A 144179-nucleotide genomic window follows, 5' to 3' on the forward strand; every position below is an offset into this window, starting at 1 on the left:
ATCGATACGCTTGCTTAGAAGGGGAAGAAAGAAAAAAGAAAAAGAAAATGACGCAAGATATATTCGAACGGATAACATCGCCCTTAACAATTCTTGAATAAAGATATCGTTTTGACGAGTCAATTTGTTTTTGAAAAATCAAAATTGATTCGTACAGTGGGCGCGTGCAAGTGATTCAGTTGCGCGCGGATTTCGCGCACAACGTAATTACTTGCGCAGGGAGGGGTCGCGCAACTCAGTGAGTTGCGCGCGCCTCTTGCTCGTATGATTTTTTTTAATTCAAGCGCTTTTTTTTGTTTTCCCCTTTTTTTTGCATCGTTCTTTTTTTATGTTACCCTTCGAATATGACTCTAAATCACGAAGAGAGACTTCGTAATTGGGAACCTAGACCGAACTAAAAAAAAAAAAAAAAAAAAGATTATCCTAACATGTTGCATATAGTCACATAATTACATAAGCATGCTGGAGGGAATAGTTTCAAGCCTTAAAAATCCCACTAGCTTGAACCCCACAATGATCATACACTAAAGTAAGGTGGCGTCCAAAAGGGAAGAAGATAGAGCAAAAGAGTCGCCAACAAGTTTTTAAGGAACTTGTAAACCGTTCATAGGATGAAGGTTACACCCCTTAACGATCTAAGAGATCGTCAACTCCATAAGGTCATGAACCAAAATAGGGTTCGGGGATGATGGTACAAATCCAACCTAAAAGAGATTGGACCTGCCCTAATAATAGGCCTCTACTTTATTCTGCTCGTATTCATGTGCGCTTTCTGATTAACATACAATCAATAGGATTAGCCCTAAACCTGTTTAATCTATGTTGGTTGAATTTAATGCACAAATAAACTATTATTGGCGATCACTTGAATTTATAATCATATTAACCTAACAAGATTAATAATTAACTTATTAAGCGTGGTTGCAAATACCAATTCCCTTTAACCTGCAATAAAAGGTGATCAAGCAATAACAATATAAAATATATATGCATATCAAGCAACATAATAAATAATCATAATTAATCATAATCATAAATATTAAATATTAGGAAGAACATAGGAAGCATCGTACTTTTAAGCATACTTAATATTAAAGATACCCTAGACATGATACTAGGAATCATCAAAATAACAATCTAAGCATGATTTCTACATCATGAAATCAATTAAACCATTAAAGTACTTACTTGGATGCCTCGTACCTCTTTCTAATTACAAAATACACACGTTAGTAACTTCAAGGAAAATAATAAATCAAAGCAATTAAATTAAATAATTGAAAAGAGATTTGGGACCAACCCTCAGAAATTAAAACTTTTCACGTCTAGGGCGAAGGCAACTTCGAATATGGCTAGGTTTTTCTAGATCTTGTGAATGCGGAATTTTGTATGAAAAAGTAAAGTTTAGAAAAGAATGCTAAAAGATTAACGTTATTGAAAATTGATAAATGAATGATGAAGATGAATGAAGAGAGTTGAAGAACGATTTATTAATAAAAAGAAATGATTAATGGTCAATGAATATTGATCTTGGGTAATTGAAAAAAGTGATTGTTGATGATGAAACCGGAGTTTTAAATACGATATTTATAGAGAAAAATATCCAAAAAAGATAATTTATCAAAACAGAGTCTGAAGATCAAAAAACTAACTTGGCGCCAGCCCTCACTCATTGGCGCCAGGACCAGTGGCTAGCGCCAGGCGCCAATGGCTGGTGTCTGGCGCCAATCCTGATTCCAGGCGCCAAAGCTTGGGGTTGGACCAAAACTCTAAAGAATCCTAATTGAATTAAGAATGATAAGACCTTCTAGAATGTTCTAGAAGACCAAAACCATTCCTAATTACATTAGGAATGATAAATCATATTAGGCCCTCCCCTAGATCATTGGGCCGTACTTAAAACTCAAACCGGGCCCAGTTTAGTAAATTGGCCATAAATTCGTTGGAAAGGTCTTTGCAAACCCCATCCAACTACACCACTATCGGACCCATATCATGGACCAACCAAACTGGATTGGTTGTTTTCTTTAAAATAAAGTTTTCAAAAACAGAGAGAAGAGAAAAGAAATAAAACTTTCCGCAACACTAGACCTTTCCACACTTTCGTTTCATTCGATTATGATTCAACGTGAAAGGTACTCATCACCGGGTTTAGTTTTGGGGAGACACAAATGGGTGTCTATAGAAGCCCCCACTTTGACTGAGTTTGGAGAAACGCAAGTTTCGAAAACGAAAGTCAAAGTAGCGATAGGGACGGAGAATGATTCAGAACGTTCTGCGATCCTAAATCAATCTTATAACGCCGATACCTGCAAAACTAGCATTAGTTAAACAGATAAAAGAGTTAAGAAACGCGTATCTAGCACCGTCAGCACACGTCTCTGAAAGTAACCGATTTGCTATTGTACTGTTGTTTTGATGACCTCTTGCAAGCTAGAGAATGTCATCCCGCTTGAAAACCGCTACGCCTTGTAACTGCTTCCAAATTAGAAGATTGCTTCGCCTGAAACTACCTTCTCCGCTGTGATAATATTCCACGTCCAAGGGAATATCATCGAAAATTATTTCTCTTTAAATAATTCTCATCCGCATTATGATCATCTTCCATGCCTCAGGAACTATGATCGAAGACAATATCGCCCGAAAATACCTTTAGTTGTTTGTGACAACTTTCCGCAAGCTAGGGAATGATGTCGAAGACATCTTCTCTGGAAGTCATCCTCATTTGATGCGATAATCTCCCAAAGGAAAATACCGAAGATCCACGCCTGTCGATCTTTAAAAGTTCGCCTGAACTTTGCTCCCGCTATGCCTGTACATCGGCGCTCTTTGCTCTTGAACCTGTATGTCGGTGCTTTTTGCTAATGAACTTGTATGTCGGTGCTTTTCGCTAATGAGCCAATGCTTAGGCGCTTTAAGCTTAGTGAGATGATCTTTTCATCAGGTCGATCACTTTATGTAACCAAGTTGATTACCTAATCATGTCAAATTGCTTAGAGGGGCTAACTGGCGTACCAAGGAACCCAAAATATATCGCAGAAGGCTAGCTCAACCCCAATAGGTGACTGGCTGCTTTGGTGTCGCTGAAAATCAATCAGCGCCAGACTTATCGCATTAGCACCATGCGCTGAAATTGGCGTCTGGCGCCAAGCACAGAATGTGACTCCAATGCCTAGGGACTGGCGCCAGCACGGGAATCACTTTAAATTCTCGTTTTCAGTTCATTTCGTGCTCTAGTTTGTTGCGAACGCTGCTCGAAAGAAGTCGAAACTTCAATTGATCGTTGCTCATTCGTTTTTCAACCGAATTCACTCAAATTTGTTGCAAATCAAAGCTCTTCTCATCCATATTCTCGATCTATGTAAGTTTTCCTCCAACTCACACCGGTTTTTATGAATTCTTGGCATGTTCATTCACGAATTTCATGAAAATTCGAAACTTATGATGCTCAATTTTCTTTGTTTATCAAGTTTTATGCCATGAAATTTCTTGTTTATGTTTGTATATTGCCTTGGGAGTAATTTGAGACTTGTTCGACTCAATTTAGTGAAGAAATGAGCAATCCGCCATTGTTGGACCTCCTAAGGTCGTGAAGAACAATGTGACCTGTTCTTGATGTTTTTTGCTAGCAATTCTTGTTCAATTTGTCACAATAATCACTATAGTGTTGCAAGAAATTGTTTGATTGCTTGAAAAAATGTTGTCATGCTCAATTTGAACTTGTGCTCCGTTTTAGTACTACGTACTCTGTTTTTGCGAACATAGTATCATGCGGCTAGGTAAACCTTTAGATACTATAGAACCTTAATTTATGATGATTTTGCACAATGTATCATGGCTAGACAACGAGGCTCAGGTTTACGGTCCTGACACACTAGATGGGAGCATGAGCCCGTGGAAGACGACACCACACCGTCCACTTCGCTTGGTCAGTTCCCAGAGTGGGATGAGCAGACCTTGTTCTTTGCCCCTGTCCACCACATTTCTGAGAGGGTGAGACGGGGAACCAAGCCTGGGAGGACACGGCATCACGGCTCTGGCTGTGATGGTCTAGGCGATTTGTATAGGATGCATATCGCCAGAGATCGAGAGACGAGACTCCTATGGGAGTCGTGCGGACTGGTTGCCCAGTTTGAGACTTCCGAGGCTATGGTCGCCTCCAGCGGGGTTCACCACGTAGTACGCGCTCTGGTGGATTTCTTTTGGGACACCACCAACACCTTTCATTTTCCATGGGGTGAGATGATGGTCACTCCTACAGACTTCAGTCTCATCACAGGACTGGAGTTCTCTTCTGTGTCGCTGCCATTTGACGGCGGTATCGACGTCTTTTCTCCAGAGGTCGAGGAACTGTTGGGGCCGATTGCTGTTCGGGCCCGAGCTGAGGTCAGGACGACTTAGTTCAGTGCTAGAGGGATTCGCCGCTCGACGCTGGCAGCGGCTCTTGATGACGATGCAACCACCCGAGAGCAGCGGGTGCGCATCTTTGTGCTTATGTTGTTGTCAGGGACATTCTCCCCTGACTGGGGTAGTAGGGCGTTGCTTTACTACGTCCCTGCTGTTCGCGATCTCCGGCGGATCGGGACTTATGACTGGGCCAGCTTGGCCTACACGGACTTCGTTCGCACACTGAGGGACTCGTGTCGCCATCGTTCCTTTAGGACGAACGTTGCTTTGTCTGCTTTCTGGAAAGTCGTAGAGTTAGGTAAACATTATTCCCTATAAAGTTTAGCCCTGTATGTTAGGCAGCATTTACTCATGCTTTAGCTTTTTTGTAGATCTGGTTCTATGAGTACTTTCCTTCCATTGCGCCGACGAGACCATCGCCGAGGGGGTATCCGGTGAGCGCCTCTTGGGGCGGCCACCATGTGGTCTTGTCTACTGCACGTGTCCGGAGTCGGATCATCTCGGTACGAATTTTGGTGCTTATCTTGCTCTTCTGCGTGTTTTAGACATGTTCTTACCTGAATGGTATGTTTATAGGGACATGAGGTAGTATACCGACCTACGGAGCGGTTGTGTACTTAGAGAGAGAGTCGCCAGACAGAACTCTTTCGATGCTTTTTTCGTTCTTGCTCCTCCACCATGCCACATGTTCGACGAGAGAGAGTTGTCGAGCATGGCTGAGGAGCCTGGTTCTCTTTGGCGGTCCCATGTTATCCTTGGGCGGAGTTATGCTGAGGAGCTACTTCCTTTGTTGGCTCCAGCCCCCGTGCCGGCCGAGGATATGAGGGTAAGATTCTTAACTTTTTGTTTTTCGCTGAGTAGCCCCCAAGTAATACCTTACTAATTTCTTTTTGTTTCATCAGGATGGTCCCACTGAGTTTGTGCCACCCTGTATGTCCATCCACTACCAGGGGATGTACGGGCCGATCGAGGAGATGATTTCTCCGGCTCCTGAGGGCGAGCGCTTCGTGCAGCGGTCGATTCCTCGTCACCAGACTAGGGTAAGTCTAGTTCTAATTCAGAATCTTGTATTCAGTTATCATGCATTTTTACTAACTTAACTTTCCTTGACAGTTCTCACGCGAAGTGGTTTCGGCTATGGCACGATGCATAGATGCCTTCCGGAGCCAACTCGTCCGGACGAGGAACGCGGCTACCTGCCGTCGAGACGACGCAGTCCGAGAGGTAACTTTTCCTTACTTATTATTTCTGCACTATGCTTCAGTTTTCACCTTGTTTCAGATTTAATTCTTTTTGCAGGGTCAGCCGATTGCTTCTCACACCCGTACGAGGCCTGAGGGGCAGAGAGAGCCGGCGAGGTCTAGCTCAAGACGTCGTCGCACTTCGTCAGGAGGTAGAGGTAGCCGTTTCGAGGCTGCTCAAGCCGGCGTTGCTGAGGGCTCAGGGTCTTCTTCTGAGGGTGCTCCTGCTGCACCGTTAGGAGAGGCTACCTCGGCTTTCAGAGGTGGTGGGAAATACGAGGTTGGCTCGTCATCGCAGCAGCCTTCGCGGTCTCAGCCTCAGGTTGACCTTGGCTGGAGCGGTCCTGTTTTGAGTTTCCCTCCTCCTATGGAGACTGGAGTTGGTGCTGAGGCCGGAGCTGGTGGAGAGGTGACTCCTCGGACGGCGCAGTTTTATGGCATGATGGGTCTACGTCCTCCGGCGCCGTAGTTCATTTATGTATATGTATTTTATTTTGACTTTTTATAGAACTTTGCCTTTGACTTGTTACTTAGACACTTTGTACTGTGAATCTATTATTATCTATTATTATGTTAGTGTATATTAGTGTGTGCAGATGTGATAAAAATTTTGCGCAAAAATTCCGTCATTTTCATTATTGATGGAGGGTATTATCCGACTCTCTCCCCAAAAAAGAAAAAATAAAAAAGAAAAATAAAACGGAGAGAAAGGCTGATTTTTGAATTTTAATATAAAATCAAAAAAAAGAAATAAAAATTAACTAAAAATATTTGCTATATTTAATTAATTAAGAAAAGGATAGAAAGATATTTTAAAGAAATTAAAACGGGGCCATAAAGTCATTAACCGACTCCAATTTAAAATCAAAACGCAAACTGAGCACGCGCGGTTGTCCTGTTGACTTGGCGCCAGCTGGCGCCAGCCTGTGGCGCGTGGCGCCAGGCGCTATTGCTAGCGTGTGGCGCCAAAAGCTGATGGGTGACGCCAATATCGGGGTTTTGACGCCAATCGACGCTGACTCCGTATTTTATCCAGATTGAAAGTCCTCGTAATTTGTGCATAAATAGCCCCCCGCTCAACCGATTCTTCACATAATTCCAGCGAAAAAATTTTCTTCTCTTTAGAAAAAATAATAATCATGTCTTTAGCCACTAAAACCTTCACCCAATATTCTCATGAATGGTGTCGATCTCTCAATGCTAGAGAAAGAAAAGAATTGGATTTATTTCACTTGGGGGGAATATATGGCATTAAAGGGGTAGATCTAGACATAGACTTCATACATACCGCTTTAGAATATTGGAACATTGATACACATTGTTTTAGAATAGGGTATGATGAAATTAGCCCTTTGCCAGAAGAATTTGGTGCTATTTTAGGCTTCCCTGCAATAGAACTGGTAGTAATCCCTAGAGTAGATGCATATTACTATAAGGATTTTGAGCGCTTTTTAACTTGAAGGAAAGGGATTTATCAAAAATAGTAGATGGCAATGTGGTGAATTTAAAAGAATTCGCACGCTATTATTTTGATAAACCGCTTTCTGAATCTTTTCACATATATAGAAGAAGGGCGTTCTTATTCTGCATGCTTAATCAATATTGTCTTAGTAGTGGTAAAATTAACGAGGGTCAATCAATTATAACCACTGTGCTAGAACAAATAGAATCAGGGAGAAATCCAATGCCATTGATAGTTGGAGAGACTATGATTAGTCTAGATGAGTTGAAAAGGGACCCAAAAGCACCTCTTCGCGGTTCTCCAATTTTATTACAGGTAGAAAAATAATATTTTTAATTACAGAAATCAAAAAATATATTTTTGTATTGTAATATTAATTTATTTGCGTTGGAATTATTTTTTCAGATGTGGCTAATGGAAAGGCTAGGATTAATTAGCCCTCCGGACGACATCGAAAATTATACGCCCACTTGCTTTGTGAGAAAAGAGAAGCGCATCCCTAAAATTGGGCGCCATAGGTGGAAGAAAGTCTTTGAATCACGTCATCCCATGGTGAAAAATAAAAAGGATGGTTGGTGTTAACAAGCAACCTTTCTGTCGTCTTCCAAGCTTGTCTCGCATGACATATTATTACCCCTGCAGAGTAAAGAGACAGTATGGCTAGCTTCAAAATATTCCTTCCGGGGATCTTCGTCCTCCCTATGAGTATCCCATATCTCAAGAAGTAGATAAATTTGACACTTACTGGAGCGCTAGACCTTTATGGGAAGTGATTACCCAAAAGGTTCCCCCTTCTTTACCTAATGATGTAAAGAAGTGGTTGTTGAAGAAGTCTTCAATTGATCAGGGTAGAACCGATGTGAAGAATCGTCTAGGTGACAGGGTGACACCGGCCAAGGAACGCTTAGGTGCAAGAATTGAGTTCAAGACACCTATAATGCCTAAGAAGAAGAATACTACTAAAGACAAGGGGAAAAGGAAAGCTATAGACAAGAAGGCATGGGTGGAAAAGAAGCATGGAGTGCTAGCTGAAGGAGAAACAATCTATTCTAAGATTGAATGTAGGTCCTCTAAAGGATGCCTACTAGAAAACCCATAAAAAATATAGAGAGATAATAAACATGCATTAAACACATAGTGAATTAGTACTAAGATTAGGTTTCTTTTATAAACATTTTTAAAAAAATTAGAGAAAAGTAAGGAAACACATGTCATTTGTGGTTTGTTTTATAATATACTAAGTATAGATATAGATATAGATATAGATATAGATATAGATATGTTAATATAAAAAAAAAAAAAAAATTGGAAAGAAAAAAGTATGAAGTATAAATAGTTCTTGTTTCACCACTTCAAAGTCTCACTACACCCAAAATTCTTAATTTATTCAAGTATTCATTTTTTATTAGTCATGAGCCAAATCTAACTATTTGCTTTACTTTTTTTAATTCACTTTTGATCAACCAAAATTTATATTTTTTATACTTATTTTTTAAGTGTTATAATTTGGTCGACATATTAATTGAAGTGAATTAATTGATGTTAGTATAAAAAGATTTAAGCAGGGTAGTTGATTTATTAAAATATTATAATAATAGTTAGCGCTTGTTCTAATTTACTTAACTGAACTGAATTGAAATGAATAGAGCTAAACTGAACTGAACTGAACTGAAAATAAGCTGAAAAGAACAGGTCCTGGTGTCGCTAATATTTTATTGAAAGAAGATAAGGTATGAGAGTATAAAAATAAATAATAAAAAAGTAGTCGTCGATTGATAGTCGAGTTGGGACCATGAAATGAAAAAGATACATTATTAAAATGGAGTATTTTGCCGAAAATAAAGTGTAAAGTTGATAAACGGGTCTGGGCCACACCCGTCACAACTGTCCACTTTATACGACCAAGGAGGTTCCACCTCAAAACCATATGGGAATGTGGGGAGTAACCACTTAGCCTTATAAAGTGGACACAACTTTCTTATTTCTTCAATGTGGGATACACTTCCCAACAATTTCTACTCTCTTTAATGTGGGACAACACGCCACACACATGTTAGTTTTCTCATGGGTTCAACAAAAATCCTGTTCAGTTCACCTTAAAAAATGATATTCAATAAATTAATTTTAGTTCAATAACTCTAAAGAAAAAATATAATAGAAAACAGGTAAAAATAATTTAAGTTTAGCAAAAATAATTTCAGTTTAGTAAAATTAATTTTAGTTCATCAAAAATTAGGTGAAATGAACAGTGCCAACACTTAAAATAAATGGCCGCATTTAATAAGCATTTCCTCTGTTCTATAAATATTGCAACAATGGACTTTTTGCATTATTCATCACTCTTGTTTGACCACATAATATGATTTATACGTTAAGCAAAATATAGTCATGTGAGATCTTGTTGGATTCGTCTCATAAAATACTTTCACAATATCAACTTTTTATAATTTTTACTCTTACATAATTATAGATATTTAGCATATAAAATGTGCTTTAATTTGAGATACGTAATTTCATCCTTGTTGCAATATTAATAGAACGAAGAAAGTATAACACTTCCAAAAAAAGGAGAGGGGGAGGGGGAAATCTTTGCTAAATCATACTTTAGATATGGAAAATTTGGTAATTACCACCAAGTGTAGTGGTCAAAATTGATATTACCACCTCAAGTTTTTTTTATTTTTTTTTTTATTTTTTTTTTAAATTACCACCTAGTTTTTTTCCAAAATTTTTAAAACTCCCACCACTTTTACAAATGATGCCATCATGGGTCCCACTTTTGCGTTTTCCCTCTCTTTCCCTTTCTCTTCCCTCAATTTCCCTTGTTCTGCTATCCCCTTCTTTTTGTCTCATCTCTCTCCTCTTCAATACCCATTATTGTATTCTCACCCACCCAAATTTATTGTTAAACCCTAACATTCAACAGATCTGATATTAAAAAAGTCAACTTGAGCGTTGACTTGCGTTGACTTTCTCTCTTCTCTCTCTTCTCCATGGTTCTTCATCTTTGATTGCTTTCTTCATCAATTTTGGATTTCAATGGCTAAGAAGAACAAGCAGACTACTTCTACACCTCAAGTAGCGCAACAGAAGAATGCTCAGGAAGCTTTTGACTCGATTTTGCATAATTTGAGAAATTCAGGTACATCGTTTGTTCCTAGTCCGATTCAAGAGGTGGATGAATTGGTTACTCCAGTGCCAGCGTTAGTGCACCCAGCATGTGGAGCTATTCCCAGAAGCGATGCTGAGACCATTGCTCTGTTTGCGGAAGCTACTGCTAGGCCAGATTCGAGACATTCCAATGGAACAGTACCTAGGGTTTCTGGGTTTACTGTTCCATTGGTTGCTGGAGGATCTGAGCAACGATCTGATCCCATAATTCCTCCTCGTCATCCTTCACCTTCTCTGGAGCAGAACACACACAAGCACACTGAGGATCGAGCTGCTCCTTTCACTGGAAATTTGGCTGCCAAAGGAGCTTCTTTGTCTTTTGTTGCTCCGAAAGTCCAGGAAGGGAAGCAAATTGCTGAACTACAGGAATCCGAGCTTGAAGCAGGTAATCAAAAATGGTCTAATGCTTTAGTGTTCTATGTGGTTGGCTTTTACCCTACTATTGCTACTGTTCATCGATTTTTTGCTCAACAATGGAGTGAAATGTAAAAACCAGATGTTTATTGGCATGATGATGGGTACTTTACCATTAATCTATGTTCTAGTGATGATAAAGATACTATACTATGTTCTGGTCCTCATATGTTCCTTGAGAAACCGGCAATAGTGAAGCCTTAGTGTCCTAAATTTGACTTTAATGCTGAAATTCTTAGAACTTTTCCTCTCTGGGTTAAGTTTCCTAATCTCCCACTTAATTGTTGGGGATCTGACACTCTTAGCCGCATTGGTAGTTTTCTTGGAGTGCCAATTTGTGCTGATGAGTGTACTACTAGACAACTTAGAGTGTCTTTTGCTAGGGTCCTAATTGAAATTGATGTTACAAAGCCTATGCCTAACTCTGTCTTGGTTGAGAGTCCTTCAAAGGAACTATTGGAGCTCAAGGTAGTGTATGAATGGGCTCCACCTTTTTGTTCTAAGTGCAACAAGGTTGGTCATGATTGCTCTATTAAACCTGCTATTGCTAAACCTAAGCAGGTTCTTAAGCAGCCAGCTCCTGTTGCTTCTAAGCAAAAGCAGGCCTGCTGGGTTCCTAAGCCTAGCCAAGCTCCTGCTCCTATTGTTGATGTTGGTGCTTCTATTAATGGACAATCTGTCATTACTCCACAGGTTCATACTTCTCAAAATTCAGATGAGGGGTGGAGAATAGTTGGAGGGAAGACAAAAAGCCAACAAACTAGAGTTCATCAGCCTGCCTCTACCTCTAATGCTTTTGTTGCTTTATTTGCAAATGAAATGGATGGTGCATGTGGTTTCACTATAAATCCAAGCGGGGGTGAGGTTAATCCCCCTTTGGTGTCATGATTTACTCTATTTGGAATGTCAGGGGCCTGAATGACCCTGGAAAAGTTGCCTCTGTAAAGAGGTTGCTTCATACCCATTCAGTTGATGTTGTTGGTCTTCTTGAAAAAAAAATCAAATTGAAAAATGTTCTCACGTATCAGAGGAAGTTTGGCTCTTCTTGGCTTTGGATTTGCAATTATGATCATTCTCCCAAAGGGAGGATCTGGCTTGGTTGGAATGCAGATAGAGTAACTGTAAATATCTTGAAGGTTCATGAACAGTTCATTCATTGTGATGTCTCTTCTAAGGACCTCTCTACTCAAATTCATCACATTGTTGTCTATGGGCTTCACTCCATTCATGATAGGCTTCCTTTGTGGGAAGGAATTAGAAGCATCTCTATTCGGCATTCTCCTTGGCTTTGTGCTGGTGACAATAACTCTGTTCTTCATACTTCAGATAGGCTTCATGGTAATGATGTTACTGATTATGAGACTAGAGATTTCCAGAGTTTGGTTGATTATTTGGACCTCACTGAGGTCAAGAGCAAAGGAGACTTCTACTCTTGGTCAAATAAGGCTCACACTAGTCCTAGAACTCTCTTTAGGATTGATAGAGTCTTTGGTAACCAAGCTTGGCTGGCCTCTCATGGGCATGTTGAGACTGTCTATCTCCCCCCCCCCCCCCCTCTTTATCAGATCATAGTCCAGTTCTGTTGGATGTATGTTTTGCCCCTACTGGGAAAGGTAGACCTTTCAGGTTTCTAAACTGTATTGCTGATCACCCTGATTTCCTTAATACTGTTTCTCAAGCTTGGGGTTCTAGTAGTTCTGTTTGGCAGAAACTTAATTCTGCGAAGTCTAGTATCAAGTCTCTAAATAGCAAGCAGTTTGGCAACATTGAGGAAAAGATTGATCAAGCTAATGTTGAGCTTTCTGGAATTCAGAACTTAATGGCTCAGAATCCTGATGATTTGGATTTATATGCTAAAGAATCCGATGCTATTAAGGTTGTCAAACACTGGAATGATATTCAAGAAAGCATCTTCAAACAAAAATCTAGGATCAATTGGATTAAGCTTGGAGATGGCAATAATTCTCATTATTTCTTCTCTGTGATGAAGAATAGACAAGCAAGGAATAGAATTAACTCCATCTTTGATTCTAACCAGGTGTTGCTCAAGGATCCGGATGCTATTTCTCATGAAATTATCTCATTCTATAAATCTCTTTTAGTGACTCGGGCTCCTTGGCTCCCTGCGGTTGACCTTGTCACTATGAGGAAAGGTAAGCAACTTAGCTCTGCTGCTCAGAGCTATCTCATTAGGCCTATTTCTCATGCTGAAATTGATGATGCCCTTAAGGGAATTGATAACACTAAAGCTCCCGGTATTGATGGATTTAACTCCTTTTTCTTTAAGAGAGCTTGGCATATTGTGAAAGATGATATTTATGCTAGTGTTATTGATTTCTTCACTAAAAGGACCTTGCCTAAGCAATGGAATTGCACAACTATCACTCTTGTTCCTAAAATCCCCAATGCTTCTCATGTTAAGGATTTTAGACCTATAGCATGTTGCACTGTGGTTTATAAGCTCATTTCTAAGGTCATAACTGCTAGACTTGCTGCTATCATTGGTGAGGTGATTGATGATGCTCAAGCAGGGTTCATTCCACGCAAGCACATTGGTGACAATATCCTTCTTGCAACTGAATTGATCAAAGGCTATGGTCACAAATTTATCTCTCCTAGATGCATGGTTAAGGTGGATTTGAAGAAAGCCTATGATTCAGTTGAGTGGGGATTCTTGATCACTGTTATGTAGGAGCTTGGTTTCCCTTAGAGATTTGTTAGCTGGATCTGGACTTGTCTTACTTTTGTCTCTTATTCTATTCTTATAAATGGTTTTCCTACCCCTCCCTTTGAAGCTAAGAAAGGTTTAAGACAAGGTGACGCTATGTCTCCCTTACTTTTTGCTATTGGTATGGAATACCTCTCCAGATGCCTTGATGAGCTTAGGTTAACTCATGATTTTAACTTCCATCCTAGATGTGAATAGTTAAAACTAACTCACATGATGTTTGCTGATGATGTATTGATGTTTTCAAGAGCTGATAGTGTTTCTGTTAAGCTCCTCTTCCAAGCCTTTTTGAAATTCTCGGGTGCCTCTGGGCTTTCTGCTAAACTTGATAAAAGTGAAGTCTATTTTGGAGGAGTTTCTGTTGATGTTCAGACAAAACTGAGGGAGCTTCTTGGTGTTTCTCAAGGTACTGTCCCTTTTAGGTATCTTAGGGTTCCTCTCTCTTCCAAGAAGCTTACTATTGCTCAATGTAGGCCTTTGGTGGAGAAGGTGACTGCTATAATCCAAGGGTGGATGGCTAAACACTTGTCTTATGCTGGGAGGCTTCAATTGGTGAAGAGTGTGCTGTTTGGTATTCAGACATATTGGGCTCAAATTTTCATCTTGCCAAAGAAAATTTTGAAAGAGGTTGAGGCTAGTTTCAGGTGCTTTCTTTTGACTGGTTCCTCTGCCCCTGCTAAAAAATCTTTGGTTGCTTGGAATAATGTCTGTCTCCCTAAAGTTTGTGGTGGCTGGAACTTGCTTTCTCTTCCTGAATGGAATAAAGCAGCTGAATGCTTGAAGTTACTTTGGGATATTGCTCACAAGGCTGATAATCTTTGGGTTAAGTGGGTCCATATCTATTACTTCAAGCATAAATATTGTTGGACCACCCCTACCCTTGCTAAATGCTCTTGGTTTTTGAAGAAGATTATGAGTTGTAGAGATGTTGTGAATGATCAAGGGGGATGGGATGGTTTCATACAGGGCAACAAAGTGAAAATCAAGAAGCTTTATGCTGCTATTAGACCTCGAGTCCCTAAGGTTCCTTGGAAGAGAGTCATTTTTCATAACTTAGCAACTCCTAAAAGTGTTTTTATCTTGTGGCTAGCTTTGTGGAATAGGCTTGTCATTAAGGATAGGTTGCTCTAATGGAACATTTCTTGTGATCCAAGGTGTTTCTTGTGTTTGAATATCAATGAAAGTGTTCAACATTTATTCTTTGATTGTGAATACTTTAGACAGGTTTGGAACAAGGTGTTGGGTATCTTACATGTTTCCAAGCCTGTTCAGCAGTTTAGTGATGAGATTGATTGGCTGAAGAAAATCTGCAGAAGTTCCAGATTGAAAAACAAAGTGATCCATGTAGCCTTCACTGAAACAGTTTATGGTAGTTGGATTCAGAGGAACGTAGTCTTGTTTACTGGTTGTTGTAAATCTATTGATGCTCTAGTTAGGGATATTGTCTTTCATTCAGTATGTAGAATCCCAGCGGGAAGCAAATATTTGATTGTTTAGGATCTGCTTCTGCTTCTCTGGTTTTCTGATGTTATTGCTGGTTCTTGCTGATTTCTGATTCCTAACTTCTGAGTGCTGGTTTCTGGTTTTGGGATTTGTTGTTGCTGATTTTGCTTTTGTTGCTCTTCTAGGCTTATTGGGTGCTGTGTTGCTGATGCTGGTTGTTCTCTGCTGCTGGCTGCTACTGCTTCTGCCCTGCTGCTTTGCTGCTACTGCTGCCCTGCTACTCTGCTGCTGTTGCTGCTGCCCTGTTGTGCTGCTACTGCTCAGCTGATGTTGTTGTTGGTGATTGCTTTACCCTGCTGTCTATTATGCTGTTGTGCTGATCAACAGCTGGTTTGCTGAGGTGATGTACTCTGTTGCTGGTTGTTCTGTTGTTGTTCTGACAGCAGATGTTGCTGCTGTTGCTGGAGATGTTGCACTGTGTTGTAGCTGTTTGTGCTGCTACAATGTGTTGTCTGTGTTGCTGCTCTATACTGCTGCTGTCTGTGTTGCTGTTGCTGGTTTTATTTTTACTGTTCTTGCTGATTTTTTTTGCTATTGCTGGTTGCAATTATTGCAAATCAGTGTTGTTATTGTTGATTTCTGGTGTTTTGTTTTGTTGTTGTCCCTGGAGTGATGTTGTACCCTCTTTTGTCTAGTCCTATTGCTTTTGCAACTAAGTCTAGAAGGAGGTTTGCTTTTTACAGTTTGCATGGGTGGTGTTTATTGTTGTTGCTATGTGCTTGTCTTTGTGTTCTTGAGCCTTGTTTCCAGAACCCTTCCTAGAAGGTGGCTGGAAGCTTGTGCTCAGGGTTTTCTTGTCTCTTTCTCCTGTACCCTTCCTAGAAGGTGGCAGGAGATTGAGCTTGAACTATTTGGTGATTGGTTGGCATGTTTGTTTGGTCTTGTGGGGTTTGGTGTTTGTTATAACTTAGCTTTTGTAAGTTGTAACTTTTCCTTTTGGTAATAAAATTACTCTTATTTCCAAAAAAAAAAATCTCTCTCCTTTTCTTTCTAAAAGAAGCCTTAGTGCGGTACTTTCTCTGAGCAAAAGAGCAGTGGGGGGACCAATTGACAAGCCAAATTAAGTGCATTGTAGAGGGTGGGGGGCTTGGAATTTAATGTTGTGGTGGTGTATTTTTTTTAAAAAAAAAAATTTCATATGAAAATGTTCATCTATATGAGTGATGTGTCCATTTTATATAGTATTTTACCCCCGGCCCTTGGTCGTTATTAGTAGTGTTTTTGGCTCCTTCGGGCCACTATTATTACTAATTTGTGTGTTCTAGTGTTTTCGTAGTTTTAGTTGTATTTTACAGGAAATTGCACTCTTGGAGCATTTTCCCGGGCTTTATTGGATCGACTACGGAAGCTAGAAGGACACGACCACTTTTGGATCCCAAGATCGGTGAGAGCCGGTGATTAAGGGCTCGGTAAATGGGATCACGAGGCATTTGGACCATGTATTTGAGACCCGAGAGGAAATATAGATTGGGCCGATAAATCTAGCCCAATCGAAGTCCAAGCCTCGAAGAAGAAGACCGGGCCCGATCGGGTGAGCGTAGGCTCGATCGGGCGCGGCACATTAGTATAGGCGTTGTGAAAAAGGCGGGCCCGATCGGGCGGCCCTTCGCCCGATCGGGCGCGTGTTTTCTTAGTAGATGATTAACATAGTTTTAATTTGTTTTAGCGTAGGATTTTTGTACGAAATATAAATACTCCTCCGTAATACATTTTTTATCATCTCTCTTCTTCCCTTATCTCCTCTCTCTTAGACTTTCTCTCTCTACTTAGTTCTCTCTCTCTTAAACTCTCTCTAAACCTTTGTTCTTAATTCTTTCTTTTAATTCCAGATTTATTTTGGTAACGATTTCTCTTCCCTTAATCTTAGTTATTTATTTTATTCCTTTGATCATGAGTTATTTTATTATTTTGATTAGTTTAGTTTTTAATATGTGTGAGTAGTTTAATTTCTAGGGTTTATGGGGATCTAATAAATAATATGAAGGGGTAAATTATTGATGTTGATTATCAATGCTAGATTAATTTTCTATTGATTGATTTAATGCTCTGTGACTAGATTAGGCCGATCTTTTATGCATGAGTTTGACAATATTGATTCAAGAATCGAGAGATGAGGATTAATGTTTAGGTCTAGTTTCAATAGGCAAGTTAATTTATAAATGGTTAAGTCAAGATTCGAGAGATGAGATTTAATACCGATAAATTAATTGTGTGATTGTAATAAGTAGCGAGAGCCCTTTACAATCTGGTTAATTGATGCATTGATGATTGACTGTTATTGATTATTGGTATTGCATGATAATTTCTTATTGGATTGTTTTAATGTTTTACAATTGCGGCTTGTAAAAATATAGCAATATTAAATTGATGAATCGAGCAGATGTTAATTTGATATTAAAGGCTATTTTCAATGAGGACTTAGATCTAGTAAATTGCGAGAGCCTGTTAGATCTATGTTGATTAATAAATTGCGAGAGCCTATTAATCATGTTATTTATGCAATGTCAATGATTGATTACTATATTTTACCCTGGAGTATTATTTATTGGTGAACCTATACCCTAGATCCCTTTATATATTGTTTTCTCCCTACTCTTATTCTTTGTAGTTTAGTCTCATACTTAATTATAAATATTGGTTACTTAAATAATTTAAATTATAATAATTAATTGGAAGTAAAAAGACTTGTTTCCCTGTGGAGATCGACCCTACTTCCCTATCTACCTTAGTTAGTGATTTAGGTATTTATTTTTGATTAGGGGATACGACTTTACCCTGTCAATGAGTAATCACCACTACAATGTTAGTGTTTTCTCCCCAATTGCATGATTTAATTTTGTTTTCGTCCCAATTACTTGTTTAATTGTCTAGCTATACGTTCAATTTACATTTCATAAACCCTAATTTTTTGAATTTAGCAAAACCCCCAAATTGATTACCCAAACCCTAATTAGTTACACTAATCAATTCAATTCTTTGAAGGTTAGATTGTAGAATTTATACCTAATTTGCGAAATTTGTGTAATTGAAATCAAATTTGAGAGTTGACATAGAAAGAAGGGAGTAGCAGAACAGGGGGAAATCGAGGGAAGAGAGAGGGAGAACGCAAAAATAGGACCCATGACGATGTCATTTGTAAAAGTGGTGGAGTTTTAAAAGTTTTGGAAAAAACTACTCCCTCCGTCTCCTTTTGATAGTCCCTAATGGGAATTTTTAACGGGAATTAATAAACACAAAAAAAAAAAGAATAGTTAAAGTACATTGAAAAGGTATGACATTGGTTATGCAAAAAACTAGAGAGATAAAGTAATTAAAGTACATAGAAAATTTAAATTTGCACAAATATTATTGCAAATTGGAGAGAATTTTGGTAAAAAAAAATTAATACCACGTATTAATAGTTGTTGGAAAAAACAAATGGGATGAATATTTTGGGATTAAAATTTGTCCATATGGGACTATCAAAAGGGGACGGAGGGAGTAGGTGGTAAGATTTAAAAAAATATAAAAAATTGAGGTGGTAATGTCAATTTTGACTACTATACGGGGTAGTAATTACCAAATTTTCCTTATATATAGAGGTTTTCAGATCAATTCAAATTACCCGCAAAAGCAGCATCAACATGTAGCCAAGCACCAAAGTCTCTAGCAATCTTGCCAAGGCCATCTAAAGGGTCAACAGAACCTGATGCTGTCGTCCCAATAGTAGCACAAACATACAATGGTACCAAACGTTGTGGATGAAGTTGGAAGTACTCGAAAATTTTGAGGGGGGATCCCTACGAGTTTAGCAGCTTTCTGGAAAGTAAAATGAGTCTGATCTGATGCATACACCACTAGTTTCGTTATCTTCTCTTCGCCGTGAACTTCCAAGGCCCAATCCCTTGCTACTGCTAGAGTACACACTACTGCTTCACATGTACTACCTGTAAAAATGAGTAAAACATTTGCGTCAATTGGTAAATATCTAAGGTATTATTGAGCATTATTGCAATTATTTTCATTACAATTATTGTATTAGCCTCTGCATGAATAGTTGGGGTAACATAATGTAATGCATTAAATGTACGTTAATTATACCAGATGACTCAATCCATGATATGTAAGGCTTGAAATTAACGACAAAGAGTCAAAGGTCTTTGCCTACAAGGAAACCCAAACCATTTAAATTGTAAGACTAGCTAATATTTAAGAGATTTAGAAATGCCTCAACTACAAATCGCTGTTCAAGTAAGTCTATGCCAATAATTACTATTGTCATTGATAGGTCCATTTTATATAGTATTTTACCCCCGTCCCTTGGTCATAATTAGTAGTGTTTTTGGCTCTTTAGAGATAATTTTATTACTAATTGGTGTATTCTAGTGTGTTCGTAGATTTGGTTGACTTTTGTAGAGATTTGCACTTTTGGAGAATTTTCCCGAGATATTATGGAGTATCTACGAGCATTGTAGATACACGACCAGTTTTTATAACCCAGGGCCAGTTGGAGCCATCGAACCGGTGATTAAGGGCTTGGTATATGTGATACCGGGACATTTAGACCAAGTATTGGAGCCCAATCGAAGTCCAAGGAGTAGCACAAGAGTGCCGCCTGGCCATTAGAGCCCCCGCCCGAAGGCGCGCCCGGTCGGGCGGGGAAGAGTAGCTGACGCCCAAACTCGCGCCCGGCCGGGCGCAAGAAACATTCACTTGAAGAAATAGGCGCGCTCGATCGGGCGTTGCCTCGCCCGATTGGGCACGTGTCAGCATTAGGAGATGATTATCGTCGTTTAAATTTGTTTTAGTTTATGATTCTTGCTTAATATAAATACTTTTGCGTTAAGCAAGTTTAGTATCTTTCTTTTTACTCTTTCTTACCTCTTCTCTTAGGCTCTCTCTCTCTCTACTTAGCTTTCAGATTAGTTTCTCTCTCTTAATACTTTGTTCTTAACTCAACTCCTTAATTCAGATTATTTTGGTAACGATTTCTTCTACTTTAATCTCAGTTATTTACTTTAATTCTTCCATCATGTTTTATTTTATTGCTTTGATTAGTTTAGATTTAATTATCCGTGAGTTGTTTTCTTTCTAGGGTTTGTGGGGATCCCTAAATAGTATGATGGGGGAATTTATTGTTGTTGATTATCAATGCTAGATTAATTTCCTATTGATTGATTTAATGCTCTGTGACTAGATTATGCCTTATCTTTTATGCATGAGTTTGACAATATTGATTCGAGATTCGAGAGATGAGAATTGATGTTTAGGTCTAGTTTCAATAGGCAGGTTAATTTATTAATGGTTAAGTCGAGATTCGAGAGATGAGATTTAATACCGGTAGATTAGTTTTGTGATTGTAATACGTAGCGAAAGCCCTTTATGATCTGATTAGTTGATGCATTGATGTTTGATTATTATGTTTTACCCTGGAACATTATTTGTTGGTGAACCTATGCCCTAGGTCTTTTATTCATTGATTTTCTCTATTCTTGTTTTTCTCTACTTTTATCTCCGTAGTTTAGTTCCCCTTTTATAATAACAATTTGGTTACTTGATAATTTAGATTGCTTTTAATTAGTTAGAAATAAATTGACTTGTTTCCCTATGGTTCGACCCTTCTTCCCTATCTACATAGTTAGTGGATTTAGGTATTATTTTTTATTGGGTGATACAACCTTAGCCTGTCAAATTTTGGCGTCGTTGCCGGGGAAACGATTTTATTTTTATTTCTGATTGTTTTCTGTAGTCTAGGTTATTTCTTCTTGTCTCAGAGAACGTTAGTTCTTTGAGGCAAGTCTCATATTTGCTTTTAGTTCTTTGTTTATGCCAGGTGTTCCATATTAGGTTATATCCCATTCGATCTTGAGATCGAACGATCCTTCCATAGACAAAAGAATTTTTACAGGCAAATCCTGGCAGGTTCTGGTGAAAATAATAATCCCCGAGACCCTCCAACTGATTCTAGCGATTCAGAGATACTTTCATATCTAGAATCAGAGATGGCGGTATCTAAGAAGCTCAGTGATTATTCACAGCCAAAGCTTACAGATTTTCCATACCTTACTCCCACTCCGGCTCTTGATGGGGTACAATTTGAGATTAAACCCCAATTTATCACGATGATAGAAAGAAATCAATTCAGTGGAGCTAAGGGTGAAGACCCAATTCTTCATATTGCAGACTACTGTCAGTACTGTAATACCATCAGGCAAGCTGGGTTCACACAAGACCAAATCAGGGAGATTCTCTTCCCTTTCTCTTTATGTGGAAAAGCCAAATTATGGTTTAATGGATTAAATAGAACTGCACTTGGTATAACTGACTGGGAGACTCTTGTTTTAAATTTTTATAATAAATATTATCCTGCAGAGAGAACAGTTGTACTACGGAGTGCTATCCAGAACTTTGCCTAAGAGGCCGATGAAACTCTATATGAGGCCTGGGAGAGGTTCAAGGACCTACAGAGAGAATGTCCCCACCATAATCTGGCACAATGGCAGTTGATCCAAGCCTTTTACAATGGGATTGGAAATTCATCTAGAATAATATTGGATTCTGCAGCTAATGGGAGGTTTATGAACCTTAATGTTGATGATGTAGGTCAAGTTGTTGAAGATATGGCAATACATAATTCCCAATATGGGAATCCCAGAGGCTTTGCTAATAAAGGGAAATATAGTGTCGACTCTGTATCCTTTTTACAAGCTCAATTAACTTCTATTTTCCAGAAACTAGATAATCTTAGTACTGCAAATGTAGATAATTTTTCTGCAATTAATAATAACGCTAATGAGGCTTTCTGTGAAAATTGTGGAATTTTAGGTCATTGAGAGAAAGATTGCAGGAGTTCCTTGGAGCAAGTCAATGCCTTTCAAGATTATAGGCAGAATGACCCATACTCCAACACCTAAAATCCTAGGTACCGGAATCATCCGTATCTTTCCTACCGGAGCACCAATGTTCAAAATCCTCCACCTCCACAAGAATCATAGGCGCCACAACAAACTTAGCAGAAATATTACCACCCCAATGATGGCCAGAAGAACCAACCACAACAAACCTCCTCATCTTCCGACCCTGATTTGGTAGAAATTAGAGCAATGGTGGGTAGTATGCAGAAGCACATGGAGAATGTAGATGCCCAAATTGATTCTATCATAGCACATAATAAAATTGTAGATAATCAAATTGCGTAGATTTCTGCTACTCTACAAGCCAGTCAACAGGGAGCCCTGCCAGCATAGCCAACCAGGCCTACGAATCAAGCTTATGTAATTACTCTAAGGAGTGGTTCACACTATGAAGGGCCCCCTATGCCCAGAGATGATGAACCTATTTTAATAAATAATGCTAATGTTGATTCCATTAAACCTGACAATGTAGCTAATAGCCCTGCAGGGCTAAAGAGTAGTACTAATATTTCTGATTAAACATTGTAGGGTACAACTCTAGGGAAGGTAGCAGCTCCAGATAAGAGCAGTAATGCTCCTAAGCCAATTATCAAACTTCAATTCCCCAATCGTCACTTGAAAACAAATTTGGATAAGCAGTTTGGTAAGTTTCTAGAGATGGTTAAAGATTTGCAGGTAACAGTTCCCTTCACTGAATTAATTACACAAATTCCTGCATATGCAAAATTCATGAAGGAAATATTGACAAGAAAAAGGTCTATTAGTGAGATAGATACAGTAGCTTTCACTGCAGAATGTAGGGTCGTACTTCAAAATAAATCTCCACCTAAACTGAAAGTTTCGGGTAGTTTTTCTATCCCTTGTCATATTGGCAATCTAATGATTGATAATGCATTATGTGATTTGGGTGCTAACGTTAGTGTTATGCCATTGTCTGTGTGTTTCAAGCTAAATATGGGTAAATTAAAAGCTACTAGTATTACTCTACAAATAGCCGACCGTTCTTTTAAATACCCCTTAGGTGTTTTAGAAGATGTTCCTGTTAGAGTAGGTAAATTTTAAATACTTGTTGATTTTGTTGTTCTTGATATGGCTGAGGATATGCAAACCCCAATTATTTTGGGTAGACCATTCCTTATCACTGCAGGAGCAATTATAGATGTGAGATGTGGCAAATTGACACTATCAGTAGGGGACGATAAAATCACTTTTAATTTGAATAATAACCCTAAAAGCCCCATGATAGAGTAGAAGTGTTTTAGTGTTAATCTGGTTCACAATTATTCTAACAAGCCTCAAGCTCTTGTAAAAGATCCCTTGGAGGCGGTATCTTGTGTTGCATCTTCTACAGATGAGATAGAAAAATGGAAAAAGGAAGTTGATGCAATAGAAAGAGCCTTCTACAGTGTCGGTCTTGGCTTTGAAGATGATAAGGTGGAATTAAACAAGCAAGTTGTGGAAATTGAGCTTACAGTACGTGTTCCGCCAGATCGAGTTGCGAGTGCTAAACCAAGTGACAATCTAAAGCAACCATCGATAGAAGAGGGGTCTCTAGTGTGTAGTATTAAAGAACCCCCAGTCTAAGTCAAGGAGGATCCACCAGATAAGGTAAATTGACGTCCCATAGGGTATGTCAGGAAGCCGTGTCGTTAGCCTAAACACCGCTCGACCAGGTGAGAAACCATCCGACCAAGCGTTAGGCCAAGGGTCCTAGTTATTAAACTTGGTAAGAAGGTCGTGCGGGACCTAGATAAACCAGCGCTTTGCGGGAGGCAACCCGTATTTTCTTACTTTTTAGGCTAATTTTTCTTTCTTTTTCTTATGAGAGGAGAGAGGAGGGGAATTTAATGAATTTATTGAGTTGTACAGGTTTGGAAAGAGATAGGGACTGTTCTCTTATGTTGAAATTCAGTTCAGTTCAGTTCAGCTCAGTTCAGTTCAGTTCAATTCAATTCAGTTCAGTTCAGTTCAGTTTAGTTCAGTTCAGTTCAGTTCAGCTCAGTTTAGTTCATCTTAGTTCAACTCAGTTCAGTTTAGGTCAACCCAATTCAGTTCAGTTCAGTTCAGTTCAGCTCCTAATTTCCTTTTCTCATAAAATATTCATTTCATTTCAGTTCAATTCTGTTCATTTCAGCTCAGTTCAGTTCAGCTCCATTCATTTCAGTTCAGTTCAGTTCAGTTCAGCTGAGTTCTGTCAATGAGAACAGGCCCTTAGTCAAATTTGGAGAAAAGAAAAAAAATTCAAGTGTCAAAAGTTGCCTCAGGCCCGACCGGGAGAAGCTCGCCCGATTAGGCGCTAGAGTAAGGTTAGAAAAATCGCCAATTTTCGCCCGATTGGGCAAATGGCGCCTGGTTGGGCGCGAGATTTGACGTATACGGTGATTTAGATCGCCCGACCGGGCGCGAGGGTAGAAGACAATCTGGGCAACAAATCGCCCGATCGGGCGAAGCTCTCCCAACCGAGCACGAGAGTAAGAAAAAAATAAAGAAGCAGATCGCCCGACCGGGTGCGACACCAGCCCCGCCTAGTTTCTTCTTCTTCCTTCTTTCTTTTCTCATTTATCCCTCCTTCCTCCATAACTTTCTCTCTCTAAAACCTTAAAAGAACGGCTAGAACACCTCGTCGGGCGTGAGGTAATTCCTTCACGGTGGTTACACCGCTCTACCCTTGAATCTTATGGTTTTTATGATTTTGTTAAACGTTTTTTGAACGATATAGGAATGAGAAAATTTGTTGACTTGCATTATCCTACATATCGTGAATTAACGTGCGAATTTTTGTCCACTTTGAAAGTTGTAAATAGTAGAAATGGACCGAACTTATATTATAGGTTGAACAATAGGAATATTAGTTTGACTTATGTTGAATTTTGTCAATTATTTGAATTGAATTCTGAATTACCTCATCAATGGCATGCTGATTATAAAATGGGTGATATTTATCATGCATTAACTGGTTTACCGATCCCTCAACATGCTAATACGAAACCTATCCATCACCCCATCCCAAAAATCTGGCAAAGATTTGCAGGATTGTGTTTTCTTGTTAGGTACGAGCCTCATAACGCCCAAACCAACGAATTAGCTGTTATTGGACACTATGCATATGGGTTTGGTAAACTGAACATAGGTAGATACATCATCCACCATTTGAGTAGAAATGCCACGGGTAGTACCCAGTCTAGTACCCCTATTCGCATAGGAGGCATGATCACTAGGATAGCAATTAAAAGGTCGGTTTTGTTGAGAGTAGACCCCACCAGATGACCAACTGTGGACCGGATACCTATATGACTGCTAGGTACTTTGAGGAGTTGGGTTGGGTACGATTGGATAGTGAGCAAAACCCCCATTGGTGTATTAGGACTGGGACGAGCAGTCATTTCCTATCTTTCCTTTACCTAGTCCTAACTTGACCGCTTTTCCCCCCAGGCAAGCGTCCTACATGTACGACCTATTAGTTGGCCATGCTAGGGGGCAAGCACCACCAGTGCCACCAATAGTTCCACCACCCCAGCCTGAGCCCGAGGTAGTGCTTTCACCACCTCGCATGTCTCACTCTGTCCCCCATGCTGACTCTGACCCAGTTTGGGACCTCCAGAGTATAAGTCAGGCTTTAGGCCGTATTGAGCATTCCCATACTGACCTTAGGAGGATGGTAGGCTCCATTGACCATAGATTAGGGTACCTTGAGAGGAACCAGGGTAGAGCTCTCTACATATGTATGACGATTATGCTCGTCGAGGCAACATTCCCGACGATGCCATCTACCCTGACTGGTTTCAGCCTCCACCCCAGGGATACGATAGGGATCCCACTGCCCATGGTATTTATACTGACTATTATGCCTTCTATGGGTACGGCCAGGATATTCCTTTCGGGGGACCGCCGAGGGGGAGTTTTCACGCTGACTATTTTGATGGTAGCTCTTCTGGTGTAGGTGGTGCAGGTGGAACCGGAGGTGGAGGATTCGGCTCCATGGATGAGGATGATGAGGATTAGCCATGCGGGGCCAGTTCCCGAGCCAATGAGAACATTTTCTAGTTCTGGCTTGGGGGAGATTTCGGATTTGGTATCTTTCTTTTTCGCTTTTCTTTTGTTTTTGGTGTGTTTTCTTAGATTAGATTTATTGCTTTCTAGGTTAGTTTTATTGCTTTCTTCTATGAAAAATACAAAAAAAAATGAAAACTAAAAAAATCTAAAAATACGTTCCAATGAATTATAAATCATGCTTCCCTATGCCCCATACATGGAAAATATTGTTTTGATTCTTGGTATATGATGATAAGCATTGTGGATTTGTTGACCATGAATTAAAGTTTGATTACTTAGGTGTCCTAACATGCGTCAATTTTGTCCAACTGCTTGTGAATATAGTGCTTGACTAGTTGATTTGGTTAGGAATTGTGTGATAGTTCCTAGTATGTCAATGAATTTGAGTATTGATTTGCAACTATAAGTAATGTTTATATGACTCATTATTATGCACATTTTGGAGGATGAAGGCATTTGTTCTTTTAGGTAGCCTTCAGATGATTTTAGATACATTTGTTCCCTTCTTGCTACCCATGTTGTTGCCTTGACCTTTTTGTTGTTTATTAGCCACATTACAAGCCTATTTTTCCCCATTGGTTACTAGTCCCAAGCTTGGCTTGGAGGAGCTATCAGTGAGTGGCGCGAGGGAGTTCGTAGTGTGCTTATTATTTGCACAATTTGGCGAGTTTTGAGAAGTTATTTTGTTCTTGACATTGTTATTTTATATGAGCTTGAATGTTTAATTTTCTTGATAAAATAAAGTATGATGTTATGAAATAAAAAAAAATAAAAAAAAGAGAAGTTCAAGAAAAAAAAAATAAGTGAACTTCAAAAGAAGAAAAAGAGCAAAAGAAAAAAATTGTTTGATGTTCAAATGTTCTAGTTGGAGTTTAATCAAAAGAAAAAATCTTTGAGTTTTAATGAAATAAATCAAGAAAGAAGAATTAAAGTTTGTTATTCGCTCAAGTGTTACATTATTATTTCTTTATGAGTGAAATTTGTAAGTGTTGGGATTGTTTGATATGTTTGGAGTTGTATTTGGTGGATTTTTGTTGGAGTTGGTTATGTTGGAGATGTTGATCATTATTTATTTTGATCATGGGTTTTATTAGGACTGGCTCGCTTTAAGAATAGCTTTTATCTCACTTATTCCCAAATGTTTCCTGCTCTTTATCCTAGCCTTACATTACAAGCTTTAAAGACCTTCCGACCTTTGTGCATAGAGTTGTATGAATGTGAAAGTGTTGTTTATCAATGCAAGTTATGATTTGACATATTTTGAGTCGACTAGTAGGTTGAGTGTATATCCTTTTAAACACATGAGAGTGTGAGTTGGGAGGGCATTGTTCACATTAAAGGGATTGGTTGGAGAGCGATCGAGTACATCTTTCACTCGCTACATAAATGAGAGTTGAGTGTGTGAGCACTAGTCTTCAATTCTATATGATCTTGTGGTTTGCTCTATTTGAAAATTTTTAGGGAGGAAGAGTAATTGGATGGATGAGATTGGTTGATGTTGAAGCATGTTTATTAGATTTACCTTGAATTGTTTGTGCTTGATTTTTACTTTTTGGGGTGAAGCATATTTATTTATTCATTGATGAGATCTTTTCTTAGGGACAAGCAAAGGTTTGGCTTGGGGGAGTTTGATATGTCCATTTTATATAGTATTTTACCCCCGTCCCTTGGTCATAATTAGTAGTGTTTTTGGCTCTTTAGAGCCACTTTATTACTAATTGGTGTTTTCTAGTGTTTTCGTAGATTTGGTTGACTTTTGGAGGGATTTGCACTTTTGGAGCATTTTCCCGAGATATTATGGAGTATCTTCAAGCATTGGAGATGCACGACCGGTTTTTATAGCCCAGGGACGGTTGGAGCCATCGAACCGGTGATTAAGGGCTCGGTATATGTGATACCGGGGCATTTGGACCAAGTATTCAAGACCCGAAGAGGAAATCCGGATTGGCCCGAAGAATTGGAGTCCAATCAAAGTCCAAGGAGTAGCCCAAGAGTGTCGCCCGGCCATTAGAGCTCCCGCCCGAAGGCGCGCCCGGCCGGGTGGGGAAGAGTAGCTGACGCCCGAACTCGCGCCCGGCCGGGCGCGAGAAACATTCACTTGAAGATTTAGGCGCGCCCGATTGGGCGAGGCAGCATTAGGAGATGATTATCGTCGTTTAAGTTTGTTTTAGTTTAGGATTCTTGCTTAATAAAAATACTTTTCCGTTAAGCAAGTTTAGTATCTTTCTTTTTACTCTTTCTTATCTCTTCTCTTAGACTCTTTCTCTCTCTCTCTACTTAGCTTTTAGATTAGTTTCTCTCTCTTAATACTTTGTTCTTAACTCAACTCCTTAATTCAGATTATTTTGGTAACGATTTCTTCTACTTTAATCTCAGTTATTTACTTTAATTCTTCCATCATGTTTTATTTTATTTCTTTGATTAGTTTAGATTTAATTATGAGTGAGTAGTTTTCTTTCTAGGGTTTGTGGGGATCCATAAATAATATGAAGGGGTAATTTGTTGTTGTTAATTATCAATGCTACATTAATTTCCTATTGATTTATTTAATGCTCTGTGACTAGATTAGGCCTGATCTTTTATGCATGAGTTTGACAATATTAATTCGAGATTCGAGAGATAAGAATTGATGTTTAGGTCTAGTTTCAATAGGCAGGTTAATTTATAAATGGTTAAGTCGAGATTCGAGAGATGAGATTTAATACCGGTAGATTAATTCTGTGATTGTAATACGTAGCGAAAGCCCTTTATGATCTAATTAGTTGATGCATTGATGTTTGATTATTATGTTTTACCCTGGAATATTATTTGTTGGTGAACCTATACCCTAGGTCTTTTATTCATTGATTTTCTATATTCTTGTTCTTCTCTACTTTACTCTCCATAGTTTAGTTCCCCTTTTATAATAACAATTTGGTTACTTGATAATTTAGATTGCTTTTAATTAATTAGAAAAAATTGGCTTGTTTCCCTATGGTTCGACCCTTCTTCCCTATCTACATAGTTAGTGGATTTAGGTATTATTTTTGATTGGGTGATACGACCTTATCCTGTCAGTCATGAATGACAATAATAGGTATTTGTTGGTACATTTATACTTTATGTTGGCGTAGTAATTGTATTAACATAAAGTCTAAAAATACCAACAATCTTTTTGGTATAATTAGACCCCTCATCTTGGTATAGTAATTATACCAACATGTGATCTAAATATCAGGGAACCTTGTTATTGTCATTGCCTCATTGGGATGATAAAATTTGAAACATCAAACTCATTGGCCTATGGTCAAGATGATTTCTCTATCAATGAGTACCCACATGATTCTCATGGACAAAAATGTATCAATCCATTTCTTTTTCATTCTCTGATTTATTGTACTAGATCGAACACTAGGAGATTTATGTTCTATATGCCCCTTTGTTTAAATTTGTTTGTTCTTTATATTTTTTGGGGTCAAAATTTTGAAATTTTTAATATTATAATCCTCTCTAATATAAGTAATAATATAATCAACTAGATCTTGACCCATGTTTAGTAATTAGCTAAGTAACTAATTGATATAAATAGTTATATTAACTAGTTTGACTACATTGTAGTAACTAGTTTGACTAGTTGGTTTTATTTAACTAGTTTGTGTAAAAGTGTTTAGTAAATGCCTCAAAAAAAAAAGTGTGACTGAAAAGGTGGGACACCCCACTACCCAGGTATTCTGATTTTAACTACCAGATTTTGTGCTAATTGCACATTGCTTCTGTCCAGCTTTATGCATACTAGATAATCCCTTTTCGCTGCTTCAAACATGATGTCCTTGATTATGTGCTTGATGTCTTCTTCTGCAGTCTCTGGCCTTTGAAGTGCACTCACCACCTGCAACGAGTCTGATTTTATGATTACATTGGCAAAGAAAGTGGGCACTCTCTGGATAGCTTCAAGCACTGCCATTCCCTCAGCTTGGAGTGGAGTTGCTGCAAAGACACGAGTTGATCTCTTAAAGTGTTTGAATGGTTCTTCCTCTGCAATCCAAGCTATTGCTGCTCTCCATGTCTTTCCTTTATCTCCACGGCGGTCCGTCCAGGCTGCATCCACCACGATACTTACGCTTGGCCTTGGAGAGGCTCTTCCCATTTTCCAAACTATAGGGGGTTTTCTTTCCATCACACTCTGTAGCTTAGATTCCTGTTGTTGTTTCACTCTCGTTGTAATTCTTCCCCATCATTGAACGTGTAATTGTGCCACCTCAATGATTCTTGAGGGATTGACACTTACGTCTTTGAAAATGATCTCATTTCGATGCAACCATATTGCCCATAAAGTTTCCACAAAGTTAAGCAATGTTATAGCTAGGATTATCCTGCATAATATTCATACAATAGCTAATAAAGTTTGTTGCCCATTCCCTGCATGATAAATGGTTAGAAGAAGAGGAGTTGATTCCAAGAAGGGATGCTAGCCAAACTATTCTTGAAATCTTACAGTGCATGAATAGATGTTCCACACTCTCGGGCTCCTGTTTGCAAAAACCACAAAATCCTCTTGTATTCATCCCCCTTTTCTCGAGGTTTTCCCTTGTTGGGGGGATGTTTTGTGCCATTTTCCATAGGAACATCTTCACCTTGGGAGGTACTAAAGTCCAGTGGCGGAGCCACATTGTGTCCTGGTAGGGCACGTGCCCTACCAGGTTAAAATAAAAAAAATTAAAAAAAAATTGTTTAAATAGAATACAAAGTGCAATATTATGTTTGGGCTTACTGATAGCCTAGTGGTTAGAGCATTACCTTTTCAACCAAAGATCATGGGTTCTAACCTCTTGCCTAACATTCTTTATTTTTTTCCCTCTTTTTTTCTTTTCTTTTCTTTTCTCTTAATGTTCTATTCATCCAATTTCCCAAATAACACAAAAACTTACCAACATAATAGTTTGATCACATTGGGCAAGATTACTTTTCTACTTAAAATAAAGAAATTGATGATATAATGATATGCTTTCAAAACTTGAAAACTAGAAGTTTTATTTTAATATTAATTTTTACATGTATGAGTATACTTGAATTATTACTTATAAATCCTTATAATTAGTATTTTGGATCATCCTATTTGATACGAAAAATCTATCTAGTGATTCCAAACATATTATAACGATCTAAAAAATACGAGGTTATTGTTTAAAGTCTTGAATAGGGGTAACATTTGATGTATTTTTTGAATAATAAAAGTTTGACAAATACAATTGCTAAGTAATTTTGAATCTTGATATTATGAACATTCTTTCACAAATGTGTCTGGATTTTTTTTTTTGTTTTTTTTTTTTGATAAAATGGTTTTAGATAGTACAGTGCCCTACCATCGGAAAAATCCTGGCTCCGCCACTGCTGAAGTCTTCCACCATTTTTTCTAGAAATCTTTGTTGCTTAGCATCCATGTGTTTTTTTCTGGTTTGCTATCTGCATCCAATATCCAGACCTAAATCTGTACTCTCCCTTTTTTTCTGGGATACATCTAAACTCATCTTCCTTGTTCTATAAAGATATATGTGGACAGCTAGGATGTCCCTAGCTGTTTCCTCATCAAAAAAATTCCAGATTAGGCTTGCATTCCACCTTCTATTTGAAGTCATCAGATCAAAAACTCATTCTGGAGAAGCCACTAAGCCACCCTTTAGTTGGACCCTATTCTGTTTAACCCAGATGTCCTGTTCAATGGAAGTGGTTCTCCCATTTCCTATTCTTTTTCCAACTCCAGCTTTGAAAGAGTTTACTACTCTAATCAGACTCTTGGCAGCCCACGATCCTTTTTGTAGATTTAATGTTCTCATTCCCAGTCTCACTAGATCACTTCCATACTTTGCTGCAAATAGTCTACTGGATAGAATATTAGGATTTTTGTACATTCTCCAGCTTTGCTTTATAAGGAGCTACTGTTTATATGTTCCAAGTTTTTTTAGTCTAATACCTCCTTCATTTTTATGAAGTTGCATCACTTGTATTCTCCTAGAACTTAGATACCTTCCTTCTGAGCCTGAACTCCACCAGAATCTAGAGATTACTGAGCTTTCCTGTTTTAGTATTGCCCTTGGACACCAATAGAGTGACAATACATGTTGTGCCAAATCTAGCAGAATCCCATTTATAAGTAAAAGCCTCCTTGCTTGGTTTAGCATTGTGAATTTCCATGAAGTAATCTTCTCCTTGATTCCATCTATAACTGTTTTGAATTTTGAGCTTGTTCTTCCATTCACACCCATTTGGCACCCTAAATATTTCCCAAGCTCATTGCAGCTCTTAACTCCTATTGGGTTTCTCATGATTCTAACAAATCTAGATGGTGTATTCGGGCTAAACATAATTGATGATTTCTTCTCATTTACTACTTCATCTGATATGATGCATAACTCATTTAACTTTTTTTATAAGTCTGCGTGATTCCGGAGTAGCCTTGAAGCAGAAGAAGGCATCATCTGCAACAAACTGAAAGGAATAGTGTCCTTCGAACAAGTGTATTATTCTGATAGTGGGTTCAGAATTATTAGAAAGCTAATATATTCAATAAGGTCAAGTGATCGGAATGCCTGGGTGGAGGCCGCTTCCGATCAGTAATATTAATACATAATTAATATTACAGCTTAATCTTGACTGAACCCTTTGGCACCCAAGCAACCGACAAGCCAAAGCGACGAATTAATCCAAAGGAATTAATGAGTCAACCAAGTAATATTTATTTAGACGTTAGAAATTTGAGCTTAGAGCGTTGAAATCGAGTGTCGGAAGTCGAGTCGAAAATAGTAAGACGAGACGTGCAAATAGTAATAAATCAACGTATTTCCCAAAATACCCCTCGCATCGGAGTGCCCATGCAATCCGAGTGCAAGGGGCACAATGCGTAGCATAGCGGCTAGCATGCGCACCAAGCCGAGCCTTAGAAGGCTGGTGCGTGCTAGTAGCCAAGGAAAGCCTCGGCACCAAGCCTTGGAACCAAGCCTTGGTAGCAGCCCGCACTTGGAGTGCGCGGCTTGCTGGCCGAGAGCTGCAGTAGCACCCAACTCATGGGTGCGAGAAGCTGGGCCGAGACTAAGGGAGGAACAAAGGGAAGCCCACTTGGGTGCCTTGATTCCCAAGTGGAAGAGGACATGTCGTGCAAGGTGAGGGAGAGAGTAGGGAGCAAGTTTGGTCCCCCCCCCCTCTCCAAGTGATCCTCACTTGCTCTCTCATGTATAGTTGACACTTGTTGATTTATTACTAGCTTGCTTAAATAATTTTATATTACCTTTAAAATAAAATGTGAAAATCTCACTATCCCACATTGGTGGGAGAGACAATCATACTCTCATCATTTCCTATAAATACCTAAGTAAGGGTATTGGAAATGATGCTTGAGTAAGAGTTAGAAAAGGTATCACATTTTGTGAAAGTCTTTGAACTCAATTACTCGGGTTTATCAGCCGGGTCTTGCTAACCCCAAGACATTGGACCTAGTAGGTGATCGTTGTTATGGGTGGATCATTGGTGGAGGCTTTGTAATTTCGGAGCTAGCTTTCAAGTAAGAGCCCTAGCGGTCGAGCGAAGCACGCTCCAAAGGTAATCTTATTATCTTAATCTTGTTGTTAAGTTAATTATGCTTATGGTTTTATTTATTGCGAGTGCGGTCTTGTTTTTGGGTTTGATTCTGCGGTGAGTCGGACTCACCAAACCCCAACAGCAGTATCGGAGCCTCGCTTGTTTATTTTTAAAATCATAATATTTTTTCAAGGTGTTTTTATGGCTTAATTTTTTCTGGTTTGAAGTTGCTAATTAGATTAGTAGCTCGTTTTATCCATTTTAAACTCGTATTAAAGTTGACTTCAGCTCCCGGACCCAGATTTTGACCCAAAAATAGTGAATTTTTGGTGACAAAGGTGTTTTGGAAATGGTTTTTCCCTTTTAGGACTCGGCTTTTAGCCAAAAAAACGACCATAAATGCACTTTTCGAGGGGTTTTTCGCTTTTTTGAAAAATTTTAAGTCTTTCTAATCATGAAAATTAATTGCATATTTATGGTGGTTATGTAATTTGTTCAATATATATTTTATATGCAATTTTAAACCTCTTTAGGCATGATTACTTGGTGGTAATTTTTGTTTAGAAGCTTGGTTTTATTTTTCACAAAATTGCAAATTAATTGCATTAAGTGTGAAATTGTTGTTCTTTGAGGCTTCTAAGTACTAAAGATTCAATCTTTAATTATGCTAAGTGATTGAATCTTTTAGTTACTAAATTCCATGAATTTTTGTTAAACTTTGTCTATTTAATCATTTTTTAGTTAATTGGAATCATAAATTTGAAACTTGTGATAGAAATTTGTTTTATCTTCATATTAGAAAATATAATTTTCAAGGATTCACAAGTATTAAAGTTGGAATCATTATTGAACTTATGTTCATTTTTCCGACTCCCTTTTATTTTGTCAAAATCTCAAGATTAATTTAAATTGATTAAATGAATAGTGAGTAATTGCCCTCTTATTTTTGTTGCACCAAGTTAAACCAATTTTATTAATGAATAGTTCTTGGAAATAATTTTGGTTAAATGCTCTTGGATGAATTTTAATTTGAGTTAGACTTGCCTAATTTTCATTTTGCACATTACATTAGTTTTAAAAATAATTTAGAAGTAATATTTAAGTCACGCGAAACTCGGGTTCAAAAACCCAAGAGTATGGTACGCAAACCAAGACAATACCCTTCAGCTAGCCGGGCTGCTGTGCAGCTCGCATGTGGCTGCCAAGGGCTGATGCTTGGTGCGCACCACTGTTGATGTGTGGCTGGTGCGTCCGAGGCAGCAAGCACCATTGCCAAGCAGCAGCGTGCCGCAGCAGCATAGCTGTGCGCGCTAGCCACTACTTGGTGTGGGCTTGCTGCTCGTGTGTGGCTTGGTGCGGCAGTAGTGTGCTGGGGATGTGCTGCAATGCTTGAGGCATGGTGCGCATAGCTAGAAAACTTGTGCGGTCTCGTGGCTTGTGTTCTTGCACGCCCCATAGAAGAGTCAATGCGTATGAGGTATTCTAAGCTATGGGTGTGATGCTTAGCATGAATCACGGCTATGTGAACCTCCCCTTAATTAGCACATATACCACGATTTTAAGGCGATATTATTATTTTGCATTTTAGCAGTTTTTATTTTAATTAATCTTGTTTATTTTAATTAAAATTAAATTTTGGAGGCTGAGCGTCGGTTATAATGAGCGGCATTTGCAAAATTTTATTTTGGCAAATAATTAGGTTTTACCGGCTTAATTAATTGGATTAATTAAGATGGATGCGGAATTTAGTGGGAGTTTCAAATATTAATTGCGCTTATTTACATAATCGGTTAAAACAACTTTGACTAGTTTTAATTAGGCGTGTTAATTGAATTAACCACCTAGATTAGTTACTAGTTATCGCGTGTTTATGCATTATTACTTGTTTTTGTTGTAAAATGCATAGGCTATTCACAAATAGTGAATGGATGAATGGAATATTGTATATTCTCTCACGGGTTTTATAAAATGGCAACTAGTGGGGCCCGATTAGGATAGAAAATACGGACTACGATCCGTGATGTATTTTTGTAAATCTAAATACGGTCTGCGTACCGTTGAGTATTTTTGTACCTTAATATTTAGATTAGTCCTAATCGTAGATATTAGTAGTTGCATAATTTTGGTCAAGTCTTGAAGATGGAGGTTCTTGGAAGACAAAGCCATGAAGTTGCAAAAGAAGACCTTTTGAAGACTTGAAGAATTCAAGGGGTCATGCTAGTTGCCAATATGCATCAAAATGCTTATTCTTTACATATTTATGATCATTATATATGAATTATATGTTAGATGCATGTTTAGGATTTCAAATGTTGCGATGATTAATTAAGTTCAGTTAAATCAACCAACATAGAAACCCTAGGTACCTAAATATTGAGTAAAATTGTCATTCCAAAACAACACTTATCGACCTATTGAGAGTAGTGATGGGCTACGCCAAAGCGAGGCATCACTACTACTCCCTAGACTCATAAGGCATACTGGGTATGCAAGTTGGTTTTGGTTTTACTCAACGATATGAGTGATGGAATTCTAACATGTCGTGGAAAAGTGGATAAATTGTTGAGAGAGCATTAGATGCGACGATTTATTCAACCAAGAGTGGCTTGGAGCCATTAGCAAAGCGTTGCTTACCTTGGGAGATTGAGTGCTAAGACAAGACAAAGCATGCTTAATTAGCCACTCTTTGTTTCCTTGGATCTTGGAATTGACTTATTTTCACTAAAAGGGGATAAATTTTAAGTGTGAATAAGACGTTAAATAAGTTTGAAATATGCAAGAATTAAATTCAATATTATTTAAGTATTATGAATGGTTTTTCATTAAGAATTCTTTTAATTGTAGAATCATGTCTTCAACTATCGACTATAATCTAATATCCCATATTTTCCCGAGAGTTACCATTTAGCTTGAATTTGGTAAACTTCAAGGAACGGGAGGAAGAACTCCGTTTGACCCTCCGTAATATAATTGCTACCTAGAGCATATCTTGGATACACCCATCCCGAGTTTCTACTCAAAAGGGGTTATGATCGATGAGGCTCATGAGGAGTGGAGTTATGATTGCAAGAGTGTCTCTCGACTCATGGAAAACTCCATTCCGGAACAGTGGAAGAAGAAATTCTCCAACTACCTTCCGGATGTACTCCTCAAGGGTCTAGAAGATGTGGTCAATCTGAGGGTCACAAAGATTAACAGGGGCAACTATGATGGACTTGTGGAAGAAGTGACTAGGTCACTGTCTAACATGAGGATCAAGCCAGCGCAAGATGGGTGTCCTAGGAAAGAGAGGCAAGAAGTATGGGCCAGGGTCTATAGTGCAAGACTTAGACCTGGGATGCCACTTCAAGCCCATGTGCAAAAGATGACAAGGTTATTTAACCATCTGGAACTGATTGGTAGACCGGTGGAGGATAAGCATGCAGCTCATATGCTTTTAAGCTCACTCCACTCAGGGTACGTTGCAATTAAGATGCGACTTACCAATAATCGGAACAAACTGTCCTATAAGGAAGTTGTCCAACAGCTCCAGAAAACCTATACTTGTAAGGCATCATAGTTTGCTCTAAGGCCCGAGAAGAAGGAGTTCAAGAACAAGGCTAAGATGTGTTGCTTCTATTATAGTAAGCAAAGTCACTACAAAAGAGAATGTACCGATTATCTGGAAGATGAGGCTAGAGGAAAACAATCCTCAATCTCAGGTATCATCTTGACAGTTGAATACAAGCAATTTATAAGGTATTAGATACCGAAAAATTGACTCACTTTATGCTCCTATTTCAGGAACAAAGTGAGCCGTGCTTTTCAAGTGGACATGAGTACACAAGTGGAAGATGAAGATATTTTATCCAAAGAAAGCTTGTAATCTCATGTGTTTTGTCTAAATTCTAAAACTTGTTGATTTTTATCTACCATACTTTGATCTTGTGACGTTGGACGTCATTTTAACCTTGATCGCAAGACTTTTATCTCATGTCTTGTTTATATTTATGGAAATGGCACTTTTGTGTGTTTAGACAAAATTCTTTATTATGATACCAAAAGAGATAAGACCATGGAGTCAAATCAAACTTACTTATGGCATTGTCATCTTGGTTACATTAACATCAAACGCATCAAGAAGCTTCTTCAAGAAGGCGTTCTTGACTCTTTCGATTTAGAATATTTTGAGAATTGCGAAGGATGCTTATTGGGCAAGATGATAAAGTAGCCATTCTCCAAGTTGGGAGAAAGATCATGTGACTTATTAGGTCTAATACATACTGATGTATGTGGACCAATGAGCTCCGCCACAAGAAACGGACATCGATATTTCATCACTTTCACATACGAATATAGTAGATATGGCTATGTCTACCTAATGTCGCACAAATCTAAATCGTTTGACAAGTTTAAAGAATTTCAGAGTGGAGTGGAAAATCAGCTTGGCAAGAAAATCAAAGCCCTTCGATCGAAACGAGGTGGTGAATACTTGAGCCAAGAATTCAATGACCATCTGAAAGATCATGGTATACTTTCAGAGCTGACACCTCCAGGAACTCCACATTGGAATGAAGTATCCGAACGAAGAAATCGAACCTTGTTAGACATGGTACGATCAACCATGGGTCTTAGTAATCTTCCTATCTCTTTCTGGGGACACGCACTTTTAACTGCGGCACTAACACTGAACCGTGCTCCATCGAAAACTGTAGAAAAGACTCCATACGATTTATGGACGAACAAACCTCCTAGGTTGACTTTTCTAACGATATGGGGATGCGTAGCATATTTCAAGAAATTGATTTCTGACAAACTTCATCCCAAATCTGATAATGTTTACTTTGTGGGCTACCCAAAAGAAACCAAAGGGTATTACTTCTACAACAAATCGGAGAACAAAGTGTTTGTTGCTCGCGATGGTGCCTTTTTGGAGAAGGAGCAGCTTTCCAAAATGACAAGTGGGAGGAAAATCGAACTCGATGAAGTTTGTAAGGATGAGCAACAAAATCAGAATGACAGTCAAAGTGCTCAAAAAGCATCTGTTGATGAAGGCCAAAGTGATCAAAATATGCAAAGTCAAACCGACAATGCAAATGCTCAATCCAATACCCTACATAGGTCTCAGAGGCCGAGATCTCAACCTGATAGATATCTTGGATTGTTTTTACTTGAGAATCAGGACATCCTAATCATGGATGGAGATAAACCGGCAACCTACAACCAAGCGATGGCAAGCACCGACTCTGCTAAATGGCAAGAGGCCATGAGATCTGAAATGGATTCCATGTTTGAAAATCAAGTCTGGGACTTGGTTGACTTACCCGAAGGCTACACACCTATCGGATGTAAGTGGATTTTCAAGTTGAAAACCGACAAAGATAGAAATTTATTCATTTACAAAGATAGATTGTTAGCAAAAGGTTATAGACAAACTCATGGTTTTGATTACGATGAAACCTTTTCTCCAGTCGCAATGCTTAAATCCGTTTGGATCCTCTTAGCAATTGCTGCATATTACAATTATGAAATATGGTAGATGGACGTTAAGACCGCCTTCTTAAATGGTATTTTGGAAGAAATTGTGTGTATGACACAGCCTAAAGGTTTTTTCGACCAAAACAACGCTGGAAAGGTATGCAAGCTTAAGAAATCCATTTATGGATTAAAACAAGTAAAGCAAAAGTTGGAATCTGCGATTTAATGGAAACATTAGTAAGTTTGGTTTTATCAAGAATCCAGATGAGTCTTATGTTTACAAGAAGGTCAGTGGGAGTGACATCGCCTTCCTAGTCTTATATGTTGATGAAATTTTTTCTCATTGGAAACAATATTCCATTTGTTAGAGTCTGTAAAGGCTTGGGTCGAAAAATGTTTTTCAATGAAAGACTTGGGAGAGGCTCAGTACATATTAGGCATCAAGATCTATAGGGATAGATAAAGAAGGATGATAGGATTGAGTCAAAGTACTTATATTGATAAGGTACCAGCTTGATTCTGCATTGAAGGAGCCAAGAGAGGCCACCTACCCATGTCACATGGCATAACCCTAAGCAAGAAGAAATGTCCAAAGATACCTAATGAGCGAGAAAGGATGAACCAGATTCCATATGCTTTTCTTATTGGATCGATCATGTATGCCATGATATGTACTAGGCCAGATGTGCAGCCAAGAATATCCTAAAGTACCTAAAAAGGAACAAGGATAAATTCCTAGTCTATGGTGGTAGAGATGAATTAGTTGTTGAGGGTTATACAGACACAAGCTTCCAAACAGACAGAGATGACTTCAAGTCACAGTCTGGGTACATATTTTGTCTCAATGGAAGAGAGTTCAGTTGGAAGAGTGCTAAGCAAAGCACAACTGCAGATTCTACAACTAAAGCAGAATACTTGGCAGCATATGAGGCAGCTAAGGAGGCAGTTTGGATTTGCAAGTTAATTAGATCTCTATTGTACCCTCCATCAAGGGACTGATAGAGGAATAAACTAGTCGTTAATTGCCTATCCCAAAATCAAACACTAGTTATAAAATCCTAAACCAACCTAAAACAAGTATAAGTAAGTATAGGGTCGAACCCAAAGGATTTAGTTGGTGTTATCTTTAGCCTAAATCAAGCTATTTTGGAGATTGAAGTGAGAAAATGGTTGGTGTTATGATAGCAAAATTAGACTAATCAAGTAATTCAATAAGCTAAATGCTAGGGATATTGGTTCCAGATGCTAATTCAATAATCGTGCTAATCGATAATTTCTTCGTTTGATTCAAGCATTGCAAAGGACAAACAATAGTAGCAATCAAGAGAGTTCAAGAGCTATCTCCTAGAGGCCAAACTAGGGGTCACTATGAATGGCTAATCAAGGAAATTCACAATCAAACTCAATCAATTAAAGCAATTCTCAAATTGATGGGTCATGTCATTAAGAAATGCAATACAATCTAGATTAATCTTATAGGTTGATCATTCCTAATCTAATTAATCACATGCAAAACTATGTCAACCAATTTAATTGCAACAATTCAATCAATCAAATATCATCAACTAGCACAAATTATCAATCAAGCATGCTTCCCCTTCTCCCTAGCAACTAATCTACTCACTAATCATGGTGTAACTCAAGAACAAATCACTAGAATTAGCATTGATCATCATTCTAAATCAAAATCAAGAGAAAGAAATATCAACTACAATATCCAATTCAAATCCAAGCAATACAAACAATCAAAGATGAAACTAAATCAATCAAGTAAGAGATGAACTAGAAGAAGAAAATCTTACTAACATTAATGATTGAAAATGAAGAAATCCAAGCACAATTAATCCAATGTTCAAATACAAATACAATACCAAGAACTTCTCTCTAACTTCTCTCTCTAGAATTAAGCTAATGAAAATTATCTAAAAGTTATCTTCAAAAAGGAATTACAAGTATATTTATAGGGAAAGAAGAAAAACGGGATTCCCACGCCCTCTCCAATAAACCCCGCGCCCACGGAAAAATGGGTACGGAACCCATTAAAAACTCCGCGGGCTTTCTGGGCAACACCCGCGCCCGCGGGTCTTCTAGCCCACGACCGCGGCAAAAGCACCCGCGCCCGCGGCAAAAGAACCCGCGCCCGCGGCAAAAGCGCGGCGAATCCCCTGCTCCCAAAGGGTGATCAGAGGGTCGCGGTCTCTCTGGTACGAGCGGGCTCTCCAAACTACCAGCGCCCGCGGCAAGCCCGCGGCCAGACCGCGGAGAGTTCCTGGTCAAAATCTGCCAATTTGGTCCATAAGAGCCCGCGCCCGCGGCCTTCATACCCGCGCCCGCGGCAGACTGGCAGGGCTTGATGCCCTCTCCATGCCCTCTGTGAGCCGATTATTTCCTCCTTGTTTAGTAAATATATCCCATCTTGATTCCCTTGCAGAGACAAATCCTATGTACCTACAAAAACAAACAATGAAAAGGAATAAAAGGGAAAAAGAACCAATTAAATGGGAAACACGAGGAAAACACGAAAAACACAAGGAAAAAAAGAAAGAAAGGGATTAAAGGAAAAAGGACCAAAAATAAGATAAGAAAGCATAAAAAGGAAGATGAAATCATCCTAAAAGACTACTCTATGAGTGCCATAAATGACACTCATCAGGGACCAATAGATCTCTATTGTGACAACAATGGAGCTATTGCTCAGGCCAGAAAGCCAAAAGAACATCAGAAGGTCAAACATGTCAAGCGGCGGTTTCACATGATTCGAGAATGGAAATTAGAAGGTGAAATAAGAATTTGTAAAGTTGGAACGGATGACAATGTAGTCGATCCACTAACTAAACCTTTAACTCAAGTAAAGCATAACAAGCAAGTTGAGGCAATGGGAATCAGGCACATTGGAGATTAGCTTTGATTTCCTTAATTAAGTGTTTTTAATTAATTTTGGACAATTTTAATGTAAAGCACTATGATTAACCATTCAGTTTTGGAGTAATTAAATTATTCATGCAATTTAAATCACTCCGTCGATTATTTAATTGTGGTTTAGAATTAAATAATGAGTCCATTTGATTCTTGGAATATTCAAAATAAGGTATCAAGACCAGTCTAGGTAAGGAAACACCTATTAAGTGAATGTTGAACATTATAATCGAAAATTATCCCTAATAGAGGTCATTTAAACGATGGACGATTAATGACCATTTGAGATTAGTGTGTAGTTTGATTTGTAGCACCGTTTCTTGTGCTACAAGGACATGACAGTCATGAATCATTTGCATAGGTATTGGTTTAGAACCATACTGTATCGACCTATGAGAACACTTTAAGATATTAAAAATTTTCATAAGTATATTTCTCATTATTGCTATCGGAACCTTTTTCCTTAACCATGAGTATTATGAGATTTCTTGTTTGAGCACTAATCCGCTTTGATGATTGTCAAACGTCTGCCGTAATAGGGTATTATAACGGCATCACTCGGGCGGCTAGGTCCTCTTAGTAAGATAAACTACATTACAAGACTGGAAATGTCCCTCTACTAAAATAAGGAAGATGTCTTTGTTGTTTACAAGGCCTCTCGTAGAGCAAGACTGTAAAAATTTATGGTTGTGCTCGGATGGATTTGGAAATGATGCTTGAGTAAGGGCATTTGAAAAGGGATCGCTAGTAGTAAAAACCTTTGAACTCAAGAGTTGGAAAAGGTATCACATTTTGTGAAAGTCTTTGAACTCAATTACTCGGGTTTATCGGTCGGGTCTTTCTAACCCCAAGACATTGGACCTAGTCGGTGATCGTTCTTGCGAGTGGATCATCGTTGGAGGCTTCGTAATTTTGAAGCTAGTTTCAAGTAAGACCCCAAGCAGTCGGGTGAAGCACGCTCCAAAGGTAATCTCATTATCTTAATCTTGTTGTTAAGTTAATTATGTTTATGTTTTTATTTATTGCGAGTGCGATCTTGTTTATGGGTTTGATTCCGCAGTGAGTCGGACTCACCAAACCCTAACAAGAACAAGTGGATTACAGTTGGAGCATTCCTTCCTATTTTTATGCCGTTTAGCTCTTCACAAGCTTGGAGTTTAGACAGTCTTCTTGACAGAGTTTCCATAACTAGAATGAAAAGGTATGGGGACAAAGGGTCCCCTTGCCTTAAACCAACTTTTGGAGAGAAAAAGTTTGTTGGTTCCCCATTCACCAACACTGCATAAGAGACAGAAGAGATACACTGCTTGATCCATACTTTCCACGATGGAGGGATTCATCTGAGAAAGGATATTTTCCACCAAATCCTAGGCCACTCGATCATATGCTTTGCTAAGATCTATTTTCAGAATAGCTTTAAAAATTCCACATTTTTTCCTTGCCTTTACTTGATTCAGAATCTCATGAGCTACATAGCAGTTGTCAATCATAAGCCTACCAAACACAAAAGCATTCTTAAAATCTCCAATTATAACAGGTAATATTGCCTTGAGTTTGTTTACCATTCACTTGGAGATGATTTTGTAAAGAGAGTTGCACAGGCTTATTAATCTAAATTCATCCACCTTTGACGGTTGCTTCACCTTTGGGATTAGGGTTATAAAAGTTTTATTTGTCTCTTTGAGCAAGTTGCCTGTACAAAAGAAATGTTGGACTCCTTTGATCACTTTATTCTTTATAACACTCCAATTTTCTCAGAAGAAGAGGGGTGGGGACCTATCTGGACCAAGTGATTTAAGGGGATTTGGAGCAAAAACTGCAGGATTTAACCTGAGTTTAGCTTTGGGAGGTCTTGGATCCAGGCCTTGAGCGAATCATCTCTTTAATGAACCTCATCTTGGGATATAGGAGATCCTTCATACATCAAGGCAAAGTGTGAGTAAAACTAGGCCTTTATGCTTTCTTTATCTGTGATCCATTCATCTTGATTATTCTTTAGAGCTCAAACCTCCATCCTATTTGATCGTTGCTTCACACTCTTAGCTTGAAGAAGAAGGTTGTACACACATCACCATATATGTCCCATATTGATTTTTCTCTCTGCTTCCAATATAACCACTTCTTGGTAACCTCCTCTTCCAGCCTCTTCCTCTATTCTATTTCTAACCCCATATGGAATGTGATGAGCCGTATTTATATAGAGTTTATAGGCACGTTTATGCTAGTTTTATAGTTGCTTCTTGAGTCTTCTATTGCTTTGTAGGTTACAATTGCATGAGTTTTCCTTTTTGTGCTCTAATATGCTCCGTTTGTGTTTTCTTAATGGTTTCAGGTAGTTTCTATAACTATTTGGACGATTTCGGAGTAATTTTGGGAAAACCGGACAATTAAAGGATGAAAAGTCGATGAATCGAGATCTCTCAATGAATGTATGTGTTTGTGGAAGATTAGGTTGAGATTTGTATGCATTAGAAATGATAATAACTTCCACCGGAGTCACTATGCACCTTTGGGAGATGAATTTGAGAGACAAGAGGAAAAACGATGGTTTACAAACTGTCAAAACTAACTTTTGTTCACTCTTTTGATCATAATTTGAGTTCTATAGATCGGATTGAAGTGATTCAAGTTGAGTTGGAAACTAGACTGGAAGAGCTTTCCAATGATCACACGCCCCAAGAAGCTTCCTATAACAGAAGTTATAGGCATTTGAATCCAAGTGATGTAGTCATCTACTCGCGGGATATAATAATTGTTGCGCCCCTATCCTACGACCACTCGACACCAGCGGGTGCTACAGCCAGGCCGCATGATGTGCCTGCGCCCACAGGTTTTGGCGAGCAGCCCACAAGCATTAGTTGATTCACGTCCTTCGACCTCGCTTACGGTTTTATGCCATGTCATCATCTATCGCCCAATAGTAATGCAACTTGTGTAATTTGTATTTTCTGATTTCTTTTCTTTAATTAGTTTTAGATAAGTTTTAGGATATTATAAATACTTCAAAGGATTAATATTTTTCCCTTAGGACATTTTTACGTTTGTTTTCTTAGCCCTAATTTTCTCATGGGCAACTCCATGGATTCTCCATGGATTGTTCTTGAGTTTACTATTTTAATTCATTAAATATTTTATTCTCTCTATTAATTATGCTTTCTTTATTAGATTTTGTTTTGATTATTTATTTCGTGCTAGAGTAGTTTATTTCTAGGGTTTTGGAATCCATGTTTATATAATGAATCTTGTTTGATATTTTGATTATTGTTTCTCTAATTGATAGTGTTTTATTGTTAATCTTGCAACCTGGTCAATTGTTTGATTAATTATTGTTAATAAGAGTTTGAATCGAAAGATCTTACTTTTAGAGGCTTACCTACATTTAGAAATTCTAATTATGTTAGCGACCGAACTACATATGTTGAATTGAGAGCGTTAAGACCCGACCGTAGGCTTAGAAATTGCTCTTGATAGTTGATTGATTGAATTGTTATTGATATTTGATAGATTTAGAACTATAAGCATGGTGAACCATAACCCTAGGTCTTTTTATTAATTGTTTTATTCCTATTTTGATTTAGATTACTCTTTTTATCCAATTTTGTGACATAGTTTAGTTCCACCAAATTCTTAGGTGTTAGATTAAATAGCCATCTCTCTGTGGATTCGACCCTACTTACCCTACTACATTGTTAGTTGGTTTTTTTAGGAATTTATTTTTGACAAGTGTACGAAAACCTATCAAAATGATACTTGTTTCTCAGGCTTTTGAGCATCTTCGAACTCCTCTTGTATCTTCTGCTAGTTCACAGCATCATGGCTATTTTTGTAGCTCAAACACCAGTTTTCCACTTCTCATAAGCATCTTGACACTTTCCTCTGCGCAATGTACATTAGAGACCCTTTGACATTATAAGCCCAAGCAGAACTTATTAGTTCATGCGCTTCGTCTAATTTCAGACTCCAGGCTTCCATTTTATAAGGTGTGTATTTTTTGTCCCTTTGTTTTTCCAACTGAAGAATTAAGTGCCATGGTCAGATAACATTATGGGTAAATTCCATAGGAATGCATCAGGGAAAATTGTTCTCCACTCATCATTTTCATATGCACAATCCAATTGTTCATATATTGGATCTTCTTTTATGTTATTACACCATGTATATTTTAGTCCTACAGAAGGTATACTAGACAACCTATTTTCAATTGTCCAATTTACAAAGTGATTCATCCTTGGGACGCAATCTCTTCCACCCAACTTTTGTTCTAAAGAATCCAGTTGGTTGAAGTCACCAATAAGCACAAAATTCCCTTTATGTGTGTTCATGAGTTCATGCAGCTTGTTCCACACACCTATACAATTTTGTACATACGGACTACCATACACACAGGAAATATTATAGCTAATATCTCCTACTAGGTTAACAGAGCACAGAATAACAAAAGTGTGGACTTCTACCACCTACACAGTACACACACCCGATCTGACCAGCATAGGAACAAACCTCCTTTGCTGGTATTTGCATTGCACCCCGTACTACCTACAAATCCCATTTTACTGAAAATAGGGATTAAACAGTCATAATTACACTTTGTTTCGCTTAAGAAAATAAGATCTACATTAAACCTAGCCGCTAAAGATCTTGTTACCAGGAAAATTGGGGAGTTAAAATCATTCACTCCCCTACAGTTCCAGCTTAGCACATTCATTTTCCACCCGAAGGTTGTTGGCTAGTCGTGCCTTCAACTTTGATTTCAGGATTTTCCTTGCTTGACACTTCACTATCAGAATCCATCATGTCTTCCTTTGCTGCTATGCGTAAGGATCCTAGTAGTATACTTCCCCTCATCTACTTCCATAAAATTTTCCCACAAGTCATCTTCTTTACTAACCCCATACCTGAACTTTTCACACACCTGCTGCACAAACTCTAGTTACTTCCCTTTCCTAATTCTCCCAGCTCTCTTCCTCAACTGTTGTTCTCTTCACCTGCTTCCCATCCATGTTGAAAACCTTCTTAAGATCATCTTCTACACAAGGGCTCCAATCCTTCTTTCTTGGTCCCTTGTCAGTAAACCTCCTTCCCTTTCTCCTTTTAAACAGCATTTTCTTTTCCTCATGAGTGTAAAATTTCTGCTCAAAATCAGAAGACTCCTCACTAGACTCAATCTCAAGTTTACTTAGGTTTAGCACATGAGTCATTTACTCAGAAGAGATCCACAAAGGGGCTGTATTGAAGGACTCCACAGAGGTGGGAGAGTTCAAAGCACCGTCTAGGTTAGGATTCTCCTCTTTTGAGTCAGCTAAAATGGAGGGTGAGATAGCTACTTCCAGGCCTTTCATTTTAGGCCACTCGTGAGCTGGGTTTTTGTGGGATGGTTCAGGAATGTCTAGAGCTTTTTTTGGTGGAGATTGTGCCATAAGGGTTTGAAGAGAAATATAGGAATGGGAAGCTTGGAGACTACGGTAGGTTTTTAGTTCCTCTTCATTCATCATTTCCCTAGGAAAAAAGAACTCAATAGTTCTAATTATGGGATCGATTAGGATACTTTTGGGACGAAAGGGGTCTAGAAAGGGATTGAGAGTGTAGTTTCTGTCTGTGGGGCACAAGGAGACTTTGTAATCTTCTTTCTTTTCCATATTTGTAGTAGACATAAAGGGATTGGAAAAAGCAGTTGGTGGTTGGGGTTTAAAAAAGAAATGAGATGAGAATCTAGAGGTGGGGCTTTCAAACAAAAGATACGGGGGTTTACCATTCTTTAACAGAGAATAAACGAATATCTCTGTGGAGTTTAACACTGAGTTGTAATTATTCCAGGTGGTTGGGAAATTTATAACAGGGGATAGCTGAGTAGAGAAAATAGGGAGGGTAAAGCAATGAATGAGGGGGCAAAGATGATTAAACTTCCAGTTGGGGGACATAGCTGGATGAGAAGGTTTTGAGTCTACAGGTTCCTTATGTGGCAATATAATAGCCTTATGTACCAAAAAGTCTATAGGATTCAAACTTCTTTGGTCAACAAGGCCTGAACCATAAATAGGAAGCAATAAATCGGTAGTTCGAGGGTAGGAGAAGAGATTAGTAACTCTTAGGACTGAAAAACGCAGTTCCTCCGTTAAAGCGTTCTGATGGTTTTCGACGTTGTACCGCCTTCTGCTGTAGCTGAATCCCACACATTGATCAGATTCCTCCGTGCAATTACTTGTCTTTGTGGAGTGCCCTTTTCATTCGATAGAGGAGAAGCCTAATCCCCTAGCTTCCTTCTCTGTTTTTTACTCTCAGTAGTAGTGGGAGGGCTAGTTCTTGTACACCATGCAGTAGTATATTTCCTTTTCTTCTGATTTCGATCAAAAGGAACCATGATCTCTTTTATCACCTCTTCTCTGTTCTTTCCCACTTGTAAGCTTGGAATGATTACCGGTGGGAGGTTTGGTAAGCCTCTTCTGCCACGAAGCGAAAACATGTTTATGACCTTTCCCTGCTCCCTACAGGAGGTCAAAAGGGCTTGAGTTTCTCTCACTAGTATGTTTGCCCCTAGGTCTACTCTGGTTCTCTTCCCACTGCGATGGTCTTCATATTGGGACATACTCCCTTGGACTTGGTCTGTTCTTTCCAACCTCTTTGGGGCTCTATTACTTGGGCTTGGATTGTTTGAGTCATTGGAACTTGAAGAAGATGATGAGCTTGAGTCAGGACTGGACTCCCTACTGCTCAATTGAGAGTGTTGCACTTGATTACTCCCTTCGAAACTCGGTTGAGGAGATTTGAAAGGGAGGGTGTGTGTTCTGAGGAGACTGAAGCAGATATACCCTTAGATTAACTCTAGTCGTTCGGAGTTGATCTTTATCAACTAACCCCATTATCTTCTTTATGTATAGGGGGAATGGTTGGCATGGCCAACAGGAGATCATAATTTAACCCACGCAAGTTCTTGATTCTGTTTGTAACTTCTCGATAAGCTATTTCATGTGGGAGTTTGCACATCGACCTCTGATGTCAGATCTTTCCACAACCATGACAGTATATGAATACTCCTTCATATCTCAAGAACACCCATAGCGCTTTTTGAGGTGTGATTTCATTATAAAAAAAACCAGGAACAAGAGGTTTATCCACTTGAATTGAGACCTTTGCTCTCATTAAGCTATGTGATCTGTCATCCATGGATTGTTGGTCGAACCTGATGATTCTTCCTACCCTTTCCAGCACTCTTCTAGTCGCTTGGTGTTGACATTCTTCCGTTGGGAGTCCTTCCACTCTTACCCAAACAGATGCTTCAGAGACGTCCAACTTATTCACATCAGTTTCCATATGCCACTCTTTGAAGCTATTGAAGGCCCCCTTATAAGAGGCAAAATCCATTGATAGAAGATTGTCCCTATCCTCCAATGAGGTGCAATAAAAGAAGAACAAATCCTTTGAATGACTCACTTTCTGCACAATTATGTTGGTGTTTGATTTCCATAGAAATATAGACTATCACCCCAATTTTGAAGTTGAATTTCGCTAAATACCCTAGCATCCCACACCTTTGCAACAACTGAGATATAATATTTATCAACATCTTTCGGGTAATCATAAGGTGTTTTTGAGACTCCAATCCCCATTCTATTCAGATGTGATTTTACATTAAGATTCATATTAAAACTATTTATGGAAACGAAAGATCTTTTTGTTTAAGGAATAGGAGAGGAAACTGAAAAGGAAGAGCTTCTCTAGGAATACTAGAGAGAAGAAACCACTCTCTAGGTTAGAGAGAGAATTTGTGTATCTAATAACTAAAAAGCTATATGTTCAATAAACTAGTTTCCGAAAGATTCTATTATGAGCTATTTAAAAAAAGAGTTTTTTGAGCCAACAAAAACTCTCAATAAGTTTTTTACCAAACTAACAAATTAAATTATCTTATTAAAATGGCCAAACCACTAACAAGCCTCCAAAAGCTCTTACCAAACAAGGTCCTAATAAGATTTGTAACATGGCCTAGTTTAAAATATCAAATTTTTATAATTTTAGATTAGCACATATATTAGTGAAGTTATTCATGCTTTAAGTCAAATAGAACTGAATAAACAAATCAGAACAAATAAAGTAGATGTATAAGTATATAACTAATGATATGATTATAGTGTGAAATAAAACAACGAGAAGCATAATGTACCATGCATGACACCACCACCTCCACCAGAGAAAAGAAATACTTGAGGAAGGTTGAGCAGTTTCCCAATCCAATCCATAACAATGGATTCAAGCTCGGTCGCAGCAGGTGAGGATATCCAATTGAAACCGACTACATTAAGTCCCGAACAAAGTATCTCTCCCACCAAAGCAGCATTGCTTGCACTTGCTGGGAAATATGCAAAGAAGTTGGGACTTAGCCAATGGGTTAGACCAGGCATAATTTTGTAATCAACATCTTCTAAAATCTTCTCTAGTGACTCAGGGAGGGTTGGGGCGTTTTCGGGTATGAGGTCTCGAAGATAACCTGGTTCGACTTGGCTTCGTACTGGGTAGTCATGTACGTTTTCATAGTAACGGGCTATGTAGTTGATGGCTTTAGAAGCCTCATTTTGTAAAATTTCTGATATTGGATGAAAATTCATTGATGTTGTGTTGAAAGTTAGTATCTATTTTTGGCTTAGCTTAGGAGCCTCTATTTTTAGTGCATTCAAGAGGAGAATTTACTAAGAAGGGTTGATTGTTGGTAAGTGAGACGTATACCAATTTATAGACAATGTCACAAGTGGAATGAATTACTAAAAATGATAGAATGAGAAGGATGACATATTGACATGAATTTTTATGGACACAAATGGAGCTGCAGTTAGCAATTAGAGCATTAAAGGATGCATCATTTATCCTCGGATATATGGTAGTCAATACAACAAAATACTAGGAAATGACACGATTTGTCAACAATATATTAAATTTACCCACTATCATCATATTTGAAGTCTATAGTCATTTAATATTTGAAGGATACAATAAAATTGCCTAATGCAAATCGTTTGAGTTTGGAAATATCTGGCAAAAATGTGGATGGAAATAATGCACTACAATCATAACTTGTATATTCACATCAGATTGTTAATAAGCACTTAGTATCCATTTTTTGCACGCAAAAAATGGAGCCAAGAACGTATCCAAAAAGACTGCCCTTAAAAATGACAATGACTAAACAAATCTGGGTCATGTATTGAACAAACCAGTTACAGTGAAAGATTACTAGCTTACTTGGTTTCAAAAAAAAAAAAAGTTAGACAATTAAAGAAACTAATCTGGTTGATTTATTGACTTAGCTACAGGCAAATCGCCGTCCCCAAACAGGGATCACATGCATGCTGAAGCCTCGGGTGCTGTGTTATCCATATTCTGCGTAGACCACTGGTACAAACATGCCCGCAACATTGATCACAGATACGAAGTATTTTAATGTTGTTGATTCGTCTTCTGTTAACAATCTGTAATTTTGTTTACAAATATTGATCAAAGCCAATGCAAAAGAATAGATAAATAAATAAAAGGGACATTGGGTGGTTTTGATTACACAGATCATTTCAATCTTTTGTATACTCTTAATAACCACGTCAAACCAGCTTCATCAAGAGACCAGCAAATTGACCTTTTGTGACATCTTGTATAGGGCACATTGTCTCACAATGCTACTAAACAGTGCCAGTTCCACTATTTAGGTAACCTGTTACACACAATACATACCATTTTCAAACAGTAAGAGGCACCCAGACCCATAAACCAAGGTAGAATTAGAACTACTAGAAATGAGAATGTGGAGTCTGGGACAATAAATTGCTGCGACAAGAGAAGAGTGTGTCCAGCAAAAATTCTTTCAAGACATACCTAAAATGGCAACCTTTTATCAGCAAAAATTAGAATTGAATCATCTTTGTTACTCAGATCTGACCACTACTGTCAGATATGACAACATGGGTATATCTGCACAGATCCTAGGTTCTCCTAGTAAACACAGACACTTTAGCAGAAGAAACAGCCAGCCTAAACAAAAAAAAATATGTCGCTGACCAACAAAATAATACGGACAAACCAAGCAATAAACCTGGGCAACACTCCAGATACGCAAGAATTATTTCTCACAAATTATGGTCAAACAAGCCTTATGTTTTACCTTAGATACAAACTCCCCACATTCAAGAATAGTTACGTATGTTGATGATGATGATGATGAGAGAGAGAGAGAGAGATGGAGCCCACGTGAGGAGAGAATGAGAGAGCAAAAACTATTTCAAAACACTCATACAAGGTAAAGTGTTGTAGCTGTTGGAGGGAGTGTTATAAGAAGAAAGTAGTCAATTACAGGATTGAGAAGGGGGGGGGGGGTTAAGACATGTAGCGTAGGAGCGCAGCTTGAGGGGAGTTAAGAGGGCAGTAGAGCATCAAGATGAAATAACTTCTTTGTTATTGACTGCCAAGATTTTCCTTAAATTCACTTAAGCCCCAACCTTACAATCTCAATACAATTCCTACCCACTTCACCCGAACCATGATTTCCTGCCACAATGAATTGCTGCACTTTGCTTTTGGAGATGGATCACTTACACGCAGCCCAACACTCACCAATGAGGAACTACAACTTGCACTAATACAGACCCTTAATTCAGTCAGTTCTTGAAGCAGAACACTACCCTAAACTGTCAAGTCCAAAAGAAAGTTGCTGATTACAATCCACCTTGAAGACAAGGTGGAAGTTTGGGTGGCAGGTAATGTTGTGAACTAATGGAGTGGAAGGGTAGTCTAGGAATGCTACACTAAGTTGGTTAGTACTTAGTAGTACCCTGAGCCCAGAGGAATAAGTAAGCAAGTTAGTTTCTCTATATATAGAGGAGAGATAAATGTTTAGTGGGAGAAAAAGCCACTTGAAAGCTCATACTTGGGAGAGAATCCACCTCTCAAAAGTAGAATTATCATTCACATTTACTGTACTATGCATCCTAGTAAAACCATCTTCTTCTTTTTTTAAATCTTCTTCCTTAGTTTACTGTCGTTTATGGTGATATAAGCAAGGAATTACTGATTTTAACAGTGATACTACGTATAGTGATTGATAAGGTGGAAAAATTACATAAACTAAGATATAGTACAACATAATCATCGTCATACATCACAATTACTCTCTCCCTCCTTGGCTTTATTTATAGAGAATTCCTGCCAAACAAACTCTAGATTCTTCTACAAGCTCCTCATATTGTGAACTACCCAAATAGCCCTTTTCTTAATAATATTGAGTCATAACACTCTTCTTGTGCCCAATATGCTCACTTCATGCAAAATTACAAATTGAATTAAAAGTTGGACTATAGTGGTACTTGCAAAGAATGCTAGCAATACCCAATTTCCATAAAGAACCTTGTTCACCATCCTTCAATTAAGCACAAATAACACCCAAAACCATTCCATAACTTCAAGAGGCAATTCAACCACTTAAGAAACCCACCCTTAATATGTTTTGAAATCAATAAAACTTTAGTTGGCAATTTAACCTATGCTTTAAGATTTGAAGGATGCATCAAGTATGACTGCAATAAGTTCTCATTCAACTTAAATGAAACTCATCAACTCACCAACACGGCAACACCATGTCACCCAAAAGGGCCAAAACAGAAAAAAGTATCTTTACAATGAAATTTTAGTAATTTCCATGTATTCATTAGGGTCACTTATCACCATATCACCGAAATGGGCCAAAATAGAAGTACAATGTAATTTTAAGTACTTTCTATTTATTCATTAGGGTCCCTAATCACTCTACCAGAAAGAACATACACATCAATAGTGCTCGATGAGAACCCGTCCTTATTAAATCAACATGCACATCAGGCGTCTAAACAATCAAAAGTTCTAATTACTTCTCACTACAAATACCAGCAAGAATTTAAAAAATAGTGATCTTTCCTGTATCTGCTACCAGCCGGATGCCTTGCCTATAGTATTAACCCCAAAGAATTCTCTTTTGTCAGAATAGAGGGGCGCAGGGATGAGAAGGATGGATTTTATTACTAGATGAACTCTCCTAGTCTCCAAAACTTGCCACACAATCACTTCAATTCATTTCAATTCCAAAAGTTTTCCATGAATCACTATGTTTCATGAGTAATTAAATATGCCTAAGCCAAAAAGAAAAATAATGAATTGTGAATGGACAATCAACTTTCAAACAGAAGGTACGAGCCAAGAACAGCAGCATGAATTTAGCATATAAAGTTTGATAGTAAAGCAGTCTGAATGAGATTACCAGGAAAGCGTTAGTCAGTGAGTTGCAATCAGGTTTATAGCTAATATCATAAACTAGCCAAATGACATAAAAACTATCAGATCATCATTTGGTGAGAAAAAAAGCTAACAAATCTGAGTTATAACATACTACAGAAAAGGCTATGATTTTATATGGCAGTGTCATAAAAAGGAAGCCAAGAAAGACCTTTTTTGCATTTGCGGATTACATGAAGATCAAGCTGTTGCCTGTTCAGAGTCAAGACTTTTGGACCCAGATTCATCTGCTGTATTGCCTTCTGGTACAATTTCTCCACTGCCTTGTGTTTCATCATTTGAGACTGTATCAGTAATTCCAGAAAACACTGCAGACTCTTTGCTGTCTTCTTTGTTTCCAAATAACTTAGAAGGAAGTAAAGAAGCAACTGCAGCTTTCGCACTGGCCTTGGCCCTTTCTGCTTCTTCAATTTCCCTTCTCTTAGCTTCTTCCTTCTCCTTTTCCTTTTGCTCAATCAACGTGTCCAACTCCTCCTCCTCTCGCGCTTCCCTTTTCAATCCATCTTTGACAATTTCCTGCATGTCTTTATTAAGGTCAATACTCCCCTCGTCCAAAATGTCATTGACAATCTTGAGCACATCATCAACCCTTCCAACATCACACAAAGCCTTGAACATAAACTCATAACTAGCATAATTGAACTTGAGCTTCTGAACCATCAAGTCGAAAAATGACTTAGCTTCATCAATCTTTCCTACTTGAACCAATCCTTCAACCAGCTTGTTGTAAGTAGACAAATTAGGTCTTAAGTTCTCACCAACCATTTTCGTAAAATACCCAGCTGCATCATCATGCCGATTCTCCTTCAAGCACGTACCCATCAACAAGCCATAAGTCACCTCATCCGGACTAACCCCCTTCTCACTCATCCTTCCACACAATTCTTCTGCTTCAGGAAGCAAATCATGGTTACACAATAGCTCAATCAAATTATTAAATGATATAATATCAGGATTACAATTCTTCTCACCCATACTCATAAAAACATCAACCGCTTCCTTATACCTCCCTTCCAAGAAATACCCCTCTACCATCACATTATAACTTCCTAGATTCACAGTCAACAACCACGGCGGATTATGCAAGTTCTTCATCCTCTCAAACAACTTCAACGCCTCCTCAAACTTGCCATTCTTACAAAACGCATCAAGAACCAAATTATACGCCGTTTCATCCATCTTAACCTTCGAATTTTCCCCCATTATCTCCTCAAACGTCTCCATCGCCTTATCCTCCATTCCCTTCAAAAAATACCCTTTCATCAACGGCCCAAACACAATCCCCTTGGTCACCTCCCCACCTAATTTCTCCCCCAACTCTTCATAAAGCTCAAAAACCTTATCCCCATCCTTATCCTTAGCAAACCCATTCATCAAAAACCCATACACAACCTCATCCGCCTCGAACCCTTTCGACAGCATCTCATCCTTAACCTCAACCCCCTTATCAACCCTCCCATTATCCACCAACCCCTTGACCAAAACCCTGTAGGTAGCCTTCGACGGCTCGAAAGGGGCATCCTCAATCAACCTTTTATAATGCTCTAAAGCAGTATCAACTTTCCGACACTCACAATACAAAGTAATCAACAAATTATAAGTAATCAAATTGGAAGCAATTCCAGCCTGAGTAATAAACCTATGAAACGACAAGAAATCAGAGTACCTGGATTGGCGCAAAAGCGCAGACAAAACGGCATTGCAAGTGAAAATAGTAGGCCTACAATTGGAGTAAACAGAATGACGAGTGTACAAAGCAGCTTCATCAAGGTCATTCTCGCGAATAAGCTTGAGAATCTTGTTGTGCAAATTGAGGCGATTACCAGTGAGAAGGAAGACATGATCAGGGATTTTGGGGGAATTAGGGTTAGGGATTGAAATAGGGGATTTTCGTTGCTGTTGTTGTTGGTTGTTGTTGTTGTGGCGAGTAGGAGACAAGGGGGGTTGCATACGGAGCTGGCGCTTGCGTTTGCGGCGCTCGGCGGCGATGTCGTCGGGTGTGGCGAAGGAGAGGAGGCGGAAGGAGAGGGAGATTGGGGGTTGGCGCCGGAGAATCCGGTGGTGGTGGTGGTGGTGGTGGTGGAATGGGAGGGTTTTGAGGTGGTGGAGAAATGAGGAGGGTTTGGAGAATGCCATTTTTGTGGTAAAAGAGAGTGGGAGGAAGGGAAATAGGGAGGGTTTTTCGAGGGTTTAAGATCAAACAACTTTACTTTTGGAGAATGTTATGGTAGTGGGGATATGGACCAGTGGTTGGGTCGGGTTAATTAGGAGACCTACCCCATTTCCGCCTCATTGGGCGGGGATGGAGAGAGTTTTGGCGGGTGATGGGGCGGGGATGAGTATAAAATGTAGAGGAAGTAAAAAGGCTGTGTTATGAGACAAATTAAAGTGTCTCACAACTATTAAAAAAATAAAAAGGTACAATGAAGAGAGAGAAATGTGAAGAGAGATAGGAAGAGTGGAAAAGGTAGTGTGGGCCTCACTTTACATGCAAACAGACAAAAATTTAACGGGATCACTACCACTGAGTCTATATTTTGTTCAACTGAAACTCTAGTTGAATCTTTTTTAGTACCACTGTGACTACAATTTATACCACTGAGAGTGTATTTTGTACCACTGAAATTCAATGGTATGATTTAACTGTTCAATTAGACATCTCTAAAATTACGTGTGAAATGCCTATATTGCCCTTACGAAACATAATTTCATTGTCTCACAACCCTCTGTTTGGAACGCCTCTAAAATGTACCCGCCATGGGTGATGGGGCGGGTATGGATTTTAGAGTAGACTCGCCCCATATCCGCCCCACCCCGTACCCACCTTATACCCGCACCATATTTCTTTTAGAAAAATTGAGAATTTATGAAATTTGATACCTCCTAAGACCCAATAAGCTTGAATAGTGAAAGTCCCAATTTTCTTAACCTAATTTGATATAATCGTCATTAATGTGATACAATAGAGCATCATGGCAAAGGGTTTTAGACCATTTTGAGGTGGGTATGAGGTGGGTATGAATATCCAAGTGGGTGATGGGGCGGGGATGGATCTGATGAGTCTACTCCCTCCGTGTTTTTTTAAGTGATACATTTTTCATTTTCGGCCGTGTTTTTTTAAGTGATACATTTCCTTTTTTGGCAAAACAATACATTAAAATATTATATCTCTCCTCTCATGACCCCCACCCAAACCCACTACTACTTTTTTATTATATCTTTCCTCTCACATTCACTACTTTTCAATAAACTATTAACCCCACTATCTTTCTTTAACAATTTTTTAATACTCCATTACCCCACTTACCTCTTATTTTATTTAAGTTAATTAAATTGCCTAAAACTATGTGCCGGTCAATATGTATCACTTAAAAAAACACGAAGGGAGTATTTTATATACTACCTCTGTTACATATTATGTGCAACAAAAACATCGACACAGACTCCTAGACAAAATTTGTATGTGATTGGTAAATGGAGAGAGAAATATAAAAAAGCATGTGATGAGGAGAGAAATAGAGAGAAATGACAACCAATAAGAGCAAAGAAAACATTTGTTGCAAATAAACTGTAGCATCTATTTTTAGTAAATGTTGCACATAATATGAAACGGAGGTAGTGTATTTTTATTCCCCGTCCCACGGTCATATTTGTGTTTATTTGAGCTCTACTGAGCTATTTTTATTACTAATATATATATTCTAGTGTATTTGTAGATTTTGTATTATTTTATAGGAATTTGTAGATTTGTTACAATTCCAGAGCTAATAGACTACTACAAAATTATTGGAATTTAATCGTATTTTATGATCGTATATTTAAAACCCAAGACCGAGTTAACGAAATTTAGTTCGGTGAATAAGAGCTCAATTTAAGAAAGAGGTCCAAAATTCCCGCAAAAAATACAAAACAAGCTATTTGAGAATTGGGACTCAAGTTAACAAGGTTCAAGTTAAAGCCCAATCCGTGTAAAAGAAGTCTAGCTCGCTGCCACCAGGCCCGATTGAGTGCGTTACGAGTATTGCTGATTAATCAAAATATGTCGCCTTTGATTTCATTGGGAGTGTTTTGTCAGTAATGGGATTTATAAAAAGCCCATTAGAGTAAGTTTAGCCCCAAGTCTTAAATCGTGGATGTGTCATTATTTTTTGTGGTCCCCATTAAAAATGATGTCATCAAATTCTTGTTAAAACTCACTAAGACTTACACAAATTTATTACTTTAGCCCTAAGACTTAAATATTTGAGATATTATATATATATATATATATATATATATATATATATATATATATATATATATATATATATATATATATATTTCCTCCGTTCTGTTAATATTGCAACAATGGACTTTTTGCACTATTCAACACTCTTGTTTGACCATATAATATGATTTATACGTTAAGCAAAATATAGTCGTGTGAGATCTTGTTGGATTCGTCTCATAAAATACTTTCACAATATCAAATTTTTATAATTTTTACTCTTACACAATTATAGATATTTAGCATATAAAAGGTGCATTGGGATGCGTAATTTTCTCCTTGTTGCAATATTAATAGAACGGAGGAAGTATATATAAAGGGATAATAAAAATAAAAGTGAGGTGAGTGAAGTGGATCTCAATCTCAAGTTTTAACTTGAGTCTTGGAATTTCAAGAGTCAACTTGAGACTTGTTTGAGATTTTTGAAGAAAAATGGTAAAAATCTTAAGCAAATGTCTTAAGATTCAAATTGATGATGTCACCCCAAGTTTTAAGATGATGACTTGGGGCTAAACTTACTCTTAGCTTTGTTATAAATGGGAGAATAGGTAGCAGTAGTAAAGGATCAGCTTTTCATTGTTTTTAGGGCAATTAGCTTTTAAGATAGTTCTTGATTTTTACTATTACCTTCGTTAAATATTATGTGCAACTTTAGGATATTATTTATGAGATATAAAATAATATAAAGTTGCACGTAATATTTAATAGAGGTAATATTAGTTTTGCTTTTGGAATTGTTTTTAGTGGCAGCTTTTCATTATTTTGCAGAACTTAGTTTTAATTCCTTTAGTTCTTGATAACGCTACTTGGAGATTCATTAGTTACGTATTAGCTTTAGAGTTATTGTTTTAGTTAACTTTGTCACTTTTTATAGTTTATCCCGTTTTTGTTTTACTCTTATTTCTTTGTTTTCAATAGTTTATTTGTTTTATCATTGCTTTCATTATTCTTGCTTTTAATATGCTTACTTTAATACTTTTAATTATGTTTGAATAGTTTATTTTTTTAGGGTTGTGGGGATCCATAGATAATATGAACGGGTAATTATTATTGTTGATTATCAATGCTTTATTAATTTCCTATTGATTGATTTTATGGTATGCAATTAGATTAGCGCTGGTTTAATTGTATGAGTTACGCAATATTGATTCGAGATTCGGAGATGAGAATTGATGTTTAGGCTTAGTTTCAATAGGCAATTAATTTATAAATGGTTAAGTCAAGATTCGAGAGATGCGATTTAATACTGGTAGATTAATCTTGTGATTGTAATACGTAGCGAAAGCCCTTTTTGATCTGATTAATTATTGCATTGGTGATTAATTATTATGTTTTACCCTGGAATATTGTTTATTGGTGAACCTATACCCTAGACTTTTATTAATTGACTAGGTTAACTCCCGTGCCATGCACGGTAATAATTAAATTTTATAACAAAAATTATAAAGAATGATGTTAATTTAACAATAATTTACCAAAAAAAATATTTGTAACAAATTAATAGTCTTTAATTAAGGTTATTGATGGTTAAAGTTGTGTCTTGGCAAATGTGCAAATTCAGCTATAACATAAAAAAAACGGAGGAGTATAATATAATAAAATAATTTTGTTTGGTTGTTCTTATAAACATTATGCATAATTTTAAGATTTATAGAAAGTATGCTACCAAAATATTTTTTTTCTATTTTTAATTAAAATAAATTTTAAGTTGGAGGAAAGAAATTGATATTATTATAATAATCTTGAATAATGATATACGAAGTATTTCAATACCTTAATTTTAATCTATGTTACAACTAGTATATTTGTAACTTAAAGATTCCTTATATATAAAATATATGCTAAAGAAATAATAATAAAAAAATTAATTGAGTATGATTGGATTAAATATGTTGTCAAAATGAAAATAAGTATTATTGTAGGTTAAAAATTGAAAGTTGTTCAAATTTGGCAAAAAAAAAAAAAGGCGGGAAATTTTTTTAATGACATCATGACAAGTGTCACTTTAGATTCGCTTTTAGTATAGGTTAATTGATTTCTTCCTACTTTTATTCTCACTAGTTTAATTTGTTTTAGTTTATTTATTTTCCTTAGTTTATTTATTGTACCCGCCACGAGTGGTGGGGCGGGGATGGGTATAAGATTTTTAGGCGAGTATAGGTATTGAGGTACCGTCATTCACATCCGACCCGCCCCATTGCCATCCCTGGTTATAACTTGTTTGGAAGATGGGATTTAAATGGAAGGGCATCTATATTTGAGGATTTTTCAACCTCTACTAAGTTTTGTCTTTTTAGACTCTACCTATCGACACTTTTAACGGTATTCATTTGGTATTATTTTTAATGTCATTTGTATACCAACAACAACCAAGATAAATCTAGTTGGTATTCTTATTTGACACTAACAAACTCTAAATTGGTATTTCTTTTTATACCAACAAACCTTTATATAATACTATTTATATATTAATATTAGTTAATGTTCATTCGATTCTTGATTAATGACTTTAAATAGTACTAGTTATCATAACCCTACTACTTATATATCGAAATAAATTATCTTAACAGTTTAATAGTCCAATATGATTCGCAATAATAATTATTTAACTAGAGAGATTTGACCAATATCTAAACTTAGTCGACAATGGAACCTCCAGCGTTCTGAGCTTCCGGCTTTACCAAGGTAAATTACCCCAACCCTGTCTTCCTTAGATCAAGCACAACACACATCTAATTTGTTTCCTACCTTACACCGTTATATCTAATCAAACAATTCTTATAGTGTTTATGAAGGAAATTAATAAGAAATATAACTCATTTGATATATAAGGTTTTAATGTTCCCTTCTAGAACGAAACTTTTATTTAAGTTGAAAAGATTACAACACTCATATATTACAACACACAAACTGAAAGCTTAAATAGACATAAATTGAACTAGAGTTTTCTCTACTTTAAGAGAGACGGAGAACCAATCTGTCTCTTAAGGTGAGTATTTTTCTCTAAAGGACTCTCTAATCCTTTTAGAGGAATTTTCTAGCTAACTCTTCCAACTCTTTGTTCACTTCTTTGCCTAATGCCCTTTACATAGAGGAAGGCTCACAAAGGTTACAAATACTTTCTATGGGCTTACTAAAAACCATGACTCGGCAAGTGAATACCATTCACTTCTTTTCTAAAGATACTTTAAAACAAATAAAACGTGCTACTACAGTGAAAGTAGAATTCATTATTGTCGGTGTAGGCTCAGGCTCTATTATCTCTTCCATCATCATAACTTGCAGACCACTCTCATTGTCCTTACTATCTTCATAATGAACATACATTTGGTTGCCTTCTTCTTTACCAAGATCAATCACACCGTTGGAAGCATAGAATTCATCTCATGTGACAAAGATCTCCAATAAGTGCTCTTTTCCCTCTAAGGATAAATATCTCCTAGCTTCAACTTGTTCAAGATAATCATATACCGATTCATCATGTAATACTCTTTCTTCTAAATAATTTCTTAACAAATTCTGGCACTACTATTGTAGTATATCCCCACATGTATTATGAATAGCGATTCTTCCTTTATTGCTAAAAATTGGTTAATATACTGAGAAATCTATAACCCTTAATAAAAATGGGAACTTAGTAACAATAACTTTTGGTGTTATTACACTAACACCCCCGAATTTAATGGAATTTCGAAATTGCCCTTTGAATTCTCACCGACTTTCCTGCTCCCTTTGCTCTGTTTCTTCTCATCTCAGAAAAAAGGCTGAGAGTATTTAGGGCAAACAAGGAGAGAGAAACCTATAGAGAGAAAGTATGTCTTCCTTCAACAACGATGGCGACGAGCTCAAAACCACCGATCATCGATCCCTTTGACAATGGTTATCGGGCTTCGATTATTCTCAGTGTTTCGATTTTTCCGATTTCGGCGATGGACATGAAGGTTGTTTTGTTTAATCCTGGGCTTGCGGTTGCTAAGGTTACGGTTGTGGAAGATGATTTTCCGATCTCCAAGGTATAATTATCTCTCTTCTCTCCTTCTTGTTCTAATTGATCCAATTTTCATCTCTTTTCTTCAATTAGATTTTACCTTTTATATCTGAATGTTGACTACTTTTTTGTTTGTTTATTTCTCCTTTTATTTTCCCCTTTTTTTTCTCTATTTTCGCTCTAAAATAAGCGAAAGGAGAAGATGGAGCAAGGTTTGGTGGACTCGAGTTTGAGGCGAATATACTCAGGTATTGTTGGATGTTCGGTCTTTTTTTTTTTAATTTAATTTCTACAAAAATTTTCTTGATGTTGTTGATGTTTGTTTGTGTTTTGTGGAATTGATGGAATTTTACTTTGATTGATTGTGAAAATTGAACTGTAAAATTCGAACTGTTTTTTGGTAAATTGGCAAGTGAATTGGTGTGAGTTTTGAGTGGTTATATTACACATTGATGAAGTGTTTTGTTGTTAGTTACCCTTTATAATGGTTATCACTTATCAACAAGTAAATTTTTTTTATTTTCCCTCTATAATCATTAAACGCCCAATGCAAGGAGTCAAGAGTTGGTTCACACTGAATTTCCAGCACCCAAACTTTAAAGGTTAAAATCTGAAAACCCATTGTCCTCGTTCTACACACATGATTTAGTTACCTCAATTTAATCTTTCTCTAATTGCATTCATAAATATTAAAGCACTACAATTCACTTTAATGGATACTCCACCAGAAGTATTGATGAGCAATTTCGTGTCTATGTTCTCAGCTTGCTTTAATTTATGTGTGTATTATTTCTACATTTTCAATTTCCTAAAGGTTTTGAATTTACAGTCAAGTAGAGCATATTTCCCCCCATTTTCTGAACTTAACCCCCCCATTTTTTTTTCTTTTTAATCAGTGTGATTATCCAATCTTTTATGTACTTCTGTATTATTAAGTCCAAAGTATTATTTTCTAATTTCTTTGAAAGACCTAATAAAGACAAAGACATACTTTCCTTATCTCTAGAAGTTCTTCCAGTTTTGACTTCTGATTGTGTGACAATCATTGTCCAAGTAAGAAGAACCTTTAGAGACAAAGGGAGTATCTTATTGGGACTATTATGGGTTGATGAATGAACTTGTAATTCTTCATGTCAACGGTATTTCTTCTTGAAATCATTGTGGTCCTGAGTGGTAAAAAAATCAGCAGCAAAGATGTTAGAGAATATTTTCATTTCCAAATATGCTTTTTACATCTTGTCCAACGTCTAGCAATTGGTTCTGCGCGGTAACTGCCATGTATTTCATTCAACACTAATAAAGAGATCAAGATTGATAATGCTGGGCCTAATGGACACCTATTGCATCTGTAAATATATTGTTTAAGCTGTAAACACGTTCAATTTGCTCATGCTTTGCTTAAGATCATAATGGCCAGATTCGTTAATGTTAGATGTATGATCATTAGGATCAGGTACGGTCTTGTGCTATTTTGATCTTAAAGGGGCTCTTTTTAAAATCATTTGCTTTTTATGCAGTTGCCAAAATTTTGTTTCTGGGTTTTCCTGCTGGAATTGGCTTTTCATATTTCGACACTACATCTGATTTGATATCTCATGGAGACAAAAGAACAGGTATTACTCTGCCTTTAACATATACGACGTGGAATTTTATATTTTTTAAAAATAGAATCATTTATGGTTATATACTGTTCTTTCTATGGATTTCAGCTTAGGACTCCTTGAAGTTTCTGCTGGATTGGATCAAACGGTTCCCACACTATAAGCGGAGAGAATTTACATTTTAGGAGAGAGCTATGGAGGTATTCCTTAAATTAGGGTTTATTTGCACCATTATTGTTGAATTCGATTTGGAATTTTGTTTATTATTATGTATTCTTTTGTTAAATCAATTGAAGCAACTTCTGAACTTCTTTCTCCATTAAAGCAGCTTGACAGGTTATTTGTTGATTCTACGATGCCGTTATCTCTGATCTCCAGGTATAATTTTCTCTCCTTTCACTTTCGTGCTCTAATTTTAATTAGTATTATTAATTTGGTTGGGGGGGGGGGGTTGATTGATCTGAGTTTAGTGTGATTATGACTAATTTTATAGTTGTAATAAGATTGAGTTAGTGATGCTTGTGTTATTTTAGATTTCTTTCTTACATTCAATAATATTGATAATTAGTGGCCTATTTTAAATTCGGTTGAAAATTTGCTATTTATTTTATTACCTTTTGTTCTTCTGACATTGGGTTATTGTTCTAGAAAATAGGAATATATATGTCAATGAATAAGTGAAATGTTAAAGTTTGAATCTATTTGATTGTTGTGTTTGTAGGATTTTGTATAGTTTGTATGCAAATGGCTTTTAAATTTTTTTATGCACAGTTGCTCAAATCTGTCAGCCCAGCCCTGATACAACTGAGTTGTAGTTCTCGGTGTCTTGCCTGCTCGCCCTGCTTCGTTGAGTTCCAGGGGAAAAAGAGGAGGAGATCGAGAAGATCAAAGATAATCTCAGAGAAGTTCTCAAGCACTGTGCTCAAATGCTTTCAGAGCTCCGAACTTCATAAGTATCTTGAACTCTGTGAGTGACTTCTTGCTTTTATGAGAAATAGAAATGTTACCAGAAACCTAATTCTAATAATTGTGATCCCGCCTAGACGATTGTTTGGCTAATCAATGTATTTGAGATCCAATGTATTGATCATTCTTTATATTGATTTATGGTTGTTGGATTAATGTTAATTTGTTTTCTATTGTGCAACTTAACAATGATAAGAGCCCTTTTCAAAGAACATTTGTGATTCAGGTACCTTTTAAATGCCTAGGTAGCTTTTTTGTTTTTGCGTATGTACTTTAGAAGGCTTCTTTTAAGTAATGCTCAAGCGGCTAAGCTTATGAAAAGATGCAAGAAGCAAGGAGCTGTCTACTTGGGGGGAATTTTCCTTTTAAGCTTATTCTAGGCATTGATAGTTGAAAATGAATTAAAATTTGTCATCCCCACTTCGCTAATTATCATTTGTGGCTATGTGTTACATAGTATGTTTATATACCCTTGTTTTATGATTTACGAACCTCCTTTATTATATTTACTTATTTATTTTCTATTGCGAAGAAGGGATGGAATAAGATAACAAGGTATAGTGCTGAGAGGACCATCCCAAAATTTCATTGGCTAGGCCTATAGAAAAAAAAATAAAAAAAAAATAAAAAAAAAATATATTTTAACGATTGCGATGTGTATTTGATTAAGAAATCTAATCCTAGAGTAAGAAAGAACATATTTTATTTCAATTTTATATAATATATTTGTGTAAATATCTTTTAGAATAGGGATTATCCTCATTTCAGTTTCCTAAGATTTTCTTGATTTGTCTGCTATATGCATGCCTTGAGAGGCTGAGATTCATACCCTATGACTGACTAACATAGATTTCAGGCTACTGTTCTTTCAAATTTCTAATATAGACACAAATGGTATTTCATATGATTGGGTTATGATTGCACGTGAAGCAATGTGCAGAGATGTCAAGATAGATAGGCAAAACGAGGTTAGATGTAATGTTACTACATTTCTAGATAAGTCACACAATCACACTTGGTTTGGAGATTAAGGACATTTTTTTATCGTGAATTAAATTTTTAGAAATGGGTGTAGACTATAGAAACAAACGAAAGGGATAAAGCACATAGAAGGCTCATGATATAGGGCGAGAAGAGGAGAAAATAGAAGTGTGACTGTGTGAAGATTATATTGGGTCTTACATATTAAATCAAATATTACAAGTATCCTTATTAAGCTTAAAGAAAGAATTTATAGACTTGCATATTTCAGAACATTTAGACTAATATGAATGCTATAATAATTAACTTTGTTTTTTCCTTCATTGTTTCATGAAGATGGTTGGGCTTTATAGTTACTTTGATGCATGTCCTTAACAATAAAATTAAAGCTATAGAAAAATGAAGTTAATTACTTCTATCAGTATTAATGTTGAGATAATTTTTAGTATAGTCATGCGCAGGAAATCTTTGGAGTGCCAAGATGCTTCTCTAGCTCTTTATAAATTCCTATCCCCTTTTTTTTCCCCCCAATTCTAGAATAATGATGTTAGTGGGTTGTATGGATTGGTTTTGGGTTTATTTCTTAAGATATACTGGTTTGGTAAAACCACACATCTTCTTATGCTTTGCTTTATACAGTACATTTATATTTAGATTAGAGAAATTGGCAGCACATTATTCTTTTCAGCAAACATGATAGATAATGAACTTGGTTATTGCTTGTATATGTTAAGCCTTTTCGGTTAGTTATTGACATGCATTTTTTTATGGCTGCTTGCACAGGCTCTCATGGGAAGACCCAAAATTTTCTATAGAATGCTTATTATGTGATTTCTTATAGTGTGCTACAGTTGTCTTTTGGAACATTTAGATGTCTGGATATGCTCTACTTATAATTTGTCTTGCAGCTGGTTGTATTAATGTGTTTAATATTTTAACCGGAAAATGTATCTATAGTGGTTAACATTAGTATTATCCAAAGAGGAAATTAATATTGGAGGTCTATAGGATATCGATAAAGAAAGTTCAACAATACAAATTTTTGGTTAGAATGTATGCTTTTTTTAAAAAAAAAAATTATTTATTTTTTTGTGAATCCACTTGTAGCTCCACCACTTGGCCCTGGTATCCATTCTATGGTGGATAGGGTTGGTCACTGTTTTCATTTTTTACCTCAGGCCCAAGTGTAGCAGTTGGCATTGGTGGTGGATTTGACCTCCTTGTCTTGTTCATGGTTATTGGAGCGGTTTCAGCTGTTGTTTGGAGGTTACTTAGACCCAGCTGTTGTTTGTAGATGATTATTAGAGCAGAAGATAGCCAACCAAAGGACTATGTGAAGTTAATGTATTTGTGTCTAACTAATGTTTTTCTACTCAAATAGGCAAATTACATTGTATGCAGGTGTAATTATTCCTGAAATCCGATTATTATCCAAAGATTATAAAATACGAGTATTGTTTTAATTCCATTGTTTTGACTTTTATTGCTTTGAGATGAGCTCCTAAAAGGAGATTATAGGCATACAAATCCATACCTTTTGCAAGGCACTTCCAATGGGCTCATATATTCTTATTTTCGTTTTTCCCTTGCATACATATTTTCCATGCAACTTTTATTATTTGTAAAAATGCTTATACCTACTTATAACACAAGTAATCCTATTATAATTTTTTTTAAAACAAGTAATCCTATTATAAATAGTAATATAAAAACAAAATAGAAGTCATATAAATAAGGTTTTGAGAGTCAATTTGGACCTTTGAGGGTTTAGTTTTTAGTCAAAATTTGCATAAAATTAACAAAAATCTTCAGCTTGCATAATAAAAATACCTCATGTGTTGAATAGTTCTACCCATAAAATAAAAGTTAGAGAGGAGGAAATGGGAGTAAGAAGGTAGTGGTGATAAGGATAAGTTTAAATTTTAAATATGCCTTTTGGAATACCTTGACTTTTATAGTATGTTTTAAGAGTAACATTTTAGGGATATTATTACAAAGAAAAGTATTAAAGGTATAGAGTAGCATCCACTGTATGTCTGTATCCACTACATAGGTTAGATAAAACTACTAACCTTATTAATCAAATTTCAAATGCTCTTTCATCTATCAAATTACATGATCAAATTAATAAGATTGATGTGATTAGTTATTTGATATAATCATCTAAGCTACTTAGATAACTAGATGTGATCAACCTAACATATATAGTATGGTTATATCATGTTTCTTAAATGGAATTTTTTTTAATTTGCATCGGGATTACAACAACTAAGAAGTTTTTCACCAGAGTTCTATTCAACGTGTCCTTTCACAGTTTTTATCAAGGATTATTATATAATAGTCTAATATTTGTATATTATTGTAAAACTATTTAAAATTAAGGTTGATTATTGTCTCAATATTTGACTTCAACTTAGGGCCTGTTCTCTTACGTTGAAATTCAATTCAGTTCAGTTCAGTTCAGTTTAATTTAGTTCAGTTCAGTTCAGTTCAGCTCCTAATTTCCTTCTCTTATAAAATATTCATTTCAGTTTAGTTAAGATCAGTTCAGTTCAGTTTAGCTCAGTTCAGTTTAGTTCAGTTCAGCTGATTTCAGTCATTGAGAACAAGCCCTTAATCATAATTTTTTCGTGTAAGCACACCATAAACAAGTAAGATGGAGAGATGAGTCAAAAGAAAACATATATAGTATATTTTGTTATAAATTTATAATCATATATAGTATATTTTCTTTTAAATTTAATCATATATATTATTTTTTTAGAAATTTATAATGTTGTCGTCTTTAAGTAAGATGTTCAAAAGAAAACAACATACAATTCAATAATGACCCTAACACCTTGATTATATGTATATATGTTTACATTTTGATAAATTAGTATGTTTTGATTAAATATTTAAACAATTACAATAACTAGGGGCACCACCAAAATAACTTAACATTTGTAGCACTACATAGTACACAAGCATTTTACAAGGATCATGCTAGATCCATCAATAAGTGCTCTTTAAAAAAAAAAATTGTCTGTATAACCATAGTATGTAATTAGCTTTAAAAAGAGATGGGGGATGGAGGGAGATGGGAAGAAAGAGTGATAGGGAGAAAAAAATAACAAAAGGAGAAGGAGAGTATGAGAGAGGGATGGAGAGAGAAAAGGGAGAAATAGAAGTGAGGGAGATAGGGGGGAAGGAACCCGGGAAAAGAAGGGTCAAGAGATAAAACGCGGGCGGAAAAAATGACAGAGCGTGCCGGAAGAAAGAGCGAAAGGGAGGACTAGAGAGAGGAGGTCTAGAAGACAGTGAAAGAAAGTAGAGCCATGAGAGAGGAGTTAGGAGAAAAGAGAAAGAGAGTGAGAGTGAGAGTGAGAGTGAGAGAAAAAGAGAAAGAGGGCTAAAAGAGGGAAAGATGAGTCAAAAGAGGAAGCAGTAGCACAAAAATAGATAAAGGGGCCTAGAGAGAGTGGGGAGGTGGGAGAGAAAAAGAAATATGAGGGGCCAAAAGAAAGAGAGAGATCGAGAAAAGCTAAGAAAGATAAAGAGGTCAAGGGTAGAAGGAGAGCAAGTGCAATACTTTGTATAATTTTTCAAAGCCTTTTTAAAGATAGAATAAGGACAAGAGAGATTACAAAAGAAAGAGAGATTAAGAGAAAGAGTTTCGGCTAAAAGAAGAAATGAGTGAGACGAAATAAGGAGATAAGGCCAAGGGAAGGGAAATAGAGGACGGGCTGAAAAAGTGATAGAGCAAGTCGAGAGGGAAGGGGAGAGCGAAAGGGAGAACGAGATAGAGGAGGTCCAACAGAGAGAAAAAGAAAGAGGGACTATGAGATAGGAGTAAAGAGAAAAGAGAGAGAGAGAGAAGGGCCTAAGAGAGAAAGAAAGAACGAGAAAGAGGACTAAGAGAGGGAAGGAGGGGTCAAAAGAGAAAGAAATAGAACGATAAGAGACAAAGGGGGCCTTGAGAGAAAAAAGAGAGGGGGGTCTAGGAGAGCAAAATAGAGGTGGAGGCAAAAAGAAAGAGAGATGAAGAAAACTGGGAAAGATAAAGAGGTCGGGAAGAGAAGGAGGATTGAGAGGGAGAGATAAAATGCAACCTATAATTTTCAAAGCCTTTTTAAATATGGAACATGAACAAAAGAGATTAGAAAAGAAATAAAGATGTGAGAAAAAGTGTTTCGGCCAATAATAAAAGGAATGAGTAAAAGGGGAGCAAATGCGGCCTACGTATTTCAAAGCCATTAAAAATAAAACATTAAAAAAGAGGAAACGATGAGACAAGACCAAGGGAAGAGAGAGAGAGAGTATAGTCTCACTTCATTTCAAAACAACTTAACTCATCTCGCTCTCACTTGATTCTTTTCTTTTCTTCCTCATTAACATCTTTTCGTAATCTCTAACTAATACTTCGAACATCATTCATCAACTTTTGCTAGCCATGATCGATTAAGATACCGATCCAACCAATCTAGATGAATGTTGTACTTAATCATTGCCCTTTCTTTGCAATTAATAACCTTGATGTTAGAAGAACACCCTTCAATATTGTCTTCCATGAATAAATTAAAGTCAAGAATGAGAGAAATAGTTGCAATGTACAACTTACATAAATTTTTGTGCTTAATAATGAACGCTAAAACAGAATTATGTATAGAAATGTTTGTCAATGAAACAGGAGCTAAATAGCATACAAACTTATGTATTTTGTGAAGGGTCTTTCGATTCTCCTAAATTCTTCATCTTCAACTTTAAAAGCAACATATTTTGAAACAGTCAACACATTGATTTATTTGCTAAATGAGTGCCTTCTCATAAACTACATTTTCAAAACAACAATACAATTCTATATCTTTTACATTTAATTCATTTTACATAACCTTAATCTTTAATATTACATTTTCTTATTACTACTCCTTTTTATCACAGTCATTTTAAAACAAAGTTATTCGATAATTATTTAGGTAATAAGAAATCGTATTGCGTTTTAAAATAATTTCTTAAACAATGGTTTAATTTAATTCAAATCTTTAGATTCTAACAAATTCTAGATAACCTCACTTTTAATAATTGTTTTTTCATAGATATTTCCCCATAGAAAACTTATTACTACTCCTTGTTATCACTTACAAATTCATATATCCTTGTAATTATAAAACCCGAACGCAACCACGAATATTACAAAACCCAAGTACTACAACGATATTTACATATCTTACCGTCGGGGGGCACGCACGTAGCGCGTGCTCCAACGACTAGTATAAAAAAATCCATAAGCTCTTGCCTCCGTAGAATCTTTTACTCGTTTATGCTGGATACAAATCGGATCTTTGACCTTGCGATGAACATCTTCAAATATGATCAGGAAATGTGGAGAGCTAACTTTTCCTTCAACCATATAGATGTATGTTTACACTTAGACTTGCTCAACTCTTCCTTTATATCTTGTTGCATCGTAAATTCTTCTAAATACATACCTCTGGAATTTTGTGAGCTTCTAAAAGAACGTAGTTTGTTTATATGGAAATGATACAATAATATGAACCATTCCATAATTCCAAGCTTTGTAGTGCTCCGCCACTTATGGTGCCCTCCATTATTCCAGAGAATGTGGATGAATTTACACATTACCCACTCTTAAATTAGTGTTGAACATTATTCTACTTCCCCATAGGTCATAAACAACATACAACTTGTATGACCTTGATACAACTAAGTTGTACCAGAATCTAAACTGGTTATCTTTTATTTTATTTAGTATTATATCCTACATATCATGAATGAGTCGCAAGATAATGATCATTACTTCATACATTAGAAACCTTCAAACTGCTACATGACAACTTTTAATCAAACCATCTCGAGATCTCTTTTTTGATGAAACAATCATGGCCTCCATCAAGGCCCAAGTGGAGGGTCAAACCCACTCCATTGCTTTATCAGTTTCTTCAATAAGAGTTTTTCTCTCTGCCTCCATCTTTTTTAGTTGATGAGCAAGAGGTTTTTCAGATGTCTTGTGCTTCTTCTCCGTTGGCTAATTCTTTGGTCAAGCTATCTGCCAAAGAATTATTCGATCCTTGTATATGTTCAACAGTAAAAGAAAATTGGTTGAGTCATAATTGCCAATGTAGAAGTCTCCCTTGTGCTTGTATATTAGAAAAATTCTTTTTAACAAAACCAAGTTTCCTTTGCAATATGTTCTTATTAAGAATTGTTTAAGATTTAAGAAGATTAAGAACTTCTCGATCCTTCTAATGATTGCAATAATTTCCTTTTTCATTGTGGGATAGTTTAATTCAGCTTTATTAAAACTCTCAGTGTTATATCTACAAAGTCTTTCTTCTTCTTTGATTTTTTATACACCACTCTAGTGCTCATTACAAGCGTATGTTTTAGGGATCAAATCATCTTCACTAGTAGGTATCGTTAGTGCATGGAGATTTTTACACATAGCTTTTAAATCTTGAACATTTTTTGAATCACTTTCCTTCCAATTCCAAGTTACTACCTGCAGGGAATAATTCAAGCATCCCACACTTGAGCCCCACTGTGATCATACACTTAAGTATGGTGATGTCTAAAGGGAAGGAAGCTAGAGCAAAAGAGCCACTAACAAGTTTTAGGAACTTATAAGCCCTTCACAAGGTGGAGGTTACACCCCTTCACGATCCATGAGTTCGCCAACTCCATAGTGGTCCTGAACCATGATTGGATATTCGGGGATGAAGGTACAAATCCAACCTAAAAGAGATTAAATATGCCCTAAAAATAGATCTCTACTTTATTATTCTCATATTCATATGCACTTTCTGACTAACATACAATCAATATATTAATCCTAAACCTGTTTAATCTATGGTGGTTGAATATTAATGCACAAACAAATCTATTATTGGCAATCACTTGAATTAAAATCATGTTAGCCTAAAAAGAATTATTAATTATCTTATTAAGTGTGATTTCAAGTACAAATTCCCTTTAAACTTGCAAGAGAGGGCGTGATCAAGCAATAACAATAATATCAAGCAACATAATAACATTGATATAACAAACATCATCATAATAATATTCAATCTCATCAAATCATAATAAAATTATTAGCAAGATCTTAGGCATGATACTAACAACATTAATAATAAATCCTAACATGTCACTAAACATTAAAGATCAAAGCTTTAATCCCTTACATGATACTAACATGATAGAAGAAATAAGAAGCAACCAAAACATGATTCTAGAAAGCAATAAATAACATCCTAACATAATACTAGGAATTATAATAATATAAGCATGCTTTCTAAATATATATAGCAATAAAACTATTCACTTTGTTGCCTCATATCTCTTTCTATCAAAACAATACACACGTTAGTAACTTCAATAAAGGTATTAAATCAAACAATTAATTTAAATAATTAAAATAGGGATTTGGGACCAAACCCTCGGAAGTTATCAACCTTTCACGTCTGGGGTGAAGGTAACTTCAAACTTGGCTAGGTGTGTCTAACGGTGTGTTTGGATTGAAGGGAATGGAAGGTGTAGATACCTAAAAATGTCTCCCCAAAACCAAACCCTATGGTGAACAACCTTTCACAGCCATTATTGGCTAGGTTGAGTATTTAATCTTTAGAGTTCTTAAATCCATGTTTCCATTCAATACATTTCAGAAACCAATCCATTTCCTAGCTCATTTCCCTACACCATAAGTTGTTTTCCTCTTTTCGTGTCCACATCGCAAAATCGAGAGAAACTTATTTTGTTTACTTATAATTTTTATCCAATTATTATTTTGTTATATAGGCATTTTAATAATATTTCCAACAATATATCATACGCCCAATTCCGATTTAAAACGAAGAAGATATGAGCAAAATACTAAACTCGGCCCAAAACCGACATCCTTCTACTAAAACGGCCATATCTTAAAATATACAAATTATTTTAACCTGATTCTAATTGAATTGGAAATTAGACTTGATAATATTTCCAATGATATATTATATGCCTTATTCCGAGTTACAGATCAAAAGTTATGATAATTTTAAAAAGTGGAATTACCGCGCATTAGGTAAAACTGCCGTGTCACGACGCCTGATGACGTGGCGCGGCGCCTGGTACCGTGAAACGGTATTCTTCACATGTCACGATGCTGTGTTTTTTCCGCGTTACTTTTCTCACGTGCTTATGAACTTGGATGCAAAAATTGTCCCGCGTCACTCCAAATTTTGCCGCGTCACCCCAAATTTTGCCGTGTCACTCCATATTTTTCTGTGACACAGGAATTTCCCAGGTTTTCTCCGCGTAAAACCTAAAACGCATTTTTATCATTTTAGGGATGCTAATTCCCCAAGTCACACTATTTTTCCCCGTGTCACAACATAGTTTTCCGTGTCACAGCATAGTGTGTCGTGTCGTGGCATTCTTTTCCGTGTCGCGGCAATGTCTTTTTAGGGTTTTTATCTTTTTAGGGTTCCGTGTGTTCCCTAAGCTCATTTTCCCTATAAATACCCCCATCTTTTCTATAGTTTGGGGCATAAAATCATTCTCTCTCACCAAAAATCATTCTCTTCTCTCTCTCTCTCATACTCCAAGCCTTAAACCTATATTCTTAATTGCACCATTCTTCCCTCAAGCACTCCAAGGAGTCTATACGACACCCGAGGTTCCGTCCTTAGACCAAGGTGTGAAAGATACAAATAACTGAGGGTTTGGACCAAATAAACTCTACATTTATTTAATTTAATTTCAATTTGATTTATATTTTTATTGAAGTTACTAACATTTTATTTCATGATGTAGCAGTTCAAGGAAACGCGGAATGTGAGTAATTAATCACTTAATTACTCTTATTTTTATTCTTGTTGCTAGTATCATGATCAAGTTTATGATTTTGATTTGACTAACTATTTATTGTTGAATTTCTTCCAATATTAATATTTATTGTATTATTATTATGATCACCATATTGCATGTTTAAAGGGAATTTGTAATTGAAAATCACGACTAATAAGATAATTTGGACAACCGATTTAGGTTCCTTTTTAATCTTGCTGTTAATTAAAGTGATCACTAATATTTTAGAATTATGTGTTACATTAATATTCAACCAATTTAGCTTAATAATAGTTTGGAGCAAATTGAATATTTTGTTTGAATGCCTTTGAGATTGCAGGAATCACTTTTCGCTATAAGAATCGAGTAGAGGCCAATACGGGCGAATGTGACTCCATGACTCACTTTGTACCATCATCCCCGATCCTCCTTTCGTGGTTCCGAACCATATAGAGTTAGTGAACCATATATTATGTCAATTTCCACTTCCTATGAGTGCCAATCATATTCACACATGCTTTAACGTAGGCGTACTTTGAACGACGCCTACAGAGGGAACGCCTACAGAGGGAACGCCTACAGAGGGAAAGGAAGAGAAGATAAATGGAGAGATGGAGTATCTTTGATTTGGATAGCAAACGAGGAAGGGGTGGAATTGGAGGGGAGAGAAATGGAAGGATTAAATTGTAGAAAATTAATCCCTCCAACAATGGAGAGATTTGGAAGAAAAATTCACCATTATTCCCTCCCCTCCTCTTCTCCTCCCTCCCCTACTTTTCCTTCCCCTTTCTTTATCCAAACAAACTGTAAGTCTCGTGAATGTGGTATTGCATTTTGAAAAATGAAGGCTTAGAAAGAGAGAGAAAGAACAAGATATTATCTTTGAGAGAGAAAAAAAATGATTGTTGATGAGTGAAAAAAAGGTCACATGACCTCTATTTATAGGAAAAAATAGGGTCGAAGGAATTAAAAAGAATCCGAATTCTAATCGGAATAAAACTCGATGAGGACAACAATTTTTGCAGTTTTTGTTTTTATCATAAATTTTTATCCAGAGGTTGGAATAAGATAATTATTATTTCGTTAGAAAGCTCTTGAAGTCTACTTTCCAACCCAATTAAAATCAGATTAAAATATTTTTTAGAATAAAAGATATGGACGAAATAGTGGAAGGGTGTCAGCTTTGGATAGAGTTTCGTATTTCTTTCATATATTTTTCGTTATAGCTAGAAATTAATATTATAATATATCGTTGGAAATATAATTTCAAGAGCTATCCAACCATATAAGATTTGGATAAAGCTTAATAGGCAAAAAAAAATAATATCTGACTGTCTTTGGACGTCTTTCATTTTTAATAGAATTCGGACTTAAAAAAAAAGTTTTATTCAATTTAAGCTCTTTAATTTTATCTTTTAAAAAAAAAGATAATTAAGATATTTTAAAATTTTATAAAATATTATAATAAATCCTAATTATTTTAGGAATGGGATTAAACATTTGGATCCTCAAACATGATCGTTGGGTCGTAGGTAAAATCCAGTTTGGGTCATGTTTAGTATTTTGGCCATAACTTCCTCATTATTCATTGCGATTTTGCTTATAATATATCGTTGAAAAACTCTTTTCAAGCCCTATCCAACTAAAACATTATTGGACCCATGTTATGGACCAAACTAATCTGGACTGGGCGTTTTCATAAACAGGGTACGAAAACATAAATGAATTATTTTTATTAAAACTTATTATACAACCTATAGTGTCGCCTCCTCTATAAGGGGTGACTCCAAAGGCTAATGAGTCGCATATTTTTAACATGTGACTCTAAAAGGGCGAATTTTAAAGGTATTTTTGTAGTAGTGATCACGAGACTTTTTCACATTTCATTTTGTTCGATAATCAATGACGTAAAAGATATTCATCACTGGGTTTGGTTTTTGGGGAGACACAATCAAGTGTCTACACTTTCTCGGATTTTTTTTATTTGCAACTTTGGAATATTTTTTATCTCTCAAATAATACCCCAAAATTGCAACTAAAAAAAATCGGAGGTAGTATTTCTTTCTTGAGTTTTTGTTGTAATGGTTTCCTTAACAGAGCAAGATTTTCTATGAAATCAAAAGCATAGGTTAAACATCCTAGGAATCTTTCTAGATGTTTTCTATCTTTAATTTTATCTAGAAATTTTTCAATCTTTTCTAGGATATGTTATTGCAATATTATTTATGCTACTTTAATTTCTAATCCTACAAACTCAATTTCTTGTTTATCATAAACACATTGATCTTTTCCAAGGATTATACCATGCTCAACACATTTTTTTTTTTTGACAACAACAAATTAAAAAACAAACTTAACTAGTAAAACTAAATAAATCAACTCTACATCTAGTAGCAATGTCATGAGCCATTGCAACTTGGTCCCTTCCAACCTTCCAGATGAGACATGTTTTGAAAAAACCTCCATCATGTAGCATATCTTGTATAGTCCATAGTAAACAGACTTCCCTCCTTTTCGGCTGTTGGATTAACTGAACAAGGGCAAGTGAGTCAGCTCAACACATTTTTGAGTTACAACTTTAAGATCATTCTTATGTTGTTCTAAACCTTTTGAGATTAGTATAATATCATCCATATAAACCAGGAAACAATGATTAAGTTATGTAAAAGTATTATCCATTCTTCTCTGAAATATTCGTGGATCATTTTTTTAATCCAAAAAGCATCACCATTCATAATGCCCTTAAGGGGCACTAAATGCAATTAATGGAATTTTTTCTTCTTCCATTTTAATTTGCCAGTAACTACTTTTACAATCCATCTTAGAAAACCACATGGCTCCTTGTATTATATTAAATAAGGGAAAATAGAAATTAAAAATCCAACCTTTACACTTTCTTCTCTAAAATATTCAACCTTAAGTTTATTCCACTAAAAATCAACCATTACTCCCTATCTTCATCTATAGATCCATTATCTATAGATGAATGGTTTTTATAAGTTATATGCCACATGTTAGCTATTAATAGGTCAATTATTTTTTAATTATTATAAAACAAAAATAATTAAAAGATTTTATTTAAAAAAAATAAAAACAAAAAAATTTCAGAAAACCCAACCCCATTCTCCTTCCCTGACCACCCTATCCCTACCGCCCACCGGAAACCCAACAACCCCATTCCCCTCTCCACCGAAAAACTCACACCACACCACTGCTTATATACCTCATGAATCCCAATGCTACGAAGAATATACAAGGGGGGTCGAAGCTGGGTGGAGAAGGTAAGGACGCGACAGATTACACGGGGGACATAATGAGCTAGCACCTTGACTTCTCGAAGGAGGAAGGCGAAGCGAGAGGATCTTAGGACACATAGTGGTGACTGGTGATACGGCGGAGATGCGGTGGAGAAAAGCCTATATTTTGGGTTCGATTTTAGCTTAATTATTTTAAGGATAATTTTCTAATGTTATTTTTTTCTATGACGGCTATTTAAATATAATTGGGTAATTTAACAATTTTAGGGTTTAATAAGGGTTTCCTTATGCTATAAAACGACCCTTTAGTTGATCAATTAGATCATACCTTTTGAGCTATTAGATTTACAACTCCTTGTATTATTCTCTCGTTTTTTCTCCATTATAGTGAAAACCTCTCAAATCCCACACCCGTGGATGTAGGTCTAATATGACTGAACCATATAATAATGCTTGTGTTCTTTGTTATCTTCTTTATTGTTTTTCTCTTTCTTATTATTTTTCATTGACTTATTTAGCATTACTCAAACACAATACACCCTTATTTCCTAACACGTACACCTAAAAGCCAAGAACTATCACTTTCAAAAATGGATGGAAAACTATTTAGAGGAGAAAAAAAGGCACCATAATTAGAGGAAATGCAAGTTGATACATTCATTGGTGTTTAGAGAGTAAATCCTTCTATTTGCAATTGGATAATTTGTGAGCCTCTACCTTTTTTATTATTAAATTTATGAAAAAAATATCTTCAATATCTTCTAAGATTGTTTTTTCCTTTAGCAACTGCACGTATTCAAAATTTTATTTTATTATGATTATCACTATCAATTGATGAAATAATAAAGCAAAATAATTGTGCAAATTATGCTGACTAACAAGTTTTTCCTCCGTTTTTAAATATTTGCTCCATTTTTATTTTTCGTGCTATTCATTTCTCTTATTTTGACTATGTTTGTGATTTATACATAATAAAGATATAGTCTTGTGGGTACTTATTAGAATCGTTTTAATAAATAGGTTATTAATTTTCTATTGTTAGAATTTATACTTATTGATAATTAGATATTGTTGATTAAAGATTAACATCATATGTGTCCAAGAGAATTAGAGCAAGTATTTAAATATAATGGGAGTATATATCACCACGTGTGTAAATGAGTGATTTATTATCGACTTATAACTTTATAAGGCAAGAAGTTAAACTGGCCCTATCAGCCTATCTCTAGTGTGACAACTGATAAAAAAGGTCTCTAGGTCACAGTTAAAGGTGTTAAAATGCTGCTCGACTTATTTGATCCAAAAAATATTAAATTCAATTATTGGCTTGTTAGGAAACAATAATTTAACACGATTTAAGTTTAATTAAAAAATGAATTCAACCCTACCCAATTTCATTAAGTTCAATCTGTCAATTGGACATGCCAATTGACACCTGTAGTCAGATTACCATTTACAAATTTATAGTTGGGAGGTGTGCATATTTGACGTTTTATGAAATAAAGGAGATTAATTAAAGTCAAATGATCAATAAGCAGTAGGAGCCATTGCCCATTGTGTTTGAATTATGACGAATAGGGGTTTTTGAGTCTACTATTGGCGCTTTTAATTGTTGTTGGATTGACATGCCAGTGCCACATTGCTAGTTTCATTTATGGGGTGTGCATATTTGGGGTCACGTGAAGTAAATGCCACTATTTTTTTTTAAGCACAACTAAAGAGACATTTGTTTACACAAGTAAAAACATATCAACTCCTGTGTTTACCTAATTACATACACGACCGATATGTGTTTTTCTTAGTTTACTACGTATTATTTTTGTTAATGAATTGAAAGGAGTTACTTGATCTATTATTGTGAGTGCATAGCGGCGATAGCGCCATAGCATAAATTAATATGTAGAGATTGAAAAGTATTACTGTAATAAGGAAGAATAAGATTGACATACAATTTAACGTGGGAAATTTGGCAAAAATCTACAAACAACGACCACCCCAAAATAATCTACTACGAGTATCAAATCATCATATAATATCATAATACTAGTAATAAATAAAGCTAGAACTCGCAGTCAGGTCACGAGACATCGATATTTGGCATTCCAATTTGTTGTCCAGTGGCATTCAATATAGGTAACAAATAGATATTATTGTGACACTTTATGATGTTAAATAAGTGAATTTTAGATAGATTTGTTACTCTATAAATGTTCTATAGAGTTTTATTATCAATATAGTTCTAATATTTCATATATACAAAATTAATTATGACTTTTAATAAATATTTTGTTAAATATGACTTGAAATCTAATACAACGGAAAAGGGTAAACTTCAAACGCACATATCTCTCAACACAAAAGTGATCTTGAGAGTATTTAAATTTGAGGTGATAGCATGTTTCAATAGCTTTCAACAATAGGTCATATGCCCAATTTCGATAATAAACGAGAAAATCATGGTTGTTTTACGAAAACCTGACGAAGTCGGAAAATTACAACGAGCGAGCGAGCTATAGCTCAGCCCTATGAAGACTTTCAGCAGGCTTGAGATAGTTGTCGAGCTATAACTCGGTAATTCGGTTCTTCTAGGATAATTTATGGAATATCTCCTAAAATTATATCTTTTGTTTGACGGGCTTGAGTGTACTTGAGGAATAATTTAGGGTTTCTGTATGTTATATAAGGAGCCATTGGGTGGACAATTAGAAGTGATAAATATTGATTAATTAGCCTAGCCAATTCAAGCCGTTATGTATGTAACTCCACTTTTGTGAGATTTTGTGAGATGGAGAGCATTGTATCTCCTCTTTTGTTATCTCTCTTGTTTATCCTCCATGAAAGCTAATAAGAAAATACTATCCTTTCCCCGTGGACGTAGGTCTTGTTGACCAAATCACGTATATATGTGTGTTAATCTCATCTATTTTCTATTTTATTTCTCATATTTATGTTGTATATATTGTTGACTATGTTCCACACATATCAAATACAAATCTAAATCAATCCATCCACATCTATTTCCTAAATTATCTTATAACTCGATTATCTTTCAATCATAAATTTCATTTTAAAAGGTTATTCAAAGTAAAATCCATTTATAAAATATTTAATTTATTTAACATAAAAATAGAGAATCGGTAATAAATAAGCTTTAATTAGTAAAAATAAGTTATAGGACCTGTTCTCTTCAGCTTAATTTCAGTTCAGTTCAACTCCAATCAGTTTAATTTAGTTTAGTTCCTAATAAGTTTCTTCTCTCATAAACAATTCATTTCAGCTCTATTTAGTTCAGTTCAATTTAGATCTAATCAATTCGGTTCTATTCAGTTGAGTAAAAATAATTTATGCTCAGATCAATAAAAATTATTTAAGTTAATGATTATATAGATATCTATTTACAAACAAAACTAAAAAATCATATTATATAATATGATATCGTAGGTCTGAATATTTTGCATTATCAAAAAGGGATTATAGGACTGTATTCCAAATTCAAGACAAAAAGTTTATCCTAAATTTTATCAACAATTCGAGTATCACCCAGGAACAAAACTAGTCAATCATATAACTAATATATAAAGCTAAGCTTTTAGTCAGGCTATGAGACAATGACACTTGGCATTCTAACTTTTCGCCAAGTGCCGCGCCGCACGCTGGATAGATTTAGATAGACTTCATAGGATAAAAAAAAAATTAAGTTTAGAATTCTATTTTCAATTAAATTTGGATAGAATTTTAGGATAACATTGTTATTTATATATAGTTTCATTTTTGATACAATACCAATATTTCATATGTACAAATTGAATTATAAAATTATTCAAAAATATTTTAGATTATAATTCTAAAAAATTAACATATACATTTATTTTTTATATCATAATATGTTTTTGGAGCGAAAGAAATAGTTCAAAATGTAATAAAAACATTTGTAATATATATAATAATCGGTTAAATAATATACTTCTCAATCTAATATACTTTTATTACTATGTAGACCAATCAATAAGGGTTGGGTCATGAGTCATCTCAGATTGAGTCACTTCAAGTACAGGCCAAGAAATGTTCAACCCTTGCCCACAGTTTTGGGTTCAGGTCAACCCAATGAGCTTTGAACATTTTTTTGTATTTAATTTATTTTTTTTTGTTAATTTTTAAATTTTTTTTATATATTTAATTAAACATTTTCACCAATATTATTATTAGTCATTACATGTCTACTAGATATCAAATCGTTACAAATGTATATCAATTACTAACTAATTTTTAATGATATATTTTAAAATTGTTATATATATATATGTGTGTGTATATATATATATATATATATATATATATGTATATATATATTTATATAAATATATATATATATATATCAGCGAAAAAACATGAATCATATTCATAAAAGTACCTAATCCGAAGATCACATGCATAACACACAAGACACATAATCATACCTTTGAAACATGAATTCCACGTAGCAATTTAATTGACAAATTAGGGAGAGAATAGAGCCCTAAGTGTTGCTCCTCTACTTAGTCCACGAGCTTCGAACAAGCCGTCCATCAATACTCGATTGGTCGAGTAAAGAGGAAAACCGCGATCACCACCTTTAATGGACTAAGATGACCACCACGATCCACCACCACCACGAACCACCACACTGGCGCCGAGGGAGGAGAGAGTGCCGTGAGAGAGAGGAGATAGATTTTGAGAGGGGTTGGTGTGTGTTTGCTAATTCGGGTTTTGATCTTACTGATCAACTGAATTCAACTTACTACAAACCCTAGGCACCTAGTTTATTTATAATCACATTATAATTAGACTAGGGTTAGGAAGCTCAAAAACCCTTTAATCCACTCTATGTGGCCATCCATACTAGAGGATGATGCCCATCATGGGCCTTCTCTTCTCGTGCCCAATCTAGACCCTTTGTGTGACCTTATAGGATCCATCCAATTGGGCTTTGGGCTATTTTACTAGCCCAAAGATCGTTAGTACCTCTAGCTATGATAAAATGACGACCCAAAAGTCCGAACTTAATTATCTCCATAATTTGATCCATTTATAAATCTAGTAATTGCACACGACGAAGACATAATTCCTTCAATCTCTCACTTGTCTGAGACAAGTGTGCAATATTCAAATTTCTTAAGTCAATATGTGTCGATTTGATAATATGGTTGCATCACATGTTGAGATCATATTAATCTACAAATCGTTTCTTGAAATCTGAGTTAGAATTACAAAACCAAACGATTACTGAGTAATGCATTTGAACGCGGCCACATATTTTCTGAATTCTCCCTCTTCAAGCGGACATGACACATTTCCTAATTTAATTGGTAGACTCTATCCAATCTTGTGGCAACCAAGACTCCTACTCAACTTTTAAAATAACCGGGAAACACACTTTATAATCTCCAATTACGGGCAGACGTTTGAGTGTACCACAGTCACAACATCCATTAAATGAAATCAATGTTCCACTCATGTCAAAGGGATCCACTAATATATCTGGAAGCTCTATACTTGAACTTCAAGGTAGGTCATAAGTTCGATCCTGCATCATTTATGCATATCCAAGTGATTGACTGAGCATCTCTATGCCCATATAGCCCATGAAACTACGCTGTCCAATCAATCTTACATGCTAGTCCATTTAATAAAATCATTTATGTCCACTTTAATGATTTCGAACTAGAAACTCAAATAATATATGAATTTTGTTTACCTGTAAGGTTTCATTCACCAGGTCATCAACTCGATGAGCCCATTAATTCATAATTATTTTGGACATTTTTATTTAATTTCCAAAACCATAATTAAATAAGAGAAATAATAATTTCTATTTAAACATAATTTGGCAAATTGATGTATTCCTTATATAACATGTTTTCTCAAAACATATACAACTTGAATTACATAACTTACTTCAATCCAAGTCTTTAATATGACTCTCATATCTCAGTCCATGGAAGGGGTTTAATGATTTTTCACTCATAATAAAACTTTGCAGATCACTACAACCTGCTTGTCATTGATCTCATAAATGAGGTGATATCTCATATCTATTTTGGATTTGTGATGTGACCCTGATTCCTTTGTTAAAGCAAAGGTTTCCCTTTTAACACATGACAATTTGATCCAAACTTCCTCCTTAACTACTCTTATTGTAGCTAGTAGCTACATGTATATATTCTAACATTGGGTATGCAACAACATTCTGCTTTGAACTCTTCAAGCTTACTGTCCTTCTTCATATAGACACAAATATGAATCTAGATCATCATCTAAAGTCATCTTGCCTGTTTGGTAAATTTGCACTTTTGACAACTTATTCACTTCTAACACCATTAGCTAGAAAAATTCCTTTAGTTCTTCTTAAGTACTCAAGGATTTGTACTTTGCAACTTTTAGTACGCTTGTTCTGAATTTACTTGAAACTTGTTACACATGCACAAGTCATATGTAACATCTTTCTTTGTACATATCATGGCACATATAATGGACCCTTTTGAAAAAGCATAAGGTACACTATCCATACAACTCAACTCTATTAGCTTTTGAAGGCACTGAGTTTTACTGAGCGTACTACCATGAAACATGGGAAAACATCCTCTCTTAGAGTCTTGCTTCATGAACTTGTCAAGAACCTTATCAACATAAGTCCCTCGATTCATTCCAATCGTTCTTTAAGATTCACTTCGTGGATCTTGATTCCCAATATGTACTAAACATCTCTAAGTCTATCATATAAAAACAACTCCTTAACCACTGCTTGACTTATTCAAGCATTGATATGTCATTTCATATGAACTGTATGTCATCTACATACATGACTAAGAAGACCAATTGCTCCCACTAAACTTCTTATCTCTACAAGATTCCTTTTTGCTATTTTAGGAAATCAAACTGTTGGCATCGCTCGAAGTGCGCCTATGTTAAAGCATGTTGTGAATATGTTTGGCACTCATAGGAAGTGAGAATTGACATAATACGATTAGGGACAAGTAAAGTAGGGAGCCGCCAACAAGTTTTTAAGGAACTTGTAAACCGTTCACGGATCATAAAAGGCAACCACGAATAAGGGACAACGACAGGAAACAACGATTGACCCGTGAAGGTTACACCCCATTCATAATCCATGAGATTACTAACTCCATATGGTCCGGAACCACAAAAGGAGGATCGAGGATGATGGTACGAAGCGAGTCATGGAGTCACATTCGCCCATATTGGCCTCTACTCGATTCTTATAGTGAAAAGTGATTCCAGCGATCTCAAAGGCATGCAAATAAAATACTCAATTTGCTCCAAAATATTATTAAGCTAAATTGGTTGAATATTAATGCAACACATAATTCTAAAATATTATGATCACTTGATTAAACAACAAGATTAAAGAGGAACCTAAATCGGTTGTCCAAATTATCTTATTAGGCGTGATTTTCAATTACATATTTCCTTTAAACATGCAATATAGTGATCATAATAACAATAGAATAAACATTAATATTGGAAGCAATTTAACAATAATAGCGTTAGTCAAATCGAATAATAAATAAACCTAATCATGATACTAGCAATATAAAAATAAATAAGTAATTAAACTAATTAATTACTCACATTCCGCGCGTTCCTTTAAATTGCTACATCATGAATAAATTGTTAGTAACTTCAATAAAAAATATAAATCAAATAGAAATTAAATTTAATTAAATAGAAAGTAGAGTTGATTTGATCCAAACCCTCAGTTATGTGTATCTTTCACGCCTTGGTTTAAGGACGGAACCTCTGGTTAAGTATGGACTCCTTGGAGTGCTTAAGGGAAGAATGGTGTAATTAGGAATATAAGTTTAAGGCTTAGAATATGGGAGAGAGAATAGAATTGGTGTAAAAGAGAGGAAGAGAGAATGATTTGATGCCCCGAACTACAGAAATGAGGGTCTTATTTATAGGGAAATTTGAGTAGAGGGAACACGCGGATTCCTAAAAGATAAAAACCCTAAAAATTAACACCGCGACACGACAGAAAAACACCGTGACACGGTGCCAGGCACCGTCACACGGGGGAAAATCGTGACGCGGTGGACAACTGGAGTGACACGGGAAATATTTGACCTACGGGAAGTGAAAACGCGTGAAGGGTTTACACGGAAAAGACACAAGAAAATTCCGTGACACGGCACACGTACCATGACACGGCAGTGTCCACCGTGGCACGGTACAGTACACCATGTTACGGTATGGGAAAACGCGGAACCACAAAAGGAGGATCGAGGATGATGGTACGAAGCGAGTCATGGAGTCACATTCGCCCATATTGGCCTCTACTCGATTCTTATAGTGAAAAGTGATTCCAGCGATCTCAAAGGCATGCAAATAAAATACTCAATTTGCTCCAAAATATTATTAAGCTAAATTGGTTGAATATTAATGCAACACATAATTCTAAAATATTATGATCACTTGATTAAACAACAAGATTAAAGAGGAACCTAAATCGGTTGTCCAAATTATCTTATTAGGCGTGATTTTCAATTACATATTTCCTTTAAACATGCAATATAGTGATCATAATAACAATAGAATAAACATTAATATTGGAAGCAATTTAACAATAATAGCGTTAGTCAAATCGAATAATAAATAAACCTAATCATGATACTAGCAATATAAAAATAAATAAGTAATTAAACTAATTAATTACTCACATTCCGCGCGTTCCTTTAAATTGCTACATCATGAATAAATTGTTAGTAACTTCAATAAAAAATATAAATCAAATAGAAATTAAATTTAATTAAATAGAAAGTAGAGTTGATTTGATCCAAACCCTCAGTTATGTGTATCTTTCACGCCTTGGTTTAAGGACGGAACCTCTGGTTAAGTATGGACTCCTTGGAGTGCTTAAGGGAAGAATGGTGTAATTAGGAATATAAGTTTAAGGCTTAGAATATGGGAGAGAGAATAGAATTGGTGTAAAAGAGAGGAAGAGAGAATGATTTGATGCCCCGAACTACAGAAATGAGGGTCTTATTTATAGGGAAATTTGAGTAGAGGGAACACGCGGATTCCTAAAAGATAAAAACCCTAAAAATTAACACCGCGACACGACAGAAAAACACCGTGACACGGTGCCAGGCACCGTCACACGGGGGAAAATCGTGACGCGGTGGACAACTGGAGTGACACGGGAAATATTTGACCTACGGGAAGTGAAAACGCGTGAAGGGTTTACACGGAAAAGACACAAGAAAATTCCGTGACACGGCACACGTACCATGACACGGCAGTGTCCACCGTGGCACGGTACAGTACACCATGTTACGGTATGGGAAAACGCGGAAATTACACGAAAAAAGCACCGTGACATGGTGGAATTTGACGCGAAAAAACTTCAAAAATGGCACCGTGACACGATGTACAGTACCGTGTCACGACACTAGGCACCGTCAGACAGGGGATACTCCCGTGACACGTTTCGTTTGCACTGTGCGCGGTGATTCCAGTTTTTTTACTCGTTTTTAAAATCATCATAACTTTTGATATGCAACTTGGAATAAGGCATATAATATATAATTGGAAATATCAAGTCTACTTTCCAACCCAATTAGAATCAGGTCAAAATAATATGTATATTTTAAGATATGGCCGTTTTAGTGGAAGGGTGTCGGTTTTGGGCCGAGTTTAGTGTTTTGCTCATATCTTTTTCGTTATAGCTCAAAATTGGGCTTATGATATATGGTTAGAAAGCTTATTTCAAGGCCTATCCAACAAAATAATAATTGGATTAAAATTATAAAGACATAAATCAGTTTCTCTTGATTTTGCAATGTGGACACGAAAAGTGGAAAATAGGTTATGGTTTAGGGAAATGATCTAGAAATTGGATTGGTTCATGAAATATATTGGGTAGAACATGGATTTAAGCACTCCAAATATTAAATACTCAACCCGACCAATAATGGCGGTGAAAGTTTTTTATCATCGGGTTTAGTTTTGGGGAGTCATTTTTAGGTGTCTACACTAATCAAAACAAATGTTCCAACTCCCTGATGCTTACTTCAATCTATTAAATGAATTTCTGAAGTTTGTAAGACTTTCTAGGATTTATGGATTTCTAAACTCTTAGGTTGTATCATATACATATCCTCCATCAAGAACATTTCAAGAAGGAGATTTTTATCTCCATAACTAGAATAATCCGAATAGGCTTACCCAACTAATAGGTTTGACCCCATTTGTAAGACTATAATGGACTAGCACATCTTTACAGAAATGGAGTCCATACTAGATTTCTTGGCTTTAAGCCATTTCCTGAGTTGGCACTTATCCAAAGCTTGCTTGTAGGTGATGTGTCTATTTTATATAGTATTTTACCCCCGTCCTTTGGTCATAATTAGTAGTGTTTTTGGCTCTTTAGAGCCACTTTTATTACTAATTGGTGTTTTCTAGTGTTTTCGTAGATTTGGTTGACTTTTGCAGGGATTTATGCTTTTGGAGTATTTTCCCGAAATATTTTGGAGCAATCACGAGCATTGGAGAAGCACGACCAGATTCTATAGCCCAGGGCCGGTTAGAGCCATCGAACCGGTGATTAAGGGCTCGGTATAGGTGATATCGGGGCATTTGGACCGAGTATTCAAGACCGGAAGAGGAAACCCAGATTGGCCCAAAGAATTGGAGCCCAATCGAAGTCCAAATAGTGGCCCAAATGAGCCGCCCGGCCAAAGAGGCTGGCGCCCAGAGGCGCGCCCGGTCGGGCGGGAGAAGCTTAGGCTCGCGCCCGGTGACGCGCCTGGCCGGGCGCGAGATTAGTATTAGGGAGCAAAAAGGCGCGCCCGATCGTGCGGTGCCTCGCCCGATCGGGCGCGTGTATTTATTAGTGGACACTTAACGTCGTTTTAATTTGTTTTAGTTTAGGATTTTTGTACGGAGTATAAATACTCCTCCGTAATACGATTTTAGAATCTCTTCTTCTCCTTTTTACCTTTTTTTTACTCTCTTAATTATTCTCTTAGAATTCTCTCTCTAAACCTTTGTTCTTAATCTACTCTTAATTCCAGATTTATTTTGGTAACGATTCCTCTTCTCTTAATCTTAGTTATTTACTCTATTCCTTTAATCATGTCTTATTTTATTGCTTTGATTAGTTTAGTTTTTACCATGTGTGAGTAGTTTTATTTCTAGGGTTTATGGGGATCCATAAATAATATGAAGGGGTAATTTATTGTTGTTAATTGTCAATGCTAGATTAATTTCCTATTGAATGATTTAATGCTCTGTGACTAGATTAGGCCTGATCTTTTATGCATGAGTTTGACAATATTAATTCGAGATTCGACAGATGAGAATTGATGTTTAGGTCTAGTTTCAATAGGCAGGTTAATTTATAAATGGTTAGGTCGAGATTCGAAAGATGAGATTTAATACCGGTAAATTAATTGTGTAATTATAATACGTAGCGAAAGCCCTTTATAATCAGATTAATGTATGCATTGATGATTGATTACTATGTTTTACCCTGAAATATTATTTATTGGTGAACCTATGCCCTAGATCCTTTTATATATTGTTTTCTTCCTATTCTCAATCCTAGTAGTTTAGTCTCTTGTTCGAATATTAATATTGGTTACTTAGATAATTTAGATTATAATAATTAATTAGGAGTAAAAAGACTTGTTTCCCTTTGGAGATCGACCCTACTTCCCTATCTACTTTATTTAGAGGACTTAGGAATTATTTTTGATTAGGGGATACAACTTTACCCTGTCAGTAGGGCAATTCCAACCATTCCAATAGGAAAATTTTAGAATCCACCTTTTTCTCAGAATTTCAACAAAATGTTTGTTTTTATCCCAAGTAACCTACAATAGGTATGAGCAACAATAGAATTATTCTCTTCAACTCTTTCAAGCCTTTCATTCAATTGGGAGGATAGAAGTCTCGCTAGTGGAATTAGCTTTCTTCGACATATGGTTTATCAATTTAGCTGATTTCATATGCCTTTGTCTCTTATGTAGTGTTATCCACATCCATTTGTTGCTCGTCTCGAATCTTATCGAGATCTAAATTTACTCCCACTTGGCTTTGTAGAAAGATATTTCTTTCTATAAAGACATTATGGCGAGCAACAAACACTTTGTTTTCTTCGTGATTGTAGGTGATTAGGGGATTTTGCTCCCACCAATCGGAATGCGCCACGTGGGCCAATCAGGTCCTGCCAAGTGTCCCCCAGTTGGAACTGTCAGGGCTTGCCACGTGGCACACACTTATTCATCCACCTTGGACTTATTATGTCATGACACGTGGCATACTCCATGCCTAATGGAGAAACCGGCCACCCAGGCCCAACCTCTGAGGGAAGCCCAATCAGCCCTAGGTTAACCTAAACCTAGGATTAGCACGTTTCCCAAGGTTATAAATACCTCCCTTAATCCTCATTAAGGGAGATTACATAGAGAATAGAGATTACACAGAGATAACAGGCTGATCACGCTAACAAAGCAGATTACCTACATTAAACACTCTCACCTAGAGAGACCCAATCACTTTAATTTCCGCATTAATTACTCCTTAATCGAGTACTAACTTGACCGTTGGAGGCGGAGCTCCCACCACCAGGAGTCTCCGTTGTTTTGCAGGTACATGCGTATGGTTCCAGTCTCGGAATTGTAACTCCCCCGCAGGACATCAGAAAACCCCGAAACATTTGGCGTCGTCTGTGGGGAGAGTACTTCTGAGATGGCATCCAAGTCTGTACCGACTCCTGAAGAGAGGCGTCCCCTAGACGACCCTCAAGTTTAGTCGGACCACGATACTGAGAGTGAATTTGAAGTTGGAGCTCACACAGCTTCAGACGGGACCCTAAGGGCCCGACGTACCCGTCATACCGAAAGGAGGGAACGAGAACATCTTCATACAGGAAGCGAGCCAGCAGGCGCACCGCCTGTTCGGCAGCAGCCGACTGATGGATCTTCTCCCATCACAAGAAACGAACTCATGACCTTCATGAGGGACTTCAAGGGAGAAATTCAAGAGTTGATCAACAAGAAGCCGCCTGCTCTGGGCAAGGAGCAGTCGGCTAAGAAACCCTCCTCTTCATAGAAGAGGAAGCCAGTTCAAGGGCTAGCGGCGAATCCTCATCCTAAATCTAGGAAGCGGGAGCCACCTGCCCTTGATTTCACAAAATATCGTTTTCCTACTCCAGGAAATAGGAAACCTGTTTGTCATATTCAGGCGGACGGGTCGAGGAAATCATACACAGACGCTCGGCTACTGCTAGAGCAGAAGAAGAGTGACCGATTGTCAGAGTCGGCCTCTACTTCAAACTTCCAAGACAGTCTGCGAAATACCTCAATGAGGCATACGCAGTTGTATCATGAGAGTCAGTCAGGCGGCACCTCCCGTCAGTCCGGCTTTCATAGCGACCAGGCGGTACCAAACTTACCGTTTATGCCGCAACAACAGTATTTTTTAAAGCCACCTCCGTTTGGTGGACCTGCAGCAAAAAATGTCCAACCTATGGACTGGCAGCTACGGTTGCTTAGACTTGGTGAACAGCCGTCGGCTTTCTCCAAGGAAATTACTGAAGCCGCTCAGCCGGCCAAAGTGAAAAATGTATTAGTAGGCGCCTATGACGACACTACTAACCCAGAAGACCATCTTATGGCCTTCACCAACCTGATGTACCTTCAAGGGTTGGATGATCCCCCTTGGTGCAAGTGTTTCCCAGCGACTCTCAAAGGAATTGCACAACAATGGTTCGGCAACCTGCCGACTGGTTGTATAAATAGCTTCAGGACGCTTGCTTACCTATTCACCTCCAACTTCGCCATGAACATCCCTGCGAAGAAGACGACCCTTGATTTAGGAACAATTCAGCAGGGCGAGAAGGAGGGGCTTCGTTCTTACATCAGGCGTTTTAACCTGATGAGAATACAGATTCAAGGGTTACCGGATGAGGTAGCCTATACTGACTTTTTCAGAGGTCTCAAAGACGGGTCGACCTTCAAATTTGATTTGGTCCGAAAGAGGGTGGCGACTCTTCAAGAGGCCTTGATTGAAGCGGAAACCTATATACAGGCGACTGATCTTTGTACGGTAAAACAGTCGGACGGGAGAAGGTCCGACAAAAGAGAAGGACGACAGAAACAGTCGTCGAACAAAGATGAGAAGAGAAAAGAGGTCTGTGCGGCTGATTCCTCTAAACAGCCGGCCCAGAAAAAGAAAAAAGAATTCAAACCATACTCCCCAAAGTATGCGTTTAACAAGGATAACCAGTTTATCCTAAAAGAAATCAAGGGACGGATCTCAATTGAGAAGCCGGTCCCCATGAAGGGTTCTGCAAACAACCGGAACCAAGAAAAATCATGTGCTTATCATGAAGACGTTGGTCATCACACCAATGCCTGCATCAGTCTCAAGCGGTATCTGGACCGCCTGGCTGAGCAAGGTGATCTTGACACTTATGTCAAGAAATCTACGGGGAACACTTCCTCAAAAAAGCAGTCGGCCAAAAAGAATCAACAGGCCGACAGCTCCGATACAGATGATGCAGTCGTCTACACCATTGCAGGCGGCTTCGCAGGAGGCGGCCCCACTATTAGGGGCAACAAAGACAATATCAGGCGGTTAGATGTAAATTCCGTTCACCAAGAACGACCGTCCAAATATTCATTTCCTGAGATTGTCATCACTGAAGAAGATCTAGGAGGGGTACGAGGGCCGCATGACGACCCTATCGTTATTGAATGTAAAGTGGCCAACCAGAGAGTTGGCCGAATCCTCATAGATACCGGCAGCTCCTCAGATCTCATCAGTAGCAAATGTCTGTCAAAACTAAAATATCAGACTGATTGCATACATCCGGCCTCCCACCCTTTTGTAGGGTTTGGAGGAGGAGTCGTCCACCCAGTGGGACGAGTGGATTTACCCATCCGTCTGGGCGAAAAAGGGGAAGGACGACACATGGTAGTCCGGTTCCTGGTAGTAGAAGAAGTCTCGGCCTACAACATGATTCTGGGACGATCAACCCTGAATAGTTCCAAGGCTGTTATAATCCCATCTCTTATGTTGCTCAAGTTTGAGAGGGATAATGGAACAGTCGGCTCCCTAAGGGGAGATCAGAGGATGGCCCGAGAGTGCTATCTCTCGGATGTCAAGCCCACTGTTATGGCCACTGGGTCGACTGGTGGAAAAACAGACCTTGACAAAGTCAAGGAGAGTGCGCCTGTTCAAGAAGCAGGCGGCAAGAAGAGAAAGACATGCCAGACAGGGGCTGCAAGAAAAGACAAAAAATAGCAATCATTGGCAGAGGAGCGTTCGGATGAATTCAGCCCTCAGCCGGCTGGTGAGCATAAGGACTTGATCTTAGACGACTCACGTCCTGAGCGAACAGTCAAAGTTGGGACGACTACTCTGAGAGACCTTGGTGACGACTTTCACAAACTATTGAAAGAATACAAGGACATCTTTGCATTCGAAGTCCATGAAATGCCAGGCATTAGTCCTGATCTGGCGGTTCATAAACTGGCCGTGGATCCGAAGAAGAAGCCGGTACGGCAGAAGAAGCGGAACCATGGCGAAGAAAGAAGTCAGGCGGCAGCCGCCGAAGTTAAAAAATTACTTGATGCAGGGTTCATTCGACAATATTACTTCCCAGACTGGGTTGCAAATGTGGTGCTTGTTAAAAAGCCGAATGGCACCTGGCGAATGTGTGTAGACTACACAGACTTAAACAAGGCGTGCCCCAAAGACAGTTACCCTCTGCCTAAAATTGATAACCTGGTCGACTCAACAGCCGGCCATGCTTTGATGAGATTTATGGACGCCTACTCTGGTTTCCATCAAATTCCTTTATGGAAGAAAGATCAGGAAAAGACGGCTTTCGTCACTGATCAGGGATTATACTGTTACACGGTCATGTCGTTTGGTCTTAAGAATGCCCCGGCTACCTTCCAGCGAATGATAAACACTGTGTTCTTTGATCAGATTGGGAGAAACGTCGTGGCATACATTGATGATATGATTGTCAAGACTAAACTTCAGAAAGATCATCTGTCGGACCTCCGAGAAACTTTCGCCACACTCAGGCGGCACCATGTCATGCTCAATCCCAAGAAATGTGTCTTTGGAGTTGAGTCTGGGAAATTTCTCGGATTCCTTATCAATCAGAGAGGAATAGAGGCGAACCCTGAGAAGGTGCAGGCGGTCATTGACATGCAGTCGCCTTGTACCATCCGAGAGGTTCAGAAGTTAACAGGTTGTCTGGCGGCCTTGGGAAGATTTCTAAGCCGATCAGGCGACAAATGCCTATACTTTTTCCAGGCAATTAAGAAAAAGGCAAGGTTTGAATGGGGGCCGGATGCTGAGGCCGCCTTCCAGAAATTGAAAGTTCACTTGCATTCCTTGCCGAGGCTGGTCAGCCCTTTGCCCAAAGAAGTACTCTACATGTACCTGGCCGTCTCTGATCATGCGTTAAGCGCTGTTCTCCTTGCTGAAAGAGACGGCTGTCAGCTCCCGGTCTACTTTGTCAGTCACGTACTGAAAAATGCCGAGTTGAGGTATCCCTTAGTGGAGAAATTTGGTCTTGTACTCTTCATGGCTGTTAAAAAATTGAAGCCCTACTTTTTGGCACATGCAGTCGTCGTGTATACAGACCAACCTATCAAGCGGCCACTGACCATCATGGAGTCGTCAGGCCGAATGATCAAATGGGCCATAGAAATTCAGAGCCTCGAAGTTACTTTCGAGCCTAGAAAAGCAGTGAAGGGGCAAGCCTTTGCTGACTTTATTGATGAGATGACTCGTCCCCCTGACTCTCAAGTTCCAGACCAAGTCTGGAAGGTATATGTGGACGGAAGCTCTACTTCAAATGGTTGTGGAGCAGGCGTCATATGTCAGTCGCCGGAGGGCGACAGGTACGAGTATGCTCTATGCTTCAGTTTTCAGGCCTCAAACAATGAGGAAGAATATGAAGCTTTACTAGCCGGAATCCGCATGTGCAAGGCGGCAGGGGCTAGAAAAATAGACGCCTGTTCCGATTCACAATTGATAGTGAGTCAGTACAATGGCGAATACGAAGCAACCCATCCGACCATGATCAAGTATTTACAGGCGGTCCGACAAGCAGTCGGCTCCCTTGAGGATTTCCATCTGATCCAAGTGCCGAGATCAGAAAACAACCAGGCGGATGCACTGTCAAAATTAGCATCATCCGCCTCCTCTGATACTCCTCAAACTGTTTTTTGGGAAGTAATGGAGAAGAGAAGCATCAAGGAAGACCCTATTGGAATCCTAGACAGAAGCTCAACCTGGATGGATCGAATCAGGGCATATCTGATAAACGGTACCCTGCCGGATGATCATCAACAGGCGGCAGCACTGAAAAAACGAGCCGCCAGTTTTGAAATAATAAAGGGAGAACTTCACAAAAGGGGGTACCTTCAACCCTTCTTAAAGTGTGTTACTCCAGAGAAAGGACGAGAGATACTAGACGATCTTCACTCTGGTTACTGTGCTTCTCATATAGGCGGTAGGACGCTTGCTCAACGGGCAAGGCGGCAGGGCTACTTTTGACCTACTTTAGAAGCAGATGCAATGGAGATGGTGAAAAAATGTGACAAGTGCCAAAGGTTTGGCAAGCTAATTCACCGTCCGGCTACTGACCTCACTACTATTCATAGCCCACTACCGTTTGCTAAGTGGGGCATGGACATTCTGGGTCCATATACGCCTGCTACAGGCGGAAGGAGGTACATACTTGTTGCCGTCGACTACTTCACCAAATGGGTAGAGGCGGAGGCTGTAAAGGGAATCAAGACGAAGGATGTAATTTCATTCATTTGGAAAAATGTCATCACTCGTTTCGGGGTTCCCATGTCTATGGTTTTTGATAATGGTCCCCAATTTGAGACGCCTGTTCTCAAAAGCTGGTTGGGTGACCAAGGAATTGCACACTACTTTGCATCTGTCGGCCATCCACAAGCAAACGGTCAGGTAGAAGCCTTTAATAAAATCATCTCAGACGGTCTCAAGAAAAAGATTGAACAAGCAGGCGGCCTATGGGCGGATGAATTACCACATGTTCTCTGGGCCATTAGGACGACTGAAAAAGGGGCGACTGGAGAAACTCCATTCCTCCTAACTTATGGTGCGGAAGCTGTTCTTCCAATAGAACACTACGAGCCGACTCTTCGAGTAATGCTATATGACGAAGAGGCAAGCTGGGAAGCCATGCGCCTGGCATTAGATTCACTTCCTGAAAGGAGGGGCAATGCTGTCTTGCGCCATGAAATTTACCGCCTGAGAATGACTAGATCATACAACAAAAAAGTACACAGGCGTCCACTCAAAGTGGGGGACTTTGTACTTAGAAAAATGGAAGCAATTGGTAGGGCTAATGAGTCTGGCAAACTAACTCCCAACTGGGAAGGACCCTACCGAATCTGTGAAGAGGTCAGGGACGGTACCTACCGGCTGGAAACACCAGACGGACGACCGTTGCCTCGAACTTGGAATGTAGATAATCTTAAGAAATATTTCTTTTGAATGATGTAAATAATCAAGAGCTACTTAATAAAAGTTTGCACTTAATATTCAATTTTGTACTAAGAGGGGCACGCCTACTAACAAACAGTCGGCTACTCTCCATAGTTTTAATTCTTACTTAAGAGGGGCATGCCGCCTGTACCTTTACAGTCGGTTACTCTCCATTGAGTATTTTACTCTATCTTCAGAGGGGCATGCCGTCTGTACCTTTACAGTCGGCTACTCTCCATTGAGTATTTACTCTATCTTCAGAGGGGCATGCCGTCTGTACCTTTACAGTCGGCTACTCTCCATCGAGTATTTTACTCACCATAAGGGCATGCCGTCTGGACATATAGTCGGCTACTCTCCATAGATGAGGGCCGACTGGTTCCAAACACACAGCCACCCCCCTTATACTTAGCTAAAAAATATTAGGGCCTGGCCGACCCTGTGCCTAACAGGCGGCTACCCTCCTTTTACTTAGCACCTACGTTCACCAAGAACTAACCAAGGCCACAGGCCGAATGATCAGACCAGGCGCCAAGCCAACTGATCAAATCTTCAAAACTAATACGACCTTTCCCAACATCATAGCAGGCGTCCGGCGGCATCCCTCCGGATGAAATTCGTCGCAGAGAGCAGCTCCCTTTTGGGTGGAACATTGCTCTATAAACTAATTACACGGCACCTATACGACTGCCCCCAAGGGCAACCACGTAGCCGTTTTTGAGACAAGGATAACTCTATCACTAACCAAACCAGTGGTAGCAGTTGACATCTGAGTCAGATGACCGCCTGTATTACTTGGGATAAATGCAGGGGGTACCTCTTGAGTTAATAGCCAACAAACATTGGCGAATCAAGGGGTCTAGCTGGCCTCCGCCGCCTGGTACCTCTACTTCTCAAGCAAGAGTGACGGAGACTGAGTAACACCAACGTTAACTCATAGTCACTCCCTCAAACTTGGTATGGAACCTAAAAGGTTTGAGTAGACCGCCTGTTTTTTGGCAAACAGGGGCACTCAAACCCCTATTCCTACTAGGTAACCACTCGGGTTAATAGCCAACAAACATTGGCGAATCAAGGGGATCAGCCGGCCTCCGCCGCCTGGTACCTCTACTACTCAATCTAGAGTGTGACGGAGACTAAGTAACTCCTATGTTAACTTATGGTCACCCCCTCAAACTTAGTATGGAGCCTAAAAGGTATGAGTCGTCTGCCTGTTTTTAGCAAACAGAGGCTCTCAACCACTACTCCTGCTAGGTTAACGACTTATGAGTTAAAAGCTAACAAACATTGGCGAATAAAGGGGAACAACCGGTACCCACCGCTTGATACCTCTACTACTCAGTTCCTTGGCAACTAGGTAACAATCATGTTTACTTGGTCAGACCACTTTCCTACTTGGTTAATTTTACAAATGACAGGACCGCCTGCCTAAAGGGGATCCAGTCTTTAAAATGGTTCGAATATCGATTGGATAAAAGGCCGACTGATCGTCTATCCTGGAAATCGACAACCAGTCGTCCAGGGGCATAGGCGGCGTGACTAACTATCCGTACCTGTCTGCAACTATCGGCCATGTAAAACAGTCGGTATAGTGAACAATTGGATATCAGAATAATCAATACTTAGACAAATTCGAAGCAAAACAAAAAAATCATTAAAAAGAAGCCGGTCATTGAAGACCGGCAAAATATTCAGAGCCCCGGCCCCCTGGCCGGGTAAATACAAAACAAACGGCACGCAGGCCGTGGAAAGAATACATAAAGCTTAAGAAGGGGGCAGATCTTCAATATTAGCAGCTGCCGCCTGGTCAGCAGTCTTCTTGCTGGACTCGGCTTCAGCTGCATTCTTCTTTGATGCATTACCCCCAAGCGGCACAAGCACCACTACCGGCTCCTCCTCCTCCTCCAACGCTTCCTCCAACGCCTCTTCCTCAACAGCCGCCAGGATCTCTTGATTATATGTATCAGAACACTGGCGGTACGTTTTTTCCCAAGAGGCAAAGTCGGCATTGGGGAAGAGGCGGCCCCAAGTCATGCGCTGGATTTGAGCAGAGTCTTCCATCATCTCCCGGACCAGCTCTTTCTTCTCTTGCTCGGCCTTTTCCGAGAGCTCCTGAGTAAGACTCTTCTCCTGGGTCACCAGACGTTCCTTTACGTTGGCCAAGGATTTCTCCAAGGCTTCGTATGAGTACATCTTTAGGCGAAGAGGTTTCAGCTCGGCCTTGAGATTGGTGATGGTCGCCTCCAGCTCGCCATTCCTCTTCTAGGCCGCCTCTAACTGAGCCCGAATAACGGCGGTAGCCTGCGCCTGATAATAAAGAATATCAATGGTCAGAACTTCATTTTGGGCAATTTGAAACATTGCCTTATCACAGTTGGAGGCGGCCATGGCTCTTGCAGCCTTTACCTCTTTGTTCTTCCGGTCAAGCGGCTTGCGAAGGCCGTTCACTCGGAGCAGGGCCTAAGTAAAAAGGAACAGGCGTCAGTTTCCAAACAAAAAAGAAAACAGGCGTCCAGGAATTCAAATACTCAAAAATATGCTAAGTATACCTCAGCAAGGACCCCTGCAATCCCGTCTAGGTCAAGGGTGTCGACACCCCTGACCGCCTCCCTTTCAGCTGGAGGAACGGCCTTGATCATAGACTTGGCCACCTCGACCAAGTCAGGCTCCTGAGGGCCGGCTGCATCAAGCATAAACAAACGGATTAGACCTAGTAAAAAAGGGATCAAGTCTAAAATTTACAAGGACAACTTCATTCTTCTAGGCGGCCTAGCTGGAGTTTTAGAAGAAGTGGCCGGCTGTTTCTCAGCCGCCACATGTTTCCTGGCAGAACCAGGAGAGCTCGCAACAGTCGTCCTCCGGGCCTTGGGGTCCCGCTGTTGGGAAGAAGAAGCTCTTGGAGCACCCGTCTAAAAAAGAAGAAAAAGTCAGTATATGCATAAACACAACTCCAAAAAGAGGGTGAAAGGTTCGAAGCCCACCAAGGGTGCCCCCTTCTTGGGGGAGTCGGTTGAAGCTTGTTGCATGATGGAGGCCCGCAACATGGCCGCCGCAGTCTTGGAGGCGATAATTTTGCTCATGGCGTCCGCTGCAAAAACAAACAGCAAAGTTAATAAAAGTTATAACAAAAATGCACGGAACAGCAGAGTATTCGACAGGCCGACTACCTCTTGAGGACCGACTGCTGAGGCCACAGGCGGCCAAAAAGTACTCGTCGTAGAGCCATTTGAAGCTCGGGACGCAGTGCAGGGGTACTTGCTCTCGTACCCCTGAAGTAGAGTCGACCCTCGACTCTACTTTAAAGAGTCCTTTATCTAGGATCTCTTTCTTAGCCTTGGGGGGAATAGGCGGCATGCTGCGGCCGCCTGCAAGAAGGGGCGGATTCCTGTTCCACCTGTTGAGGCGCTTGTTCAGCTCCGTGTCTGAACTCTCAATGATGAATAAGGTGCACCGCCAGTCCTTCCATTTGTTTGCTTTACCTCTCGTCATGAGGTAGCCCCTGTGGCTCGTCAATTGATACCAGCCGGTACCGCCTGCCTTAGGGGTCCGGCTGAGATAGTTCATGTGGGCGAAAGCCTCGAAGCTCGGCTCCACCCCGTGCAGTTCGCACCCGGCCACATAGCCGAGTACGTTGACCCAGGAGTTCGGGGCTAACTGCCATAACCCTAACTCATACACATCCAAGATCCGCTGAACAGCCGGATGTAGTGGGAAGCGCAGCCCAGCCTTGATGGCCGCCTCGTAGCAGCCAAAGCAGGCGTTATCATAACTGGTACCAGCCGGCCAGACGACTGTGTCTTCTAGATCCGGCACAAACACTAAAAAGCCGGGGCCCATTGTGTGGTTTGCGATAAAGCTCTCCACTTTCTCTTGCATGGCCGTGATCCGGCCCCGGGGTACCGTGCAGTAGTAGGGGGTATTTTGCTCTCGGTAAGAGGCGGATGGCTCCGCCCAATTGTCCCCCTTCCCAACTGCGTGAGAAAGCCTCGCCTCTTGCAGGCGACTGTTTTTCTCTTCTGTGTCCAGAGAAGCATGGCCAGAAGAGCTAGACTCGGAATCGTCCTCTGACGAGTCCGAAGAGGACGACTCCTCCCCTCTCCCGGAGGGGCCCGCCTCCTCTCCTTTAAAGGGAGCAGGAGAGAATGAAGAATTGTCAACTGAGAAATGGGAAGGGGTCACTTTGATTCCTCCCTTAGAGCAGCCGGCTTTCAAGCCGCTTTGTTTCACTTCCACATCTGGCGCCTGGTCAGATGTTTCACTAATCGGCACCCTGCGGGAGGAGCCGTCTGAATTTGAGATCCTGGCAGTCTTTTTTGTTCTGGCCATCATGCTCTGCATAGACACATATACAGTCGGACTTTGTATAAAGGGCAAAGATGGGTCCGGAAAAGGGCAGGCGGCACTCCTAGTCCTAGATTCAGCCGTCCCCGGTGACCGACTGATCACTAACCTAGGTCGTGTCGTGTGCTTCCGTGGTGCCATTTCAAAAAAAAGAATAAAATAAAAAGAAAATTAAGAGTAAGAGAACCGACAGTTACCTGAACGAGTGACGATTGATGAAGTTCTGAAAATCCTTTGCAGTCGGCTTGTCAGAGCAGGCGGTAGGCAGAAAAGTCTAAAATGTCAGAGCAAGTTCAGGGGTCCGAATGTTCTCTCACAAAGTTCTCAAGTGTGAAAATGACTGAAGTCAACACTCCTTTATATAGGCGAAGTGAGAAGGCGAAGGGTCACTTCCAGAATTCAAAATTTGGGCGGGAGAAACTCTCGGCCGTTCGCCGAGTGACACCTGTAGCAGGCCGTCGCCTGTTACAGTTCGACACCTGTCACAGGTAACACGTGACCAGTCACGTGCCACCTGAGAGGGGCAAATGATTAGGGGATTTTGCTCCCACCAATCGGAATGCGCCACGTGGGCCAATCAGGTCCTGCCAAGTGTCCCCCAGTTGGAACTGTTAGGGCTTGCCACGTGGCACACGCTTATTCGTCCACCTTGGACTTATTATGTCATGACACGTGGCATACTCCATGCCTAATGGAGAAACCGGCCACCCAGGCCCAACCTCTGAGGGAAGCCCAATCAGCCCTAGGTTAACCTAAACCTAGGATTAGCACGTTTCCCAAGGTTATAAATACCTCCCTTAATCCTCATTAAGGGAGATTACATAGAGAACAGAGATTACACAGAGATAACAGGCTGATCACGCTAACAAAGCAGATTACCTACATTAAACACTCTCACCTAGAGAGACCCAATCACTTTAATTTCCGCATTAATTACTCCTTAATCAAGTACTAACTTGACCGTTGGAGGCGGAGCTCCCACCACCAGGAGTCTCCGTTGTTTTGCAGGTACAGGCGTCCGGTTCCAGTCTCGGAATTGTAACTCTCCCGCAGGACATCAGAAAACCCCGAAACAGTAGGAATAATACCTCTTAGTTTCCATGAAAAAACCCATGAAGAACTATTTGTCTGATTTAAGGTGCATTATGTCATCTTGTAAACATTTTACATTGATTTCATAACCCCACAGGTGAGTTCGATTCTCGCTCTACCTTATTCCATTAAGCTAAAAACTATAGATTGTTGGATCTCGTTGGTAGTGACAAGGACAGAATCTCCTATAGGCCGTTCCTGTATAGCAGTCTCATCAACCCGATAGGCCGAAAGAGACGAATCCGTTAAAGACTGCATTGAGTATGTCGCATTGGATACTGACTCCTGAGAGGGTGACTCATCACTCTTGCCTTTGGTCAAAACCTGTTAGTTGGATTGCTTGTTTGAGAGATAAGTTCGAAGATATTAGCCCTATGTAGAGTAGAGAAGGAAGCAGTTACAAGTTATATATAGACTTGAGGGGTAAGGAATGGGACAGGCCTTACGGTGAGAAGGATATGAATGAGAATTCCAAACAACACTAGAGGATGTTGCTCTCAGCACTAGCGCTTGTGCTAGGTTCCGATCCCGCTTCTTTGATCTATAGGCCATGTGTACCTTTCTGCTTGCTAGGAATTTTTCTTTCAAAATGAGATCTATTACCGCTACCGCTTTCCCCATAGCCACTGGCTCACGACCTTTCGACTCTCGCTAAAGAAGAGAAATTAACCCTTAACTTCTCATACCGGATAGGCTATTGGACTTGGAGCTCACAAATGCGCCGTTTGAGTGAACGAATGCGCTGTTATGAGCTAACGAGTTTTCCTTTTTTTTCTGCTGAACTCGGAGAAGAGGAGGTAGCGGTTCGTGCTTGAGTTGAATCACTTGACTTTGGCCCTATCTTTCTATTTAGATAAGTAGTAGATCTCTTCTCTTATTCCTGAAAAGATCTGCAGAGCAATTATTACAAAAAGACTAGCATCTCTAACGGGAAAGCAAAGACCTCCCCTTTGTTTGGTGGCCTCCTTCCAAAAGCATAGCTTTTGCTATTACAACCCTTGACAGCAAGAGCAGCCGGACGGACTAGTATAGTGAGTCTAGTGACTACTAGAGTAGAGTTAAGTCAAAAGGTATAGTATAGCAGCCTTTCCGAGCGAGCCTCTGGGATCTTCCCCTATCACTTAAAGCCAATCCTTACCAAAGGAGGAAATGAAATCGAACAGCCTGGCTGCCTTCTTTTTTTTTCCTTCTTTCTCCTCGACAATCAAGCTGCACGTCTTTCTAACAAGTGGCTGAGAGTTAGCAAGCAACCTTTGCCTCTTGGCAGGAGGTTCGTTGTCCCCCTCCTTTCTGGTCCGGCCGCGGTACGGCACCTGAACTCGAAGCTACGATCAGATCCGATTTGATTTGATAGGCTGCCTGCAGAAATAGTTTACCGATCGCATAAAATCCTGTTTAGAAGAGATAACTTTTGGAACATTTCTAAATCATAACTCGTATGACATCTTTTCTACTATTTTGGTTAAGTTTATGTTTAGTATATTCGCAATTGTTGTTGTAATGCATATCCTCAAAACGATATTTGTAAATCATTAAATTTTGGATCGAACAATAGCAAGCAAAATTTGATTCCTTCTTCATAAACATACGTTTTAATTGTAATGGATTGTGAACTAATTCAACAATTCCCTTTAGACGATCATTGATTTCGAGTTAAATATTTATCACAGCAATCACATTGTGGTGGTAAATTTCTTATCTCAAACTGATTTTACATTTCATTTTGGAATTCTTAAACATTTCAATGGTTCCAAGCTTTACTTCATTAAGTAATTATCAATATATTTACTTAAATCGTCAGTAAGAGCAATGAAATAGTTAAATCTCTTTGCTAATTCTTGAACTTATGGTCCACACACATCATATGTTTGTGTCCCATTTATATATATATATATATATATATATATATATATATATATATATATATACATACATACATATATATATAATATATACACATACATATATATATTATTTTAAAAAATTCAAACAAACCATGCATCGCACGGGCTTCATCTAGTACTATACGAAAATGATTCTTTTATTTCCCTCAAAAAGACTTTAAAATCCCGCACATTTTCTTTGTGTTTTTTTAAAAAAACCTTTATCAGTTTATCACGTACCTATTTTTTTCGATAAGAGATATTTATTGTTTTTTTGACTAAGTACATTATGTTTTGAAATAATACACGTTAAGAGATATTTATTGTTGTTTGACTACATACAATATGTTGCTTCAAAAAAAAAAAAAAAAAAAAAGAGACTATGTACAATATGTTTTGAATCAATACACGTTGGGATACCTTAAATAGTTTATTTATTTATTTTGAAAGATATTCATTTATTTCATTACCTTTATCACCTACTTATTTTTTTGGTTAAGAGATATGTGTGATTGCCTTTATATATATATATTTTATTATTATTATTTTTTTTATAATCACCTACCTTGTTTTTATGTTAAGAGATTTCTATTGATGTTTGTAGATGTCGTATAAATTTAAATTAATAAAATACTTTTTCTATTAAAAAAAAACATTACTGTATCATATCAACTAAAACTACAATATTTCGTTAATATCTCCTAGCTGTACACATTTCAAGCTGTGGTAGAAAATTTTCCCGCCTAAAATAGATGTGATATCATCATTTTATTGTATATTTTTTAGTTAATTTTTTTTATCATTTATTTCACTATTTATTTTTTTTATAATTTGAAATTTTAGTGTTTTAAAAAAAAAAATTGTTTAATAACTTTGTAATTGTGACAATATAACAAATGTATTTGCCAAAATCATACATTGCACGAAACTAATCTAGTAGATGTACTAAGTTAATAACATCCCGAGAATCGCACACGTACTAGCAAGTAAAGTAGTAAAGTATGAAGGAAGTGATGTTGGTGTAAAAACAAAGTATGAAAGTTGGGAGGAGAGGGAATCGAAAAAAAACTCCATCCGTTTCATAATATTGGTAGATTTTTATCGCAAATATATATATTTAATCTCACATTAGCATCAATTGTAAAAATTAGATATTAATTATGTATTCACCAAGACGAATGAAATAAAACCTTATAAGAATATGTTTGTTTTTATGTAAAACGAGATATTTAGAATGTCCCTTCTATTTTTAATAGTCAAAAGATTTTAAATGAAACTAATATTATGAGACGAATTGAGTTTAAAAATTATGATAGTTAGGGGTCTAGAAGGAGAGATTTAGTAAAATATTGTGAAAGGTTTCAAAAAAGGGAAATATAGCAAATACGATAGCAAAAAGAAATTGAAGCAAATAGTAAAAAAAGGAGGGGTATTATTTTTTTTTGTAAAAAAAGGAGGGGTATTATTTTTTTTTGTAAAAAAAAAAATTTAAAAATTAGCAGAAGTGGGTTTGGGTGAAAATCATGAGAAGAAAGAGATGTAATATTAAAGTGTTGTTTTTTTTATCAGTATATTTATATAGAGGGAGTAGGTTGAGAAAATCTAAGTTACTCAATATGGGTAACAATATATATTACTCAACTAGATTAATCCCATGCGTTGCACGATTTATATAGATTTTATTTGTTTAAAATTGTTGTCAATATTCTTTATTCGAGAAAGTGTAATCATAATCTTATTTATTAATTTTGAAAGAAATATTGTAATTGTTTAGTTTTAGAACTTAGGAAAAAAAATAGAGAAAAAAATGATGATGTCAAAAATAGTTTTGGCGGAAAAAAATTTTATAAGCATTTGACAAGTGTCCTTAATAATGTCAGCATGTTTTTATTTTAGTAATAGTTAATAGATCGATATGAGTATCAAAATTTGTTACTCAAATGGGTAACCCTTAATTTTTATCTTCACCTTTTTTTTTTTTTTTTTTGTTTTTGTTTTTTTTTTTTTTTTCTCATCTCAAACCTTGTGAGTTATGACGCGCGACAAAACTTCAATATTGTGTTTGGGAAAAAAAAGTTCAAATAAGTAACTCATCAGCAATATAAAATAAGCGTTAAAATGTTACTCCGTATAAAATACGTTTTCGTTGAGTAGTTTGGGGGGCTTTTTTCGCTCCACGCTCCTTTTGAGACGACACAGTGTGTTATTGATATTGGCAAGTGAACGGAGTAAGTAATGTATTGGTACGTATACAAAATTGTGTGGCAATCGATAACGTACACTGTTAACACAATTTACAAACCTCTATAAATTGAAGAAACAAACTTTTTATTCATCAGTAACAACCAACTCATACTCTTGTCAAAAAAAAAAAAAAAAAAAAACTGACTCATTGCTTCACAATTCATACATATTAAAAATAATTCAAGCTCAATTATTACGCCATGAATTTAAACCCACTAAACACAGAAACTTTACAAAATGATGCATCTCAAGCTATAAATTATTTATCCCACTATTATGAAAACGTACACAAATACCCGGTTCGATCCGAAGTTGAACCAGGTTACCTTCAAGAGATCATTCCTCAAACTGCCCCCTCTTCGCCGGAGTTACTCGAGCACATTCTTGAAGAGGTTGATACAAAATTATACCTGGCTTAACTCATTGGCAAAGTCCTAACTTCTTTGCATATTACCCTGCAAATGCAAGCAATGCTGCTTTGCTAGGAGAAATACTTTGTTCGGGACTTAATGTAGTCGGCTTTAATTGGATAGCGTCGCCAGCTGCCACTGAACTTGAAGCCATTGTTTTGGATTGGATGGGAAAATTGCTTAACCTTCCTCAACAATTTCTTTTCTCTAGTGGCGGTGGTGGTGTCATGCATGGTACGTACATTATATAGTTGTTGAAGTGTGAATGTTAAACTTTTGAAATTAAATATTAAATATCAAATATCATAAAAGATCAAGAAGTGGAGAGAATGAGAGATGGTTAGACCCTCAATCTTCCCCTAGTGTAACAAGAGTTCGATCCTCACCCCCACCAGCCACCAGGGGTATACTGGTAAACAATGAGGATGACTCTATGATTTTTTTGTTTTTTTTCTTTAATAGCAATTTATGTTGAATATAATCACAGGTAGTACATGTGAAGCAGTAGTGTAACAAGAGTTCGATCCTCACCCCCACCAGCCACCAGGGGTATACTGGTAAACAATGAGGATGACTCTATTAGGATTTTTTGACGGCATCTTGATTCTTAAATCATGCCAAAAATTTCCTCTGCATAATTTAACACGCACCAATTAACTTTTGCCAAATAAACCGTTATTAATAAAAATAAATTAAAGTTTAAACAACTAATAAGTAATTAATACTCCCTCCGATTTTTTTTTATCTTTACATTTGGAATCTTGTAACTCGTATGAGACAGAATGATCAGGTGGAAAGAAAAAATGAATCGGAAGGAATACCAAATTACTTGCACAAGTTTTACACGTTTAACGAAATTGTTACAATGATTTTTTTGTTTTTTTTTCTTTAATAGCAATTTATGTTGAATATAATCACAGGTAGTACATGTGAAGCAGTAGTGTGCACTCTAGCAGCCGCAAGGGATCGTGCCTTGGACACTCATGGTGAAGAAAAGATAACAAAATTGGTTGTGTATGCTTCAGATCAGACCCATTTCACGTTCCAAAAATCTGCTAAACTAGTTGGAATTTCCCCTCGAAATTTTCGAGTTCTTCCAACTTATTCCTCTAGAGACTTTGGTTTATCACCCACTAAATTAACGGAAACAATTGAGGCTGACATATCACAAGGGCTAGTACCTTTGTATGTTTGCGCTTCTGTTGGGGCAACAGGATCTGGTGCTGTCGATCCCATCGATGGCCTTGGCCGAATAGCTAAGGAATTTGGTGCTTGGCTTCATGTTGATGCTGCTTTTGCAGGTAATATTTCATCATGCATCTAATCGCGCTCTATATTATCATTTTGGTCATTGTAGATTTAGGGGTGGTACCGTGGTAATTTAGATTGATTATTACATATTTGAATTACACAAAATATTGTATCACTATGAGATATAATAGTACTACAAAGACATACTATGATCTAATGGTATAAAATACATGCATAATGATACACATAAAATACCAATGCAAGTGTAACCATCAAAAAATACTATTATGAATGTGGAATGACCATTTATTCTCCTATGTGTTTCCAAAGTACATGGTAGCTATGCACCAAGATGCACACATTTTTTTTACATTGTGTATCACCGACGAATTCAATTCAATGTTAACTCTTTCGGAAGAATTTAACATTTACTTTTACAATATAAGTAACATTTAATTAATTTTTTCATAACTTATTACAAAGTATAATAGTATAACATTTTTATAACTTTTCATGGTCATCAAGTATTCAACTTTTGTCTTATTCTATAAATATCTCCATTTCTATGTACTTGGATATTCAAATTTTAATACTGTAGTATAATTTTATACCCTAAATAAGATATGGTAAAAACAAAAATATGGATAAACAATAACTCTGGTGGCCATAAATTGGGTGGATGTGAAGCAATATACGTACAATTTAGCAAATGCATACATTCATTACAGTCTTGAGAAAAGATTTTCCCAACTTCGAGTGTACTTTTCTTATCAAATAAAGAAACAAGTCATAAATTTCGGCTGAACACTTAGTGACAAACACAGACTTGCATCCACTTTGTATACACATCGTATATTTGGTTTAGACATGTATAATCATATTATCGTAAATTGGGTTTAGACATGTATAATCATATCATCGTAAATTTGGATTAGACATGTAACATGTATAAATCATATTATCGCGCGTATTTTGACTTTAGACATACATATAAACCAATCCTGGGAGGATCATGGAGTGGATGTCCCTCCATCTCACCCAAGAGTGACTTGGGTTCGATTCTCAATCCACCCCTCGATCTTGTCCAACCCTGACAGTATAATCATACTATCATAATTTAGGTTTAGACATATATAATCATATTATCATATTTTTGATTTAGACATGTATATAATCATCATATTATCATAATTTGGGATAGACATGTATAACATATTTACTGAATAAATTTACAGGAAGTGCTTGCATATGCCCAGAATATAGACACTATTTGAATGGAGTGGAATTTGCTGATTCAATTAGCATGAACCCACACAAATGGCTCTTAACCAATATGGATTGCACTTGTTTATGGCTAAGGAACCCCAAGTTACTCGTCGATTCTCTTTCTACTAACTCTGAAATCCTCAGAAATAAGGCTTCTGATCTCAATGAAGTAATAGACTACAAGGACTGGCAGATTGCTCTAAGTCGTCGTTTTCGAGCCCTTAAACTTTGAATAGTCATTCGTCGTTATGGTTCGGATAATTTGATGGCTCATATACGTAGTGATATAGAGTTAGCTAAGCATTTGGAATCCTTGATTCAGAAAGATAAGCAGTTTGAGTTGATCGTGCCTAGGAAATTTTCATTGGTTTGCTTTAGACTTAAGCAAGTTAGTAATGATGGGAATTTGAATGTGATAAACCAGACATTGTTAGAAGTTGTGAATTCGAGTGGCCAAGCTTACATGACTCATGCAGTTATAGGGGGGAAATTTGCTATACGTTGCGCAATTGGAGGTTCAATGACTCAGAAGTGTCACATTGATAGCCTTTGGAAGTTGATTCAAGAGAAGGCTAGAACTATAATTTTCAAATGGATGGAAAACTATTTAGAGGATAAAAAAAATTCATCAAAATTAGAGGAAAAGTAGGTTTATTCATTCCTTAATGTTTGAGAATGAAATTCTTCTTGTAAAAGTTGTAATTGGATGGTTTGTGAGACTGTACTTTCATTTTTTTTTGTAAGAATAATTTGTCTAGAAGGGACATATGTATTTACTTATTTGTCTTAAAAACCTTATATATTTAAAGTGGTCTAAATAAACCTTATAAGTTTGTTTTGTTTTTTGGGGGATCCTTGACATCGAAATTCGGTCATTGACTTATTTTTTCCGACGTTGACCTCGCACGTGACTGTCACATTACTAAAAAAAATGTCCCTCCCCTTTTTTTTTCCACGTTTCTCCCCAATTCCTCTTTCTCTCTCCTCTAATCCCCAATTTCATTCTCTCTCCTTTAATCCCCAATTTCTCTCCAGAATTTCCCCAAATTCTTTCTCTCTCCTCAAGACTGTGGCTTCCAAACCCAATCCTCTTCAATATTTTTGACCAAATTCAGTCCATCTTATTTCAATTAACTACTTTCCGCACCTGGTAAGATCAATGTTTGCGATTTTTGTCTTCAATTTCTTTGTAATTGAAATCATTTGCAAATTAAGTTTATAATGGAATTGGTTATGAAATTATGTAGTTTTTTGTTAAAGCGTAATTTACAACATGTTTTTCCTCTATAAGGAAGATATCAAAGTGCAACTGTGGGCTTTCTCTTGCACAAAGAACATCATGGACTCGTGAAAATCCACACAAGAGGTTTAAATCTTGCAATTTTAGGGCATGCAAAAAACTTTTTCCTAAATCTTTAGCAGAGGAGAGAGAAAGAAATAGGGGATTAGAGGAGAGAAAACAGAGGAATTGGACGAAAACATGGAAAGGGGGGGGGGGGGACAACGATTTGCTCGCATGTGGGTAGGGATGTCAATGGGGTGGGGCGGGGCGGATGTTGACATTCCCATCCCCATCCCCGCGGCGGGTCTAAAATTCATCCCCATCCCTGTCCCGGCGGATACAATTCCAAAACCATCTCGCCCCACCCTTCACTTTGATATCCACCCCCACCTAATCCCCGTCAAAGACCCGCCTAATCCCCACCCAAGACCCACCTAACCTCCACCTTTCAAATACACAATCCTACATAATTAATAGAAAAAATTAGAAATAATAATCCCAACTTTCATCAATTTTGGTAGAATAATCCCAACTTTAGATTATACAGGAATAATCCGAACTTTAGGGGGTGTTCTTTTTCTTCAATCCCAAACCGGTCAACAAAAGTCAATGACCTACTATATCAGGTCATTTGACATTTGACAAGCTCTGATTGGTCCAAAAATTTTAAAAAAAATAATAATTAAAAAAACTAAAAAAAATAAAAAAACAAAAATAATAAAAAAATAAAAAAACCAAAAAAAAATCAGAAAACCCAGCCAACCCCCCTCCCCCACCGTCCCCTTCCTCTTCCCCCACCACCATAGCTAGACCGCCACCTCTCCCCTCTCCTGACCGCCGCCTATCCCCCACCCCTTGCATCGCCGTTTCCCCCCCTTCCCGAAACCCCTTCCTATTCCCCCCACGCAACCATCGAAACCCCAATTTCGCAGCCAACGAAACCCCAAAACGCAGCCGACGAATCCCCTGTATCGCAGCCACTGATACCCTAAATCGCAAATTCAAGGCTGTTTTGCAAATTTAGGGGTGATTTTTAGGTGATTTCGGGATTAAGGGAGTGGTTTCAAGTGAGTTTCGTGACAGGTGCCGACCGGCGTTCGTGGCTGGGAAATTGAGAGGAGAAAGAAAATGAAAAGGGGTTGACGTTTGGCCGGATTTCGTGAGTGGTGGCCAGATTTCGTGGCTGGTGGATGAATTTCGTTGATGGTGGTTGGGTTTCTTGGCTGGCCGGATTTCTTCTTAGCGGTCGGATTTCATGGCTGGTGACCGGCATCCATGGTTGGTGGTCGAGTTCAAGGATCTTCAGTTTTTTTTTTTTTTTTTTTTTTTTTTTTTTTTTTTATTAAATTTTTTTTACCACTTAATTTGTGACACGTGTCACTTAAAAAAAAAAAAAAATTAACCCATTCGACCGGTAACCGGTATTTGGGATTGAAGAAAAAGAACACCCCCTAAAGTTCGGATTATTCGAGAATACTTTAAAGTTGAGATTATTCTACCAAAATTGATGAAAGTAGGGATTATTATTTCTAATTTTTCCTAATTAATATAGATAACATTAAAAAAATATATATTTTAAATATTACACATTTTTTGTTTATAATATAAGTGTATTACAAAGTATTATAATTAATATTTTATGTTACATAAATATTTTATAAAATAGTACTCCCTCTGTTTCATAATGTTAGTCCCACATGTAATTAGTCACATAAAATAAGAAAAATAAATATATTTGGAATCTAACATTAAAGTACAACATAATTCATAATTAGTTTACCTTATTTAACTTTTTTGATTTTTTATTAGGAAAACACAAGACATAATTGCATAATTTAAGGTAAAAATTTCCTTACTTAAAGTCGTGTCATCAAATAAACAATCAATTAATTCCAAAAAAATCAAATAATAAATTAAATATATTCAATATGGGTAAATCTTTTTGAAACGCCCAAATAGTATACGGGACTAACATTATGAAACGGAGAGAGTATAAAAATATGAAATTTGTTTTAAAAGATATATAAATGTGGGTATAAGGTGGGGATGGGGCGGGTACGAAGTGGAGCAGATGGGGCGGGGCGGGGATGGGGAGGGTACAACCTAAAATCCACCCCCGCCCCATCACCCATGGCGGGTATGGTTTTCATCCCCATCCCCGCCCCACCACCCGTCAAACAAAGACCCATCCCCGCCCCACTGGGGCGGGTCTCCTACTAGACCCGCCCCACTGACATCCCTACATGTGGGTGTTGACCGTGTTGTAGAGCTAAAACCAAAAAGTAGTTTCTTAATGTTTTTCTCGCATTTTTGATAAAGTCTTCCCATTAAATAACTTTTATAAGGTTTTCAGTGAGTACATTTAAAATATTTATGAAGGAGGATTTGCATCAGTATATTAATAGAAAGATCATTATGAAACAGAAGGAGTGTCATATAAGGAAATATAATACTAGTAACTCATTATCTAACTACATGACCTAGGGCACTTGTTTGCAAGATCCTAATAATACCCCAGTGCACTTCCTCTCCTAAATTTGTATTTTTTTATTTATTTTTTGAAATAAAATTGATTCATAAATAAGCCATACGACATCTACAAAGAGATTTAGATCTAACAAATACATAATAATTGAATCAAATAAAAACATTCTGTAAGCAAAGCTACCATCGTTGTTGCAAATCGTACATTCTTCATACCCTCTTTCATATCGCTATGATTTACAGCCTTCTTCGGCGAGGGGGTCTATCGATCTGTTGTAGCCGTGCAGAAAATTTCCGTCTGATTCGTTCGATTGTTGTCGAAATATTAATCTCTTTTTCAATCCCGCACAAAACTTTACCCATGAAACAACTGTATAGCAATTCATGAAATAAAAAAGCAAATCTTCCCTCAAAAGAGAGAAGAAAAACCCGATCTTTCGAAGGAGCCAAATCCTTCTAAAGAGGAAGAAAAACACTGTCTTTCGAGGGAGAAATGTTCCTCCTAGAAGAGGAAGAACTATTATAAACCTAAAGCAAGAGAAAAGGCACAAAAGAAACAACGATTGAGACTTTCCACCGGTTGGAAGCCCCTTCAAAATTCAACAATGGAGGCTAGGGTTTTAGAGAGAGAACAGAGGAAAGAGTCCTAAATTTGTATTTATGTGAACGAGAACTGGGATTTTTATTTGGGGATGAATAAATATAATTGTATAACTCTCAGCTACTACTATTATTCAATGTTGTATTAGCAGAGGTAGTTCCTCTCTGGGTTTTTTTTTTTTTTTTTTTTTGAATGGGAGGTAGTTCCTCAATCGTCATCCCAGATATGTAATCCATACCCTAAAAATGAGATAATTTTAGCTCAGCTGTAGTAAACAAAGGCTTTGCTTCAAACGATAAATATGTAAGATATAGGCAATTTATATCAGTAGCAGGGAAATGTATCTGCCAGGGAAAAACTTGAATATTGCTGTCCTTAGATATTCAACATCACACAGTTTACAATACTATCTACTGTACTCAATGTATCTTTGTTGATGCAGAATTATGTAGTCCACTTCACAATGAATTCAAAACGACGACTGACAATGTGATCTAGTCTTATGCTGACCACCATGGTTCATCACCAGTTCTGAAATCTGTTTCGGTCCATGGAACGAACACCACCTTTCCATCATCAACATCACAATGTGCCAATGCCAACGACTGTCACACAATTACAGAACAAAACAGATTAGGAAATTTAAGATTTATCTACAACTGTCGTCAAAATTCACTATACTGAATTATACCCATCCTTCCCAAAGTAAAAGGCTTATTTGATTGTAGTCGTTTATAAGATGTTACGTTAATATACCATAACTATCACTCATTAGAAAATGTTTTGCAACTTCCAGGAGTCCTACCTCACCAATGTCTGACGTTTTTGGAATTTTTTTGGATATCATTTATGATGGTAGGGAACTTACAAAGTCTACCTTCTTTCTAAGGTGTCACGGATGTTATTAATGGAATTAACTTGACTTAACATATTTAACAAAATGACCTCCAGATTTGTTAAGGAAATGAACAAACTCCTTTCATCCTTTCCTACAAACAGTTACTTCCAAAGCACAGTAAATGACAGAATGAGCACTAGATGATGTTTATTTAGCTCGTTCTCTTTAATATACAGATGGGAGATGACAAGCTCTTTACTTCATCATAAACCCAAGGTCACTAACTACTCCAGTTAGCTAGCTAACGAAAGAGATGTGCAACAATATTTAGGGCTTACCAAAGGGGCAGGTCCTCGGACAACTCTGCCTTGGTTATTGTATTGGGATCCATGGCATGGACAGATGAATTTGTTCTCCGCAGCATTCCATGGAACCACACACCCAAGATGTGTGCAAACAGCATTGATTCCGTATGTTGCAAGAGTTTTGTCGTTCTCCACAACCAAGTATGTTGGATCTCCCTGATGCAGCATCAGTAAATTGTAACATTAAACTCAACTCCACCAGCAGCTGACTGATACCCACTAAAATTTTGTTTTCTTCACTTTAACACTTACAAATTGTTACTTATTCAGATCAATCAAGATAATTCAAAACAGACCAGACTAGGAAAATTCAAGAGCTGATTAAACCAGATAATAAAAACATCTTAAGTAAGGTGAAGTGAACATAGCGTCAGTATCATACTAGGTACATGAACATCATGCTGAATAACCAGTAATATAGTTGCTATAAAGTCTATGTACAACCCAAAACTGTTTATCAAGAATCACATCCTCAATAACAAACTAAACCAAGAGAAAGCCAATAAAAATAATATAATCTGCAATGACAGCAGGAACGGACACCAGTTCTGTTCTGGTCCATTATGCATAGCAGTATAGCACATAAGCACCGATTATAATATAATATACTTGTACGGTCCAAATAACTAGACTGCTTTGTAGAAAATTGTTTGCCTATGCTCACTTTTTACGTACTTATCCATACTGAGCTAGCGTGCAATAGAGAGACCAAGAGAAAAGGCAGATTATGAAGGATGGCAGAGATACCTTCAATCCTTGGGTAAGGGTCCGGTCCCCTGGTGCGTGTGTCTTAAGCCACTCAGCAGCAATGACATCATTGCCAAGAGCATCCTTAGCGATGGTACCACCAGCACCACCTCCTCCACTGTTGTTCACAGATTAAATTTAGAGAATAAAACTCGAATAGCATCAGTATGTTCAATGACTACAATGTACAAAGACATCATGAAGGTGCAGATATTAAACCAGAATGCAATAACAGTTTAATATTTTCCCAAAGAAAAGTATCAAATGAAACAAATGAATTTTTACTAAACTTTATTCATCTAGATGCCCTTATTACAAGAAAATAGATACAAATTGAGGAAAAAAGACCATAAACAGGACACGTTTGCTGAATATATCTGCCTCACCTAACAAATCCACACCTAGGAAATTCAAGTTCATCTTGAAGATAAATGAAGTATGTGATATACTTGTTACAACATCTCATATCATATCAATAAATTTTGATTGCTTAGTAAATTTAAACCAAAATTCGATGACAAATTCAATTTTAATCAATTTGATTTACAATCGAGGAATTATAATATCAAATGGCTTATGTTCATTTCAGAGTAACTAACAAAGTCAATAGTAATGAACTAGACTCATTCTGAAGGGTGGTCTTACTCAATGTTAGTAACACTTACTAATTTACAAATAATAAAAAGGTCAATGATAGTACTATATAACTCTAATAAGTATAAGAAGCTTATTTAAACTGAAATAATAAGCATTAATAACACTGATTGATACATGATTTTGTCGACATTTTAAATTGAGACGAAGTAGCTTACCCAGGTGGGACAAAGAAACCTGCATAAGGAACCAACATGAAACCAGTAGGAAGAGAAATGGCACCCAACAACAACAAATTCATTAATTCTCTTTTTTTCATGTCAGGCACATCATCTGCTGGAATGCTAGTAGCTTGGCATGTTAGCTTCATCCCTCCTACTCTTTCCTTTCCAATCAAAACATTAACTCTACCCGCTTTCGCCAAAGTCAATGATGGCGCGAACATTCCACTCTTGCTCGAACATAGCTAAACATCCAACGCACAAAAAAAGAGGGTCAGTAGAAAAAAGTCGCAATAATGCTGACTGGATTTAATCACATGTTTTTAGTATCACCCTTCGAGACTTTAACAAGTAATGAACATAACATTGTGTCGTGTCCTGTCATATGGAAGAGTACATACCTGAGATGGGGTGGCAGATGAGAGGGTGGAGGATGCCATAGGAGCTTATTGTTGTGAAAGATGCAATTTGTTGAAGATTAAGATGATGGGGTTTGAAAAAGGGTGTTGATAAATCGAAGGCATTGAGCGTCTAATAGTAAGTTGATAAATATGTGGTGGGTTAAGCCACGAACGATTTTGTGGATAAGGTAACTCGATGGGTTGGAGTGGGATAATGTGTTTTATACTATAAGGAGCCACACGTTCCTTCTTATATTCTTTTTTGAAATTTTTTTTTTTTTTGAACATTTTTGTAATGATGTAATTCAAATAGCGAAAATTGAAGTTCATAAACACAAAATGCAAATTTCTCAATCAATAACATATTGTTTAAATAAATAGTGTGAATGACATGTGTCACTTATTAGTGATGTTTTTTCCTTTACTTTTAAAACAAAATCTATTACAACCCCTAAACATATGATATTGTGATGAACATATGGAAAACAAAATAGTTTCGCTTAACAACTCAGTTGAACCCGTGCGATGCACAGTTTATATAAAACCTAATTTTAATTTGTATATTTAAAAAATAAATCGCTATTATACATGAATATAAATAAGAATTACGTATATTTTGTAATTTTAAAATTTTTAATTTTCATCAAAATTATGATATAGTATATGTTCAACATTGTCTAATTCATAATTCAATGTAGGAGGTCATTTATTAGTGTACTGTTTACAATTGTTTCAATTTTCTATGATAAATTGATAGGTTTTAGTTGTAATGTAAAAGCTTCCAATATTTAAATTTCAAAAATATTAAATGTAATAGCTCTACACAAAAAAAAAAAAAAAAACAAAAAACAAAAGAAAGATGACATCATTATTGCATTTGTGTTTCAAATTTGTGCTGAAAAATTTCAAATTTGGGCATGGAGATGACCTCGATCAAAGCAAAACTAGAGAGTGCTTCATCACAAGCACCAATTCTTATATTTCTATAGTTTGTGTTTTCCTTAGTTAATTTTCTATTTTCATGCATTTCTTAGTTTATTTTACCTTTTCTCCTTTATTTATTTGCTTATCTTTGATTTTCAGGAGATTGGTGATGTTCAAGGAGCTCAATGGCTTTTTCTCAGGATTTGTAAGGCTCAAGATGCATGCCGATCTCTCCTTTTGAAGCTCTAATGTTAAGGGGTGCAAAGTCCAAGTATTCTAGGCCGTGCTCTCAAGCTGCGTGGGCATAAAAAATGGTGTTGAACCCACCGTGGAGGCCTTCGGAAACTTCTACCCCCAAGATTCATCAAGTGGAGTGCACGGAAGCATCAATGGTCGCACAAGAGGAGCTCCCCTGCCCCTAGGTGCGGGCGTGCACGAAGGTGGCACGGGCGTGCAGAGTAGGGGCCACGACCGCACAGGGGAGTGGTGCGGCCGCACATCTCATCTTTCTTCGTTTCGTACCCATTTCTTCGCAGCCGCGCATGATGAGGAGAGGGCGCGCCTATTGGGGTTCGTTTTGGATGTCTAACTAACTTCTCGTTTGTTAGTTTTACTATATAACATGAAGATTTTTATTTAGATTGGAGTTTAGAGAGAGAAGCTCAAGAATTTGGGAAACTTTGTTCTTAGATTTTAGAGAGAGAAACTTGGTAATTGATGATTGCTACATTTTGATCTTCATTCCTTTTTATATTGATAAAAGTTTTGTAAGAATTGCTTTCTCTTTAATGCAATTTTAGTGTTTGATTTTTGATATATTGTTGAATTTCCATAGTTTGTTTGATTTCATCACTAGGTGAAAAAAGGCATTTGGCAGCGGTTCAAACCCGGTCTAAGGCACCGGTTTGAACCGCTGCCTATGTGAGGGGTGCCAAAAAGGGGGCCAAAAAGGCACCGGTTCAAACCGGTGCCAAAAACCGAAATTGCCACCGGTTAGCCGGTGCCAAAAAGGCCCACAAAAAAATATTCCAAAATTTTTGGCACCGGTTAACCGGTGCCAAAAACCCCCCAATAATCATTTTTTTTTTAAATTTAATAAACTAGAATTAAATGAGAATACCAAGTATGAATCGAACATCACAATCAATATAATTCAATCTATTCAATATATATATATGATCAAAAAAAATTACAGTATAGATCAATAAAAAAATTACAGTATATAAATCAAAATAAAAAAATTACAACATATAAACAAATAAATAAAATTACAATATAAATCACAAAAAAAAAAATTACAACTTCACAATATACTTGTATCTTGATTCTTCAATTTAAGATCTAAATCCATATACCTGCACCAATTAAAACAACCAAAATGAATCGATTAACATGATTTAGCTGCGAAAAAAATAAAAAAAAACCCCAAAAAATCAGAAAAAAAAAGAAAAGAAAATCAATTTAAAACCTAGAAATAAACCCAGAACATCAAAATCAAAAAATAAAAATATATAAAAAAACTCAGAAAAAAACTCGATTAAAATCAAAATTAAAATCGAAAATCAGAAGAAAAAAACCCAGACAATTAAAAAATTTCGAGAGAAAAAACCCAGAAATTAAAAAAAATCAAATTAAAATAACTTTAAAAATCGATTAACCAAACCAGAAAATTGAAAATCACTTAAAAAAATAAATTAAAATCGATAAAAATAACAAATAAATCGATTAAAAAAAAACAAAATTCGAAAATCAATTAAAACCCAAAAAATAAAAAATAAATCGAATTAAAATCAAGAAATAATACCCTAATCTTGCTCATGCATGTGTTCGTGGTGGATTAAACCAAAAAAAATTCGAAGAAACCCATAAAAAATTTCGAAGACACTCATAAAATCAATTAAACCCAAAATTAACTTCGAACAAACCCAAATCAACTTGTATTAACCCAAAATAATCAATTTCGAACAAATCCATAAAAAAAAACACCCAAAAACGCATGCATTAACCTAAAATCGATTATTGTAGCCGAAAATTAACCCAGAAATCGAAAAACAAAATCAAAATCGAAAAAAAAAACAATCAAAATCGAAAAAAAAAACCCAGAAATAGAAAAAAAAAATCAAGATCGAAATCAAAAAAATTAACCCAGAATAACCCACAAATTGAAAACACCCAGAAATCAAAATAGTTGAAATCGAAAGAAAAATTGAAATTGAAAGAAAAATCAAAAGCCTAGAAAAAAATTGAAATCTTAAAAAAAAAAAAAAACCGAGAAATCGATAAAAAAATGCAATCAAAATTGATGGAAAGAAGGGTTTGAAAGAGAACGAGAAAGGGATTGAAAGAGAACGAGAAAGAGATTGAAAGAGGAGATGAGAATGAGAGCAGATGAAAGAGAAAGGGATGAGAGAGAAAAGATGAGCGGCAAACATAGAGTGTTTTGTGAGTGAATTAGCTTTAGGGTTTGAGACTTAGAGTGGTATATAACCTTATATATAAATGGAATAAAAAAAAGCCGTTTTTTTTTTTAAAAAAGGATTGAACCAGTGCCCTTTGTATTTTTGGCACCGGTTTGGTCTGAACCGGTGCCATTTCTCTTTCTCTAACCCGCCCATTTTTAGGCCACTTTTTGGCACCGGTTTGGCCTGAACCGGTGCCATTTGGGGGTTGCCTTTTTGTATTTTTCTACTAGTGCATTGTTGATATTTTGATTACAATGTTGATGATGAAATTGATGATTAGTTTAGTTATGCTTTTCAACTTTATAATGTGTAGTGAGTAGTTCCTTTGCTAGGGATGTGGTGAAACATGTATGAATGATAAGCTATAGCTAATTTGGGGGTTTTGATTGATTTGATAATGTGATAAAATTGATTGATGGAATTCGTGCATGTGTTTGATTTGATGAGGAGTATCTAACCTTGATTGTCAAGTTAGATTGCATATTAGTTTTCATTGATACAACACATTGATTAGGAAGCTATTATTATCGATTGATCTTGTTTTGCGATTTTTCTTTGATTATCATTCGTAGAGATCACTAGCTTGACATTAAGAAATAGCTCTTCAAGTGATTTTGATTGAAAATATCATTTTCCCTTGGATTGTTTGATTGATCAACTTCCCGTTAAATTAGCACATTTTTCATGAATGCATGTGGATCCTAAATCCCTAGTACCTTGATATTGATTTCTAGTTTTAGCTTTGATTGTATTGATTTGATTGTTTTGACCAAACCATTTGCTTAAGATTTCAGAATAGCTTAACTAGAGACCATAGCTTATACCTTATTCCCTTGGGTTCGACCCGGACTTACCCCTATACCTAGGGTTGGGTTTGGTTATAATTTTTGTTTGATTGGGGGGATTCTTAGAACTCAACGACAAGGTTTTCCTGCCATCAAAATGGCGTCGTTGTCGGGGAATGGCATGGTTATTTTCCATTGTTTATTGAGTCTATTCCATTTTATTTGAAAATACAAAACGATTTTATTTCTTGTAGGCTACACTTGTAGCCCTGTTTTCAATATTTTCCTTTGAGATTTGTATGCATAGGGCACGAGATCAAAATTTAGTGTCATTTGATGCAAAAATTGAGAGGACCATAACAAAGATACGGGTTGCTAATCGTTCCTTCAGTTCTATCTTCAAGAGGGGAAGATCAGCAAGAAGAAGAATAAGAACGAGAAAGCATGGGTGTTAATCCGAGAGTGGCATTAAAAGAGTTAGGAGCTCCGGGAGCCTACAAGTTTGAAAACGTAATTGCTCCTCCCACGACACCGGCAAATGACTCTGAGATTATACTGGCGATGATTACATTGATAGTGAGGCGTCAATCTAGTGGAGGAAATCATGAGAGTCCCCTCAATCATTTCAAGGAGTTTGAGAAATATTGCAATATTATCATGGTGCAATATTATAAAGGTGAATGGGGATACTCAAGAGTTCATTCGACTTAAAATTTTCACTTTTTCTCTTATTGGACGTTGTAGGGAATATTTCAAGGGTTATCCCTAGCTTGAACCCCACTGTGATCATACACTAAAGTATGGTGGCGTCCAAAGGGAAAGAAGATAGAGCAAAAGAGTCGCCAACAAGTTTTTTTCGTAGGAACTTGTAAACCGTTCACGAGGTGAAGGTTACACCCCTTAACGATCCAAGAGATTTTCAACTCCAATAGGTCTTGAACCATGAGTGGTAGTTCGGGGATGAAGGTAAAAATCCAATCTAAAAGAGATTGAACCTGCCCTAATAATAAGCCTCTACTTTATTCTGATCGTATTCATGTGCGCTTTCTGACTAACATACAATCAATAGGTTTAACCCTAAACATGTTTATCTATGTTGGTTGAATTTAAATGCACAAATAAAACTATTATTGGCGATCACTTGAATTATAATCATATTAACCCTAAACAAGATTATTAATTATCTTATTAAGCGTGATTACAAGTACCAATTTCCTTTAAACATGCATAAAAGGCGTGATCTAGCAATAACAATAAATAAGCATCAAGCAACATAATAATAAACAATAATAAATAATAATAAAAATAATAATCATAATAATAATCATAATATTCATAATCATGATCATGTTAAAGCATAACAACAAGATCATAGGCATGATACTAACAAGATTAATAACAAATCCTAACATGTCACTAAACATTAAAGATCAAAGCTTTAACCATAACATGATACTAACATGAATATTAGGAAAGAAAATAGGAAGCATCATAGAAATCATAATTGACATTATATTCTTTACCCTAAACATGATACTAGGAATTTATGGTTGTCATTCTAAACATCAAGCATCCTAACATAATACTAGGAATCACAATAACAACCTAGACATGATTTCTATATTATAATATCAATAAATCAATTAAAGCACTTACTTGGATGCCTCGTATCTCTTTCTAATAACAAAATAAACACTTTAGTAACTTCAAGGAAAATAATAAAACAAAACAATTAAATCAAATAACTGAAATAGAGATTTGGGACCAAACCCTCAGAAATTAAACCTTTCACGTCTAGGGCGAAGGCAACTTCAAATATGGCTAGGTGTATCTAAGTCTTGCAAATGCGGAATTTTGTATTTTAGAAAAGGCTAGTTTAGAAAAGAGAGAGGGAGAGAGAGAGAAAGAAAGAGTAATCAAGAGAATCTTGATGAGAGTTGGTGAATGAAAACGGAGTTTTTAGGAGGCTATTTATAGAGAAAATCATCCAAAAAGATAAAAAATCAAAACAGAGTTCTAACGCGTAAAACGAGGTTAGCCCTAGACGCTGACAATAGCGCCAGGCGCTAATGCTGGCGTTTGGCGCTGACTAAGATATTGACGCGTTTTCTAAAAATCAGATAGAAATTGCCGTACAGGAGAATAAAATCATATTTTCCTCAAAAACATTCTTTTATTCTGATAAAAACTCTAAAAAGTCAACAAAAGTCAATTTATCAATGCTCATTGAATTAGGAATGAAAAGAACCTTCTAGAAGAATCTAGAAGACTAAAACCATTCCTAATTGCATTAGGAATGATAAATCTATATTAGGCCCTCCTCTAGATCATTGGGACGCATTTAAGGCTCAAACCGGGCCCAGTTCAGTAATTTAGCCACAACTTCCTCAATATTCATCGGAATTGGGCTTATAATATATCGTTGGAAAGCTTTTTTCAAGCCCTATCCAACTACACTACTATTGGACCCATATCATGGACCAACCAAACTGGATTGACTGTTCTCTTAAAATAGGTTTTCAAAAACAGAGAGAGGAGAAAAGAAATTAAAATTATCCGCAACACTAAACTTTCCACACTTTCACTTCATTCGATTATGATTTGACGTGAAAAGTAATCATCATTGGGTTTGGTTTTGCGGAGACACAAATGGGTGTCTACTGAAGCCCCTACTTTGACTGAGTTTGGAGAAACGCACGTTTCGAAAACAAAAGTCAAAGTATCGATAGAGACGGAGAATGATTCAGAACGTTCAGCGATCCTAAATCGCTCTGTAACGCCGATACTTTCAAACTAGCGTTATTTAAACAGATAAAAGAGTTAAGAAACGCGTATCTTGCACCGTCGAGCACACGTCTCTAAAGTAACCGATTTGTTGCTGCTTTATTGTTTTGATGACCTCCTGCAAGCTAGAGAATGTCATCCTGCTTGAAGACCGCTATGCTTGTAATTACCTCCAACTCTGCCATGATAATTTTCCACAAGCCAGGGAACACTATCGAAGATTGCTTTGCTTGAAACGATCCTCTTCCGCTTTGTGACCATCTTTCACATCTTAGGGAACACGATCGAAGAAAATTCGCTTGAAATCACCTTCAGTTGTTTGTGACAACTCTCCGCAAGCTAGGGAATGCTGCCGAAGATATCCTCGCTTGAAGCTATCCTCATTTGTTGCGATATTTTCTCAAAGAAAATTATCAAAGACCTCCGCTTGTCGATCTTTAAAAGCTCGCTTGAATTTTGCTTCCGCTATGCCTGTACGTCGGCGCTTTTGCTGCTTTTGAACATGTATTTCGGTGCCTTTTGCTGAATTATAAACCAGTATGTCGGTGCCTTTCTAAATGAACCAGTATGTCGGTGCCTTTTGCGATGAGCCAATGCTTAGGCTCTTTAAGCTAAATGAGACGATCTTTCATCAGGTCGATCACTTTATGTAATCAAGCCAATTACCAAAAATCGTGTCAAATTGCTCAAAGGGGCTAACTGGCGTACCAAGGAACCCAAAAATATACTGTATAAGGTTGGACCAACCGTACTGAATGGATGAATGTTCTGGCGCCGCTGAAATAACATCAGCGCCACTTATCTGGCTGTAGCGCCAGACGCTGGAGCTAGCGCCAGGCGCTAAAGCCTATCGACTAACGCCAAGTTCTGAATCTTGGCGCTAGAGTCGGGTTTTCCTTAAATAACCTTCTCTTCCTCATTTCTGCTGCTGTTGTTCGCGTTTCTTACTCGAGAATTCTCAGAACTTCATTTGATTCGTTCTTGCTCGTTTCTCAACCAAATTTGCTCAAATTTGTTGCAAATCAAAACTTATTCCATCCATTTTCTTGATCTATGTAAGTTTCCTTCAAAATCATGCCGGTTTTAATGAATTTTGTATGTGTTTATCCACGAATTTCTTGAAAAAATGAAATTTAGACGGCTAAATTCTCTTTTTCTGTCAAATTTTATGCCATGAAATTGCTTAATTATGTTTATATATTTCCTTGGGAGTAATTTGAGACTTGTTTGACTCAATTTGGTAAAGAAATGAACAAATCATCATTGTTGAACCTCTTAAGGTCAGGAAAACAATGTGGCTTGTTCTTGATGTTTTTGCTAGCAATTTTTGTCTAATTTGTCACAATAATTACTATAGTATTGCAAGAAATTGTTTGATTGCTTGAAAATGCCGTGCATGCTCAATTTGAATTTGTGCTCTGTTTTAGTACTACGTACTCTGTTTTTTTGCGAACATAGTATCATGCGGCTAGGCGAAACTTAGATATCATAGAACCTTAATTTATGATAATTCTGCACAACGTAGCATGGCTAGACAGCGAGGCTCCGGTTCACGGTCCCAAGACGTTCGACGGGAGCACGAGCCCGTAGAGGACGATGCCAAACCGTCCACTTTGCTCAGCCGACTCCCTGAGTGGGATGAGCGGACCTTGTACTTTTCCCCCGTCCATCACATCTCTGAGAGGGTGAGACGGGGCATCACAGTTGGGAGGACACGCTGTCATGGTTCCGGTTGTGATGGCTTGGGCGATCTGTACAAGATGTACATCGCCAGAGACAATCAGACGAGACTTCTATGGGAGTCTTGCGGGCTTACTGCACTGTTCGAGACCTCCGAGGCCATGGTTGCCTCCAGCGGGGGTCATCATGTAGTCCGTGCTCTGGTGGAGTTCTTTTGGGACACCACCAACACTTTCCACTTCCCCTGGGGTGAGATGATGGTCACTCCTACCGACTTCAGTCTCATTACGGGACTGGAGTTCAGCTCCGTGGCACTGCCGTTTGATAACGGGATCGACGTCTTTCCTCCTGAGGTCGAGGAGCTGTTGGGTCCGATTGTTTTTCAGGCTCGAGCTGAGGTAGAGTCGACTCAGTTCAGTGCTAGGGGGATTCGCCGCTCGACTCTAGCAGCGACTTTTGATGATGGTGCGACTACCCGAGAGCAGCAGGTGCGCATCTTTGCACTTATCTTGCTGTCAGGGACGTTCTCCCCTGACAAGGGTAGTAGGGCGCTGCTTTACTACCTTCCTGCCGTCCGGGATCTACACTAGATCGGGACTTACAACTGGGCTAGCTTGGCCTATGTGGATTTCATGCAAGCGTTGCGGGACTCGTGTTGGCATCGGTCTTTTGCGGGAAACATTGCTCTATCCGGCTTTTGGAGGGTTGTAGAGGTATGCTTTATTCCCTATAAATTTTAGCTCTACATTTTATTTAGCACTTGCTGATAATTTTAGCTTCTTGTAGATCTGGTACTACGAGTACTTCCCCTCATATGCGTCGGCGACACCGTCGCCGCGTAGGCTTTCTGTTAGCGCTTCCTGGGGCAGCAACCGTGTGGGGATGTCCACTGCCTATGTCCGAGATTGGATCATCTCGGTATGATTCATTTCTTATTTGACATTTTGTGATGCCTTAGATAGATTTTTTTTTCTGATAGACACTCTTTGCAGGAGCCTGAGGTGTTGTACCGACCGTGGGTCGACCCGGCATTCCCTGGGTTAGCCGCGCAGTATTCTGCTGAACATCGCTATTTCTTGAGGACTTATGGAGCGGCTGCGTATCTTGGAGAGAGGGTTGCTATTCAGCATTCCTCAGATACCTTTGTCGTTCCCGCTCCTCCACCACGTCACATGTTTAATACCACGAGGTTGGTGAGCATGTCGGAGGGAGCCGATACCCCTTGGCGATCTTACACGATCCCTGGGCGATGCTATGGGGAGGAGCTACTGCCGTTGTTAGCTCCAGTTCATGTACCTGCTGAGGATGTGGCGGTATGATTTTCAGCTTTTACCTTTCGTTAAGTAGCCCCCAAGTGATACTTACTGATTTTGTTTTGCTTTGTCAGGAGGATCCTGCTGAGTTAGTGCCACCCCGTATGTCTATCCATTATCAGGGGACATATGGGCCGATTGAGGAGATGATTCCTCTGGCTCTTGAGGACGAGCGCTTTGTGGAGCGGTCGATTCCTCGTCACCAGACTCGGGTAAGCTTATTTGTTTACAACTTTTTGTCCGTATATGTTGTGCATGTTTACTGACTTATTTCTTTGTCAGTTCTCATGCGAGGTGGTTTCGGCGATGGCACGATGCATAGATGCCTTCCAGCTCGTTCGGATGAGGAACGTGGCTACCTGCCGTCGAGACGACGCCGTTCAGGAGGTAGTCTTCCCTTCTTATGTTTTTGTATTACCACTTCTATTTTGCATGTTTATGATTTTAATTTCTTTTGCAGGGTCAGCCCATTCCTTCTTGTACCCGCACGAGACCTGAGGTGCGGAGGGATCCGACGAGGTCTAGCTCGAGACGTCGCCGCACTAGTTCGGGAGGTCGGGGCGGTCGTTCTGAGGCCACCCGTACCGAGGCGGTAGAGGGCTCAAGCTCTTCTTCTGAGGGTGCACATGCCGCGCCGGTAGGCCAGGGAGAGGCTACCTCGGCTGTTAGAGGTGGTGGGATGCATGAGGTTGGTTCGTCATCGCAGCAGCCTCCGCAGCCTCAGCCTCAGCCTTAGGCTGATCTTGGGTGGACGGGTCCTGTGTTGAGTTTTCCTCCTCCCGAGGATACTGGAGATGGAGCCGGAGCTAGTGGAAAGGTTACTCCTCGTACGACGCAGTTTTATAAGATGATGGGTGTACGTCCCCCGACGCCGTAGCTTGTTCCTGTGCTTTTTATTATTTTATTTTGACTTTGTATAGAACTTAGCCTTTTAATTAGACTCATTATTTAGACATGTTTTGTATATACTTACTATTATGAGTTTATTCTTTATTTATCATGTTTTTTTCATTTTTATTATTATGTGCATGTTTGTGTGTGCTAGGAAATGTGAAAAGTAATTTTGCGCAAAAATTCCATCATATTTATTTTTGATGGAGGGTATCTGACTTTCTCCCCCAAAAAAGGAAAAATGAAAAAGGAAAAGTCAAATAAAATATTGGATTTATAAAAACTTAGAAGTTATTCTAAATAAAATTAGAAAAATGATATAATTAATATAATAGCTATATTAATTAAGAGGGAGGAATAAATGAATATTTAGAAAAAGATAAGTAAACCGTAAAGTCATTAGCAGACTCGAATCATGTCAAACGCGGTTTTTAGAAAGCGCCTACGATGAGACATATTAGCGCCAGCTGGCGCCACGCGTTTTGGTGTAGCGCCAGGCGCTACACTTAGTGTTTGGCGCCAGGCTCTGGCGTCAGGCACCAATAGTTGGCGTCTGGCGCTAATGAGCGCTGACTCCGAATCCTTCCTGGATTAAAACTGCTCCAATTTTGTGCATAAATAGCCCCTGCCCAGCCGATTTTCTTCATAATTTCAGCAGATAAATTATTTCTTAGCTTTTAGTAAAATAACATCATGTCTCTAGTCTCCAAAAGTTTTACCAACTACACCCATGAATGGTGTCGGTCTCTTAATGCCAAAGAGAGAAAAGAATTAGATATGTTTCACTTGGGGGGTATTTATGGTATCAAAGGGGTAGATCTTGATTCAGATTTGATTCATACTGCTCTAGAATATTAGGATGTAGATACTCATTGCTTTAGAATAGGGTATGATGAAATTAGCCCTTTGCCGGAAGAATTTGGTGCTATTTTAGGCTTCCTTGCGCTAGATCTTGTAGTAATCCCTAGAATAAATGAATATTATTATAAGGATTTTGAACGCTTCTTCAAGTTAAAAGACAAATATTTATCAAAAATAGTAGATGGTAGCATAGTTAATTAGAAAGAATTTTCTGCCCATTATTTTGATAGGCCTTATTCTGAATCTTTCCATGTTTATAGAAGAAGGGTTTTCCTGTTTTGCATGATTAATCAATTTTTCTTGACTAGTGGTAAAAATAATGAGGGTCAATCAATTATATCCATTGTTTTAGAACAAATTGAATCAGGAAGAAATCCAATGCCTTTAATAGTTGGAGAGACTATGCTTAGTCTTGATGAATTAAAGAAAAATCCGAAGGCACCTTTTCGGGGCTCTCCAATTTTATTACAGGTAGAAAAATAATATTTTTAATTACAGAAATAAAAAAATATATTTTTGTATAGTAATAATAATTTATTTGCATTGCAATTTTTACAGATGTGGCTAATGGAAAGACTGGAATTAATTAGCCCTTCGGACAACATTGAGAAGTATACTCCAAATTGCTTCGTGAGGAGGTAGAAATGCTTCTCTAAGATGGGGCGCCATGAATGGAAGAAGGTCTTCGAGTCTTATAATTTTACCATCAAGTGGGTCATTCCTTGGTGGAAAATAGAAAAGATGGTTGGTGTCAACAAGCAACCTTTCTGCCGTCTTCCAAGCTTGTCCCGTATGACTTTTTATTATCCCTGCAGGGTAAAAAGATAATACGGCTTACTTCAGACTATTCCTTCCGGTGATCTTCGTCGTCCCTACGAGTTCCATGTCTCCCAGGAAGTAGAAAAATTTGATGCTTATTGGAGCGCTACACCTTTATGGGAGGTAATTACCCAAAAGGTTCCCCCTTCTTTGCCCAATGATGTAAAAAAATGGCTTCTGAAGAAACCCTCAAAGGACTTGAAGAAAAATCAGAGTAAAACTGATGTGAAGAGCCGTCTAGGTGACAAGGTGATTCTTGTTAAGGAACTCTTGGGTGAAAGGATCGAGTTCAAAACACCTATAATGCCTAAGAAGAAGAGTACTGCAAAAGATAAAGGAAAAAGGAAAGCTGACACCACAGAGAAGAAATCTTGGGTAGAAAAGAAGCATGGAGTTCTAGCTGAGGGAGAGACTATTTACTCCAAGATTGAATGTAGGTCCTCTTAAGGATGCCTACTAGCTAAGGTTATGGATGAGGAAGAAGAAGCAGAAAAAAATTGGAAAAGGGCTAAGAAAGAGAAAAAAGATTCAGAGCATTGCTTAATTTCCAATTATTAGACTTAATTTTCAAATTTAAACTTAATTTATTTAAGCCTTATTTAAATTCCTTCAATAATGTAATTTATTTTATTAATGAAATGCTAGCTTTTTAATTAAATTATTTACTTTAAATTTATTTTATTAAAGCAATGAAAACCGAAGAATTAATTTTCCAGAAATTTTTTCGAGTACGGAAGTCAAAAATTTTCCGAAAAAAACCAAAATATTCCCAGACATTTAACGAAAAATTGGCTCCACAATTCTGCGATTGGCGCCGGCTGCGGCAGTCTGGCGTCAGGCGACAGATGCCGTCGTCTCGCGCTCACGATCATCGGCTGGCGCCAGAATCTTTTCTGTGACGCCGATGTTTAGTCGATCTTCTGTTGAATTGTTTATTAATTCTGGAATGCGAGATTTTAGGGAATAAAGTGGCCGCACCCGTAAAGGGTTGCCTAGGTATCCTTTCTTAAGGAATCAGGCCAAACGTAGCTCTCTTGAGTATCCTACTCAAGTAATTATGGGTAGTATTTCTTAAGTTGGTCAAGATTGGTCATGTTTGAGAACTCATTGCCATCCATATCAGTTATTTTTGTTGCACCTCCTGACAGGATTGTTTTGACAATGTAGGGTCCAGACCAATTAGGTCTGAATTTTCCCCTTGGATCTAAAATATTTTTCCTTAATGCTTTTAACACCAAGTCTCCTACTTTGATGTTTCATGTCTTGACCTTCTTATTAAAATGCCTAGCCATACGAGTTTGGTAACATTGAGTGTGATGTAGAGCTTCTAGTCGTTTTTCATCGAGTAGAATTAGCTCTTCATATCTTACTCTAGTCCGTTCAAATTCATCGAGTTTACTTTCTAACGCGATGCGTAGAGATGGAATTTCTAGTTCGATAGGTTGTACGACATCCATTCCATAAACCAAGGAAAATGGTGTATTTCCTGTTGATGTGCGAATTGACGTGCAATAACCCCACAATGCAAAGTGAAGTTTGTCAGGCCAATCCTTATAGTTTTCCGTCATTTTCTCGATGATAGTCTTTAGATTTTTATTAGCTGCCTCGACTGCTCCATTTGCTTGAGGCCTATAAGGGGAGGAATGATGATGTTGAATGCCATATTTTTGTAGCAATTCTTCACATTCGGCTGAAAGTGAGTTCTATTGTCACTTATCATTTCATGTGGGACTCCATATCGACAAATAATATTTCTCTCGATGAAGAGTGCTACATGTTTTGCAGTGAGTTTAGCTTATGATTGTGCTTCGACCTACTTTGTGAAGTTATCAATTGCCACTAGGATATAATCGTGGCCTCCTGTTCCTGGGGGAGTGATTTTGCCGATGATGTCAATTCCCCATGTAGAGAACGACAATGGCGACGTGTAGGTGGAGCAAGGATGGAGGAACATGTTGTAAATTGGCATAGATTTTGCACTTAGGGCATCTTTTTACGTATTGATGGCAATCCCTATTCATTGTAGTTCAATAATATCATTCTCGCATTATCTTTTGGACTAACATTTTGCCATTTATGTGAGTTCCACATATTCCTTCGTGGACTATCCTCATTGCTCTTTGGGCATCCTTTTTTCCTACACATAAGAGAGCTCGACCCTTAGGTACCCTTTTATGTAGCTCGTTGTCTATGAGTACATATTGGGAAGCCAAGAGTCTTAATGCTCGTTTTGCTCTTTTGTCAGCATGGGGAAGGTATTCTCCTTTGGTGATGTAGTTGAATATATCCATGTACCACAGTTCTTCTTCTTATTCGTCTTGGACTACTTCATCGTCTTCTATAGCTTGAATATGTGCTGGTTGTGCCTTTTTTTCTATGGTTAGAGGCATTTACTCGATTTACGTAAGAATCCTAACCATCGAGGCTAGTCTTTCCAAGGCATCAACAAATTGATTTTCTTCCCTAGGTAGATATGTGTATTCTACCTTCTCTAACTGATTAGTAAGAGTTTCTAGATACGTTTGGTAAGGGGCTAGACTTTCTCTCCTTACTTTCCACCTTTTGGATATTTGATTGATGGTTAATGAAGAGTCTCCGAATATCCGTAACTTTTTTACTGCCAATGCCAAAGCTGTTTCAAGGCCTACCACGCATGCTTCGTATTCAGCAGCGTTGTCAGTAACGTCGAAATCAAGCTTTATGGAGATTTGAACATGCTCTTCTTTGGGTGATACTAGTAATACTCCAACGCCACATCCCTTTTGGTTTGAGGCTCCGTCGAAGTATAAGGTCCAGGTATCATCTTCAGTGACCATGAAGTCTTCATCAGGAAATTCATTGTCTTGTATTGGCGTCGAGTATTCTATTGGAAAGTCCGCTAGAAAGTCTGACACCACATTTCCTTTGATAGTTTTTTGCGGCATAAACCTTACATCAAACTGGGCTAAATTGACTATCCATCTCGATATGCGTCCATTGAGTGTAGATTACTCGAATAAATACTTGAGTGGATCTAATCGGGAGACTACAAAGACGGTATGCACTAGCATGTAATGTCTTAACTTGATTGTGGCCCACACCAAGGCGAGGCACAATTTCTCAAGTGGTGTATAACGTTCTTCATATTCGAGAATTTTCTTTCTTAGATAGTAGATTGCGTTTTCTTTGCCTTCTACTTCTTGTGCTAGCATAGCTCCCATTGTCTCTGTGGTAAGTGTTAAGTACAACCTAAGAGGTATTCTCGGAAGTGCTGGTGCTAATACGGGAAGATTTGCGAGATATGCTTTGATCTTTTCAAAGGCTTTTTGACACTCGTCATCCCATATTACTGGTACATTCTTCTTAAGCTTTTTAAAGATTGGTTCGCATATCGTTGTCAATTTTGATATGAACCTACTTATGTATTGCAACCGGTCAATAAATACTCGAATCTGCTTCTCGGTTTTGGGCGGTGGCATTGACATGATTGCTTTGATCTTGGTTGGGTCTATCTCTATTCCTCTAGAGCTTATGACATAACCCAAAAGCTTTCCGGAGGTGACTCCAAAAGCACACTTAGATGGGTTCAACCTCATATTATATTTTCTTAGCCTTTCGAAAAAATTTCTTAAGGCTACTTGATGGCCTGGGCGGTCTTTTGATTTTACAATCATGTCGTCCACATATACATCGACTTATTTATGCATCATGTCATGGAGTAAGGCAGTCGATGCACGTTGGTAAGTGGCAACCGCGTTTTTAAACCCGAATGGCATTACCGTGTAGTAGTAAGTGCCTCATGGTGTTACGAAGGTTATTATCGCCATATCTTCTTCTGCCATGAGAATCTTATTATAACTTGCGTATCCGTCCATGAACGAGAGAAGTGCATGATTTGCTGTGTTATCCACCAGAATATCGATGTGTGGTATAGGGAAGTCGTCCTTTGGACTTGCCTTATTTAGATCTCAATAGTCGACACACATTCTTACCCTTCCATCTTTTTTCGGAACTGGGACGACGTTTCGACCCATTCAGGGTATTTTGATACCTTGATGAAACCTGCAGTTATTTGTTTTTGGACTTCTTCTTTTATTTTAAGTGCTACGTCGGGTTTCATTCGACGTAATTTTTGTTTTACAGGTTTCATTCTCGGAATTAATGGTATAGTGTGTTGAGCTATTTCTCTATTAATTCCTAGCATATCTTCGTATGACCAAGCAAATACATCGATGAATTCTTTAAGTATGTTAATTAAATCGGTTCTTTCTTGTTCATTAAGTGTTAGTCCGATTTTAACTTCTGTTTTATTGGTTGAACCATTTGAGATATCAACCGTCTCAATTTCTTCAATTATCGGTGTTTTCTTTTCAAGTGTTTCCATTACTTTAATAAGTTCTTTGTCTTTTTCATTGTTAGTTAAGCAATGCTCGTCATCTTGGGTTAAAAAAGAACACAAGAAGTAAGGAGAAGAAATTATATTATTATACTCTGAGATCATTACATCAAAGAGTGATATGTCCTCAGGGACTTGATCACTAACTATTCCAGGAGAAGAGAAAGTAGGGAAAGGTGCTACTACTAAAGACCTAGATGACTCTATAGGGAGAGACTCTGACTCTGACTATAACGACTCTTCGAACATCGGTCCTTGCCCTGTCGTGATGGAGATCTTTCTTCCACTTTGAGTAGTCACCTTGACGATCTTGCGCCACCCTTGTAGTGATCCTTCCGCTGGAGTGATTAGCTTCGAGGGATCGAAGTTTTCACTTTGTAGGACTGTTTGAATGAGCGACGAGTTATCCTCTTTGCATGTCGGCTCATCCTTTTCTCTCCCAAATAGTAATCCCATGACTTTAAAGTCAAAGCATGGGGGTGCTTTCTCCTTATGAACATGAGTTGGGATTTCATCTGTGAAATAGCAATCCAAGAAAATTTCAAATCCCGGTTGCCTTATGCCATTTACGAAAAATGGTTCGGGAAATTCGTAGCATGGATAGTCCTCTCCTTATTTTATGAATTGACCATTGAGTGTGAGAGGGTACTAATCCATTAGGATTGCTTTCTTTTGAATGCGAGCGTTCCTACGTGCTTTCGATTTTTCCTTGGCTCGCTTAAGATCTTTGTCGGTTCGAAACCTAGTCCGAAAGTATCTAATTTAGGGAGGCCAGGTGACTCCAGCGATTTTTCTATTCCTTTTTTCTTTCCCAGGGTCATCCCAGGAAAATGTCCTTGTTTCTTCAGAATAGCATTCACGATCATGTTAGAATGGGGGTCGTGGCAGAGAGGGGTCCTTTCATCCTCCTGGATTAAGGAGACCTCTTCATTAAATCCCCATAAATCTTCATCATCCTCATCGTGCTCCACGTTAATTATTGGATTTTCTATAGACTTGATTCTCATAGGTGAAGCATCGATGGTGATAGGAATTCCCCCAACTATGGCTTTTACTTGTTGGTGGAGAGATGAGGGGACGACCTTTAGGTCATGAAGCCAAGGGCGTCCCAACAATAAATTGAATGAAGCTTTGATATCTACTACTTGGAAAGTAGTAGCATGTTCTATCGCTCCCGCCGTTACATTCATGGTAATTTTACCAAGAGCTTAACGACGAGTGTTGTCGTAGGCTCTTATTCCTTATGTTGACGGGGTTAGGTCTTCATCCCTTATGCCTAGCATCCTCGCAGTTCTAAGTGGACAGAAGTTAATGGCTGATCCATTGTCTACAAGAGTCATAGGGACGTTCATTCTCTTGCAAACTACTGTGAGGATTAATGCCTTATAGTGTTTGTCACCTTCTGGGGGTAAATCCTTGTCAGAAAAGGAGATCAAATTGATGGGACTAGGTAGATCACTCGTGGGGAAGTTAGCCAACCCCTCAGGAGTGGTGTCTGAATCTATCCCTATTTTGTCCAAGGCATTCATTACAGCCAACCTATGTTCTCGAGATGTTGCCAGAAGCTTCCATACATTCATTTCAACTTTTTTTTTTTCTTGAATTGTTTGACGATGTCATTATCTTCAATGATAGGTATGGGAACTTGTTGTGTGGTTGGCATGGGTTGTGTCGAAATGGGAGGTTGTATTCTCGCAGATCTTGTGGGGACGTCTATTGATGAATCTTCTTCAACCCAAAAGTGATCCATGGCATATGACACCAAAGGTGGAGGTCCTACCATATCTTTTAAGTAGACTTGTTCTTCGTCGCTGTCCCAAACTCCATTAATACTTACATCCTCTTCTTGTGGAACTTGGACTAGCTTCTTTTCATCAATCATTTTCTGAATTAAATACTTGAATTTAAAACAGTTTTCGATAGTGTGACCCCCTAATTGATGATACTGGCAGTAATATCTATGTGTCCTTTTCAATGATTTAAATGGTCTCGGTTCGAGAGGTTTGATCTCACCACTCTCGGAGAGAATTTCGAACATTTGTATATATGGGATCCCAATTGAATTGGAGTGTAGGGTCTATTACTCTTCTTGGGTTTTTCGGTGACTTGTAAAGGAAAACGTTTCGCTTCATAAGTCGTTCCCATGGGTGTAAGCTCTCTCTTAGATTCATTTTTCGGGAGTGGAACCTCGTCATATTTCTTCTGAAGTTCCTTTATATCCTTGAGAGTTTCACGTAGCAAGTGTGATCCTTCGATCATAGACAGTGTGAGCGATTGTATGCCCTCTTTACTTGCTAGTTCTAGAAGGTTATCCATGGCGTCGAAAAAGATCTTCTCCTCTTCTTCGATGGCATGGATTTCTTTAACAGGTTTGATAAGAGACGAGGGGTCAACCTCATTTTCCTCATCAGAGATAGCGAAGGAATGAGAGAGAGGCGCATTATCAATACTTGGCTTCTTACTGGCAGGGGGCAATGGCAGCTTGTTGTTGTCTATTAAGTCTTGGATAGCTTCTTTAAGCTTCCAATAGTTCTTAGTGAGATGGCCCCTACCTTGGTGATACTTGCAGTGTGCATTGGGGTTCCAGTTAGCCAACCTCTTTTTGACTGGTGGGTCCCCAAATGGTCCAATAGGAGTTATAAGACCTTTTACATTTAATCGGTCAAATGCGGTGTCATAACTCATGCCAATAGGAGTAAAGTTCCTCCTAAATGGTTTCTTTTGTCCTTGATTATTCATAGCAAGGACTTCACCTAGATTAAAAGTGCTAACATTGTTTGAGTGGGTGGTTTTGGAAGAAGAAGGATTGTCGTTCTTCTTTCCTTTCCAGCCACTGTTGGAGTTATTGTTGGCAGCTTTCAACTTAGCCAGGTCGTCTTCAGTATTAATTCCAATGTCGTAGACGGCCTTGAAGGTATGGAGATTATTCTGATATTTGAGATGCTTGGAGTATTTTTCTTGAAGGTTTTTGATGAATAACCTTACGGACTCTTTTTCACTTGGAACCTCAATCATTTTAGCTGAGGTTTCTCTCCATTTGTTAAAGAAGGAGGTGAAGCCTTCGTTCTCCTTCTTCTTGAGGATTTCAAGTTCCCTATGGTCAGTCTCAACTTGAATGTTGCATTTGTATCTATCAACGAAAGCGTTTGCTATGGAATCTCAGGTGGAGGTTTTTTCTTTTTCGAGAGAAAAGAACCATTGCTGGCAAACGGTCTCAAGAGATAGTGAGAACAGAGAGGGGAACACCTTCTTATCGATACCCTTAATACTCATTATTGTTTCAAAGGCTCTTAAATGAAAATAAGGGTTATTGGTTGCTTTTAATTTCGGGATGTTGTTGGCATTGAACTTCTGCGGAAGAAGATCTTTGTCCATCGAGACCCCTTGTGAACTAATCCCTTGAAACTTGTAGTCGCTAGATAGCTTGCTTAGACTCTCTTGCATGAGGTCCATCTGTTGTTGTTTCACGGGATCATCGATCTTAAGGGTTAGGACCTTTAGTGCTTCAGTCACGGTAACCAGTTGGTTCCTGAGCTCATTGACTTCTTCTTGTGTTGCCAATACTGTCCTTGCTTTCCTCTTACGAGCAATGGGTTTGTGAAAAAGTTGGACTTGTACGAAAAGATTGTCTTTGATTAACCGCCCTTCCTTTATTGACCACACGCTATAATTTAAACCATTTTTGTTTAATTACTTGACTCAAATCGACCTTGACTTTACGGTTTTAAAGAGGAAAAATAAATAAAAAAAATAGGGTATATTTTTAGGAACCAAGTATGTATTTAAATTGGAGGATTAATATCCAACTTACCCCCATAAAAAAATGACGGAAAAAACGCGCATACAAGACTTTCTTAGACATGGTCAAAGTATGTGTATTGGTGTGTGCGTTGAGTGTAAGTGACATGCTTGACCTTTTGTGTAAGACCATGGGACTTGGTGCCTAGACTTAATTAATGACTTAACAAGGTATTATTAACAGTAAAATTTAACCGAATTACTTTGCAAACTGGTTAATTAGACACAAAGTGATGACACGATTAATAATCTGAACTGTCATCAAAACGACAGGACTGGCGCCTCTCTTTGCAGTGTAGCGCCAGACGACAGCATTGTCGCTAGGCGCCACACTCCACAGAGTAGCGCTACAGTTCAAACTTTGGCGTCATTGCTGGAGCTTCGATCTGAGATTGTTTTCGGTATTATTAATCAACAGGGGTATGCCTAAAGTCGGACTAGGTCAATTCTGGTTAAAAAATTAGACTTTATTTACTCAAATTTATTATTTAATTAGGAAAATTTATTTTAGTCATTAATTTATTTAATCTTAGCACAAGTCAAACAAACGGTTAAGAAAAACATATACCATATGCACAACAAATAATGCGCAATTAGTCAAGTAGGCACAATATAATGCAATGAGTTTGCAACCTAACCATGGCTCTAGTTCTCTAAAGTTCGGGATATGGGTTAGTCAATAGAGGGTCCATGGTTAATTGTCCAGATGCATCGCACGGAAGCCTTACCATGAAGGGTTGGCGCGAGTTGATGGGACACCGCGAGTTTTAGAAAAAAACTCGCTTCCATGGTTTGGTGAATTCAACATTCTCGGATGTACCTTTTGTTGCTCAGAGCGTTCAATCAGGTAGATGGAGCATGAATTCCCAGGGGGCTATGTCCATATGTAGAACACATATGGGTTTCAAAAAGTGAGAAAAACTCAATCAGGAAGTAGGATCGAGCAAACAATGCTAAAAACTGGTCGAAATTAGAACGCATATTTCTGGCTCGGTATTGGAAGAATTTGGCACCAGCAAACAGAGGTTATCGCCAGCTTTGGCTTTAGCGCCTAGAGACAGGGCAGTCGTCTGGCGCTACAGTCAAATTTCTGGTGCTAACTTCTGTTCGCAGACGCTAATTCCTACATGCCTCAGCAGCTTTCTGTGCTCGATAAAATTTTCCAGTTTCGCGCAGTGTTATTTCGATCCTAGTTGTGAAAGATATTCCTCAAATTTCCTACGTGTAAAAATCCTATGTTTTAACTCATTACGGATGGTCTTTCCAATGAGATCTTTTTTATGCATATGACAATAATGTTAATCAAAATTACACACATGAAATACTTAGAACATTTCGAGTCTCATCCACTCATTCTAAATCATTGCCGAAATAAATTTCAGGAATTAAAATAGAAATCCTCCCCAGTGTAGTCGCCAAAAACTATAGGGAATATTTCAAGCGTTATCCCTAGCTTGAACCCCATTGTGATCATACACTAAAGTATGGTGGCGTCCAAAGGGAAAGAAGATAGAGCAAAAGAGTCGCCAACAAGTTTTTTTTGTAGGAACTTGTAAACCGTTCACGAGGTGAAGGTTACACCCCTTAACGATGCAAGAGATCTTCAACTCCAATAGGTCTTGAACCATGACAGGTAGTTCGGGGATGAAGGTACAAATTCAATCTAAAAGAGATTGAACCTGCCCTAATAAAAGGCCCCTACTTTATTCTGATCGTATTCATGTGCGCTTTCTGACTAACATACAATCAATAGGTTTAACCCTAAACTTTTTTATCTATGTTGGTTGAATTTAAATGCACAAATAAAACTATTATTAGCGATCACTTGAATTATAATCATATTAACCATAAACAAGATTATTAATTATCTTACTAAGCATGATTACAAGTACCAATTCCCTTTAAACATGCATAAAAGGCGTGATCAAGCAATAGCAATAAATAAGAATCAAGCAACATAATAATAAACAAGAATAAATAATAATAAAAATAATAATCATAATAATAATCATAATAATCATAATCATGTTCATGTTAAGCATAACAGCAAGATCCTAGGCATGATACTAACAAGATTAATAACAAATCCTAACATGTCACTAAACATTAAAGATCAAAGCTTTAACCGTAACATGATACTAACATGAATATTAGGAAAGAAAATAGGAAGCATCATAGAAATCATAATTGACATTATATTCTTTACCCTAAACATGATACTAGGAATTTATGGTTGTCATTCTAAACATCAAGCATCCTAACATAATACTAGGAATCACAATAACAACCTAGACATTATTTCTATATTATAATATCAATAAATCAATTAAAGCACTTACTTGGATGCCTCGTATCTCTTTCTAATACACACGTTAGTAACTTCAAGGAAAATAATAAAACAAAACAATTAAATTAAATAACTGAAATAGAGATTTGTGACCAAACCCTCAGAAATTAAACCTTTCACGTCTAGGGCGAAAGCAACTTCGAATATGGCTAGGTGTATCTAAGTCTTGCGAATGCGGAATTTTTTATTTTAGAAAAGGCTAGTTTAGAAAAGAGAGAGAGAGAGAGAGTAATCAAGAGAATCTTGATGAGAGTTGGTGAATGAAAACGGAGTTTTTAGGAGGCTATTTATAGAGAAAATCAGCCAAAAAGATAAAAAATCAAAACAGAGTTCTGACGCGTAAAACGAGGTTAGCGCCAGACGCTGACATTAGCACCAAGCGCTACCGCTAGCGCCAGGCGCCAAGCTTAGCGTCAAGCGCTAATGCTGGTGTTTGGCACTGACTAAGATATTGACGCGTTTTCTAAAAATCAGATAGAAATTGCCGTACAGGAGAATAAAATCGTATTTTCCTCAAAAACATTCTTTTATTCAGATAAAAACTCTAAAAAGTCAACAAAAGTCAATTTATCAATGCTAATTGAATTGGGAATGAAAAGAACCTTCTAGAAGAATCTAGAAAACTAAAACCATTCCTAATTGCATTAGGAATGATAAACCTATATTAGGTCCTCCTCTAGATCATTGGGCCGCATATAAGGCTCAAGCTGGGCCCAGTTCAGTAATTTGGCCATAACTTCCTCAATATTCATAGGAATTGGGCTTATAATATATCGTTGGAAAGCTTTTTTCAAGCCCTATCCAACTACACTACTATTGGACCCATATCATGGACCTACCAAACGGGATTTTCTGTTTTCTTAAAATAGGTTTTCCAAAAAAGAGAAAGGAGAAAAGAAATTAAAACTATCCGCAACACTAAACTTTCCACACTTTCACTTCATTCGATTATGATTCGACGTGAAAAGAACTCATCACTGGGTTTGGTTTTGGGAAGACACAAATGGATGTCTACAGACGTGCCCTAGAGTGGTTGGACAAAGAGGTAAAGCCAAATTCTTTGAGTACATGGGATGAAGTAACTAAGAAGTTTCTATCTCGATTCTACCAACAAAAGTAAACGGTCGAATCAAGAGCTCCCATTCAGAGCTTCAAGCCAAAACCAATTGAAAGTCTTTATGAGGCATGGGAGAGGTACAAGGAATACAAAAGAGAGTTCCCACATCATGGGATTCCCACCTATCAAATCATCCAAATCTTCTATGGAGGTCTAAGTCCTCAAGGAAAATCTTGTTTAGATGCCGATGTCGGAGGCCCTATCATGAACAAAACGGAGGACGAGGTGGTGGACTTAATTGAAGATGTGGTAAGGTATCACATGGATTGGAAAGAACGTGAGAGAGATTCAACAATCAAGAGTGGTTCTATGGTGTATTCAATCGACCATCTCAATGCCATCAACAATTTGTGCCGAAAAATTTCAAACTTGGGCATGGAGATGAACTCGATCAAAGCAAAGCTTAAGAGTGCTTCATCACAGGCACCAATTCTTATATTTCTCTAGTTTATGTTTTCCTTAGTTTTATCCTGTTTTCTTGTATTTCATAGTTTATTTTACCTTTTCTCCTTTTTTTGTTTGCTTTTCTTTGATTCTAAGGATATTGGTGATGTTTAAGGAGCTCATTTGATTTTTCTCAAGATGTGTAAGGCTCAAGATGCATGCCGATCTCTCCTTTTGAAGCTCTAATGTTAATGGGTGCAAAGTCCAAGTCTTCAAGGCCGCGCTTTCAAGCAGTGTGGGCATTAAAAATGGTGTTGAACCCACCGTGGAATCCTTCGGAAACTTCTTCCCCCAAGATTCATCAAGTGGAGCGCACGGAAGCATCGACGGTCGTACAAGAGGAGCTCCCCTGCCCCTAGGCGCGAGCGTGCACGAAGGTGGCACGGGCACGCAGAGTAGGGGCCGCGACTGCATAGGTGAGTGGTGCGGCCACACATCTCATCTTTCTCCGTTTCGTACCCATTTCTTCGCAGCCACTCATGATGAGGAGAGGGCGCGCCTATTGGGGTTCTTTTTGGATGTCTAACTAAAATCTCCTTTGTTAGTTTTACTATATAACATGATGATTTTTATTTAGATTGGAGTTTAGAGAGAGAAGCTCAAGAATTTTGAAAACTTTGTTCTTATATTTTAGAGAGAGAAACATAGTAATTGATGATTGTTACATTTTGATCTTTATTCCTTTTGATATTGTAGACACCTAAAAATGTCTCCCCAAAACCAAACCCGATAATGAACAACCTTTCACCGCCATTGTTGGTCGGGTTGAGTATTTAATCTTGGAGTGCTTAAATCCATATTTCCATTTCATAAACCAACCCAATTCCTAGCCCATTTCCCAAACCATAACTCATTTTCCTCTTTTCGTGCCTTTAAACCCAAAATAATTCATTTCGTGTCCTTTAAAATCATTCATTTCGTGTCCTTTTTATAAAAACCATTTATTTCAGTTTATTTTGGTCCATAATCTGGGTCCAATGATTAAATAGTTGGATAGGGATTTAAAAGATCTTTCCAACGATATATTATAAGCCCAAATCCGAGTTATAACGAATAAGTTATGACCAAAATATTAAACTGAGCCCAAACCGAAACTAAGCCCACCTTACCTACAACCCAATGATCATGTGGAGGGTCCAAATTATTTAATCCCATTCCTAAACCAATTAGGATTAATTGGAAGCTTCTATAATTTTCTAAAAGATCTTAATTATTCCTTTTGAAAAGATAAGATTAAAGAGTTTGACATTAATAAAACTTTTCTTTTTAGAATCCTATTTCTATCCAAATTGAAAGTTGTTCAAAGATAGTCAGATATGAAATTCGTGCCTTATATTTTTAATCCAAATTTTATATGGTTGGATAGAACTTGAAATTATATTTTCAATGATATATTATAATATCAATTTCGAGCTATAACGGAAAATATATGAATAAAATGTTTAACTCTATCTAAAACTGACATCGTCTCACTATTTCGGCCATATATTTTATTCTATAAAATATTTTAATCTAATTCTAATTTTTTTAGAAAGTAGACTTCATGAAATTTCCAATGATATCTTATTTATCTTATTCCGATTTCTGGATCAAAAGATATGATAAAAACAAAAACCGCAAAAACTGCTGTGTATCGCAAGAGATTTATCTGATTCGAATTCTTATCTTTTCTGGATTCTTTGACCCCTCTTTTTTCTCTATAAATAGAGTTCATATCTTCCCTTTTTAAACCATCAACAAGCTTGATCATTTAATCATTCTCTTCTCCCTCTTTAGCCTAAACATTAGCCTCCCTATTCTTCCTTAATACTTCCCCTAAGCACTCCAAGGAGTTCATACTTAACCTGAGGTTCCGTCCTTAAACCAAGGCGTGAAAGGTAGAATTAACTGAGGGTTTGGACCAAATTAACTCTACTTTTTAATTTAATTTAATTTAATTTTCATTTGATTTATATTTTTATTGAAGTTACTAACAGTTTATTCATGATGTAGCAATTCAAGGAAACGCGGAAAGTGAGTAATTAATCACTTAATTACTCTTATTTTATTCTTGTTGATAGTATCATGATTAGGGTTATTATTATGATTTGATTTGACTAACGATATTATAATTAAATTTCTTCCAATATTAATGTTTATTCTATTGTTATTTTTTATCACCATATTGCATGTTAAAGGGAATATGTAATTGAAAATCACGCCTAATAAGATAATTTGGACAAACGGTTTAGGTTCCTTTTTAATCTTATTGTTTAATCAAGTGATCACGATATATTAGAAATATATGTTGCATTAATATTCAACCAATTTAGCTTAATAATAGATTGGAGCAAATTGAATCTTTGTTTGTATGCCTTTGAGATCGCAGGAATCACTTTTCACTATAAGAATCGAGTAGAGGCCAATACGGGCGAATGTGACTCCATGACTCACTTTGTACCATCATCCCCGATCCTCCTTTCGTGGTTTCGAACCACATGGAGTTAGTAATCTCATGGATTATGAATGGAGTGTAACCTTCACGGGTCAATCGTTGTCCCTTATTCGTGGTTGCCTTTTATGATCCGTGAACGGTTTACAAGTTCCTTAAAAACTTGTTGGTGGATCCCTACTTTCCTTTTCCCTAATCGTATTATGTCAATTCCCACTTCCTATGAGTGCCAAGCATATTCACAACATGCTTTTACGTAGGCGCAATTCGAGCGACGCCTACAGATATTGATTTTGTAAGAATTGCTTTCTCTTTAATGCAATTTTAGTGTTTGATTTTTGATATATTGTTGAATTTCCATAGTTTGTTTGATTGGATTGTTGATATTTTGATTACAATGTTGATGATAAAATTGATGATTAGTTTAGTTATGCTTTGCAACTTTATAATGTGTAGTGAGTAGTTCCTTTGTAGGGAGGTGGTGTAACATGTATGAATGATAAGCTATAGCTAATTTGGGGTTTTGATTGATTTGATAATGTGATAAAATTGATTAATGGAATTCGTGCATGTGTTTGATTTGATGAGGAGTAGCTAACC

At 37.6% G+C, this 144179-nt stretch overlaps 3 protein-coding genes and 2 pseudogenes across 11 annotated transcripts; 2 read left to right on the forward strand and 3 right to left on the reverse strand.

Annotated features, from left to right (window-relative positions):
* Positions 1-18004: 18004 nt before the first annotated feature.
* LOC110693299 lies at positions 18005-50396 on the reverse strand (annotated as a pseudogene).
* A 433-nt stretch (positions 50397-50829) lies between these two features.
* Positions 50830-56544, reverse strand: LOC110693855 (pentatricopeptide repeat-containing protein At3g49240-like). 2 transcript variants are annotated; one of them, XM_021871027.1, is made up of 2 exons: positions 54248-56544; positions 50830-51490 (listed from the first exon to the last, which is right to left on the reverse strand). In XM_021871027.1, the coding sequence occupies exon 1, from the start codon at positions 56230-56232 to the stop codon at positions 54277-54279; it is 1956 nt and encodes a 651-aa protein (XP_021726719.1). In that variant the 5' UTR covers positions 56233-56544; the 3' UTR covers positions 50830-51490; positions 54248-54276. The 2 variants fall into 2 exon arrangements, with proteins under 2 accessions (XP_021726719.1, XP_021726726.1); XM_021871034.1 differs by having other exon boundaries at positions 50830-51254; positions 54248-56543.
* Positions 56545-62114: 5570 nt separating this feature from the next.
* On the forward strand, positions 62115-67367 carry LOC110693872. 8 transcript variants are annotated; one of them, XR_002505698.1, is made up of 7 exons: positions 62115-62376; positions 62542-62599; positions 63869-63964; positions 64061-64152; positions 64278-64330; positions 64724-64919; positions 67078-67367. XR_002505698.1 is itself a non-coding variant. In XM_021871045.1 (6 exons), exons 3-6 carry the CDS (start codon positions 64147-64149, stop codon positions 67191-67193), a joined length of 354 nt encoding a protein of 117 aa, XP_021726737.1. In that variant the 5' UTR covers positions 62115-62599; positions 63869-63964; positions 64061-64146; the 3' UTR covers positions 67194-67367. The 8 variants fall into 8 exon arrangements, 1 of the variants encoding a protein (XP_021726737.1); XR_002505702.1 differs by having other exon boundaries at positions 64746-64919; XR_002505703.1 differs by having other exon boundaries at positions 64768-64919.
* Positions 67368-106214: 38847 nt separating this feature from the next.
* On the forward strand, positions 106215-109758 carry LOC110693468 (annotated as a pseudogene).
* Positions 109759-113664: 3906 nt separating this feature from the next.
* Positions 113665-116702, reverse strand: LOC110693902 (cytochrome b6-f complex iron-sulfur subunit, chloroplastic). The gene is made up of 5 exons (XM_021871080.1): positions 116549-116702; positions 116145-116392; positions 115333-115450; positions 114559-114741; positions 113665-113987 (listed from the first exon to the last, which is right to left on the reverse strand). Exons 1-5 carry the CDS (start codon positions 116585-116587, stop codon positions 113883-113885), a joined length of 693 nt encoding a protein of 230 aa, XP_021726772.1. The 5' UTR covers positions 116588-116702; the 3' UTR covers positions 113665-113882.
* Between the last annotated feature and the right edge of the window lie 27477 nt (positions 116703-144179).

This window comes from Chenopodium quinoa, unplaced genomic scaffold (assembly GCF_001683475.1).
Source record: "Chenopodium quinoa cultivar QQ74 unplaced genomic scaffold, ASM168347v1, whole genome shotgun sequence".
Classification (NCBI taxonomy): domain Eukaryota; kingdom Viridiplantae; phylum Streptophyta; class Magnoliopsida; order Caryophyllales; family Amaranthaceae; genus Chenopodium; species Chenopodium quinoa.

Coding starts and splice junctions, on each gene's coding strand:
- LOC110693855 (XM_021871027.1), bottom strand. CDS start 56,232: ATGGCATTCTCCAAACCCTCCTCATTTCTCCACCACCTCAAAACCCTC.
- LOC110693902 (XM_021871080.1), bottom strand. CDS start 116,587: ATGGCATCCTCCACCCTCTCATCTGCCACCCCATCTCAG. Junction 114,742..115,332: donor CCCTTACCCAAGGATTGAAG/GTATCTCTGCCA, acceptor ATGCTGCATCAG/GGAGATCCAACATACTTGGT. Junction 113,988..114,558: donor TCCGAGGACCTGCCCCTTTG/GTAAGCCCTAAA, acceptor ATTGTGTGACAG/TCGTTGGCATTGGCACATTG.
- LOC110693872 (XM_021871045.1), top strand. Junction 64,331..64,740: donor CCGTTATCTCTGATCTCCAG/GTATAATTTTCT, acceptor CAAATCTGTCAG/CCCAGCCCTGATACAACTGA. Junction 64,920..67,077: donor TCATAAGTATCTTGAACTCT/GTGAGTGACTTC, acceptor TTTTTACCTCAG/GCCCAAGTGTAGCAGTTGGC.